This window comes from Molothrus aeneus, chromosome 2 (assembly GCF_037042795.1).
Source record: "Molothrus aeneus isolate 106 chromosome 2, BPBGC_Maene_1.0, whole genome shotgun sequence".
NCBI lineage: Eukaryota > Metazoa > Chordata > Aves > Passeriformes > Icteridae > Molothrus > Molothrus aeneus.
Window position 1 is genome coordinate 20,011,741 of NC_089647.1, and position 144,179 is coordinate 20,155,919.

At 40.6% G+C, this 144,179-nt stretch overlaps 3 protein-coding genes across 5 annotated transcripts; all 3 read left to right on the forward strand.

Moving 5' to 3' along the window:
- Positions 1-42,809: 42,809 nt before the first annotated feature.
- PHLDB2 (pleckstrin homology like domain family B member 2) lies at positions 42,810-97,000 on the forward strand. Its single transcript, XM_066572038.1, has 19 exons — positions 42,810-42,906; positions 46,192-47,540; positions 56,333-56,716; positions 58,985-59,128; positions 59,969-60,106; positions 68,084-68,212; positions 71,750-71,905; positions 72,667-72,777; positions 73,506-73,595; positions 76,755-76,898; positions 77,691-77,864; positions 78,513-78,653; positions 79,228-79,327; positions 86,507-86,714; positions 88,504-88,594; positions 89,008-89,154; positions 91,520-91,739; positions 94,281-94,366; positions 95,060-97,000. Exons 1-19 carry the CDS (start codon positions 42,858-42,860, stop codon positions 95,198-95,200), a joined length of 4,002 nt encoding a protein of 1,333 aa, XP_066428135.1. The 5' UTR covers positions 42,810-42,857; the 3' UTR covers positions 95,201-97,000.
- A 5,908-nt stretch (positions 97,001-102,908) lies between these two features.
- On the forward strand, positions 102,909-112,953 carry ABHD10 (abhydrolase domain containing 10, depalmitoylase). The gene is made up of 5 exons (XM_066572039.1): positions 102,909-103,015; positions 105,887-106,070; positions 106,892-107,003; positions 107,938-108,075; positions 109,120-112,953. The coding sequence occupies exons 1-5, from the start codon at positions 102,931-102,933 to the stop codon at positions 109,459-109,461; spliced, it is 861 nt and encodes a 286-aa protein (XP_066428136.1). The 5' UTR covers positions 102,909-102,930; the 3' UTR covers positions 109,462-112,953.
- A 6,871-nt stretch (positions 112,954-119,824) lies between these two features.
- TAGLN3 (transgelin 3) lies at positions 119,825-130,526 on the forward strand. 3 transcript variants are annotated; one of them, XM_066572042.1, is made up of 6 exons: positions 119,825-119,927; positions 120,085-120,200; positions 120,614-120,795; positions 121,651-121,825; positions 126,357-126,459; positions 129,971-130,526. In XM_066572042.1, the coding sequence occupies exons 3-6, from the start codon at positions 120,616-120,618 to the stop codon at positions 130,110-130,112; spliced, it is 600 nt and encodes a 199-aa protein (XP_066428139.1). In that variant the 5' UTR covers positions 119,825-119,927; positions 120,085-120,200; positions 120,614-120,615; the 3' UTR covers positions 130,113-130,526. The 3 variants fall into 3 exon arrangements, with proteins under 3 accessions (XP_066428139.1, XP_066428140.1, XP_066428137.1); XM_066572043.1 differs by lacking the exon at positions 119,825-119,927 and having other exon boundaries at positions 120,006-120,200; positions 120,569-120,795; XM_066572040.1 differs by lacking the exon at positions 119,825-119,927 and having other exon boundaries at positions 120,008-120,200.
- Positions 130,527-144,179: the final 13,653 nt, after the last annotated feature.

The window sequence follows — 144,179 nt, forward strand, 5'->3', positions numbered from 1 at the left end:
GGGAGGAACCCTTAACCTGTGGTGGAATAACTTTTTGGCCAGTGTTTGCTTCTGCCTTTCTTCAACCTCATGCTTCTAATTCCTGAACTCAGACTCTGCTCTGCCTGCTTGTTGACATAAACTATGCAGCCAGTCCTTTCAGGCAGGGACTGTGTTTACCTGCCTATTTATCTGGCATCAATGGGGCAGCAGTATTGATTGGCACTCCAAGCATAAACAATAACCATTGTCAGAGCACATTATTCAGAGCAGAGCAATCTGAAGTCATTTGGTTATGAAAAGCTCCCCAGAGCATTACTGCTTGCTGTGACCCAGAAATGTTGGCACAAAAATTGATTACATGGTAGGATTTATGTGGCAAACTTGTGGCTCTTCCTTGTGCAGACAGCACATGGTGTCATGGAGATGGCACCTATTGTGTGACATGTATGTGCAGCCTTCCTAAAGAGAACAAACTCCAGCCATGGGAAAGATAGCTGAAAGAGCCTTTTGTTTGGAAAGGGGATGATGAAAAGAAAGTCTTTGGAGTTTCCAAAGTGAGATGATATGAACAATAGTTGCTGGGAAGGGGGTGAGATATAGGGGCCAAAGATGCAGGGTATGAAGCCAAGTGACTCCCATTGGGCATGGTCTCTGAAGGAATGGCAGCTCTGTTGCTTGAGAGCTCATAATACAAAGCACTGAAGAATCCAGAGCTGTTAGAAATGGGCCCAAAGCCCTTTTCTTTTTCCATTTCTCTGCCCTCCTGCTTTCTACCTCTGATGAATGTTCCTGCCATATTCTGCTTGCTTTTTGGTTGGTGGGGAGAAACTGGGAAAAGTTAGTCCTATCACCTGCCCTATTTCAGAGGGCTTTGCTGCTGAAGGTACAACATGTCTGATTCAGGTTCTGGAAACTGCTTTTATATTCCCCACTAAAATTGTGGAAACTGCTAAAGTCCTCAGCTGGGTTTCTCAGAGCTGTAAAGGACAGTCACCTGGGCAGGGAGACTGGAGATGCACTACACAAAAAAAACCCCACCAAACCAAAAAAATCCCCCCAAAAACAAAACAAAACAAACAAACAAACAAAAAAACACCTTTATAAAGTTTTTATTTCTCTAAAATAGCTTTAAAATGCAAAATATGTGCCTTTTTGTGCCAACAAAAACCCTCCAAAATCAAAACACCGCAAAATGACTAAAGGTCTTTATGGATACTATGCTAAAATCTTAATCTGAAATTATAAATCTGCCCCAAGGACTGAATCCATCTGAAGATGATCAAAGCCATTCTTCCAGTGCTTTCTAACTAGCACAGCAAGGGAATTTCCTAGCAAGTCATTATTGGTATGTGAAAGTGCAATGTGTTGAATATCTAAAAGGTATGCTCAGATCAGAGCAAGGAAACTTGTCTTAATTTCTTCTTTGGACAAGTTTCAGAAACACAGAGACACAGAGCTAGAAAAGTAAAGCAGCAAGAAGATATGCATGTCCAGCATCTACATCTTCCTCCGGGGCAAATACCCAATTTTTGAATCTACAGCAAACAAACCACTTACAAAGCTATGAACATGTGTGATCGTTTCATATGCAGTGAGAAACAGTTTCCTCCCTAATCCATAGGATCATCATTTTAAACCATGAAGTGTGAAATGTGATTACCCTTGTCCAGGGTTTGAATTAGGGGGCTGCAAGGAAAGGCTCATTGCTCCGGATTGTATGAAGAAGGAGAGAACAGGCACAGAGACTGAGCTTCTACATGTCTTTGTGAGGCAGGGCAGAAAAATTTCTCTTCCTTGAGATTCAAGGATGGTGAAATAGATAACATTCCCTCAGCAGGTGTTTAATACAGATCTGCCTTGCAGATGCAATGCACTGATTTGGAGCCCTTTCCCCTACCCTATCCTAAAAGGTTTTCTAATAGAAAAGTTAGTGTGCTTTGCTGTTGATCTAACACTGGTACTTTTCACACTGAGAAATACTGAGAAATTCACTTTAGGGTTGCATAAGCTTTCTTTTGAATCTGTGCTGCCATTGGAGCTGTCAGCTCCGTAGAGAAATCCCACAAAAGTGTATGTAAATCTAGAATGTGTAAATGAGAACAGCTGAAAACCAGTGGTGTTTTTATTGAAACACCTAGTGTAATTTTTCTGTTGCTTCTTCACTTGCTTCACTCTTGTAGACTGAATTTCCATGTTTTTTTAACTAGTTATGGTAACCTTCTAGAATCAGAAGAATCACTGCCCTGCTCTGGAAGTAGCTGTGTGAAATGCTTTGGTGTTAAGCGTGGCTTCATCTTAGTGTACTGGCATCCCATGACTGCATTTAGAGGGACAAATCCCATCATAGCTCTTCGCTGTAATCACCTGCTTGCAAGTACTTGACTCTGCAGTTGCTTGAGCTGGGACACGTTATAATATTCATGAGATATTGATGGTATGTATCAAAGGAAAAGAATTCATTCTGCTTGCCAAGTCTGGAAACTAGACTGAAGGAAATCCACACAGTACAAAAATCTCAGCTTTATTTGGTGGGCTGCAAATACACGATTGGTTTATCTGAGAACAGAATTCTTCACCTGCCTATAAAATGCTACACAGCAAATACATTAGAACAGTAAAGTAGTCTTTATGCTTATTCTCTCTTAGAGGCTTTCTACTGGCCTTTGAAAACAAACCTATTTTCAACATTTCAGTATTCACTCCATGAAAGCTATTGTGTAGACTATTGGCAAGTTACCTACAAAGAAATTCCAGTCTGGTTGCCTGTTGCCTTTTCTGTCATATTATTGATGTATTAATATCTTTTCAAGCATAAGTCTGTGCACTGAGATTTTTTTGTTCATTCAAGGCATTTTTCCCCAGTCTGCTGTGTCCTTGAGGAAATTCTGGAAGGATGCTGGAGAGCTGTTGTCGTGATAGGTGAGTCTCACTGCTGAGCACAGGGATTGTCACTCATGAGATGGAACCTCAGACCTGTCTCCTTGACCCAGTTCCGTGACTTACCTGCTTAATAAGAAAAGATATTGGGAGAAACAGAGTGGCTTTAGGCTGGGAGCCAGGAAAGGTGGGAAGATCCCTGTGTTTGGCCTGCTGAGGATTTGGCTAGGGTTTTGGGATGTCTTTTAGTGAGCCTCCCTATTCAGCAACAAAAGTGTTTCCTTCATTCATTCCCTGTCCTAGGCTTGAACAGCCAGCATGTGGCCCAGGCTGTGGATCCCATGCTCATTAGAATATAAAAGGTCCATTGTTTATTGCAAAATAAGCAAGTACAGATGGGACTGTTATAGCTTGAGCTATGAAATCACATCTGACTCACTAAAGGTTACAAGTCCAATTCTCCTTTCATCTGTATCAAGTGCTGTTCTGCTATTGGTGCTAATACATACAAAAACAGGCATTAATACGGGAAAGTATTTAATGTGAGGTATTCATCTTATGTTGTTTCAGACTAGGTATTTCCACTGTGTCATCACTTGTATTTAACAGTTGTCAAAACAGTTGAATATGGCAGAGGGGTTATTTCTCATCAGCAGACTTTGCAGCCTGCCTGACTTCAGATAATAAATACCTTCATAGAATAAAATATTTTCCTATGGAGAAACCAGTTATTAATTTTTGCCTTCCTCAAAGTTTTAATAATAAGCTGCATACAGGAGATATCTGTGCTTTGGATAGGATAGAGATGAGAAGAAATATAGCAATTTATTTTTACATATTAGGCAATATGTCTGGATAATGGGGGATGTGATAGAATTAATTATGTAGAGCTGCAGTGACAGCTAAAAAATGGAGCATACAAATATGGATGTATCTTTTGACTATTGCTAGTTCTAGCCACCACAAATAATAGTGACTATAAAGCTGGCCCTGCTTGGTTTGTTCATTATTTCCAATTAGCTCTAATTTCTTCCAGATGTATGTGGCATTAGTTATTTTTGTATGGTGTGTATATATGGTTTGCTTAATTTTTTTTCAGATTATTTGCTATTTGTACTCTGGGCTTGGTTTAGTAATCCCAATTATGCTATTTCTGTTTCCTCACTACATGCCCAAAATGCACTGGCAGAAGAACATTAAAGAAAGAAAGGCACTTAGACATCCTAAAATTTATAATCTCATTAATATTGATCACTGTTTTAGGAGCCATGAACAGTTTTACAAATACTTGGTAATCCCCAAACATTTTCAAGCCTTTAATATTCTGGTCTGGTAAATGAACACAAATTAAGCTATGGGTTTCATTTCCTTTTAAAGCCATGCTTTATTTTAAGTTTTCTTTTCCCATGCTACTGTATTTGATGAAATTGCTGCTAGCCACAGGCGTTTGTGCTTGTCACAGGCTATCATTTTCCATAGGAAGCCAGGGGCCGTTGGGTTCCTGAGGCTGGAAACTCTATTGCTGCTTTGCTGTGCTTTGTTCCTGGGGTCTCTGCCATGGACATGGCCGCACCACCACTGCTGCCCTGGCTGCTTTTCTCTTTCTTTCTTGTGGCAGGAACTCAGCTGTATTGGGTTTGCATGGCAAGGGTTTAGTAGCAGGGGGGCTACATGTGTGGCTTCTCTGAGAAGCTGCCAGAAGCCTCCCCCATCTCTGATGGACTCAAAACCACATGCCCCCAGGATGGACCTGCCATGGATCAAGGCTGAGCCTGTTGATGCCTTGTGAAGGCTGACCTAGAACAGAGACTAGATGGAGCTAAAGAATAAAGTAGGTATTTATTAGGAGACCTTGGGCAACACAAGAGCCCAGCCAGGGCTACAGCCCAGGTGAACACAAAATGGTCACAAAATGGACAACTGGTCATGGGGTCTCACACTTTTATGAGTCCTGATCCATTAGCATATTGGAGCTAATTGTCCAATTACAGCTCCAGCCCATGAAGTCCCATCTTTCTTGTTTTTCTCACTTCAGTCTACTGTTGTTTATGCTCTTGGGCTTGAAATTTGGATCAGTTGTCCTTGGGTCCCCGGTTAGAGAAGGAATTGTTTTGTCTACTTACTCTGTGAAGAGAACTTACCTTCCCTTAATATGAAGCTCAGAACTACACACTAAAGCAGTACAGAATCTGAAAAATATAAAAGCTAAAACCTGAGGCATCACCATCAGTGGTAATAGTAATGACTCTGTTACAACATGTGTAAGAAAGGGAAAAAATTATTGTGGAGAAGCAAATTGCAGCCAGAGAAAAGCAGAGTGAGAACCTGTGAGAGAAACATCTCTGCAGACACAAAGTTCAGTGCAGAAGGAAGGGCAGGAGGTGCTCCAGGCACCAGAGCAGAGGTTTCCCTGCAGACCACAGTGAGGCAAGTTGTGCCCCTGCAGCCCATGAAGGTCCATGGTGGAGCAGATATTCCCCTGCAGCCCATAGAGCAGGCCATGCCAGAGTGGGTGGATGCCCAAAGCAGGCAAACCCTGTGGCAAGCCTGTACCTTTTGCGGTATTTTCTCTCTCCTGCCCAGCTGAGGAGGGGAGTGATAGAGCAGCTTTAATGGGCACCTGGTGTCCATGCAAGATTCAACCCACTACATCAACTTAGTTCAAGAAATAAACTTTTTGGCACTGGCAGTCACTCTTATGGTCCTTGTGCCAACTGGCTGGTGCACAAGGCACAGAAAGCTCCTGACCTGTGCCTCCAGGCAGCTCTCATGACTGGTATCAGCAAGTACCACCTTCCCACATAAATCCTTATCTCCTTCTGCCCTCCAGCATCTCCTAGTTGTTTGCTGATCTTCATTTAGATTGTTTGCACATCTTCATTTAGAAGTATGGTTCTTAAAATTAGTTTACACCATTATTGAAGCTGGTAACAGCAGCAGCTTTGGACTCTGTGCTTTGTGCAGGAACAGTAAGAGATGGTTGTTGGTTCAGCCAGAGCTTATGTAATATCTGACATGCAGCTTATATAGAAAACCCTAATGAATTCCATTGTTCATCTACAGCTGGATGTAGAAATGAGAAGATGTCATGGACCTACCTGGAGTCTCAGCTGTGAGCCTCTCATTTTTGGTACCAACTTCCATTTTCTGCTTTTCTTGAATCCATGAAAGAAAGTTAAGGAACAACTGACATATGTCTTGCACATCTCTTCACATGTGAGTAGTAGATCTAATGACTACCAAAGGAGACCTTGAGTGGAACAGGCAATAGAGAGGCACAGGCTCAACACTTTGTAAAGATGTTAACTGTCTAGCTCCTTGGGATGTTAGTTTTATTTGTATGGCTCCTAAATTTTAGGATTAATTATTTTAAATACAAACTAAGCAGGATACATAATTATGTAAGTCCCTTAGCATACTTTGGAAATAAAAATCATTTTGCTGCTAGATCCCATGAACTTCAAGAGGAAAATACAGCTTTATAATATTAGGCAATGAAATTAAATTTTACCCTATAAGAGACCTCTTTGGTTATTTCTACAACTTTGCATGATGTCTTAGAAATGTTTGATGTATGCAAACATAATAAACCTCCTGCAGTGTCTCAGCTGTAGGCAAATGGCTCCATCTCTGAATGGTCCATGCAAGTGGTTTTCTATACTTGAGGGTTAAATTGTATGATTAGGCAATTAATAGTAAAAACTTTGCTCTTCTCCAATGGAGTGCAGCAATACTCAGCTGAATGTGTTGCTCATTTGTTCCTTGTAGTTCATTTTTCCTTCTTAAACAGTCAGCACTGGTTGAGTAATCATTTTTTCATATGAGAAAAACAGCTCTGACTGCAGAGTCACCCCTTCCTGTAGTCCCTTAGTGAAAGCATCTTACATTCATTTCTCCTTTTGAGCCTACCTGTGGAGGAGATATCAATGCTAGATATTACAATTACCTCTTCTTGTTCAGAGAAGGCAATTAAGCATGTGATTCTTCATCTTGTAAAGTGATACTATGTCTAATAGGTCATTTTGCAAACAAATTCTGATGATCCATGGAGCACAGAGGTTCACGTGCTGCAGTCTCATGCTAATCCTGCTGCAGCCATCGGTGATATATAGGGCAAAGGGATATATGGGCAGTAGCAGTGTTTCCATAAGGGCATATGATGTTGCTGAGGAAGAAAATATTAGCACTGAAGAAAAAAGAAGTCTTCCTATCACTGAGTCACTGATATCCACATGCAAATAATTCACTGTCTCAGTCTTTCCAGTGTCATCACTTCTGATAATATGGGTGTGTCTGTAAGAAGCAGGAGAACTTGCCTAAACAGACTCAGCTTTTGGCAAGCCATTTCTTCTCCTTAGAAAGGATTATGTGTATTTGCTGACTTATTTGGCATAGATACTTGATTATTTTACCTTGTTAGATAGTATTTACATATGGTTTTTTGAGACTATTTGGCTTGTAAATTTAAACATTCCTTTCACCGGTGAAGGGAATAAATAATCTGGAGGAGAGTATTTAATCTGTCATCATTCTTCATTAATAGACCAAAATCTAAAGAAAAGAGTGAAGATGGACCTTAGTATGGCTGCATTTGTTCTAGTCCTGAGAGGTAGTGCCTGCTTAGGCTATCTAGCTTGGGTTTCTCTTGCAAGCAGAACCCCTGCCCAGTGCCTCCCAGCCTCTAGGGATTGCTGCTTCTGGTCAATTAAAAAATATATTTTAGTCATTATTAAAGAGTCAGTCAGATAACCAGTCTTTTCAATTTTCAACTGGAGATACACCTGCATAAAGCCTGCAGACAACTTAGGGTTTGAATCCTTAGGAACATTCCTTAGGCTATTTCTGTTGGTAGATGATTTTTGTGTAGGAACTTCTTAACTTGTACAAAATTCCAGTTTTTCAGTTGTTTTTTTTTCAGGTTTTCAGTTTTGAATATTTTTTTTTTGGCCAGCTTTAAACACTGACACCTCTAACACATTTATCTTCTTAATATGAGTCTTCTCACTCCACCTCCTTTTCTCTGCACCTCTAGAAGATATTCCAACAGGTCTGACTATATTATTTTGGACTCATTAATGATGTCTGTGAACATGGGCAGCTTTGGTACATGGGGGAAGTAGAAAGGGAGATGGTTGAACACCCCTTTCACAGTTTAGAGAGGGATGGCCAGAAGCTGGGAGAAGGCAGCACATGTATGTGCACACCCATTGCTTTTCCTGGGTTCTCTATAGTACCTCTGTCACTTTTAAGGACATGAGCATGCAAGAGTTGGATGTGAGGACAGAAAAGCAGAACAGACATGAGGGAGTGGTGGGAGAGGCTGAGGCACGTTGTAGCCCCCTGTGAACTTTGGATACTGTCAAGGTCAGTGACTACACTCCTGAAGGTGAATGTCAGCTGCCAAATAAGCCAGGGCTCAGGCTGGACATCTGCAGATGTTTTGTTTCTCCCCAGTAAGTGCCAAGGGCACCTGGTCCACTTAAATAGAGGGGCAAGGCTGAGAAAGCAGGCAGCTTGGAGCAGGAACATTGCCTTAGAGAAGCTCTTGGCCGTTCCTTACATCTGAGATGTCAGTGGCCATCAGTGGGTGCTGTACAGCACAGCAGGGCTTTGTTTGCCCATGGCAGCCCTGTGGGGCTCACACATAAGGCTCAGGCTGTTGCCATCCCAAGCAACCTGTGCCAGGAAGGATCTGCAGAAGCAATTATTTCATGTTGTCACTTCCCCCAGGCAATTAAAATCCCTTTGGACCAAAGTTACTCTATTATATGGGAGGGGTATCTGGCAGTTCACAAAGGAAAGAAAAAGGTATTCTCCTGACACAGGTCCTGCATACTGTATTGTCTCTTCCTCAAAGATGTATTAGTGTCACTGGTCCCTAATATATCCTGGATAGAAAGATCAAAGATGAAAGGGGGGTGCATGAGGAGAGTGGTCCTGTCATGTAACCTAGACAGTGAAATTATCCTATCCTTCCCTTGGCAATGAAAATAGCTGTTTACAATTTACTATGAGTATTGTGACTGAAAACTGCACATGGATTATGTGTAATCCACAATGAAATCACTACTGCAATGAAGTCATGGGCTAAAATTGCATGGCATAACTTTCTGAAGTGACAATTGGTGGTGCCTTCTTGAAATACACTGTAGGATCTGGGTTTTCAGAGGGAAAGTCTTCAATGCTGTCTGAAAAACAAAAACATCTGAGCAGTTCTGTGCATTGCATATGGCAAATCAGAGATCTAAACTCAGAGGTACTTTAGAAAATATGGACTAAAATATAAGAAAATTTATTCTTCATCATTTTATTTCCAGGGTTAATTCTCCTGAGATCACCACTGACATGGATGCTGTCAGTCTTTCAATTTCATTTCTGTTGCTGTGGGTACCTAAGCAATAGAAGTGTTGTAAGACTTCAAATTCTTGTAGTGCAAAGAAAATCTCCGCCTTTTTTAATAAGGTTTCTTTGTTCTGACTGAATGCAGAGAAAAATCGTTGTCTTTGGTTTAAAAGTTTGGTTACATGGTGTCATGGTTTGATGCTGGCGCAATGACAGTGCCCCCATGAAAATATATGCTCCCTGGTGTCTGCTGTGAGATGTGACCAGGAATAGAGCAAAGCAGGCTCCAGCTTAGGAATGAAGAAGAAAAACTTTATTAACATACAACTATATATAGAAAGAAACACACACGGAACTCAGAATGAAAACCTTCTAAAAACATTCCTCCTCTCCCCACCAAATTTCTAATACGTCTACCTCTCAGATCACCAACTCTCAGTCCATCACTACCCTTCAGATAATCAATTATCAATTCATCAAGGAGTGAGGAGTCCCTCTTGTGCCATAGGCTTCCCCTGGAAACACAGTTGAAACCTCTTGTGTTTCCATGTCACACGTGGCACCACCTGGAGATCATTTGCCATCGTGACATCTTCCTTCCATGCCCAGTGCCCTCACCAGTGTGCATGGACCAGAGCTGCTTCTAGGGTTCCCCTTTTAAGGATGCTTTGCCCACTTCCAAAAAAAGCACAGTCTCTCATTTTTGGGACACCTGTCCCCTCACAAATTCACCCCCTGGGGCTGAGGGGTCTCGAGAACAGAGATCTTCTTCCCTGAAGACAGAGGGCACCACCATCACCCTCCTCACCCACTGTCTCTGTTCACGCACTCCTTCACATCACATCACTGCACTCTCTCAGCTCCAAGCCATTGCCTCCCCCTAGATGCAGTCTATGTGTAACAGGAAAAATGTTTCTGTCCATGGCTATACAAGAAAAGTCCAGCCAAAGGCCACTCCATCACCTCTGCCCACCCAAGATTCTTTTCAACTTCTCTCATGGCCCATTTCCTCTTATCTCTATATCTCTTCTCATTCAACTCCAGGAGGATTAGCATTTGTAAGGTTTCCATCATCCAAGAAAAGGGTTAAAAATATCGGGCTCTGCCTGTCCAGAACTCCCACGGCTGCCCTGCCGGGCACCTTCTTGCTGCACCCCCCCACCCCTTCTCCTTCTCGGCCGGCTGTGCTATGAAATTTCAAGGTGGCACAAGAACAGGCACCAGCTCTCTCTCTGTCTCTCCTGCGGTGGGGGAGGGGGAGGTGGCTGCCCGATGCCTCTCAGTGCTCCTCCACCCCTCCCCTCCATCCTGCAGGGGCCTTCACCTCCCTTCTCTGTCCAAGGCCCCGGCCTACCTCACCCGGCCGCATGGCTGCCCCTGCCCCGCCCAGCCCGCAGCCGGGCAGGGGAGCTCTGAACCTTTCACTGACTGGAACCCAAGAGAGAGTTTTCCGGGGCGTTCTCTGCTTTTAACCCCCTGTGTTCTCAGAGGCGTATCCATGTCCTCAGTGGCCACACCAGGTGCCAATATTCAAATCTGAGCACCTATTGGTTTGACCACAGCATCCCAAAAAACTCACTTCCTTTTCAAAGCAGGACACATTGTGACTTTTGGCAGTCTTTTTCACAGAATCAGTTACAGAACCGTTTAGGTGGGAAAAGACCTCTGAGAAAGAGTCCAAGCTTTGGCTGAGCACCACCATATGAACTAGATCCTGGCACTAAATTTTTGTAGATTTTTCGTTTTTTTCCCAAATTTAGATTTTCTTGTATATCACAGATCAAAACCCAAGTGAAGTGTAGCAAGACTTCAAAAATATTAGTTTTTCCAGATGTGACATGTGAGCAAAAGACGTCCAAAGAAAAAGCCTTTGGCTTTCTACCAAAATGTCAATGATATTTAAGATGAATTGAAATAAATTTTGTTATTTGCCAAAAACTAAATAGGAAAAAGAAAGCATTTGCAGCTATAGAAAATTATTCTGACTCCTTTCCATTACACTGGATGACAAGGTCTAAATTCCCTACTCTGACTGATGCAGATCTATAATAATTCTTCCAAATGCAATGCATAGCCCAAATTTATGTATTTACAGGCCATTGAATGGAATATTGCCCAGGTAATTTCTGCAACTTTGATAAAGATTCCAGTTTTCTCAAATAAATCACCTCAGATTAAACTTTTAAAATGTTTGCATAGGTCTTAAAATGTATATTTATATTTTCATCACTTCAAACTGAAAGTACAGAGCATTCTGATTGTGGAAAATAAAGCCATGTTTTAATTGATACTGGTTACATCCTGTTAAAGTATTTTAGAAATGTAATAATAAGTGGAACTATGTACTTAAGGAAAAGCTGCTTATTTAGAGTTATATGGTTGTATAATATACTGTGAATTAAATTTTAAGTCTGGTTGCAGGAATGGAGAATTAGGACTCATAACCAACTACTAGGCAGACCTTAAAATGGCAATAGTGAAATTTCATTTTGCATCAGTCTCTGAAAGGACAACCTGCTAGTTAAAAACAGAATACTGGATGTCTGTCCCCTTAGAGTCCTTACAATGGTTCCTAGAAAACGTGAGTTATTTGCTTCAAATACCCATATTAATACTTCACCGAGCTTTGCAGGCCCAGCAAAGCTTGAGCTCACCTGCTGAGATAAAAGCTAACATTTGAAATTCCCCTAAACCTTGTCACTCAGCCAAACTGCAGGTCCTGTGCCCATGTCAGTGTTTCCCTGGGCCTTGGGGCCATCCTTCCTGGCAGAATCCCTGCTGGGTGCCTTGCCTTTTGGCACAGCTGCCTGGGTGCCACATGACAAAGTTACAAGGCTCTTGTCCAAATGGTTCCTGCTTAGAGATAACAAAAACCACAGAGGTTGGCTGCCAGAGATACTGATGGAGAACTCCATCCTTCTGAAATGCAACAGTAACAGGCTCTGAATGAGCTAGGCAGTAAAAACATCATTAATTTGTCTTCTAAAACATTTCAATGGTTTGATCTTTTTTTCCAACAGAATGCATTTGCTGTCCACCAAGAGGAGCACACAAAGCTAACTTGTTGGTCCTTGTACTCTTGTCTATTTGGCCTAAAATGGTTTAGCAAATTTGATCTGTATTTGTACATTTGGTTTGAGTAAATTTCTCACTTCTTTTCTTTAATACTTCTTCTCTTGCTAATACTGAATAATAAAATAATTTTATTTATGCATCAAATTTCATTAAACAGGAGTGTAGAGCATGCTCTTGGATTAAATTATTAAATATAATGTATAATATAAGTGACAAAACTAGCAGAGTGTATATATATATTTAAATATGGTATTTATTGTATACTAAACAAGAAAAGAACACTTCCGCCATTATTAATACAGAGAATAAAATCAGAAAGCAGAAGAAAAAAGGACATAAGGCTAGGTTTTTAAATATTAGTTTAAGTTAATGATTAAACACCCAAATATCTGTAAGATAGGTGGGAGAAGAAACCAAACGATGACAAATCAGTGGCTGATATAGTCTTAAGACTTAGAATCTGAGCCCCTGGCTCCCAAAACTCATTTTTGGAAGGAACGAGTTGGGCCCTTCAGTGAAGCTGTGCTGGTTTCACAGGGTCCTACTGGCATGCGGCTTTCTGGAAATGTTTCCTGCTTTGGTGCCATTTGGGTGTCTGTTACTCTTAATTGGGTTTACACACCACTTTGGTGTTTTGCAGAAATTTGAGAATAAAAAGCAAATACCTCATCTTTTGGTTTTTCTCCACTTGATTTTTTTAATAGAAACCAAAAGAGCCTGCTTTTCAGTTTTAACTATGGAAGAAACTGGACTTCTCTGAGGGACAAAACAGGATCCATGAGAAATGGCATGTTTTAGTATTTGTGTGTTTTACACTAGATGAAGATGACAGATATCACCTGTTTTCATTTAGAAACTTCTTTTAGTTAGAGCTGCCCTTCTTTCAGCATGGGCTTTGCCCTTATGCAGCAATTAACTGAGTAAAATTAATTAATTTAAAAGGTATTGTTTGTATTAAGGCCAGAGGACAGTTTTTCACCTGGATCTTCAAAGAGTCTTTGCTCTGAGCAATCGATCTCCTTCTTTATATTCAATCCAATGTCCATTCTATTTACCTCACTGTCTCATTCAAATACTGAAACACATAGTATTCTTGTTTACCTTGGGCTGTAATTTCTGTACCTCTGTGGGGTTTTTTCACCCCCACCCAGACAGGAAACAAAAGACAGGGTGTGCTTTTAAAAGCAGGAAAGTAGCTTTAAATATCCTGATGGAAGAGCTGTGAGGTTTATTTATTTATTTATTTATTAAAAGATATAATTTTCTTGAAGACTTTCCAAATTTGTGCCTTTGTGAAACGTTTATTTTAGAGTCCCTTTCTGAGTCTAGAAGTGAAGCTTCTTCTAACAACAATAAGCAGGACTTCCTTTTCTTGTTTCATCCCCCTACCTTCCTGGGGCCTTAAAAAAGGCATTTTTCCTGTAGAATAAATAACTTAACCAAAATAGATATATAAACCCACTGTAGAACTCAGTCTGTTTATAGCTGAAGGCCAACTGTTATTTTGCAGCTGGTCTCTGTAGTTTATGTTGAAGCATACAAAAAGTTGTCTTCTCTGAGATCTTTGTATTACATGTCAGTTCCTTTAAAATGAGAAATCAACCTTCCTCCTGACCTTTTTGAATACTAAATTCTACAATCAATAGGTACGTAGAGGCTCAATACTTTGTGAATACTTAAAAAGGTATTCACCATGTACACTTTCCTAACTGGAAGTTGCACCAGAGGCAGGAGCTGGTGTCAGGGCCGGATGCAGCTCTAGCAGCCATCAAGGTGATGAAGCAGAGGAAGGTGGCCAATGTGACTGTGTGCTAAAATAATAAGACAAAGAAAAAGCTCTACATAATTAACATCATTCTTGCTGTACTCAGATATGCTGCTTTGCTATTTTGCATTTTTAAGGTGGGGGAAGAGAGACAGAGACAAGAGTTACAAATTAATCTGTGCAGGACCTTTTGTGGGTGAATTCAGGACAGAGACCTTCATTTTGTAACAGACTGTAGTTTCTAAGCTGGAGGTCATGGTCACAAAAGGTTCATGATCCTGGAGGTGATGTTATGTGCCTAGAAGCATGAATAAGAAATGTATTTACAGAGCAAAAATTTTTGAAGCAGCCCTCTCTTTTTGCCAGCGCTGCTTTTAGGTTCCTGACCACAAGAAAGCAAAGAATGCAGACAACTGGAAAATTATGTTGCTGTTCCAGTTCAGGTGGTGTTGTCAGAATATACAAGACCTAACAAAATTACAGTAGTTTTACCCTTTAATTTGAACAGATTCAAGTTGAAGTTACTAGGAGATCTACATCATCACTTTGGTTCAACCCTGAGTCATGGGATTATTTCATTCTGCTACACTCATTTTTGATGAACCACTTTGCTCCCTTTTTTTGTTTTGTTTTGTGAGGGTGGGTTAAACAAATGCTAGTTCCTCAGTGAAATATTACTCTCCTGTTGGAACTTGAATGGGATATTACAGAGTGCAAGATCAGAAACCACCCTTCACACAATAGCTGTGCCAGAAATGGCTCACCAGGAAAGCAGATTGCCGAGGGGTGAGTAATGTGAATGAGAGGAGCGAGGGGGGGGGGGGGGGCTTTTCAAGGAGGACTTATATTTTGATGTTTCTTGTCTTGTGATAGTAATCTAATTTTTTTTTTTTCACTGAATCAAGTTGGACGTCACACATTTCTTTAATCCAAGTTGTTAAAATTCTCACCTCTTGCTCGAGCACGCTGTAATTTCTGCTTTTCATTAAGGTTATTTAACTATGTCATGCCATGGAAAAAGAGGTTATTCATATCACAGCTTTCCTGGTTGTGAGGAGCAGATGGGACCTCTAGCAGTATCTACCTGACTGCTAGAGCAAGCCCAGGACCAGACCATGACTCTGGATTTTTATAGGAACCCACATGTTCAGGTGCCTACAGGCCAAACAGGTAGAAGAGCAGAGTCACAGCACCCATCTCACCCCACTGTGGAGGAGGCTCAGGGCACTGTCAAAATGTGAGTCATCTGTGCAACTCCAGAGTGCAGCTGCTACAGCACCATGGGAAAGCAATAAACTGAAGCTTGAAAACTAGAGGAAGGGACAAACTCAGTGTAGAAAGAAACTGTAAGTTAGTTGAAGGGGTGCCAGGAGGATTTTAATAGAGATTTCTAAGATTTTCTTGTGACTTCTATCCTTTAATGAAGAGAAGCATTTTTCTCAGGATAGGGAACAAGATGCAGCTATGTGTATCGTCAATGTAGGCTTGACCACGGTTGCTAATGCAAATGGAGAATGGATTTTTTTTTCAAGGCACTATATTTCAAACAGAGTTTAGAGTATGAAGAAAAATACCATTCTTGCCCAGCGCTGATCTTGCCTTTGAATTTTACCTACATTTAAATGTATTTTGTTTGTCTCCTAGAAATCCAATTCTCCCCAAAGCAGACTATGTATTTATCAGACTGCACTACTCTTGGAAAAATCTGCTTACCTTTGTGCTTACATTCCCCTGCTTTTGCATTTGAGCTGAGCCCCTGACAACTGAAAATATTTAAAGAAGAAAAACTAAACCCTGATGAATGTGAAAGACATCTGCACAAAAACACAAGCCTTCTTTCTTCTGTCTCAATTCAAATACATTAAAAGGCTTGTATAGGCTATAAAAGTAAACATGGCTACTCATTCCCTCTATGCTGTTTTGCACCAGTTTTGAATGTCCTTGAAACTGTTTTGGTGTCCTTATTCTTTACCTAATAAAGATCCCTAAGTAAAATTTCTGTCTGTTTCTAAGCTCAGCAGCTACGTGGTCACATCTCTCTGTATCATTTTTTCTGTGAACTTTCCATTCCTTCTCCTTTACTTGGAATAAAATCAAGCATTCTGTTAATGGCCAGAAGCCTGCACTGGGAGGGCCATACCACAGCTCATCTGGGCCTGTGGATACAATAGGTGAAATGCTATCAGTCTTCTGTAAAGGTGATGACTATCTGTAAAGTCACTTTCCTATAAAAGAAACTTAGTTTAAGAGCAGGAAAAGCATTGGTCTCCTTCATGACTTCTGAAGATGTGTTTTTGCCCCATAAAGTCAACTGGCTGTAAGCTGTGGACCCAGCTTGTCTTCAAAGTGTGCCTGGCTCCTCATTCACAAGCTAAATGCTCTAGAGAGCTGCCAAACTGGGGAGATTATTATTTTGTCTCATTTTCTGGCAAGCTGGGACTGCGTGTACCACTTCATTTATATGCTAATTGAGACCAGGCCTCCAAATAGGCTCCATACAATATCTGTGTGACTTGGCTCTGCCTGTATGGCTATTCTGCCTTCAGCAGCCTCCGTGTGTGCTCTGATCTGGACAGGGTTTAATATGTCTTCATCAATGAAGTCCTGGGTCCTGACTCCGGCTTTTGGAGAGTGACAGCCTAACTTGAGGAGTCATTCACACTGAGGATTACCACGTCTCTGTGAAGGTGAGCTCATGCCACTTCTTGACTGGGACTCTACATTTTTCAGGTCCGAGGAGATGTTGATGTTTCTTAGGTCAACTGGTGTAATAAGAGGTTGCAGAGGGCACAGCTAATTATGGTGACAACGTGTTGACAAGCCAGCTAAGTTGAACAGCTGGTTTGTTTGTCTCCTCTTAAGGATTGCAAAAGCTCACTCTCTCCCAGACTGCCCATTGTCAAAGCATAGTAAGCATCCATGCTCTGTCAGCCATCCCTTGAGGAGCACAGTATTGTTATAGAAAGAGCAGATACAAATATGTGCATTCAAGGCTATTTTAAAAATATATACATTAAGGGTTCCATTTGACTGTTTGGATGTTATGAATTCCAAAAGTCAAGCATGGACTATTCAGTAAGTAGACATATGGCTTATGCTGAATATTATAGAATGAATATCACTGAGGGTCTCTCAACTTAGGTTGTGAAATGTACATACCTTTTCAGAGAGGAATATTAGTACTTCATGCTTTAAGGAAGAGATGTGGCACATACTTTGCCATTAAACCCGGAGATCAGGGATTCACTCTAAGTTCTGAAATTTCTATGTGATATAATTTCCACACTTTTTAAAACTTTCTTTTAGAAACATATTGAGGTGTGTTTTTAGAATCTCATTAAAAGAGAACTGAGTGCTTGAAAGTTAGAAAATTCCCAGCTATCAGTCACCTGTGTGATTCCTCTGTGGGTCTACTCTGCAGCACATGCCATTTTGGAGAACAGCAGAATGGGAATATGGAGTTGCAACATGTCTAACTTTTAAAAATGGAGGGCTTGGGCTGCATTTCCAAGTCCAAGTGTCCAAAATGGACATTTTCCTGGTCCAAGTGTCCAAAATGGGGCTACTAGCCATACCCTACTGGAGAGAGCAAACAACCCAGGAAAGGGGCTGTTGACAAGAACAAAAATGTGCCAAAAATTCCTGTGCTCTCTCATACTCACAACTTTGAAATGAGGGTTTATCTAAAATCAAGATTCATGGCCTGGCAGAGGCACTTGCATTATCACCTGGGGGATTTGCTGTTGTCTTCAGAGTTGTGCGCCCATCTCTCATCCAGTAAGCAGGAGAATCAGTTCAGCAGGAGCTTCCTCCCCTTCCTGAGGCAACTCAAACTTACACCCCCTGTGCAGTATAATTAGCTTGTCCAGTTAAATAATTGACACACAGAGGCTCTTCACCTCACCTGTAGATGTGAACTCATGATTTTGCCAGAAAAAGGAGACTCATCAAGCCACAGAGCAAAAAGCTAGAGGTAGCATGACTGCTCTGCCTAGTGATGAGGCAATTTCCTGGGATGGAGAAGTTATGGGATCGGGTACTTCCCAGAAGTATCTAAGTGTTTTTGCAATCTGCTTGTAATTCATCAGGTAAAACTTCCATGGGATTTCCAAAGCCTGCCCATGCATTCACTTTTCTTTGTTCCTATGAACAGCTTGTTCATAGCAGCATGTTGCCTCTAGGTTATGACCTGTTGGTTGACAAAAATAGGTGCCAGGTGAGGCTCCTGCCAGGGCATGACTGCCAGGCTGGAGAATTCCAAGGAGGTGGCTCATTTATTTCCATGACACTGGGCTGTTTTGTGTGATCCATGGAGCAGCTCCTGGCAAGCAGCATTGAAGCAAGTCTCTGTTTAAAGTGGAAAAGCTCCAAAGCTGATAAATTTCCTCTGTCAAATGGGTCAGAGAAAGGACATCACTGCTCTAGGCCAGGCTGGGGTCATTAGGTATACGAGGGTTGTTCCTTAGCCTTGGAAGTGGTCCAACATAGAGCTGAGCGTCTGGAAGCTATGCTAAAGGGGATGATCCTAAAGGGCAGGATCAGGGTGGAGTATCTGCAGCACTGCAGGGAAGAGAGCTTGCTGCTGCACTCAGAGCACCATCCTGGGCTTTGTGAAGCTCTGCAAGGGGCAGCAGTCTTTGTTCCATCAGGTGTTGGCTTTTGCCCAGGAAGCAAAGGCAGTAAAGAAACTTGGACAAGTTGGGAAGAGACAAAAGTTGGCACAATTTGGCTTCTAGGAGACTCGTATCTGAAGAATCATCGAAAAGTCTGAAACACCCTCTGAGCAGTGGAATTTTAAAGGTTTCTGCCCAAACCCCATTGCTACCAGTGCTGCAGTTCTATTACTGCTGGAGTACAATGCTTACTCCTCAGCAGTATTGGAAGTTTGGAATTTGTTTATTCAATGTTGGAGTGAAAAGAGAATGGTCTGAAATGTTCTTTTTTACACATATATATTTCTTGTTAGCTCAGTTGCATTAACGTTTGCTTTTGGATGCTAATGGGATGTTTTAATTCCTGAATATTTGTTTTGTGGTACCAGGCACTGACCTGATACAGAATCCCACTTAAAAGTTCTGCCCAAGTTGGACCAGAGGTTTTTACTCCAGACCCACTAAGATAAACAAAGCAAGAATTTGAATGTGGGTGTCCCAATGTCAAGAGCTTTCCAGAGAATGAAGCCAGCTTCTACTCATTGCCATAAAAGACAGTTTTGACTGAAAGGTAAAAATCTCTTTATTCTGGCTGTGCTGTATCTTACCACATTAAAGTTAGCTGACAATACAGGTTAATTTTGAAATGTGTAGAGTTGCGTTTCACAAAGTTATGAATTTACAGTTAAGACAAAATCCAGATCTTTCAGCAAAGAGAACAGCCTGTGGGCATACTTAACTGGAAAATAGATTTAGCTGGGGATAGGAAAATTATTTATAGAGCAAGAGGTAGAGTGGAACAGGCCATTTTTTCGTAGTACTCAGAGTCTAGTTTTGTCAAAAAAAAAGGGAGCCACTGCATTTAAATAAGAGGTTTCACTACTGTAGGAATGTAGAGGAAGATTGTCTGCAGCTCTAGAAGTTCCCTGAGAAGAGATCTGTGTATCTGAGCAAACTTGTAATCCGTGGTTAGTGTCCTGCTGAGTAGTTCTGAGGGACATAAACACAGTGGCTTGCCGGGGTACTAAAAATGCATATCTTGTGATGCTGGCATTTGCTGAGGGTAGTGGGTGTAACAACCACCATTCATTTGAATCAACTGCAGAGTGCAATTAGGCTTTAAGGAATAGATAGCTGAAACAATAGGAGCCACCAGCCCAAAAATAAGGGTATACACAAAGCTGTTTAAAAAATGTTATGTAGGTGGAGGGTTTGACAACAGGCTGAATTAACATGCAGGTGGCAGAATACTGTTCATGTGGAAGAGAAACCAGAAAGACAACAGGGCAGCATGCAGAGAAGGCATAAAGAAACTCACAGCCAAATAAATACTTTCTCTCTGACTGAATAAAAGCTGAGTTTTCAGAAGTCAGGCACCAGGAGCTTCAGGAAAGCAAGGTGTTATCTGCTCTGAAGTACTCACTGATATATGAGAACTTGTGTTTAATGAGTTGCTCCGAAATCAGGAGGCTTTGTATCAGAAAAATGCAGTGCCACATTCCAAGTCTTGTCCACCTGCAAGAGGTAAGTTATGCAAAAGTATTAGATGGCAATGCTCTGATAGATCTCCTCATTATTGCAGTGGCAAAGAAGCAGGTATCTCAGCTTTTAACTGTAGTTAAGCAAGTGAACCTTTTATTTAGAATGCAACTCCAGTGTGGAAAATATAAATGCAGATTTCAGTGTGGAAAATATAAATTAGCATCAATTAGAAGGAAAAGGCCAGGTCAGAACAAAACACAAACCAGACCCACCTAGCCTAAATCAATTCTACTGGAGCTTTCCACATAGCAATATTTACTTGTTACAGTGTTGAACTAGCAAAGTGAGAGCTGCACTTGGAGGTTTGCTTTTTTTCTTTACTGTACATACAGTCAGCATGATCACAGTTCAGTTTTACTCTTTGATTACTAGAGTGTCCAGCATGGTCTCTCCCTTCAATGAACTTTTCTTGGTTATTCACCTGCCTCATTGCCTAGAAGGTTTTTTGTGCAATGTTTGTTTTGTTGACTAGATTTAGCATGTGAATGGTTTGTCTGCTGTGACAGAAAGGTTGTCCCTTGGGTCTTTATTTGAAAAAACAAGGCTTTTGAGAAGTCTATTTATATGCCTGACCTCAAGTGATTTCTAACATTATGAGTTTTTGAGACAAATTTCAAGACTCTCTGAACTGTGCCTTTCACAGATAGTCCCTCTGGTTTGAAAGTGCCTGCAAGCTCTACGCAATTTCCCCTGCAACCCAGTCTGACTTTTATTAAAGCACTGTCTGCATTTGCCTTTCATTAGTCCCATGAATGATCATTAAATGTAGATTTAGATTCTTCTTATACTGACATTGAAGAAAATTAAAAGCAAATGGGTTCAAGGTAAGACTGAAGCAAGGTTGCACATGATCCTGCTGCATTCTTCTGAACTCCAGTTAGCTCTCTGGTGATGCACTGGCAGGAGTACTGGCTTTTTTGAGATTTCCAGAATGCATTACCCACAGTTCAACATCTAGACATTCTTTCATGTGCATTAAAGAAGTTTTTAGTCAATTTTCAAAGTGAGAATACAAAGGCAATTATTTATTTCTCTTAAAAGAGTGAGCAGTGTGAGGTATCATACACTGTACATGGAATAAGCCTCCATGGTCATCCAATCCAATGCCTCACAAGCACAGGCGTCAGACTCAGAAGGTCTACAAATCACCCATTCTGCATATTCTGCATACACCACAAGCACAAAACCCTCCCCAGTGCTCTGTAACAGCTTGAAGTTGTACAGCATAACCATTCAAAGACACAGATTGTTGTTTGCCACAGTTGCAATCACGGCAATCCAGCAGCTCTTATCACATACCACAAGAGGATAGCAAAGAAATCTAAGGCATTTTCAACATCCTAAGCACCAAACACCCTGAAGACCTCTAAATGAAAATGCACTAAGCAATATACCCCACTCCTTAGCCCTACTTCTGCACTCTGTTGGTATGACACATGCTCAGTATAGGACTTGTACCTTGCACTTGAGCATGCATGTACGTAAACATAATCCCCAGGGAGCTTCCAAAAACTACTTTTCTGTCTTCACAGCACGATTGTGGTACGTCTTCTTGGCTCTCCAGAGCCAGAGAAGAGAGGTGGCACCTCTCTTCCCAAGCACTTCCAAGGCCTGTCAGGAAGTCACCAAAGGCTCAACAGCCTCAGACACGATTCAGCCCAGAGGCTAAAGGCTTTTTGGTCTCTGTGATCACTGGAAAAAATGAAAAGCTCTGATCTGTCTTTGAGGGGAAGAAAGTTTTGAGTCTCAACCATCTGAGCAGACACATCTTCTGGGACTTCTGCTGCTCAAATGCAGAGCTTTCTTTCCTTCTCTTGTCCTGCTGGTGACTTTTATTTCCATGAATAATTAGGTGTGAATTGCCAGGAATATTTCTTCTCTTATGCAGAACCACCTTCTGCAATTTCAGGAACAGCTGTGTATGTTTAATATCACCATATCTGGATGCTTCTACTAGAGTCACTGTGCCCTGCTCTTTGTATATGTGTGGAAGAAATGCAGAGTACTCCCACTTGCTTTTCTCCCTCTCTCAGAGCAAAACATCAAATACAGTAACCAAAACATATGTGCTACACAGTACCCTACAGAAAGTATGTATGTACATATGTTTTCAAAATTATGTTTGGCTTGAATTTTGAGTTTAGGTCTTCACTTACCCAAAACAGTTGTATCCACCTTAATTTTAAAAATGGAAACAGCAACTCTGCTAGGGACCAGAAAATTGATTCTATAAAGCTAGTTCCAAATGAAATGGTTCAGAAAAATAAATAAATCTGAGAGCAGTACTCTTCTGGTAGCAGGTAGATGAGAGCTTTGCTTCACATGGAGGTTATGCTTGAACTATAGGCATCCAAACAGATCAGCAACATGACATTTGTTTCTCACAGGAAAATCCTTTCCCTAGGCTACAGACAGGAAATCCAAAATGAGAGGAGGTAAATACCAAAGGATCACTGAGGAAAGGGGAGGAGAAAGAACAAAAAGCACAGTGTTCACTTGTGTCCACTAAAGAAAGGCTCAGGAAAGAAAACTGCATGAGAAATAAGTGCTTATTTTGATATTAAATGAAGTGTTGTGATTGGAGGATGAACCACTTCCGTACTCCAAAGCTGCAGTTCCAATCAGTGCACAGCCCAGTGAAGTCTTTATTTACTGTGTTGTTTCCTCAAAAATCATTGAATTCCCTTGGGGGAAAAAATAAATCAAAATTCACCTTATTCAACTAAAGCATGAGATAGACTCTTAAGTTTGTTCACAGCATTTGTTTTTCTGAGTGCTGCCCACTGTGAACCAGCAATTTTTGTGAAGATTTTGACCCTTTTGTGTTAGAAATTCTGGTGCAAACTCAAGTGATCCAGTAGTGGGTGACGATTACAGCAGTACACATGTATGTAACTCGGGGACCTTTTGCTGACCCTACTGTGTCTAGGCTCACACAGCCTCTCAAGCTACTTCCCTCTGAGTACAGGGTGCTCTGTTTCAGATGCAATGAGGGCTGGGAGGCACAGAAGCTGGCCCACTGAGCCTTGCAGTCACTTCTTGAACCCAGTGACGGGAGCTTTGTTTTGCTGTCGCACCAGCCTCCCCCAGAGCTCAGCGCACAAACACCAAGCAGCCATCGGTGGGGAACTGAGAGCTCAGCGCTGAAACACAAGGAACAGAGCAAGGATAATTCACCTTGGAAGGAAGGGCAATGCAAGGCTCTTCTGTGTGGAGCTGCTGAGGTGCTCTGTGACAGGGATCCTGTGAAACGGGGGCTCTGAAAAGGACATCTTTCACACTGGAATTGCTGACTTGAGGTTTTTGTCAGCTGGATCTTTGGGCTTCTTGCCAGCCCAGAAAAAGCTAACAAAGGCCATTTCTGCTGTTGCATATGATCAGGGAAGAAGAAAAGAAGGAAGAAAATAAATGAGGGACTGTAGTACTTTTAAAAGAGAAACATTTTTTTCAAAGAAGTAAAAATAGAAAGTTAGGACAGTTTTGAAACTGAAGCTACAATCCTGCTGTGGTAAAAACTTAAAAAAGATTAAGACTCAGATGGAATTGTTTGAACTGGATTTGTTAATCAAAGGCAAATTTATTTTGAAGTGTTATTTTCACTTACTCAACATTTTTTCATTCATTCATTTTTTCACTGTTTCCTATGTTCTTTGGAGGGTTCATACTGTCTTAGTGTTTATCAGGATTGCATGTGCTTTCCAATAAAGAAATAGGATACTCATATATCCCTATTTTTCAAACTTCCATTTCAGTTTCTTAGCCACTGAAAAGCTGTCCAACTGAGATCAAGGCTGGTGAGCATATGGTTAAATATGCCATGACCAGGGGCTATGAGCACCATGAAATGGTGCTCGTAGCCCCTGGACATGGCATATTTAACAAAAGTTGAGCTCTCCAATAACCTTTCCCAAACAAATTCCAGTACAGCTACATTTTGACTTTCTCTTCCTGACGTTTGACCAGATACAAGTGGCACCATTTCACTGCCAAATCCTATCCAACTTCTACAAAAAAATTGAGAGGTGAAAACAGCATTTTTAATAGGGAGGTATAACTAACTGTTCCTGTCCTTTCTCTGTATAAACTATTATCAAGACTTTGAAGTTCTGCCAGCTTGTTTCCATTACAAGGAAAACCTGATATCAACTGGAATTTTTGGAGTACAGAGAGAGCAATGGCAATAGTCCTGTTGACTTAAAAACTATGCATAATGTCCTGGGGTTTAGGAACACAAAATTAAAAAAACTGGAAACAATTTTCTTTTTAGAGGTCTCTGCCTTTTCAACACCTCAAGCAGTTTCACCTGTTAAAACTTCTTTCTAATGTGATATCCACAGGAACTTTTCTCATTCTCTCGTTTTCCAGGCTTTCATTCCTCGTCTCTCCTGCCCATCAATACTTCAGACTATCAAATGTTCCAGCCCTGTGCTTATCTACCCCTTGAGAAGCCTCACTGCTCACATAGCAAAATTTCATAGTTTGGGTGTTAGCTTCTGGGATTTCTCAGGCATCACTTCTCCTGAGAGTCCTCCAGTTTGCCTAATGCAAGCCTGGGACTGATGAAAAGGGTGACTTTCAGCCTAACAGCAGGCTGCAGCTAGGGACATAAAAAACAGCTGCCATGTTCTGTTGATTACATGCATCAGCAGGCAGGTAAAGCTTTATAATCAATATGATCTGTGGTAAAGGTCCTTCCTTGTATACACACACAAGCTATAGCCCTGCTTCATCTGCAAAACAGTTTCAGCATGTGTACTGTATTAAGGTTTCTTTGCTTCATTGTAAAAAATCTTCTACAATATGTCGTGATTGGAGCCACATGGTGTGTAAGAAACAGGTGGAGCAACAATCATTGAAAGAAGAAAACAGCCATTATTTTAAATAGTCAAGATAAAGGATTACGTTTGTGGCCATCACTGTCCAAACAATTATTAACAGAATAGTCAAGCCTGAGAGATGTGCTGCTAACAGTTCTGTGCTGTATGTTGTCTACAGCCAGGACTGCTACAGGACAGTTTTCTCACTTATATTTTGAGTGTTCACAATCTACTGGTTTTGTGATGATTTTTTCATCTCCATCAAGAAGATTTATTTAAATGTCTCTATTGTGTGATTCTCAAATTCACTAATACCCTTTTCAAAGTGGTGGCTGGAGCACATGCCAAGTAAATATTTGTTGAAATGCTTATTAGCAAGACAATTTTCTTGGATATTTTCTCTTTCCATGAATATTCATATTAGAAATGTTAATAGAAATAAGAGACAATTTGCAAAATTTGTTGATATTACTAGAGTAGCAGAAAAGAATACTTTAATTGGGGCATTTACAAATGCAAGCCTCCTTTTCATTTTGCCTTTTGCTTGACATCTGGTTTGTTTTTTAACAAAAAAACCCCTATGCAGTTGTATGTTCCTATGGCAAGTAAAAGCCAAAGCAGTCATCCAGCTGTTAAAATTAGTGTTAGATCTGAATTTTCTATGGATTTCCCACTGCATGGCAGGAAATCAGCTTTCATTGCAGCTTCCCCTCCTCCTCATCCAGCCCCCTCTTAGATTAATACCAGAAGCATGAAGTAATGTTTAACAGAAAGTTGTCGCTTTTAGCTCTGGGAAAACTTGGCAGCCTCTCCAGAAATGAAGGGGGAGGGGGAACCTGAAGCCTCCGTTAACTAAAGAGGAGATTGGAGGCATAAATAAACATTTTTCTCCCATTAAAATTCTGAAGTTTAAAAAAATGCACTAATGACAAACTGTTTCTAAGTCTGATGAGGAACTGCTGTCATTCCTCCTCTCTCTTTATGTATTAATTGCCCAGCTCCTATGGGCTACTTTTGGGTCACCATTTCATATTGCTTAGTAATTTATGTCCTGTTGGCAAAGTGCATCACTGAAATAGTGCATTTCTCTTTTTGTTTAGGATGGGTTTCTAGTTTACAGGATGGTCTGAGGAGCTTGCAACCAAAAAGAAGGTTGTTGCTCACCAACACTGACATGCGTCCCCTTGAGTGCTTTATGGTTTCAGTAGTACAAAGAAGAAAAAAAAAGGAACATGTAAACAAGGCATTATGACAAAGAAGCCAGACTACCCCCAGCTTCCTATCTCAGATTTTACAGTGGTCTTTAAACTACAGTACAAAATTAGAATTTATTTAAACAATGTGCTAAATATTGTCGTATGTTAATTTCCTATGATACTGTGGGATCAGCAAGTATATTTTATTGTTTCCTGCGGGCCTAATCCTACATCAGTCAGTGGGAATTTCATGGGAAATGTGTGATGTCATGGCCACAGCAGTGCAACCCAGAGCAAAGAGCATATATGGGGCTCTGTGGAAAAGGGGTGCCCGAGCTCCAGGAGCAGCACGGCAGGATAGGGACAGGCATTCTGTGGGGACCAGTGTAGACAAGGACATGTGCATAAGACAGCAGACTTTTCATGGCTCAGCTCCTGTAAAACAGCATTTTCAAACTACTCATATTCCCAAAATATCTGTGTTTATTTGCTTTTCAGTTTACCTTGTACCATTAGCTGGTGTGCTGCCCTGTAAAGCTTTGGCTTCTGGTTAAAGAGCAGAGTTCCCACTGACCACCAGCTGGGCAGATGGAGAGATGCAGAGTTCTGAAACTGAAGTACCCAAGTGCTTTACTTTCTTTACACTAAGCTCAGGTACCAAAAGCTCTTCCAGCAGTTTGCAGCCTGCACAAAGAGCAAGGTGATCCAGAGCCCTCCCACAGTTTCATCCCCTGCCCAGCCTGCCAGAACCCGGTCCTGTTACTGGCCTGTGACAGACCCTGTGAGGCAGGTGGCACATCCAACAGCAGGCACAGGGAACAGTGTTACCTGTAGGATGGCTGGGCATGGTCCCCCACTATTCCCCAGGGTAACCCAAACTTGGGCTGACATAAGGAGGAAAGGGAAGAACAGAATACAGAATAATCTGGCACAGGGCATATATATCCTGGCTTCAGGAGCCAGGCTTTTACAGCACCCATCTGTTAAAAACCTGTGGGGAAGTGCTGGACCATCTTCCCCTTTCCCTTGCACATTCTGTTTGGAGATGAATGTATTGCATTCTGTGACATTCTCCACTATCCCAATATACTTTTAGGGTTGAAGGGGGTGCAAGTGCAGTGGGAAAGCCATGTGGTGGTGGGTTGTAGTTTGACTTCTATTTCGGTTTAGGTTGATTTTACCTTGGGTATTAGCGCATCTTCAGGATGTTTGTCTTTGGGTTTAGCATATTTTGTCTAAGCATTTAAGGCAAACTTACATAAGGGCTGTACAGGGAGAGAATTGTTATAATTTACATTTTTCAGATGCTTTTAATCCTGACTCTGCTAGGAGAAAAAAATCCAGAAATCTGAGGCTAAAATCTATCTCTGCATCTTTTTCTGCCTCTACCACTGTGAGAAAGTAGCAGCAATATTGTGTCATCCTTTGCGGTGCTAATGGGACATAATTCCACATTTGGGGGCCATCTGCTGAAAAGAAAACCTCTACAACCCTTCTGAATGCACATACAAAAACTTGTCAGCAAAAACAGCTTCATGAATAAGTTGTGAGAATATATTTTATCTAAACTTCATTAGACAAAGCTTTTTCCTTTACAAAAGCCCAAATGTCTCCAAACAGAATGAAAGAAGCTTTGGCAACCATCTTTCTTTTTGGTACAAACTCATTGTTTCACCTCTTTTGACTCCATATTAATTAATTTAATTTCACTTGAAGGGAAAGAATACTTTTTTGCAGGAGGAAGAAAACAAATGAGAATTTATTTCAGCACAAAGAGATCCATCTTTACACAGATTAACTGTGAAATTAAAGTAGTAACTTTGGTTCTTCTGTTCCATACCATGCCCCCACTGAGATTTCTTGTGTAACCTTGGGCAAATAGCTTAAATTGCTTTAGAGTTCATCTCATTTCCTACTAAAGGAAGTACTGTCTTACTGACACAACCCACAGTACTGTTATATATGCCTCCAGATTTGATAAACAGAGACCAAAGGAGAATAGAAAACTTCCCTGGCTTGGAATCAGAAGGAAATCATAAGGTACCAAACTTTGGTGCATGTAAGGACTTATGAATCAGCTTATTGCTTGCTGGGTAAAAGATAAGACTAGAAGGGGAATGAAGGCAACTATGGAATGAAGGTACCAATGTATCCAACCACTGAGTACAAAACTATTAGCTGTCCTAATCTGTGACTATAATTGTAAACCAGTGTAGCTACAGAATTTGCACCATGTCTTGTGCCAACTGCTTTCCTACTGCTTTGCCATCTATGAGGAGCACTGACCAAGGTTTTGCTAGTGCTTGTAGTTTTCAACGTGTTCTCTCACAGATCGTATATTCAAAATGTACTTGTGTACAGGAAAAAACACTTTACTAGCACTGCAGAAAGCTTAGCAGAGCTGGCTGATGAAGCCCTCAGCCACCCTCACTGACCAGTGCTCACAATGATTCTAGGAAAAGGAAGCAATTAATCAGCTGTGAAGACAGAGAACCATACACAAGCTAATAGGGGAGTGCTCTTGTGATTTGAAGCAATGTCCATACTGTGGTAGCAAAAATTCTTTTGATTGCTAAAATACCCTATTTAATGAAGAAATAGCATGCTCTTCTATTGCATTAAATGGTCAAGTTGCTTAATAAAAATAGTTACCTCTCGGACAAATCTTGTCTTGTCTATATCTTTAGGCCATTATGGATGCAACACTGCTGCTACTTAAATGAGTCATAATGAGTTGTGCAATTATAGAGAGATTTTTTTAAGGTAACTACTGATTATTTACAGAAAATTAACTGTCTAAATTAGTCTTCCTTTAATGGTAGTTCTGCAACAGAGTTATATGTGGGCTGGGCAGTCAGCATAAAGGAAGAGCAAACCTCCCAAATGTACTGTAAATCTAGACAAAAACTCACAGAAGTGCAACAAAACCCATGTACCAGACCTGTCTCTTAAGCTCTGAATTCAACTGCAAAAGCAGCCAGGGCCTGATGATTCAGAAAATGTAAAAAATATAATTGCTTTTTTTGCCTTGCAATTACAACCTAGTTAATTATGTACAACTGTGCAAAGGAAGAGTGTAAGGAAATTCCTTTCTTGAGACTTCCAGCAATTGACTTGTGCCCTGAAGCATGAGATTTGATTACTCATGTAACTTATTTTCCCCAGGGAGTTTCTTCTTGATAGCACTTGTGTGATAGTTCAAGAAAGTTCCAGGACAAGTCACAAGAACACTCCACTGGTTGAACCCCAACTTCTTTTACTACTAATATACATTTCCATTGAGTGCTAAATTAAGAGCTTTTTAGATTTTTAACTAGGATGACCAGTGTAAGTACAGAGTGTGATATTTTTTTTCACCAGAATGGTACTGATGAATGCAGTCATCCTCCACATTGCTTTTTGATTTTGCAGATTCCCAACGAGCCTTAAAAATCAAGATTCTTTCAAAACCTAGAATCCAGCCTGCTACACTGCCTCAAAATGTCTTTGAGGAAGTTACAGCAGAGGAATGACTGCTTACTTTGAAGTTTCACCCAAAGTTCTGCTTTTCAAGCTATAGACAGGTGGTTCAAAATGCTCTGGTTACATCCTAGAAAACGGAATCCTTATGACTTCAATTGTTGTAACAGGTTTGTTCAAAAAGTGTGCAACTTAATAATCCATTGGTGTGTTGGTGATGCTGGTTTAAGAAACAAAGGTTCAGTCTGAAGCACAACTGCTCAGATCTAGCTGTTTCTCTTCTCATCAATCACTCTAATACAAGTAATTTCTGGACTTTTTTCAGAAGACATAGAGGTGTTGGGAAGGAATAGCTTTCACCTGGATCATTTTCTTGATCTGGTTTTAATAAATAATTGCATCACCCCACCAAAGAATGTAACAAATCATAGACTATGAATCCAAATGAGTAGTTAAGGCACAAAATGGAAGACACAAGACCAGTTTTGCCACCAAAGAAAAGGCTGGGTGTAACAGCACCCAGTCATCAATCGGAAGCTTTATCTCAACCAGCTTTGTCTGACTGGGAATGGCCTCTCCTCCTGCAGGTAACAAAAGGCTGAACCAACTCCCAGCTGTGGGCTCTGGCTCATTTGACAAAAATACAGTCTTGTCCACACCTGATGTGGATAAAATCTGTGAAGGTAAGGGACCAGGTAATGCAGAGGTTGTGACTGCGGGTGCTTGCTCAGAGATTACTTCAGTTCTGAAGCAGCTGAAGTGATTTCACCTGTTTTACAGAAGCATGGCATTGAAGGATGGTAACAAAATGGCATTTTATTACCATTTGCAGTTCTCCTGATTAAAGCATGCTTTTTGTAAACATTTCCACATTCGATTTCTACTTATATGGATTACCATGGAAACCAAACTTTTATCGGGCATGCTTGCATACTGAAGGGTGGAGAATTTTAAAAGCATCTGTGATATGCAGTACCATTGATGTTGAAGTATAATTGCCATGAAAACTGTTAATGCTAGCTAGATGGACTGTAGAACCCATCTATGACTCGTAGCTCTCATGCAAGTTTCCATATACTTTTTCCTGACATTTTTAAAATTAGTAGCATTGCTTCTTTTGCTCCAACAAGAGTTTTCAGCTCTTTAGTCTATGGAGGTACTCTTGTTTCCTAATTTTTAAGTATTTTCTACTAATAAAATGTAAGATGGAGTTTTTGTTGTTGTTTTGTATTGCCAGACTCTTGCCTGTTAAACATTACAACTTACCAAGTTATTTCAGAACCTCAGCTATGGCTGGGTACTTATTATTATTTTGAGTACTTATTATTATTTTAGAAATAAGTCCTATTCTGTATTTGTATTTCTTTTGCTGAAAAGAAACAGATTTCACTGATTAAGACAAAGTTTTCACAGCATACAGGTAGCAGGGGAAACATATGTTCTGCCTTACCCAGCTTTGCTGCCTCCACACCTACTGGGTAGGAGCTAAGTGAAGGAATATTTCAGCTGACATATCACAAGTCCTTCAGAGCAATAGTTTGACCACAAGAGCAAAGTTGCAGCTTTCCATACTTCTAGGCTTCACGTTCCCTAGGGAGATTTTTGCAGACTATTACTTACACTTTTTCCCACTTAAAAGGAAAAGGAAGATCATGTGAGATGATGGGAAGGCTGGCTGCTTTTGGTTCTGGCTGTGGCAGGATTAAAAGCAATTTTCAGTTCTACCAACTGTGAGCATGCCTGTAACTCTGCATTTATTACACACATATGCCTTTGTTTTTTAAGTGCCTTGCTTGCTCAGTGAACAAAACAGAAGACCCAGGTTCAATGCTAGTGGAAAATGAAACACTGGGATGTTCATCACAGAAGAGACCATCTAGGTTCTCGCCTCTTAGCGTAATTAGTCTCAATGCTTGTCTTTTTATAGTAAACCAGAGTAGACACTAGGACAGTCAAGGGCATCTTTTTTAAAATATTCTCTAGTATTGTGGGTATCACTATATAGATTTCAGGTACTAATGAGTTATTACCAAGTTTATATTGTAGTAAAGTAATGGTTCTAGCCAAGTAAAGTATCCCCTGGAATACCTAAGGCAGGAAGCATATCACAGCAAACTCTGTTTGCTCGTGGTACACAGGAACAGGCAGCAGTCGCAGCAGTGACTTACCTGGCTGAGTGCTGGGCGAGCTTTGACCCATCCCGCACGACCCCTGCACATCAGGTTAAGTGCTGCTATTCCCGAATTCCCTCTTTGGGAAACAAATGGGGAAAGGTAAAGTGACGAGGCCACACAGCATGGAACAAGATCTCTGTGCAGGATACTCTGGCTCACTGCCCTGAGTCCTCCAGGCTGGCTCACATCTCTCACCGCCGGGGTTTCTTTACCAAGCCTGACACTGCACAGGCGCTCAGAAAGCAAAGGTTGGTTATACGCCCTGGGCTGCCAGCACCCAGTGATCCCGGGCGAGGGACGACCCCTCCCCGGAGGCTTTATCCCCTTTTCTTTCCCCCTTGTAACAGCTCCAAGCCCGCAGGATACTGCCTCTGTCATTGAGCAGCCTCCTGAGCCAGGACCCCTGAAGGTGGGCCCGGGCACCTCCAGCCGCTTGCCAAACACGGGACAGGCCAGACGTGCTGCTCTTGCAAACACTTTTTGCCGAGCTGGTGCTGGTTTGTAGGATTGCTCTGGTGTGAAAATCCCTCCAGCAAGGACCGGCCGGTCTCACCAGCCCTTTCCCTGCTTTGGAAACAGTAAAGAGCTGGTGGTGGCAGCTACATCCTTCAGTGATGCATGGGGACTGGTCGGGGGTCTTTTGGGACCCCGTGTGTGTATACACACGAGGGCGTCTATGTATTACACACATACTTTCATGGGTGTGTTTTTCTCGGGTAAGAGAAAATCTTCAATTTCAGGACCCCTCAGGCAGAGGCAACAGCAGGGTGTGACCCCGGGCTGAGTGAGTGGCAGGGTCGCCCCAGTCAGGGAACGGAGGCAACCCGGCTCCGCTCCGGGATCAGGAGAGCGGAGGGCAGCTCCCTCTGAAACATGGCTTTCCCGGGGATGAGAAGGAAGAAAATGAGGTGGAGGGCAGGCGCAGGTAAAGCACGCCCCAGGCACGGAAAATGGGGCCCGCGCCCTGCCAGCGCCGCCCTGTTTGCTCAGCTAATCTCGCGGGCAGGAAATTGCCAGCCGACTCATATTTATGGATCGTGAAGAGCTCCACGGTGGCCCCTCCGGGAACATCCCTGTGCCCGTTTCCCGTTCTCGTCCGTCCACCCCCTGCTCCGTCCCTTCCCCCGATCACGGCTGCCCTTTGCCCGCCCCGCTCCCGCGACCCTGGCCTGAGGGGAGCGAACCATTCAGCCCGCGGGGGTGCCCCGGTCCCGCCGGGGGGCGGGCGCTGCGGCAGGGGGCGGCTCCCGGGGGCGGCGGCGCTCCTGCAGCCGGGCGGGCGGCGGAGACCGGGATGCGTGGGGAGCGGCGGCGGGAGGCAGCGGTGAGTGCGGGGGAAACGCTGTCCCGCGGGGTGGGTGACGCCCTCTCAGGCCGCCAGGATGGAAAGAGGCGGCGGGGCCCCGCGGGGATAGGGAGAGGGTCCCTCTCGGATACGCAGAGCCTGGGCTGACGCCGGCTCAGCTGCTTGCAGCCGTCTCCGTTTTTTGGGCTACTTTTAAGGGAGTTTGTGCCACCATCATCCCCATCCACTCCCCCGCCTCCCGTCCCTTCGCACGTCTGACGGGTGAGGGCGGTGGAGTCCCCCCTTGCCGCCCGGCTCTGCAGGGACCCCGCAGCTGATAGAGACGGGGCTCCCTTCCTCCCTATCCCTTTCGTCGCCAGAGGCTTCTCCCTCTTTGTCCGGGTGTTTCCCCCGGTTCTGCCGCTTCACCGCTGGCGAACAAAGCCTCTGTTCCGGGAGCGCCGGGGACATCCGTCCGAGGTCCGAGGAAGCAAGGGAGGAACGGCGGGGCTTGGCTCTGCTTGGTTTGGCTTTCCATCGTAAATTATCTACCTGGTGGAGGGGAAGACGTGGGACAAGGCTCTTTGTCCGCGATCCTTTGTTCGGCTGGTGGCTTATAAAGGCTCCTGCGGCTGTGCGAGGGCTGCCGTGCCGGCGGGGATGGGTTCCCGTTCCCGGCGGGGATGGCTGAGCCGCCGATGGATGCCCTCTCGGCATCGCTGGAGTTTAGCGACAGGAACTCGGTGTTACGGCGGATCGGCTTGCGGACGGAAATCGGGGGTTTGGGCTCCATCTCCCCTGATAGATTCAGAGCTCCTAAGTTCCCCCTCGTGTAGCCCTGTCAGCAGCCGGGTGGGATTCGGGGGCGCCCGGAGCCCCGCGCTCGGTGGTGAGTTCAGCTTGGAGATCAGAGCTTTTCTTGGGAAGATATCTGCCCACGATCAGAGGGAGCAGAGGGCTGAAAACTACGGTTCCCTCTCCCTCTCCTGCCCCAAAGCTGCCTGAGGAATTTACCCATGTCCAGAACTGTAAATAGACTATCTGCGCTTACATAAAGACTCAAGAGATGGCTTTCTGTTCCTGCCACTGAGTGCTTTCTTGATCTCACACACCTGGCTTTTGTCACCAGTTCCTTTTTCCCCCAAATGCTTATCTTGTCAACCTGTCATCTTATCTCTGTGCCTTGACTCTTCACGTGCCCGAATCCTCTGTGTCTGCATCTTCAGGGCATCTGGGTGAACATGTTGCCAGTCAGAACATGGAGAATATTGCATTTTTGTGCCACACCTTCACTCTTTTTTGGAGGAAGAGGGACACCAGAGCAACCTTTTTTGCAGATTTTCATGTTTAGTGAACTTTCTAGTTTTTGCATTCTCCATATTCTTGTGGATAATGTCCTCAAAAATAAGTTATTAACATGGGAAAGGATCAGAGATGGAAGGAAGTAAGGCATGATAGAATGGAATTGCAAAGGGTGAGGATGGGCTTGCTTTCCCACAGCAGAAGGAAGCAGTGTAGTAAAGAAAGGAGATTAAGTGATGAGAAGATGGGAGAGCTCACTGAGATAAGTTAAAGGAAGAAGGAGGGTTAACTTATCTCAGTGAGCTACCTTTGCTGTCATGGGGAGGGTGAGTCTGAACTAAGCGGGTTACAGAAAAAGAGATACTTTTAGGGCTGTCAAGTAGTGACATCCTACCCTTCCTATATAGTTCATTTTACACAGTTCCTTTAACACACCAGTAATTTATTCTGCTTCCATTTTGACAAATGCTAAATCAACTCATTAGTGTGTCTCTTTTTACTGAGGAAATGGAAATCTTTGCCATCAGCCAGGGCAGGAAGAGTGGCCATTTTTTTTCCATATCAGTTACTGTCTATGCTTATCAGATACAATTATCAACCATATCCATGGAAGTAGTCAAAGGCATCATTTGACTATTGTTGAGAAGCAACAAAGCCCATCATGAAAAATTTAAAGTATTTTGGGTTTAGATAGGAAGTGGAGATTGGGTGAGGTAAAGGTAGCCGATCCATCTTGAGGCTGGAGTTGGATAAGAAGGACGGAAGATGTTTAAATGGGAAGATCTTTTTTGTCTTTTCCGCTTGAAGATCCAGAAAAAAGCTGAATTAATCAAAGTAGGTATGGGCAAGTGCTGGTGATTGTTAATGAAGAGATTAATGCTATGTTCACTGTGTATTATTTCTATTTTAATTTGTTAAAATGAATGGTTAAATCTGGTGTGTAATAACTGCCAGCAAGGCAAACAGTGTTTCCCACTGAATTAAACAAGCAGCTATAAAATTATGTTCTGGGTGTTTTGAGCAGGTGTTGTTCATTTAGGATTTGTTTTAGACTGGTGGAGCACATCCAAGATGCCACAGAAATCCAAGGGGATTTTTCCCCTGTAGAAAGAAGGTCCTCCAGAGACTACAGTGTAGAGTGAACTGTGTAAATATGACCAAGATTGAGGGGTTTTTTTCTTGCTTGGGTCTTGTGCAGGTGGAGTCAGTTTTTAAGTGAACCACTTCATTTAACTTCCTTTATTATATAGTAAATAGTGTAACTGCAGGTGTAGCACCTCTGTGCCTCACCTGAGGGAACACAGTTCTGGGACCTGCTGGTAAATGCTGCCCTGTGTTGGCACAGGCAGACCCATGGCTTGGGAGCACAGCAGCCACAGTGGGTGCCATTCAAGCTGTCACTGCCATGGTGGGGTTTGCCAAGCATGTGTGATGAGAAGCATTTAGTCTGGGGGCATGCTTGCTGCCCTGAGACTGCTGGGAAATGAAGAGGCATTAAAGAGCTAGAGGGGACATTTGGAAATATGGGGCAAACATCCCAGGAAGGAGACAAATTGAGGAGAAAAGGACAAGCAAAACAGGAGAGACAGAAGCTGTCAGAGTAAGTGGGCACTAGAGAGAACTGATTAACGGAAGGAAGTGACAGGCACAAAGTGGCAGTGAAAGAAATCAGCACAGAGGAAAGCAGATCACGGGCAAAGGTTGCCTGAGAGTGGGAAAATGCAATAGATGGGGAGAAAATGCAATAGATGGGAGAAAAATGGTAAGGACATGCAAGAAGAAAAAAGAATAAGAGTGGATGAAGCTGTTTTGATTAGTTCTTCTATCTGCTTAGATTTTCTGGGCCTTACCTACCTGTTCTCATTGTATTTGTCAGGGGTGCCCTAGGGGCAAGTTTGTCATGTCAAGTAGGGTGGGAACAGAGAAACTTCTCTTTAAGGTGTTTCTGCTCTTGTACAGACAGAAATTCTGCTCCTCCATGATATGAATTTGGATACATAATTGTTTTGCACTCAATACCCTTCCTGAAATTTTAGATGAAGAAAGTCTGTTTTATTGAGCTTCAGAAATGAGAAATATTGGTCTAGAGTATTTAAATGTATTTATTTGTACACCAGCTATGTTGTTTGGTTTGGGTTTTCTTAGTCTGCACAGTAAGCAGTCACAGCCCACCAGCAGAGCTTTCAATTTGCCATCTCTGTGTGAAACTTTAAAGTTTCAGTTTGCAAATCTTTTGAGCATACTCAACTTTTCAATAGCAAAGGAGTTAATGAAATAGCATCAGAATGATACCAGGGAGCTTGTCACTACTGTCATGAGATGATACAGTCATTGGGTCAGATAACTGACTCTGGAACTTAACTACCAGAAAGGTAGTACCAAAATAGAAAAGATGAGTATGGCTGGAGTTTGGCTTGTCCTCTGTCAACCCCGTCTTTCTGCACGATGAAAGGAGTTCAGTTTTAACAGAAATCTCTTCTAGTATGTTTCTACCTGTCTGGGCTTTTGTTCCAGCAGAAAAGGATTAACCCTCCTTCTTCCTTTAACTTATCTCAGTGAGCTACTCCAGATGAAATGGTGATTAGTGTGACTCTAAGGTAAGGAGGGGCAGTGATGTCTACTAAAGTAATGCTGTTTGAGTAGGTGGTCTAATATCTTGTCTTACCAAATGCACGGGAATTAGTTTAGATTCATTGCAATCTGTGCTTTGACAGTTTCAGGTAAGAGTAGCTATGTTATGGCACAAAAGTTAGAAAGCTTCAGCATTTTCCCCAGCATTTTTATTTGTGTCTCATATGTCAGTGGCTCTATCCTCAGTTTGTAGTCACCCAGCCATAATGTTTACATGGAAATGAATGTTTTCATTTTTGATGCATATTTAAAATTGTCAGCTGTCGTGACCTGATTAAAATGATTATGTCCATCTATTGGAAAGTGCAATTGATGGGCAATGCCTGCAACATAAATCTGTATCAAATAGGAGAGAATCATGTTATAACAATAAGACAGGGTAATTAAAAATGTCATATTTAAGTGCAATTTTTGAAGTAGTCATGTGGGTTGTTACAGTAAAATATATGTGCTTTATGAGTGGGATAATGTTACTCAGGGTGTTTTCTGTTGCACTATTTTATTTCTTCTTCTTCTCCAGTATCAACATGATAATTTCTCAGAGAAAGAGGTAAGCCATAAGAGCGACTTCCTCTGCCACTCCCTTTTCCACATCGGAAACCTGCAGGGTTGCAAGGGAGTGACTTAGTCAAATATGATTCACAGATATTTGATTTTTAATGTACTTAGTGTTGCTGAAGGTGCCAAGCTGTGAGTTTTAGGAACTAAAACAATCTGCCTGTAAGTAGGCCTTATGCTCACTTGCATGCAAAGACCTATGTGTTGCAGGATTTATATCTTGAAAAGACAGGGACTGAACAGATTTCAGGACTATGCTGGCAAGAAGTTAGGTGTATTATGTTGTGGGGTAGGAGGAGGAGGAAATGAAGAAGGATGTTTAGGGCAACCTTTAGATCACAGCCTTGCTGAGTTGTCCAGTTTTTGGCAGAGATGACTTTGCATGTCTCATAAAGATGTGTCCATTCATAGGTACAGAATCTCCACCAAATTATGCAGGTGCCTTTCTGTGAATATATTGTTTTAGTATGACAGTGGGCTTGGGGAAAGGTGGATTTCCACATAAGTGTTTCAGAGGTAAACAGTAGATTCCAGTGAGTTATACTTTGCCAATGAGCCTATCAAGACTTTTGTTTGTAAATAAGCAGAGTAAATCAGGAATAAAACCAAGTTTGATTTAATCAGGAGTAAGTACATTGTCCTCAGATTACACAGGGAAAAAGTAAATGAGCCTGGTGTTGGAACAGTCTGTTTATGCACGTAGGCGTGCTATACTGTGGGAAAATGAAATCTCCAGATGCTGAAGCCATCAGCACTCATTCACCAAATTTTGTTCAGAGTGTGAAAATTCAGAGGCTTTCTTGCTTCCAAAACAATGTGTCTTTTACTGGAATAGTTGAAACGGACCCTAATCATTTGAAGATCTTGTGGCAGACCAAATGAAACTCTAATGATGTGCAGGCGGTGCCAGTGATGGGCTTTTGTCCTCACCCTCCTTCAGTTGGGGTTTCATCTGTTTTCCAAGAGTGGCAATACACTGCTGTAGGAGTTTCTGAATAGAAATGTCAGAGATAGTAGAAGTGCCAAGAGCTGTAGAGAGACACTGTTAATGTTCAGTGAGAAACTGAAAATGAAAAAACAATGAAAAGCAAAAAAGCCTTAAAAGATAGATGGCCAAGTTTGAGAGTTTTCTTTAAAACTGTTTATTATCAGTCAGAGAAGGGCCTTGATGATGTCTGAGGCACTGCAACCCTCTTGATTGGTAACATAAGAGCAAAGTGGATGCCAGAGCCGACTCAGGACTCAGCTAAAGGGAGGTAGGTAGCCCAGGCAGAAGTAAAGAATAGGTGAGAAGCTTATGTGCTGGGAAAACTTTTCCCTAAATCTATGGATGAAATGCTGGGAAGTGCTGTGTACACAGGTAGTGTACTTGTGGCTTGGTTGAACTGCAGCTTTTGGCTCCTACAATAAAGTGTCCTCGTTTTGGCTGGGGTACAGTTCATTTCTTCCTGCTAGCTGCTACAACATTGTGTTTTGGATTTAGTATGAGAATAATGTTGATAACACACTGGTGTTTTCAGTTGTTGCTATGTAGTATTTCTTTTGAGTCAAGGACTGTTCACCTTCTTATGCCACACCAGTGAGGAGGCTGAGGGGGCATGGGAAGTTCAAAGGGGACATAGCTGGGACAGCTGGCCCAAGGGATATCCCACATCCTATTGCATCATAATCAGCATATAAAGCTGGGACAGGAAGGGTTTCCTAGGGGTTCAATTCCTTATTTTGCTTTGCTTTGTACATGACTTTTGCTTTATCTATCAAACTGTCATTATTTTAATACATGTTTTCACTCTTTTATGATTCTCTCCCCCATCCTGGGTGGGTATTAGCAAGCAGCTGCAGGGTCTGAGTTGCCAGTTGGGCTTAAACCACTGCACAAGGGAAAGGAGTTCTTACTGTAAAGCCATCCAGTGTTATAATATCTTAAAATTGGAATCCTTTGTTTGACTCTCTGCTTGAGTTGTGAATCATTGTTTCTTCTGGTTGTTAGTGAAACAAAACTTAATTTGGCCTGGGCACTGTAGAGATGAAACATGATTGGTAATGCTGTATACATTCACTTCAGATGACTTTATAAATCCCAGATGAAATAATTTTGCTTCATTCCAGACAAGGCAGAGTGTGGCATGTGCTCTGTAACAAGAGTCAGCCTTGCTGGACGCCCTGCATAACCTTATCTAAAAGAGTATGATTTCATGAGAGCAGATATACTGTGGATTTTGAGCTGTTTGTTACATTAGCTCATTAATTCACTCATTGTTTCTTGGTTTTGCTCACAGTGGAAAGTTTTTTAAAAAGTTCTTTTCCCCTTCAAATCCAATTATTATTAAGTGATGACTTCTCCAATCTTTCATCCTCTAGGAAAGGAGATGAAAAAATACAGGTGTTAGAATGGTAGGTGTTGCTGCCTAACTCTTGTCCCCAACAAACCTCTCCTGTCAAAAAGCAGGCTGAGTTAACATTCAGGCAATGCAGTCAAACCTCCACTCAACACTCACCACAACTGTCTCAGCAATAGAGGCAAGAAAGGCTCTTTTGCAAGGTTTTATTCCAGCAGAGTAATACAGTCGCTGAAGGGAAACCCGATGGGAAAGAGAGCGAACCACATGGAGCAGGCAACTTATCAAGGGGAAGGGGTGGGGGGGCAGAGGTAAGGGCTGGGCAGAGGGGACTGACTGGCCTCCAGGTGAAGTGGGATGGCCGCCAGGGATGCCAAGCCAGTCAGGGGACAGGGGAAGGAGTAACCAGAGGAAGTTGTGACACAAAAGGTCCATTTGGGAGCCTGTTTTTCCCCCGCAGGAGGACTAACTCTTAAGGTGAGTAATGCTACAATGTGTGATGAGTTCTCAAACATGAAATGAAACCATATAAATATTTAACCTTAAAAAAGGTTGTTAGAAAACCCAAGTATTCACCGCACTGAATAAAAGATTGAATTTTTAATTGCATAGAAACCCTTCCCTTTGAGATGTGCTCTCCTTAATCAGCATATAAAGCTGGGAGAGTTTGTCACATTGATTAAGTGGTAGCTGTCATCTCACAAGATAGGAAGGATGAGGTTTTTGGTGGTCTTTACCATAAATCACGGGACATAAATCAGAGACACGGGAAATGCAATGAATCTTCCTGGTTTTTTAACCAACCCTTTACTCTGTCTTCTAATTCCAAGTTTTCCCTGTTTTGTTTTTCTGTTCAATGATACGGTGACATCTTTGTTGCAGACATCTGTGAAATGTTGAGTGTCACTAGTTTTCTGTGTTAAGTTGAACATGGCCTGAAAAATTAAATTTTTGGTTCTTTTCTGGGGACCTCTGGGCACAAAGTGCAGTATTTTTGATAGAGATAACACAAGCAATATGCCAAGGTGTCAACATAGTGGCAGTATTAACTGGATTTGTGTCATGATCCTTCAGTGTTTGATCTGCAGACAAGTGGGAGAGCCACTGTCACCTCTTGCTGGGGTCAGCTGCCTGTGGCTGCAGCTGTGCTTGGGGTCCAGGGGCAGTCCCCAGCCCTGCTCCAGCAAAGCTGGGTGCCTGGGATGCTGTGCAGGCTTTGAGTTTGGAGGATCTGTGGCAAGCTGGAAGGAGCTAGCAAAGGGGTCTGTCAATGGATTGGAAGACAAATGAGGTAAAAATGATGGTAAATGTCTCATGTCAATAAAATAACCTTCTGAGGATGAAAATTGGGTTGTAAAGCTCTCTGCTGTCCAGGTTCTTCCCCATCAGCTGCTCTGCAGAATTTTAGTCCTGTTATGCTGGAAAGCCTTGACATCTGGGTGAGTCCCTTCAGGAGCTGCAGTGCTCTGGGGGGCTTCCTGTTCTCTGGTTCCTTGGACAGTAGTGCCATGTTTTGGGAACAGTGGATTATGTGATCTTAAAGGAACCTGCATCTTGCTGTGAGGGCAGAATATGCACAGTGGGGTTAAAACTTTCCTTAGGACTGAGAAATGACCTCTACAGAGAAAGAAAAAGCACTGCAAAGTGAGGCCAGCACAGGGGGATTCCTGGTGAACAGAGGGAAAGGTCTGGCCTCCCTTGGGAGAGCAGGTTGTGGGGAGCAGGAGAGGCAAAAACCAGAGGTCAGAGAGAAGGAGCCTCCCTCCGCAAGGATCAGCAGCCAGCTCCCTTCTCCCAGGCCTGTCCTCCCAAGGGAATAACATGAAAAAGCATGGCACAGAAAGTCTGTGCACCACAGACCTGCAACCTTGGGGCTGTGATGACTGCAGTTAATTAAATAGGTGGCTTGTCTCTAGACAGCCCAGACATCTGTCTCCATTCTTTACTTGTTTTTCTGACACGTTTCTATTTGCTTGTCCAGAGCTAAGCCCAGAGGACCTACAGATGGTCATCATTAATTTTGTCACTTGATGCAATTAAATTTTTTTTTCTCAACCTTTTAAAAACAGATGTGTATAAAAAATAAATAAATCTGTTAATAAAGCAACTCACTAGAGGTCTTCTATTTGGATTTAGATTTAATTTTAATTTTTAGTGGCTGGGATTCAATTTTGGCATTTCTTTTAAACCAAATCTCTCTTGTAGCCATATCAATTTTAAAATTTGATTTTAAATAAACTTTCAAGTTTCCCTTTGCATTCCTAGTCTGGCTTCTTTGGAAACTCAAAAATCATTGCATACCAACATATTTTCTTTGTTTTGGATCACATACCTGGTTTTGTATAGGTTTATTCATGATTGCAGGATGCTGGTGTTGTGTGGGCTGAACTTGGGCTATGGGCTTTCCAAATAAAGTCTTCAGCAGCAAAGTGAAACCTTGTTAGTGATTTCTTAAGGAAGCCACAGGATTACAGACAAAACTCAGGAGGGGTGACTAGTAACTGCCTGTTCAGAGTCAGGATCATAGATAATGGCCTGTTATGAAAAGTAATTATATATACTTTTAAAAGGATAAACTAGCTGCAGATAGGTTTTGGCACTTTTTTTTTTCACAGTCACCATATTAAATGTGGAGTGTCCTTTCTAAATATCTTTTAACATATTTCTCTTTGAGTTGCCTCTGGAAATTTTACCAGAAGAAAAGCTAATTGTGTTCTATATTATGCACTTGAAAAATGTTCCTAGGATACACTTCTTAACAGAATGCTGTTTTTTTTTTCCTTTTTTACTTTATTTGCAGGTCAAAATTTATCTGGTGCACTCAAATTAGTGTAATTTTAACCATCCAGTAGAAGAGAAATATGATGCCAAACAGAAGTAACCTCTACTCCTTCCAGAATGTTGGATCAGGTAATCAATTAAAATGAAGTTTATTTGTAATGCACTGAGATCTTTCAAAATTTCTAATTGACTTTGGTCCTTTAATTCTCTTGACACATGGATAAGATCAGTGCTCTGTTCTTATTCCATGTCTAACTCCATTTGCCAGGCAGAACTAGGCACAGCTGGATATGCTTCAGACAGCCAACCCTCCCCCATCACTTTAATGCCTGTCTGTAATAGATATCAGTGACGCCCAGCTAAACAACTTGGGAAAGGAAGAAAAGGAAAGAGAGAGGGAAAATAAAAATTAAAAAAAAAATAATAAAAAAAGGAAGAATTTCCTTCTGTAGCTCCAGGCAGCAAATACTTTGCTAAACAGAGGACCCTTGCGCTGAGCATGAAAACTGGGTCTGACCTGGAAGCTGGATGGGTTCAGGACACGTCAAAAGCTGAAGCTCCCATCCTCAGTCTCCATAGATGCATGCAAAGACAGCACCAGCCAGGGTGTGTAACACATCCTGGCATATTCATCAAGTTTCTACTCAAACATTACCCTAAAAATAAACAAAACAAACAAGATATGGTTGGTGGGAAGCAGCTATGTTTTACTTGAACGTGTGCTGTTGTCCAGTTGGGATTTAACTGTATGACTGCGGGCACTGTGGCACTGAAGCAGAAACACAGAAGAACTGGCATAAGGGATAGTAGAGAAAAGCTGAACTGAAGTGGCTACATGAAGGTATTGTGACCTTTTCTTACTGTACTTGCTTGGATTTCAAGTACAATGAGCCCTTCACTGCTTCACTGTGGTGAACAGGCATGAAAGTTTCCATGAGCTAACTTGTTTTTTGGCTAAAGCATTCAGTCTTTGAAGGATTAAATGTGTCCTACTGCTGTTGCAAGGGAGTAATGAACAATTATTAATGTCCTATTAATATGTCTGCCAAGCTATTTAGAGAGGAGCTAGTGAAATTTCTGCAAAAATATTTGAACTTAGCTGTGTTAGTTAAGGTTTGGACAGTAAAATTTTCATATGAAATTAGATTTCAGTTTTAAGAGAGATTTGGAAGAGGCGAGGAGAAAGAGAGACTGAGATGGAAATTAGGGTCTGTTCCACAATGAAAGGTTAAGGATAAAAGGCATATACATTGTGTTTTACGTCTGGGCTCTTAAATAAATTCTACATCTTTTTCCATAAAACACCACTAATATCATGAATACTTGATTTATCCAGATGATGTTTTCTTGTCCTATCAAGAGTTCTTTTGAATTTGGGTCACATTTATCCTTTTGTTCATTTGAAATTCATCATGGCTGTTATCAAAATTTATGAAAATAGCTAAAAAATGTCAAGTAAAATATCACAATATAAGAAATGGTAGTTTGCTCAAGGTGGTGATGGTGTGATGGAGAACTCTGTGAGCTCTCTGGTTCAAAGGCAGCCTAGATAGTTGTATCATCATAATGAGTGTGTTAAAATTATAAATATAATATAAATCCCATAATTACAGCCAGCATAAAAATATTAAATTCTGTGTAGTGGTAGACTTGAGGTTTAGTTTTGAAGGTGCAATTTAATGCTTTTAGCTGCTACCAGAGCTTGTAATTAACAATAGCTTAACCAGGTCCACTGTGGTCAAGAAGGTGTTGTATTTTACTTTGAGTTTTGTGTTCCCTAATGCTGGCTCCTTTTATCTTCTGCTTACTCTATTCCATTAGTAGTGATGGTTACCTTTGTTCTCAAACTTATGTCTTTTTTCCTTAATAACCGAGGAGAAGCTGTTGTTGCATGTCTGGTGGTGCAGGGGAAGCCTGGGTGGCAGAGCACTGCTGATGCCCTGGACAGTGGTGAATTCCAAAGCATTGTGCCTTGTCAGCAAGGAAGGTCCCAGAAACACCTGTGAGGAACGCATTGCCACCTTCCACAAGATCTGAACCTAGTGGTTCTCAATGAAACCAGGTCATATGAGCTCTGGTGGCGGACAGGAGTCCCAAATTCTGTCTCTTAGTTCATGTACTTGCCTGAAGCAGTACTTGGACTAAAGTACTGCCTCTGAGGATGTTAAGGGCACTTTACACATTAGATTTTCCCTCTGAGTGACAAGCTGAAATTCAGTTTCTCATGAGGAAGCTGAAGTCATAGCTGAAATGTGACTGAGCCAAGAGTAAATCCCAGATTTGACCCTTATTTTCAGAAACTCTTGCTGGCACTTCAGTAACTGACACTCAGGAGTGCTTTATGAGTTTCAGGTGTAGACTAGCACAAACCAGGAACTGCTGTAAATATTAATGATGTCATTTCTACATCAGCTGAGGTCTAAGTGCAAATCTCCTGGGGGTCCAGTTTAACTCCTGCAATAACTGGCACTGTCAGGAGCTGAATTCTTTGCTTTTGGCAAAGTGGAGCTCAGAACTGTATGCTAGAGCTTGATACATTGTTGAACAATAACATCCAGCAGAGCAAAGCCTTTTTTGGTCTGTGCTCTCTTCCTAGGTATAAATTAGATTTTTCCAAAATCATTAGGATCTGGAACCTTTCCCTCTGCAGTATTTTTAATAGTCATGTGGTTTTGTTGTTTTGAACGAAGTCATGCAACCTAGCATTCTGCTTCCTTAAGGTTATCTTTTAACCAAAGTGTTCTTTGCAGAGGTAGTTGCAGCCTTGTATTTTTAGAGCAATAAACTGAAACACCTTGAAAAATGTGACTTGGTTTTGTACTTTCGTATTAAGCTTTGCAGGACCATCCACTAAGCAAAAAGGTAACAAACTCCTACTGAGCTTTAAATTGAGCTTGCTAGTTTGTTGTGGTTCAGATGCTCTAGCTGCACAGATTAAAGGGAGAGGTGATCCACAGCAGTGTCTTATGTCTTTGGCCCTGGGAGACCTGAGTTGGGTTCTTTACTCTGCTGTCTGCGTTGTATATTCTCCCTGTGCCTCCATTCCTCAGCTGTAAAACATCGGGGCAATAATTCTTCCTTACTTCATGGATATCTCAAGAGGCTCAGGAATATAAAGGCTGAGCCACAGGCTCCTGCAAAGGATTGGACAGCAAAGAAAGAGTCTAGCCTCTCTCCAATTGTGTTGCTGATTTTGGTATGGTTTTGTGCCTCTACCCCTTCTTTTTCAGTCTCACATCTTTTGCAGAAACAGATGGGAAAATTGTGCATCTCCTCCTTTGCTTAGTGATCTGAGACACATTTACTACAAGCACAGTAATTACTGCAAAAAGTGTTCACATTATTTTGCAGGCGTGCACATGCAAGAGGCTATTTACTTGCTAATTTTTTTTTCTCGTTTGGTCTTCTTTACAGATTCCAGCAAGATTATGGCAGACTATAGCCACTCACAGAACCAGATGGAATTACAAAATGCTAGTTTGGGAAAGGGTTCTGTGGCAAATTCCGTTGAAAATAGTCTCCAAGATATTATGGAAAACCTCAACACAAAGAAATATTCATCAACTCTTAAATTTAAAACAAATGGGGACTATGCTGGCTCTTATTTAACCCTTTCACAACCTATGCCAATTAAACCTAATCCTTCCACCAGTGTTAAAAATATGCACTCTATTAACAAAATTCAAGGAGGCAAGCAGTTCCCCTGTGAAAGCCCATATCTTCCAGATAAAAGCATCTCTGCAAAGCATTTGAGTTCCATATCAGGCATGTCTCCATCCCTCAGCGGGTATAGTTCTGGAAGGACAGATTTTGACATTTATGCCAGCAGAGAAAATGAAAAATCCCTTGGACACATGGAAAAGTTTCACTACTCAAAGTACAGTCAGAGAAATAAATCTTATGACAACATCTACTTCCCAGGAATGCTGGAATCCAAGAAGATCTCAGGCTCTCTTCTGACTATGTGGAATGGAAGCTCGGGAAACGAGCTGACGCTTTCACCTTGTAGCAATTCTGGGGCAGCCAGCATGCCTTCCAGCCCAAAGCAAGGCAGGAGGATGAATGCTGAAAACAGTCTGGCCCTTCACATAAAACCAGTGAAGTACAAGGATGAGCTAATGGAAACTCTGGGTTCACGGCCAAGGAAATACTCTGGTGGATCTCTAAGTCATATGGGAATGTACAGTCGTTCCCTACCCAGACTTTATAAATCAACAGAAAACCAGCTGGTGCCATTAAGTTTGCCCCCCAAAAGCTCTCTGGGTAATAGTAAAAGGAAAAAACTTGGAGAAAAAGATCTACCTCAGAATGCTTTCGGTGCTGATAATTACCTGAATTTTTCTTCTTGCAGCTCAGGGGTTTCACCACATGTAAACTCTGTCTCCAGGAGTAATCCTTATGTCAATTCAACTCTCAGTGTTCCTGCAAGCCCTCGTATTGCTAAAAAAATGCTTTTAGCACCTTCTTCCCCATATCTCCCTGATGATTTTGACAGACTTGGACTCTCAGAAACAAGTCCCAGTAGTTCTTTCTCCCCAGTGGATTTTGACAGGTCATTCTCTGTCCGAAGAAACCTTTCCACCAGTTCCATGGAACTTGATGACCCAGATCTGGAAAGTTACAGACAGACACCAAATTCTCTGCAAACATCCATGCGAGAGCGGAAGAACAGCATTAGCTCAATTTCAGGAAGGGAAGACCTCATGGACTATCACAGGAGGCAGAGAGAAGAGCGACTTCGGGAGCAGGAAATGGAACGGCTGGTAATTTTTTTCTCTTCCTCTTAATTATCTGTGATATTTAGCATTTGCAAAACACCCATCCCAAGTCTAGCCATCAGGAAGGTACAGCAAAGAATAAGCTGCTCTGTTTTGAAATTCAAATGCAGCCTGCTCCAGATACCTTGTTTATTATCACAGTCCATGAAGCTGACACTTACAAAGCATGCTGCTTGGATAGACAGTACCATTCAGCTACCCTGGAAAGAATGCTGGAACCCATGTAAATTGTGTTCAGTTATCCTGCAGGCTGTGTTAAAATGTCTGTGTACATAAAACCCAAAAATTACATTGCAGGGATCCTGCAGGACTTTTTGTTTTACATGATGGCACTGTTTTGTGATAAGTGAGCAAAGAAGAAGAGATTCTGCTCAGCCTTGTGTGCTGCAGAGTCAGGTGTACATTGGTGTGGGCTAAACAGCCATCAGCAGTGTTTTTTCTGCTTAGTTTTCATTTTTTCTTTCTGAACATGTTCATTAAAATAGAGGCCTCCTTGCTTCTCCCCCTCCCAAGATGGAGAGTAGCAGAGGGGAGCAGTTTCTCTGTTTGTCTCAGTCAGTGTAAAGCAGTGCATACTGCCTCAGCTTGGGATTATCTAGATAGTAAAATGTAATTTATGTTTACTAAAATAAAAAGGTCTTCAGAACCTACAGAGGTGTTTGAAACAGTTTTGTATTGAAACTGTCTCTACAAGAACACATAACAGTTCCTCCAAAGTGTTTTCAAAGTGGCTTTGGGACTCTCTGACCCTATTAACATGTCTTCATATTTTATCATCCACATAGAAACAGAGGTCCTTAGATGGGCCAGTTGGTATTCCTGAGTCTTAAATTTGAGACACTAATTTTACATTTGTGTGCCTTAATTCACATCTTATGAATTTGAGCAAAATGGCAATAGGATTCTCTTGAACCTGTCTAGTTTGCATACAGACAGCAAGCCTGCAGGAAAAGTCACTTTCTGGGCAGGGTGGAGTGAAAAGCTATGGGGAAGATGGATGCAGGGGTAGTGGGAATCTGGGAGAAGGGGATGCCTGTCAATGACCACTAGCAATGACCTGGTGCCTATGCAGGGCCACAGTTCCCAACTTGAACCACACGAGTGAGCAGGTTTAGGCTAAAGAACTGTAACCCAGTGAGATGTCTCCCCTTTCCCCATCTCACCTATGTCCTTGATGCAAGCTGGTGAGGAGCCTGTTATGCAGATAGAAGTCTGCCTTTTCCTCCCCATTCCACTGATCACTGTAGTTTATAAGATAACCACTGTTGTTTGCAAGATGTGAAAATGTCTTTGCCTGCTCAAAGGCTGTAGTGTTGAGGCTCAGGTGTGAGAGGCAGGCAGGCACTGCCCCCTCCCCACTCCATGAGTGTCAGGGCAAGTGCACCCCATCTCTGCTTTGCTCCCCAAAACCTCTGCTGGCTCCCCTTGAAGCTGCAGCTTCTCAGGAGCAGGGACTGGGCTCCCCAAGGCGAGAAGGACTGGCTGTGAGTGAAATGGCTGGGTGGCTTAGGACAAAGGTTTTGGGAAACATGTTTCTCCCTCTTCTTGCTGCCTTTGTGCTGCCATTCCTCTGCTCCTTTCAGTAATCTTCTCCCATCCTGGTGTGTTGTGTGTGCAGTGGTGATTGCTTCTTTGCTTCTTATCAGAAGGTTTTTCAGGCAGTCATGCTGTAAAACCTGAGTTAATCAGTCATAAAAGCAACATATTTGTATTTCAAAGAGAACAGCCCTTTTTTTGGTTTTAATTATTATTTGCATTGAGGGATGAAAGATACTGGGTTGTTTCAGTATTCAGTGATGCTGATAATCATTCTGGTTTTATATTTGGATGAAGTGGCTACATTCCCACCCCTCAGTATTTCCTCTTGCTCACCAAGACTTCCTTCAAGTCCCAATTCTTCAAAAAGAGAATTTGCTTACTATTTTTCCAAAGCTTTTGAAAACAAGATGATGTTTTGTGTGTTGCATATTTGAACATGAATGATTTTCCTCCTGCTTGAGGTCATCTTATACTCAAGATCCCATATCTGCTCCATTCTCCATTTATTAGAGCTATCTGATAGATGAGTGAAATATCAGGACAGTGCCTCCTTCCACTGGTTTGAGACTCTGAAAAATGCCATAAGCAGATTTGTAGATCTCTGAGAAGCAGAAAGATATATATTAAAAAATCCACACATCAGTTCTTTGTATATTAGAGTCTGTCCTGTTCTGGTGTTATTTTACTTCGTCCTTCTGTATGGATCCCTGTCCAAGGATAGTCAAGGATCTGTCCAAGCAGGGTCTTGATATATCTAGCCAGAGCTTCCAAAGAACAATTTTGTTTGCCGTTGTATCCTGACATGGGCAAAGGATCCATGTCTGCTCAGGTCTCTCTTTTTCTATGGGGTTGGGGAAGGTATGAATAAAAAACCCCAACTAAACAAGTACTCATGGATATCAAAACTCTGTGCTCTGAGCTTTCAGTACTGTATAAAAGCCCAGGCTGAGTAGCTGGTAGATAAATGGCAGGGGAAATGTAGTCTCTCTGTGCACAAGTGTTAGGATTTTCCCTACTGGGTTTTTGAAGCACAGTAGGGAGAACAATAGTGTAGGAATACTCAAATAAGTCCATCAGAAAAAATAACACCCTTTTTTAGAGGACTAGACTGCCCTGTGGCCCAGATAAGAAGTGGAGAGTGTCTTTCTTTGCAACAGCACTGCCCCTGTAGCTATTCTGCTGGCACAGAGTGGCTTGAAAGTGTTCTAATTGATAGCTGATATTCACTTCTGGATTTTTTTTGGTAGTAAAATCCCTGCACTCGTTGCAATTTGACCTAGTATCTGCCCTTGAACTCTTCTGTTTACTTTCACTTGTTTAATGTTTCTTTGTGTTTAGTTTGCTTTTAAATGTCAGAGGCTCTTCTGGTAGTTTGCATTTAGAGCTGCTGCTGCAGCCTGCATATGAAAACAAATTATCTGCCATCATTACCCAAATAAATAACCAGAGATTAAAAAAAAAAGAAAAAGTACAAATAGTAAAAATATGCAGGTTGGGTTTTTCTTTAATTGTTTAAAAGTCCAAGTTTTAATTTGTTTCTGTGCACCAAATACAAAAGACACATAAGTAGTTGTGTAGGATTTGGTGTTTTTCCATATCTGATTCTTTAGATCTGCTGTCTGTGGCTGGATTCACATAAATTAGCTGAAGACTGGTGCCTCTTCTGCTTTGCCAGCCTGTTCCTTTGTGGCTTGAAGAGCAGGGGGAGCTGGCATTCTGAGTCCTGCCATCCCCCTGGTGCTGGTGCTGGGGGACTGATGGGCTGTGGGAGCAGGTGGGGCAGCCACAGCTGCTCCTGGCACAGGCAGCGGGGTCACAACCTGCTTCTGCTTCCTCTCCAGCCCAGCTGACCGGACATTGCATCCCACTATGGGATGTTTATGACGAGCTGTACCCAAGTAGAAGTTGGAGTAGCTATTGATGACACTAGCCCAGGAGCCTTATAAACAAGGGAGAAAGTTACTGCTGTGATCTAATAATGTTCCATGTGATTCAGTTAGCGTTGTTGTTGTTGTTGTTATTATTATTATTATTATTATTATTATTATTATTATTATTATTATTATTATTATTATTATTATTAATCTCACTCTTTTTTTTCCCCTGAGATGAAAGCCCAGTTGTAGCTCATGGAACTAAAAGGGGCTCTTTTTCTTCAGCTGAGAGGGGGGTTGGGAGTGGAACTGCACAGGCAACATAGTTTAGTAGATATTAAGGGTCATCTGTTTTCTTTAATAGCTACTTGTTTAAATAGCACTAAACTTTTCAGTACTGCTTTTTAGGCAGTACAATGTATTTCCTCTAGGTGGTGGTAGTTACCTAAAAATTAGATGTGCAGTAGGTTCATGTTGCCTTCCATTGCCCAGCTGTCTGTAGGGATCTGTGAACATACATAAACATTGTTAATGAAGTTTTAGTAGACCCAGGATTTGTACTGGGAGAGGTTTGAAGTTATCAGTGCTTGAATGAGCAGTAATAAAATTCAAGAGGCTTATTCCATAGTCCACTTCGTCACAGTCAGAAGAGCACTGAATTTCATTAGTGTATTCAGAAGTAGGGAATAATAGAGAATATCACTATGCCTGGTTTGCATTGATGCCTTGCAATTTAGTAAGATGTGCTTATGCAAAGGAAAATGAAATGAAACTATTTTGGGGTTTTTAAGATGGTACTGCTTTGAAATCATGGTTAATGGAGCTTATGTAAATCTTCATATGGTTTGTGGAAAACCTCATATACATGTTTTATAAATCTGTATTTGCACTATGTCTTTCTACAGATCCTTTAAGCATAAAGTACTCAAGCTGTATGTAAAACTGTAAGTGATTAGCTCTTAAAGAAGCCCGAGCCAAGTAGACAAAGGGTAGCTTCAAGGTAATTTTTCCCACCACTAGTATTTGACAGTCTCTATAGTTTTACAGAACAACTAAATATAATTTAGTTTTGTAATTGAATAAGTGCTGTATAATAGGATAAAACCCCCTGCAGAATATAACTAATGTTGATGACTCCATAACTTTCCAGGAACATTCAGTTTCAATTGTGTTGGAAAACATTTCTGTGGGGTCTTTAATAAGCCAAAATCTGGATTACATATGCTTAATTTTTGCAGCTATATCTATTATGTAAATTAACACTCAGGTCCAGGAAGAAATCAATTACAGGAGACCTGTTCTCATTTACAGAACGTAAGTACTGCTCTATAACTCTGGTCTTCAGGCTCCTGCCCTCAGTGTGGTTTGAAAAGGAGCATCTGCATAGGTACTATAGTGACAAAAGGGATGAACAGTGCTGTTATTTTGGCAGCCAGTGGCATTCCCTCAGGAGCAGAACACATGCCTTGGGTACAAGAGCTAATTCTTGGAAAGTCATCTGCTCAGCTCTTCCCTGCAGGCTGTCTCTGCTCTGTGCCACTGCTCTCTCCTGCTTTTACCAGTCTGTTTCTCCTGTGCCTGATCTGGGAAGGAAAGGAGGCACACCTGCTCCTGTGCTGTGACCTGGGCCTCTCCATACTGCTTCTCTGTGCAGGTGTCTCTGCTGTCACAGCTGCCTCTGAGAGTGGGACATGAAATACAGGTGCTGCTTCTGAAAGCTGTGCTATTGCTGGTAACTTTGGAACTGAAGCACTAGCTATAGGAAAACAAGGACTGGCAATGAGAAAACAAACTAGTCTGGAGTAAGAAAATGGTGCAAACTGGAGGGAAGGGAAAGAACACTTGCAAATTGTTGTCTGTCCCAGTTCAAGTTTATAATTGAAATAAGCTCCTCAGAAATGTAGCACAGAAAGAGAAAGCTTTCTCCAGCCTCTCCTTCATGCGGTAGTGAATTTACATGTGAGAAAGAAAGTGTGGGGGTTTTCTGCACCTGTCTTCTCCAGTCTTTCTGCCTCTCTCCCCACCATCCGTTTTTACTAGCTGCTGTTCCCAGCTTTTGCTGAGAAAGTGATGGTTTGTCTGAGCAACCGTAGGAACATTTTTCTTTGGCAGCTGAAAAGTGCAACAGCTTCTTCAGGCAAAGGGAACCTGGCTCCATGGACTAGCCATACTTCATGTTAGTCTTTGTCACAAGGGATAGACTGCATATGTATTTTTAATGAAATTTCAGGTTATCTAGTTCCTAGTGGCACTTGCCTGAAAAGCTTCCTCTTTACCACAGCTGATTAACTGAGGCTTGCCTTGATATCCAGATATCAAGTACTTCTACACATTTGTAAAATTCATAAATTGTGATATGTAGCAGATGAACAAATCTAGGAATCACCACATGGTTGCTGTTAAAAAAGTGGGATATTTATCTCTGCTATTTTGGAATTTTTTTTACAGGCTACCAGGGATGTCTCTTAATGTCATTGATAATCAACAGCAGAAGAAGGTTATTAGCGCCTTATCCCACCCTTGTCCTTCAGCACTTAAATTTGCAGCCAACCATAGGTGATATGTACCTTTCTCAAAGCCAGGAATAGTGAAGCTGCTCAGGCAGAAACTGCGCAAGACTTGTTACCCCTTTTTGTAGTGGGCAAGAGAATTACACGGAAATGTTTAAATGTTAAAAGAAAATAAACAGAGATGTTTAAATCAGTTAGAAAAGACATTTTATAGGGAAACACACTGACCAGCTTACAAGGCTTGATTCAACATTCCCCCCTCCCACCAGAGCCAATTTTAAATCCATTTCCTGCTCTTGACGTACCTGTTTTTTTCCCTCTGCTGTGTTCAGTGTCACAAATAACTTGTGTGGTATCTCTTGCAAAATTATTGACTGGATTTTCCATGTCCTACTCATTCGGTGTTCTTCATTGCAAGGGTGCTTTCCTAGTTTGCTTCTTCACTGAGAAATTAATTCTGGAAACAGTTACATGCAGGTGTGCTGGAACTGGAACGAGCTGGCTGAGATGAAATTATGAGAATAGGGTGTATTAAATAACCACAGAGCTTCCTGTCCATAAGCCTCTCAGCACATGTCAAAATAGAAGTGAGAAATATCAGTATTTCTGTAATGCGTCTGAAAGCTCATCAGGAATTTTTTGAAGACTGGTTTTCCTGCAATTTTTAAGCTTCTTCTGAGCAACTGAGACTTGGGGGGGGGGGGGGGGGGGGGAGGTGGGGCGCGGGGGGAAGAATCCCTGTTTTCCTGACGACTGGCAAATGGCTGGTTTGCTGCCAGAACCCTTCACCTGAGCACTTAGGCTGGAATGAGCAGTGGCCTGCTTTGAAATTTGCTGTTTCCTATTATTGCCCAAGGGATGGAAGCTTGGCGTGGGGTAACCCGATACAGCCTGTTTTTGCCGGAGGGGTGGGACTTCCCTCATATCCTAATGTCCATGTTTCCCATCTATAATCATTACGACAGGCCCAATGCCGTCACAAAGGGGAGAGCTGCATAATTACTGACTGTCCCAGCCAGCACTTGCACAGGGCTTTAGGAATTGGGTTGCCTGGCCAAACTCTTAGTAAGAGGGAGGATAGTGGTGTTGGAAGGATAAGGGAAGAGGCTTACAGTGTCTGGCAGTAGTTGCCTGGTAGGAAGAAGGCTTTGGAGAGTTGTAATTATGTCGACCATTTGGGGTTGAAGGATGTCTGAGAATCTGCTATTCATGGAATAGCAGAGGACCTATTTAATGGAAAACAGTTTTCAGTTGCTGCCCTGCACTCCGTTATTTCAGCGGCTTATCTTGATACAGGAGGATTGTGAGGAAAGCTGCAGTGGGAATCTGGGAATAAGCCTCCCAAAGGCAAAAGTGCTCTCTTGTTTGGGTAGTGCTTGGAAAGGGGTGGGTTCAGACAGGTTCTCCAGCTCAGAGGTCTGAACTGCAGGTGATGTGCATGTGTGGTGCATACAGCCAGGTAATCTCTCAGTAGCGCTATAAAACTCGAGGTGCGTGTAACCAGTGTTGCATTTTCATACAACGCAGTGGCTTGCTGCAGGGAAAGCTGAGGCAGTGCATTGCCTGCCCTGTTTTGCTTGATCCTTGTTATCACTTGCTGTTAGGCATAGAAAGTGTTTCGGCTGGCAGAAGTAGCTGCTGTATAAATTCTCCTTGCAAATGTAGTGCCAGGTAGAGCTGGGAAATCAAGTCTGTCTGTGGTGGTTCCTGGGGAGGGAGGCTAACTACGTTGGTTTTTTGGCTTTCTTTTTAAATACTACTGTAGAAGGATTTCTTAGAAATCAGAAATTAGATCATTAGTGCAGATACTAATGCCAAGCATGGAACTCTCACAGTGGTCTTTTTTCCAGCAAAATTTTCAATAGACTTATGGTAAGCAATTTTTCTTTTCTTTTTTTCTTTAACAAAAGTAACATGAAATTACATAAATGTTTTATCTCTTAAAAATGAAAAGGTATAAAAAAATCCATCTGAAATAGAAGTTACCAGAAGCTATGCATACAGTAAGATAAAACAAATATAACTTGCTAACAGTTGATAAAAGGTGTCATAAAGATCTAGAAATCCTTCAGAAATTAAATGTTTATCAAAACCTGAAGCATATCTAGTCAAAATGGCACAGCTACTCTGAATCTCAAGTTTGAGATGTTGGTATGAATCCATAGTGAATTTGAGTATACTGGTAAATAAAGATTTCATCCACTTCTGTTCATTTGACAGATGCTGTATTTTAGATATGATGCCTCTTTTTTCTGTTAATGCTCCTAAAACTGTGTTTTTCAAAATGTGGACTAATTCTCTCAAAAGGAGGAATCACAGTTAACAAAATGGAAAATCTAAATAAGTCAGGAATGCGTGAGTTCATGGAAAATCTGTGCAATATTTTGCAGTTTGGTAGGAATATAGCATATGTGTGAAATGGAACAATTAGTGATTTACGTAGTGAGATCACTGGACGTGTGTACATATGGGGTGTAGACACAGACACCTCAATAAAAAATTTAAAAGCACATTTCACAGAAATTAATGGCTAGTTAAATAAGATGTCCTGACATTAATTTATCTTTCCAATGTAGAAAGTTTTAATATTCTTAAAATCTTCTTTCACATTAATTTTGATTCTTCATCTTGCACTGTAATTTATTTATTACAGTTTATTATCTAGAAGTGGTAGATGGACTTTAATCCTTCATTCTAAAACAAAAACAAACAAACAAAAAAAAAAAGACTCAAAGCAACAAACAAACAAAACCCTAACCCAAACAAAACAAAAAATACAGGCAAACGATTTTTGACTTCATCTTTACTTTAGCTCACAAGTGACAATCAGTGCTATTATCTTTTTCTGAACCAGGAACGACAGCGACTCGAGACCATCCGCAATCTGTGTGCAGAATATTCCAAATCTGACAGTGATCCTGCTGCAGCCACTACAGTTGCTGATGTTCAGAAAATTAACAAAGAACTCGAAAAACTTCAACTCTCTGATGAGGATTCCGTGTTTGAAGACTCACAGATGAATCTGGAAATGAGGTTCAGAAGCCACTTGAAATCATCTGCAAGTGACTCTGATTTCTCGGAGCTGAGCAGCCACAGCCGTGGCACTGCTGCTTACCTGCCCTTGCGGGGGCTGAGGGCTGAGGAGCACTTCAGTGAGAGGACCAAGCCTCCACCTTTCGCTGCTCACAGCTTCCTGAAGGATGCCACTGAGTCATCCTACCTAAGCATCACACCAAAGGTAATGCTCTGTAGGAGGAAACAGTGTAATCCAGACTTGAAATCCTCCTCTAGGAGTTATGTGTCCTGGCATGGGCCACAATTAGGCTGGCTTAGGTATGGGAATTAATCTCAGAACTCATACAGCTTTATAAGCCATCAAATATAGAAGATATAGCCAGCAAAATGTAGCAGCCAGCAAATTATTATTCCATATCCTGTGGAAGCTAATGGTACTGGAAGTTGGTTTGTTTTTATAGTGGGATGTACTGTTCAGGAAGAGTTTTAAGACCTTCCAAGGGAGAAAGATTTGCTTGAACAATTATAGCTACTTAAATAAATGTTTCCAGAACCCTGCTTATCATCCTGCTGAGATGAAGGAGGGAAGAGACACTCTGCTGGTTTTTCCCAACCTGAGGCTCTTGTAAGAGGAGTATGTTTTCTCACACTCACATGGGAGATGAAGAGGAGTTGCCTGAGCCAAATTTACTTCCTGTCTCTTTCCTGGGGTTGGACCTGAGCCTCTTGCCAGATCAGCTGTTGTCTCTTGGGAATGATGCAGTGGCAGCAAGCCTTCTGCCCCTCCAACCCAACTGCTGCCTTTAATAAGCTGCACCTCCTTTCCTGTGTGCTTCTCACTGCTGTTTCATTACCAAAAGGAAGTTGTCCTTTAATAAAGGAGCTAACAGCATTCCTAACTATTTCCGTGCTAGTGCAGCAGCAGCCTCCTCCCGGCTGTGCCAGAGCAGCAGTGTAGCAAATCCCAGTGGCAGGCAGTGTGTTAAATAACTGGACTGAAGAGCTGGAGTCAGGAGTGAAATGAGACCAAGCAAAGCCATAAAAGCAGGTTTCTGTTTAACAAGTTCACACCTTCAAAATACTTTGTCTCTTCTATTTACTGTTATTTACACACTGTATGATCTTAAGCATGGTTATATGCGTCAGGTGAATTGTATTTAACCCCTGCTACACTCACAGCTTGAGAGTCAGTAGTGTGTGTGTAGAAGATGAGAGAGGTGTGACAGTAACACATTTTCATTTCCAAAGGGTGATCTCTGTGGAAATCTGTCTGCCAAATCTTCTGGTGTGAAATTGTGTTGAACAGGAACATGCTATTATGGCTTGACTTGCTCTTTCCACATTGAAAAGATGGTAACACATTTCACTTACAAGTTGTTGTGGTCTTTTATTTCTTTCCCGTTTGTTGCTTTCTTCATGCAAGTCAGAGATCCTATTTAAAATCCTTTTTAGGAAGTTGAAATCAAAGATGTTATGTCAGCATTATCCAAACAGGAGACAGGACAAAAAGAGGCTTTGCTGCTAGGACTACTATTGCTAAATCAAGGAATAGTGTTCATTCATTCATTGTAAAGGGAGTTCTGTTAAGCCCTGAGAAAAGCACCAGCAAGCAACTGCATTAATGAAGTGCAGCTTGTCTTTAAATACTGAGTTCAGATTTGTTCAGGATAAAATGCCTACTCTCACAGTAGCCATTCATTAGCTGAACTGAGCCTCTCTTGAGCAAGACTGTGTGGCCCAGAGGTGACTGCGAAGGCCTACAGGCAGCCCAACTCTAATCCTGGTTGGGTATAATGAACAAACAGCCTTCACAGAGAAAGTGGATTGCAAGCCCCTGGGGTCAGGTGAACATGAAGAATGCATTTCAAACTCAGTACTGTTTGATCTAGTATTGGATGGTGTAAGATTCCATGTATTTTCTTCCTAAATCTTGTTTAATTCTTGACACAGGCATCTAGTAAGGAAATATCAATGAAAAGTGGAGCATTAAGGGTGCTACTTCCTTAGTGCTACCTGGGGAGATAGGACCAACTTTTGTCCTTATTTTACAGAAGCCACCCATCTTCATGGCTGGTTACAAAAATGTCCTATCCTACCTCCTGGCCTGTATTAAATGAACAGCTGAAATGTACCTAAAAAGTGTCTTCATCTGTCTGTGTTATTTTTATAAGGAAAAAATTGGGGTTTCACAACCTAAATAGCACAGCATGTAAGGGATTCTCAAAGGTTAAGTTTTAGTAATTCCTTTAGAATGAATAGTATTTACTGCTAAGTGTAGTATTTACTTCCAATGCCTGGAAGTAAAGTATCATGTTTGTTTCTGTTGTACGCCTCCTAAATATAGAAATAGCAATATAGTAGATAGGAAATATGTAATGGGTTCAAAACCAACAGTGCCATACTTGTCTAAAGTGAAAACTATATGGAAGGGGGCAGAAAAGGCAGCATTTGCCTCTTTTTCTAATGAACCTCTTGTGATGTGCAACTGCAGATATCAGAATGCACCAGTGAAGACCAGAGAAGGCAGGAGCTTGGTCAGCTGGAGGAGGAACGCATAGTAATACTGAATAACTTGGAAGAACTTGAGCAGAAGATCAAAGATTTAAATGACCAGATGGATGAATCCTCAAGAGAGGTATGAAAATATGGTTTTGGTTTTCAATGTCTTGGCTGTTACATGTGCTTCCATAGCAGAAGTCTGATGGGTTCAGCAAGTACAACATGAGGGAACTCGTGGATGTGTGTAGTCTTCATATTCTGTGCTTTTTCACCAGAATCACAAACTTGCCAATCTCCTGCTATAAAGGGTATTTTTTCTCTAGCTGGGGGATGCTTATAATGCTTGGATTAGCTTTTCTCAGCTGTAACCATTACACTGTGAAGTGGAATTGGAACAATCTCACTTGTTTAATGGCCACTCAGTTAATCCAAATACCTTGGGTCACTTGGGAGTTTTATGGTGGTATCTCCTGTGACTGTTTAAAGAAAAAGGAAGTGAGACAACTTCCTTTCAATCTTCCTTGGCTTTACAGTGGCAAGGGTAGGTTGGCACCTTGTTGAGTTCTGGAATCTCACAGTTGCAAACTAAGCTGGCCAGGCATTTGGGTTCTGCCTGGGAAAGAAACAGCTGTTCCAGAAGGGTTTCCTACGGAGCCTCGGCACAGAGACAGCATCATAACAGGAGATAGCACAGAGAAGAGTTAGAAAACAAAAAATTTTGGAAAAAAGAATCTTCAAGCTAAAGTTGGTTTGGACTTTATTTTGCACTATTTTATGTGCAATTTTACTTTTTCTCAAATTTGTGACCTCTTTTTAACTTTCGTGGCAGAAAATCTTGTGGGGTTTTTTTTATCCTCTCCTTTTTAAAAAATATTTCTCTCTTGTGAACCAACTCATTCCCCTCCCCCTAAAAATAATGTGTATTGAGATTTCTTCTGAATCTGGACTGCTTCTGAAAGATGTTTTGTGTTCCTAGTTGGATATGGAATGTGCCCTTTTGGATGGGGAACAGAAATCTGAAACAACAGAGCTGCTGAAAGAAAAGGAAATATTGGATCATCTAAACAGGAAAATAGCTGAACTGGAGAGAAATGTTATTGGTGAAAAGACAAAGGTAATTCAGTTATTGTAGCCTGCTGTGTTCTCTGTTACCCTTGATTTTCAAAATATTTTTATATGGTTAATATTAATGGAGCTTATTTGATGAAATACTGCCTGTAAGTAAATTTGCTTCATAAATAAGGAAGAAAAAATTATTTTTTCACTGTCATTTCCCTTTCACAGTATTGTTTTCCAAGGTATGATTGACAACCAAAAGATAGTAAGCCAAAATAGAAAGACCTGACCTACTGTGAAGATACTTTTATTAATAAAAACACCCCATATAGGGCTTGTACTTGGGCTACCTGTTGTTTAAAAGTACAGTATTAATTGAACTGTTCCTTCCTTTATATAATTTGGAGGGAAAAAAAAAGAAATTATTTTCTCAGCAAAGGAGCAAAATGAAAAAGGGTGCAGTTTTTATCTAATATCATATAGAATACATAGTATAAGACATCCATCAAGTATGTAATTTTAAAGTCATTATATTGTTTTTTTTGCTGACTGACAATTTAAGTACTGAAGACTATTCCCTCTGTAATTAAGTCTCAGAAATTAATTAGTTTTGATATACAGTCACATACTTAATTGTTCTCAGCTACACAAGAAACAGATAGGCACATATTTGCAAAATAAGATAGCAGTATAAGATTTTAAGTGCAGAAATGGAAAGGGCCTGCAAGATGAAATTGCATCACTCAAGGCAGGAAGTGCTGGTTCCCTCCAACAGGCTTTTTGCTGGCCTCTTCAAGCATGCAATTCCCTTCTCCACAGGGGATCTGCCACGGCCAATAATACCTCAAGGTCAGGAAGTTTTTCCAGGGATTTCAGCCAGCATTGTTTCCTTTTAAAATTTTATCCTCTACCTCATAATTTAGACCTGTCACTTGTGGAATTGCTCTAGCTAGTCTCTCTTCTTTTCTTAAGCTTTCCAGAAATATCTGTAAGTCTTCTGCATTTTTTGCTTAGAAAAACTGCATGTTTTTAGCATGTCCACAGTTCCCATTCAATTCACATTTTACAGCTTGCATTGTTTTATTCTGAACTTTCTATCCTCAATTTCTGCCTGCCGTGTGAGGAACCTGGCTGCTGTTTTTTGGCTCTGCTTATCAAGCTTGTGTCTGAAAAGGAGAATGGTGCTCCCACGTCTCCACTCTGTGGGGACACAGTGCACATCCAGTTTGAGTTTGAACCTCCCTGAACTTCCTTGTCTGCACTTTTCTTTGTGCTTGTGTACCCCTCACTGATCCTTCAGCTTTCAGTGTTGCCTGTGGTCACATTTTAAGTTGCCTATGGGACATGTTTTATACTTGATTTTAGCAGAAAGATGAGTTCAGACAGGGTGTGCAACCAGCAGACAGGGTGTGCAACCAGATGCCCTTCAAAAGAATGCAGCTGGAAGTTTTGGTTGGTAAGCAGTAATAAATAACACGTTCAGAAATTCAAGAGATCTTTTGTATTGGCTTTCCAGTAGCCTGAAAGTTCAGTTAAACTAATGGAAGTTATTGTAAAATCTGGACGAAATTTAAATTTCCTTGCAGCCATCTGTTAGTGTGTAGGTAGCAAAAGACAGGTCTAGTTTAAATTTTCAGGTGAAATGAAACACAGAAAGCAGCCTATAAAAAGCACTTTTTGTTTAAAAGGCAAGTTCACTCAAAACATTTTTTTCTCTATGAGGCATGGCACTATTCAGATCAGCTACAAAATTATAGTTGTGTTTTCTTTTGTGTTCCTCTTTGTTTTAAACAAACAAAGAAACCCAGTTGTGAGTGTGTGCTGTAAATGTCGAGCCATGGCTCAGTTAATACTGAAATTATCTTTGCAGGAATACATTCACAGCGGTTTGGTTTTTTTTTTTTTGTTTCTGGGAATATGTCTGAAAGCATTGCATAAAAGTGAAAGTTGAAAATACAAATGGGAGATGGGCTTCTACAAAGGGAGTAAAGTATAAAGTGACAGCTGAAGTGTTCTGGGGAAAGTAGTGTCAGCCAGCAAAACAGATGGCACTGATCCTGTCAACAAATAAAAGTTCTGGCTGGCTTGAAACAGTAGCATTTTTTAAAGCTTGATTATTGTATCTATGTTGAAGTTCAAGCAATGCAGATCTGCTGCAAGATAGTCAACATCTTGACTCTGTAGTAATACAGAATCAGCCCCCACCCACAGAAAGGGAGCTCAGGTGGAGGCGATAGGTTGTCCCTTTTGCTGAAATAATTTGATACTTAGGACAGAATTAAGGCTTGGGTTTTGACCAGGAGTTTCCACTCTGCTGATGGTACTTTTTGTGTTATGTCTTGCTAAAACAAGTGTCCCAGCGTCCACTGGTTTGTCACAGTTTCTATTAGTTGCCTTAATGTTTCACCCCTACTGATAGCTGGGGTCTTGGTTTTTGGTGGGGCTTCAAAGCAAGAAGCTGTTGGGGTCCCATATCTTGAACAGTGGTTACATTTCTGCCAGGGTAAGGGAGTGATATGTGAATACACCACATGGTGTTCGTTATCTGGAGGTGAGAGGGAGAGTTCATTTGATGGCGGGGGCATTAGTGCTGTATATGATGTCATTTGTCTCTGGAGCAGCTTGAGCATCTCATGGAATTTGCCACTGATCTTGACACCTGTTTGACAGGAAACTCCTGCCTTCTTGAGTCTTATCCTTACCCGTACACCTGTTTGGAAAACGTGTGAAATTCTTAAAAAGAGAGATAATAAACTACAATCTAATTTTTTGGCCATGTTATGTACTTGAAATGAACTGTTTGTAGAAGCTCTTGTACTACCTTCTACCTAACTATTCAGGATTTTTTTTAAATGCCCTGTGCATGTTTCATTTAGGTGATGACACAAAGTTTTGCCAACTTCTTCCGAGTATTAAAGCCATAATTTTTAGTCCTTGCAAGGCAAAAGAATTGACTGGAAAACATACTGGAAGTCAGAAGGCAGGAGTGAGTTCAGGATTGGGCTGTCAGTGTGCTCTTTGCTGTGGTGCAATATCTCTGTGTCCCAGCCCCTTGCTTGTAAACCAGGGATGTATTTTGTGAGTGGGTTTGTACATTATGCGTTAAGTTGCATGCTGGTCTCATCCGAGTCCCATGCTCAACCCTCTGAGATCACGAGGCAGGACTAATGGGGGAAGAGGACAAATGAACGAGTGGGGAAGATGATGTAGTGCTCACCCTCAGGGTAGTTGAAAGCTTTTCCCTTGCCTTTGTGATTCTGTCACCACACACATTGGAAGGAGTGAAGCACCTTGTATTGGTTTTCTGGGTTTTGAAAATCAGAGCTATGGGTGATTGCCGTTTCAAAAAGATGACAGAACCTTTCAGCACCCCTGCTGGACTTGGGATAGTTCTCATGTGGTACCTGGCCTGTCTACGACCTACCAGTGCTGTCAGGACTCAGTTGTCCTGGCTGGAGTAGCTACTTCCAGAGCTGTTTCACATGGCCTGTGCTTTCAGCTATGCTGGAAACCATGCTAGCATGTGGAGAAAAGTCCAACTTTGCCTCCTTATCTGGTCTTCTTGAGAACAGCTTCCTTTCTTCTTCCTTTCTTCTCTACAGAAAAAGGTGATGACCTACATATGTGAATATCAGCTGTTAAGCTATTAATCACAAGTTCCATTTATGCAGAGAAAGCCCTGATAAGTCCTTACTAACACAATTTGACAGATCCAGCTTGAAGCTCTCTGGGAAAGAGCTTAGTTATGGCTCTTGACAAAATTACTTTGAGCAGAGCTTGCTAAAGAGGGAGCTGAGCTGGGCAGTATGTAATAAGTTAGTTACCATTCATACAGAAAAAAGAAAAAAGAACTATTATGAACCACCTTCTTCTGTCTTATCAACCTGCTTCTTATGCTCCTTTTCTTATGCCTGGCATACCTGTTATTTTCTTCTCTTAATAGCTTTTGCCATGAAACTGACTGGAATTTAGTGACAAAGAATAGAATTGTGGCAAGTTTCATGCATCTGTCCTTAAAGAGATAGAGGAATGCAAGAAAGAGTAGTCAGAAAATACAGAAAAGGAGCATGTACAGTTTGCACAGGAGACACTGTTTTATTTCAGTGGGGTTTTCTGGTCAGTTATATGTAATTGCATTTCTCAGAAACCTCTGAGACTTGTGAGACTAGCTGATTCCATACTGAGAGGGACTGAATGTGCATGTCTGAAGTCTAGTGCGGTTTATGAGAGGTTGCTACCTTAAAACCTGATGATTTATAGGTGAGTTGGACTGAGGAAGATCCTGGAGTATTTCAGACTAGACCATGGAAAGTATTAGAAGTGAATCATTCCGCTTGTTGGGATTTTTCTTTCATTTGCCTTGTAGGCTTCTTTACAATTTCTCTCTGAAATTAACACATACCTTGGGGTTTGGAGGGGGATTTTTTGTTTGTTTGTTTGGGGGGGGTCTTGGGGGTTTTTTGTGTTATTTTGGAGGACAGGGAGATTTGGAACATTGGTAAGCAAGCCCAAATCACCTAGCCATACAATGCATATCACAGTGAGCTGATAAAATCATAGGTTTCTTACTTTTTTAGGGAGGTTTTGCCCAGTTTTTAACTAGATTTTCAAGAAGTTTTCTCTATTTCGTCCAATTTACTTTAATTTCTTCAGAGTTTCCATGAGTTTATGCAGAAAGATTGGTTCACAGGGAATATGGACATGGAGCCACATGTTGGTCTACAATTTTAGCCAGCCAGCCTGCATGCAATAGCAGACTGGGTTGGAAGACAAATTGAAAAGCAGCAGCTCTCTGCAGAAAGGGTGTGGAAAACCACTAAGGCTTAAAGTAGCAGCATTGATCAGGTATAGGGCATTGTCAACCACTGGAGACAGCACTGGAGCAATTTTGTTTCTCCTTCTTCCTGTTCCCATTCCTGTAGGGGCTATGATTGCCTTTAATACCATCCTTTTCTCTCCCCTCTGTCAGGATCATCTATGAGATGTGTTGTGTATATATAGTTTGGGGTTTTTTTGCTCTTTCTTTGCTCTTAAATCAATTTTACCAGATCTAAAGATTGGTTTCCTTTTCTGACCTGTGTTGATAACTTATGGTTGGTTTTCATACTGGGTATCCTCTGCTGACATCCCATCGCTGCCTTTGGGGACAGTGTCACACGTCAATTCTTTTTACTGCTATCCTCCACAATTCCCTGAAGTCCTCCGAAACTGATCCAAGCATTGCCCAAAGCATGATCAAACCCCAAGTCAGTCCTGCTTTGTATTTTGGCTGACCCCACATTTGTTCATAATGTTCATGTAGAGGCAGACCATAGGCCAAGTTGGGCAGTAGGCTAAGACCGGATGTTGCACTTGTTTTCTCCGGAAACAGGATGTTAAGAATTCAGCCAGACTACAGCTGATGTGCCTCTGGCATTCACACTGGGGCTTTCTGCAGAGAGGTATTATCCCAGCTCCTGCCGTTAAATGAGCATGAGTAGCAGGAGCATGGGTTCTGTTCTCAGCTGTGCTGCCAGTTGCTCTGGAGCAAACAGATGTGGAGTCAGCCACAGACCTGCCTCAGCTGCATCTTACACTTGGCTTGCAAGGTCACAAATCTTTCCCCTTCTAGAAGAACTTGTCTTGATTCACTTATAGAAAACACTGCATGAAAAATTTCTCATTCACTTCTCTCTTCTCATTCTCATTTAAATGTTTTTTGTAAATCAAATGGACTTCACCAGTGCACAGCCTGAGACATCAGCGAACTTAACTCCACAGCTGCAAAACATGTAATGCCTCTCATTGCTGAAAGTGATATTTCCTGTTAAGACTGCACATTTTGAAGGGAGCCAGTTTGGTGGAATCTTAGCACTTCCTATGCTATAAATAGACCAGATGAGTATTGTTTTCAATCTCAAAGGAATACATTTCTAATTTCTTGAGGCATGTAACAGTATCTCTGGCAGGATTCTCAGGGAGTTTTATCCTTGATGATGTCTCCTCACACTTGAGGTTTGACTTGCTTGTTGATAAATGAGTAGGCTTATAGCAGTGCATAGACATTTAGAGAGCTATTTATAGCTTCAGAGGCACTGCAGCTAAGGTCAGAGAAGTCCTTGCTGCTTTGGATGGCTAGGTGGGCAGAAAAGGCAAGTGTGAAACAAGGTGGAAGACTGTGGGCTGAATGTTAAATGGACAACCGAGTTTGTGAGGAGGGGAACTACCAGTTTATTCATGGCTTTCCTTCTGTATTGGAAGTAAGGATGATTCAGCAAACGGGGCTTCTTGGGAACAGCAGTCTGGAGGTGACATCACAGGAGTTGCATTCTTCTCCCTCATTGTGCAGCTCCCTTGTACTACATCCTCTGTGTTTCTGATGCCTGCTGCTGCTGTTGTAAGACAGAGGCTACTACAGGAAGTTCAGGTCATAAAATATGCTGGCTCAGTTGCTATTTTCACAAGCTTAATAAAATGTACTTGTGTTCAGCATAATGTTCATCTGATTGTATGAACTGAGAAGCTGCATATGTAAATGAACAAAATGGAGCTGGGACTCTGGTTGATATTGGACTTGTATAAAGATTCTTCCTGTTGTTTTTATATACTGGGAGAACTGAATCCCAGCTCCTGGTCCCACTTAGAGATAAAACCATAAAGAAAGCAGGCAGCTAATAAATGTTTATTACTATACCTCTGCCATGCATAAGGGTTTGAGAAACATGTCAGGCATAGCAAAGAGGAAGTTTTCCCACAGTTTGAAATGGCAAGTGCTGTATACTGAAAGACATTCCTTCTCTATGGCAAAGGGTGATGCAATGTCCAATCATACAGTATCTGCTGTACCACACATTTGATTTCAAAATTAAATAATAATTGGGACTGGAAAGAGTGGAAATGAGTATATGCTATGACAGAACTCAACTGTTCTTGGAGTAATCAGAATACTACTAATTTTTGAGTATTAAGGAGAGCTAGAGACCATCTGGAAGGAGATGCATTACCACAGAACAAGAAGTAGGAAAAGAGAGCTCTACAGGTGCAATGCTAGAAGATAGCGGAGAGCCTGGCTTCAGGAACTTACTTGATTATTTTTGCCTGGCATATCAGGCATAAATTGTTTTTTTCCAGTTATTAATTGCTGAATTTGAGAAAATGCATCTGCCATGTCAGCCAGTGAAAGACATTGAAAAAATGCTCTGTGCTCTGATTTATTGGTTCCCAAACTTTGGTCCATAGATTAATAACAGTCTACAGCCAAGCTTTAAGTGATGTGCAGCCAGTCTTTGGAGCAGTGTTGCACAGTAATTCATGTAGTATTTGATTACAAAGATTAAAAGGCCAAAGGCTTTGGAGGGTGAGAAGCAGTGTTCTGGGTACTGCTGCTTGAGTGGAACAAAAGGAAAGTTGAACTAGTTGAAGGAGACCAGGAAAGCTGTCCCCTGTGATCCCCATGGACAGGTTGCAGTTCCTATATCCTGAAGCAAATTTGCTGGATCACTTGATGTTTCTGCTGCAACAGGATTTCCTGGCCAAGAGTTATTTCTTTATAATGCTCTGTCTCATTCTGGCTTTTCACTGTTTGCTAAATGTATTTATCTGTACAGAGCCACACAGGCATGAAATTGTTTCTCCTAGGAAGCTCCATTTCTCTCTCACTACCAAACTACAGTCATTTTCCATCTACTTTGCTTTCTAAAAGCTACTCTTTCTCAGCTTCATCAGTTACCTCACTGACATGGCTACAGTTCTCTTATTTTTATTTTTTTTCTTACATTAGGTGAGACAAGTGTTTGGGCGAGGGGGCCTTAACAGCATCATCCAGGCACAGGTCCAAAGCACAGTGATGAGGGAGAGAAATAATCACCCCCACTAAAATGATGAATGTTTTGCTTTGATTCTTTTGCATCCCACCACTGCATTTCAACTAACAAGGTTTCTGTCTCTGACCTGCGTGGTTCAAATGTTTAGTAAGGTTTTGCCACACGCTGTCATAATCACTAACAACTGCTTGGGTTTGAAGGTAATTGTCTTTATTTTCTGGTTCATGCTTCAGGAAAAATTAAAACTTGATGCTGAGAGGGAAAAACTAGAGAGGCTTCAGGAGCTTTACTCCGAGCAGAAGACGCAGCTTGATAATTGCCCTGAGTCCATGAGGGAACAGTTACAGCAGCAGCTGAAGAGGGTCAGTAGCAAGTTTCAAGATTGCACTAATTTTTTTATTTTGTTGATTTTTAATTTTTTTTTTTTTTTTTTTTTTTTTTGTAGCTAAGTGTAACATTTTCTCTTTCAAGGATCCAGTGTCTGAACATATTTGCAACTTAGAATTGTAACAGTCATGAGGGTTATGGCTTGCGGATTTTTTTGTGGAATGCTTGTAATAGATTATGTGTGTGATTGCAAACAAGTAACATGCAAATGTGTGGATTAGAAATCATTTGGTGTTGAATGTTTCTAAAGCTTTGCATCACTTGCCTGTAATTAGCCCTTTAGGCCTGTTTGGTGATGTGGAAACTGTTGTGATGTTTAGATGGATGGTGGAACATCATTCTTTATCTGTGTGAGCAAAGACAGGAATTGGCCAGTAAATTACCATCTCAGTGAAGCTATGGATAACTTTTTTTTTTTCAATATATAACTTAGCTGTTAGCCTTAGTTGTAGTTTGAAAAATTAATTTTGAAGATTTTACCACTTGCTCAAATAGCTTTATTTTGTTCTATATTTTCAACAGCATCACATTGGTATAAATAAACTTTTCACAAAGTCTAATTGCAACTTGATTTTAGTTTGTATTATTTGTAAGCAAAAAAATAGAATATTGGCAGTGAAAGCTTCCTTAGTTTCTGTGAAAAAGTCTTAATATTCATTAGCCTTAAGTAGTTTATACATCACATATAGTTAGCTTTAGTATGTGGGGAAAATAATTTTAGAAGCATCAGTATGGGACGCTCAAGAGGCCATCTAAAAGTTAAATCTTTTTTTCTGTCTTGAGTATTTGTATTAGGAATAAAGGCTGTAATAGCAATAATGAAAAAAGGGCTTTTTCTGCTTTATAGGAAATACTCTTTAGATGTTGTTTTATTTGCAGAATTCTATTTTGTTTTTTCGAAGAGCAAAAAACAAGCCCAGCTCTGGAAAAAACAATGTTAAATTCTCAGTTGCTACAGAAAGTTTGGTTGTTTTGAGACAATTAAAACTTTTGTGTGTTATCTTAAAAAAAACGGAAGAGTATTATGTAATGTCTCATACATATTAAAAGGAGAGGAATCTTTTCCTCTGCAGTCACATGCTTGAATGTATTAATTAATGAGATGCTGCAGTCTTGTTGCTGTCGGATGGTAGTAAATCTCTTTTCACTGCTGACCACCAAGATGTTTCTAGAAATCTGTTTAGTTAATTTTTTTAATTATTTTTTAATGATTTTTGTTCCTTGCAAGTTGTCTTAATAATGATTTTGGATTTGAAAGTGGGACAAAACTTGAAATGTGGGGGTATGGTTGTGTCCAGTTAGTTCTATTGCATATTGTTCCAGGCCAGTTGTAATGGGAGTTTGCTGTGGCTGCTGTAGTCAATACAGTAAAAGTTATCAGTGAATTAGTGCCCAGTAGCTCTCAAACTGATCCCAAAATGTGAGAGCAGTCATGAAATGATTGTAAGTATTTTACCAAAAACAGAGAAAATATCTTCCTGAAAAATAACTGGGGCTCCCAACAAAAGAAGGACATGGACCTTTGTGAGTTCAGAGGAGGCCACAAAGATGACCAGAGGGCTGGAGCATTGCTCTTGAGAGGAATGGCTGAGAGAGCTGCATTCAGCCTGGAAAAGGAAGGCTCCAGGGAGTCCTTACAGCTCCTTCCAGTACCTAGAGGAGTCTTCTACAAAATTGGAGAGGCACCTTTCAAAAGAGCTGGTAGTGATAACCCAATCACATTAAACTGTAAGAGGGGAGGCTCATATAAGATGTTAGGCAGAAATTTTTTACTTGGAGCTTGGTAAGGCTCTGGAACAGGTGGCCCAGAAAACTTGTAGGCTCCTCATCCATGAAAATGTTAAAAGTTAGGGACTTTGGATGGGACTTTGAGCAACTTGGTCTAATGTAAAGTTCCCTGCCCGTGGCAGGGGTTTGGAATGAAGTGATCTTTAAGGTCCCTTCCAACCCAAACCATCGTGTGAAATACCTTAGTCTGCAACATGTTCTGTTGTGCTACTTTACTGACAACAAAGAAGGCACAAAGGAGACAAATTCCCTGAGGGTTCTCTGGGACTTCAGTAATTTTTGCCCAGGGGAGTGGGCAGCCAATTTCACTGTAGCAGTTGGCTGCAGGGTGGGGCTGGAGTTTGGGTTGGGGTGGGCAGATGACGAATTCTTGCTTCCTTGTACCTGAAACACATATATACTCTCCCTGTTGGGCAGGAAGTGTATTTTAAAGGCCCCCAGTTGGCTTTTTCATCATCAGTTCCTTCTCTGAAGTCTGTTCTATTGCCTCAGTAGCAATTACTGTTGTGTACAATAGGCTAAATTTACTGGCTCTCATGGCCCAGGCAAAGCCTTTTGGTATTTTTGGGGATGCTGAAGATGTCTGGCTAGTTCTGTATTGTAGGTAACTGCTTTCCTGTAAATTTTACCCAACACCTTTGCTTTTGATCTCTTCACTATCTCCTACAAGTGAAGAGCACATCTGTGGAGAGTAAGGGGAGGATATTTGTATTCCATGTATGAACTTGGATTCTTCAGTTTCTGCATCCTGTGTCTTTCTCTGGTACACTAGAATCTGCTTTTGAATTCCTTTTATAGAGACCTGTCTTAGTAGTAGCTTATCTTGGCCACTAACCTTTGCCTTAGGTTGAAATAAGCAAAGGAACAAGTTTGCATTGTTCCCGGATGTAGGTTTTCTTGTGTAGCAAGTCATGTGTCTGTTTTAGAGAGCCTTTCCATTTACTAATGCTGCAATTATTGAATGCACCCTTTTCTTCAGCACTCTGAAACTTGTAAGCAGGAATTCATATTATGAATGCACAGATGTTGCAGGAGGGAAGATTAGCATTAATTTCTTGTGCTGAAAAGCACCATGGTTTTATCTCATATCCTAAGCGGAAAGCAGGTGTGTTCTTATTTCTTGGTTCATTTCTGCAGCATTTGACTTCTTCTTTTTCTGACAACACATGGTATCAGTTCAGGGGAATGCGTAAAAAGTGGGCTGATACATTTTCTGAAGTATACTGTCTGTACCTATTGGCTAGGGTGGATGACTAGAGTCCCTAATTGCACAGAGAGCAATTTTCAGCAGTTAATTCCATGTGCAGTTCTCTAGTTTGGTTGGAAAGCAGCTGTCCTCTGAGTTTGGTATGTGACAACCTCACCAGGTGGGTTCAGGCTTTGGTGGTGTCCCAGCCAGGCTACAGCAGAGCCCAACCAGCTCGGGAGGCTGCACTTGCTCTGAGTGCTGCAAAACAGCTCCCTCACAGTTCAGATGCTTCTTAGCAAGAGGCACAGTAGGAGTGATGGAGAAAGCAACATCAAAACAATAATTAGCCCTGTTTACTCTCTTATTATGCAAGAAGGTCATTAAAAGTATTGAGATCCTGGTGAGACATGTTGTAGGAAATATATAAATATAATTTTAGGTTGATGTTTGTGTTTGTTTGTAAGTACCTCTACTGTGGTGTCAGCAAAAGCATTATTATGTTTTTTTATATTACCTTTTTCTTTTTTTCCTTAAGGATGCTGATATTCTGGACATAGAAAGCAAACACTTTGAAGATTTAGAATTTCAGCAGCTTGAACATGAAAGCAGGTTAGATGAAGAGAAGGAAAATCTGACACAACAGCTCCTGCATGAAGTAGCTGAATATCAGCGCAGCATTGTCAGTAGAAAGGTAACAGCACCAACACTCAATTAATTTGTTCTTTGTTGTTGAGCATAAGGGCAAGGAAATGGATCTACAACCTGCCTATCTGCAAGAAATAATGCAAAACATTCCACTTTGAAAGGGTTTTTGAAGCAGAGAATGCCCCAGTAACATCCTACACAGATCAAATAATGCACTTATACAAGAAGAAAGAAATTAATAACATTTCATGCCCTGTTTGCATATTTCATATGAAAATCAAACCCCTTAATTTGCTCAAAAAAAGTACCAAAGTTTTGGTTTTTTCTTTTTTTTTCCCTTTAAGAAAGGAGACTTGTACTCTCTGCACAAAACTGCAGTTATTTTAGGCTTGTTAATGATTTTGCTGTTAAATGGTTTTGTTAAAATAATAGTAGAACACCAAATTAAGAAAATACAGTCATTTTAAAAATTAGTTTGAAAGGTGCTATCTCAATCAATTAATACCGCTTTTTTCAGAAATCACAGGTTGGATCTCTAAACCAGTTCTGTTCAGTATATGGATGCTTGTCACTATATTATCAAAGAATACATGCAATTATTCTTTTCTCTCTTGAATAAGTTTTCTCTTTACTGTCTAATTCTTATTTAATTATCTCCTTCAGAGCAGTGAGCTGTCTTGTACAAACTTATTTTCCTGCTGCTTAGCCATGCATATGAATAAGTGAACTTTCATGAGTAGGATCTTTGCTGCAGGTTGTCTTGAGATTTGAAAATAAATAATGTAAATTGTGATTTTCTTATATTAGGAAAAGGTTTCTGCTCTCAAAAAACAAGCCAATCATATTGTCCAACAAGCACAAAGAGAGCAAGATCATTTTGTAAAAGAGAAAAACAACTTAATAATGATGCTGCAAAGGGTAAGTATTTTTTGTCTTTCAAACATTTTTGGCAATAAAAGAGCATTTCATAGAATAAAAGAATGTAGAGCAGAAGAAGAACATCAGTTGTGCAGAAGATAGCAAGATGGTAATAATGTGACAGACATTTACCTTTGAAAAAAAAAGGAAATCTTTTGCAGTCAGTCAGCAGGTATTCTTAAGAGAAACACTACTCGCATTTGATAATCAAGAGTGTTTTAGAGGTGCCCTCTTTCCCAAGGACTCAAGCAGAGGCACCCGCCCACAAGCTGGAAGCCTCTGTTCCCTTTGTGGCTAGTGGGACTCTGCACGGACTGCTCAGATTTTTGGCTTTAATAGCCCCTGTGAGGCCATGAGATGAGTTACTTCTCATCAGCTAACATCTGGTTAATAAGAAGCTGTCATGAACCCTTCATGTCCATTTTATGTTTTGCTTTTAATCCTGAGAGAAACCATGTTTAGCTCACTAAGCAGAATCATCGTTTTCAAAATGCTGAAGGAGCACTTACCTGGTTTGGCTGTGGTTGTTAAATAAAGCATTTTATTTGTTTTTTGTTCTGTACCTCCAATTTTGTTCAGTGCTGTTCTAAAAGGACAAAGCTGAAGCTCTGCTATGTAGTTTCAGTCTTGTATCCCAGTGTGTTTCTTCAGATAGTAAAGGAAATGGCTAACATTTATTTTCACAACTTGGCTGTTGTTATTTAATATAAAATGTCTGGTTTTAACAGGAAAAAGAAAATCTCTGTAATCTGGAAAAGAAATATTCCACACTTTCTGGAGAAAAAGGATTTCCTGTCAGTCCCAATAGTCTGAAAGAGGTAAAGAGCTTCTCTGCTTTTGATGTTACCATAACTAACTTTTAATAATGCCTCATACAAAAGCACTTCAGTATGTAGTATTGAGTGAAGTCCTAGTCATCAAATCTTTGCAAAGTAATTTCACACCATTTTTTAAACTTATTCATAGAAGGCTAGATTCACTAGTGAGCAAAAATAGCTTCTCTTGACATTCTTCCAAATGTAACTGGTATCGTTTTAATCTCTTGCTGTGGATAAATTATTGGTTTTATGTGTGTGGAATGTGTGTGTATGTCTAATTTTCTCAAAATAGACAATTAAACCTCTTGAAGTGAAGAAGAATTAGATCTGGGAATAACTGTTCAATTACAAATACAATTTGGTCTTATTTTTGCACTGTAGATTTTATTATTGCCTCCCCTCCCTCATTCTAAGACCCTTTACTAAAGCATGACAAATGTTTATTTTGTTCTTTTTAAAAAGCATTGATTTGAAGACTTCAAGCTATTGTGATTCTAAGATATGTATTGAGCTATTTATTTCACTTTTTTTGAACAGTTAGAGGAAGCAGAAAATTTAGCATTTAAAATACACTGACAGGCATATATGGCTGCTTCATTAACTTCTTCTTAAGAGTTCTGACTGAACTTGCTGGATCTGCTTGTCTTGAAGCCCTGGCCAAGGTCTGCCACATATAATGATGTAGGTGCCACTCTGGGAAGTTGGGCTTTCGAAGTCTAAAGCAACCACAACCTTTCAGCACCTGGGAACTGGGGTCTTGCTTATATGATCTCCAAGTTCCCAGTGTGCAGTTTCACTTGTCAGTGGGATTGAGCACCCTTCCTTTCTTGCTTAGACTTTCAGCGTCCTAGGTTGTGTTCTGACCTGGACATCTGTCCTCCCACCAGAACATCTGGCAAGTCTAAGTTTCATTTGTTTCCTTTTGAGATGGATCTGCCCATTCTCTCACTAGAGAGTGGGTGCTGTCTGGTTGGTTTTTCTCACACACACTTCATGGCTTGTTTACTCACATACTTCAAACTGCAACTATACTAAGTGAGGCTACACTCTTTTTAAAAAGAAAAGGATTATTTAATGGTGTCAGTCTGATCACCGCAGTGAAGTCAATCAGGACTTGCTCCAAGGCAAATACGAGAAGGAACAGCAAGGGTTATCTGTTTCATCCTCAGTGTTTCCATAGGCTCTGTCCTACAAAAAAACACCTTTGCCAGATGTCATGTTTGTCTTGGTCCAGTTTAATTCTTCTCTGACTGTCCTGGCACTTTTGAAAATCAGGCACCAAAGACAGGCTTACAGAGACTGCTGGAACAGCAGTTCATTTCACCATAGGGTTGCTATTCATCACTTGAGTCTGTGGTCCAATGTTTGCCAGCCCTCTTCACCAAAGCACATGCTTGTAACCTTCTGCCATCCGTTGTGAGTTCGCTCACAGCCTGTACAGCAAGAGTAACACTGCCTCAGGTACTTTACTGGATGCTTATCCCGCTACTTAAATAAGCAAGGAAAATCAATGCTGTTTAAAAGTTCAGCATTGAAAAAATTACTTGGATGACTAATCTGACTTGAAACCATTTATTTAATTAAATGTAACAGGGGTCTGAGCTAGTGCAAAGCACAGTCATTTTTTCCTTACTTAGTTTTTTATTCCCCTTCTAAATCCTCACTGGCATTGTGAGTCAGAACTGAATATTCTTCATATAAAGGTGAAAGTGTTTATATCTTTATTGTTAACACAATATTGCATTGCAGAAGCACTGAGTTTTGGTTACTGATAAACTGCCACTACAAGATAGTTAAGCAAGTTTTATGTTAATTCATTCTGGATTCTATTTTACTGTACTGTAGTCATATGCTTTGAGAGATAAACTTTAGTATCTTAGCCAGTTTCCTCAATTAATGGCTCATCAAATAATATGAGAGTTAAGATTTGCCTCCTATTTGTAGAGTGCTTTGTTCACTCTATGATACATAATTTTACAGGATTGTCTTCTATGATTGAACTAACTGATATCATACATTGAAAATTGTGCTAATATATAGTAATCTTGATATTTGTTTTCAAGTTGTCTTCTACGATCATTGGTAAATTTAGGCATTTCTAAAAAGAAGTAGTATAGCAGTCTGTGCCTTCTCTTACAGAATTGCTGAGGTATATGTTGGTGCAGTAATAGAAACACAGCCCTTGCCAGACACTGTCAGTGTGAAAGCAGGTTTACATCTTGATTTAAAAATAATCATATATCTAGCTCTTCTTTATGGCATTGCTTCAACAGTGATTTACTCTTACTTTTGCATAGCCTTGTTTTCTATGGATTAGAAATTAGGACATTTTACTTTTTACAACCTGGTATCCTATGCACAATGGATTAGAATCCATATTTTACTTTTTAAAAAACATTTGTGCAGTTAACACCAAAATACATGCAATAACCACATTTTGGCCTCAAATCTTAAATCTGCTTGCATAAATCTCAGCAGGCAGCAGCACACTGATGGTTCCTGCCATGCCTCAGCCCATCACTTTCTGTATGACTGCTTAATTAAAAAAAAATAAATAAAAGCAAATCGTAATGGCTGCAGGCTAACACTAACAGCATCTTACCCAGTTCTTCTGGTAACAAATAAAAGTTAGAAGTGTCTTCCAGGCAATGCAAATGGAAGATGTGTTAGTGTAATTTCTGAGAACAGCTTGTCCTTATAGAAGTTCTTCTCAGTTCTGTTAGTCATTTGATTTACTCAAATTAGCCTAATATTTAGGCAAGAAACAAATCAGGTTATTTAATCAGAAACAAAAAAAATTAAGATCTCAGAATAAGATTTATTCTTCCATTTCACCCAGTCTGCTTTCCTGAGAAAGAGCTATATAATTTCTAAAGGGTATTTGCCTTTTAGTAAAATCTTTTGGACACTTAATGTTCATTTGCATTTTGATTACACAAATGTTTCTGGAATTAAATTAAGAACAATTTTCAGAATTCAAGTATTTAACCTTCAAAAATCTTGATGCTAATTTTATTTTATTTATGATTAAGTATTTCAATGATAACAAATATTTGGCTGAATCACTCTAAACTAACTTTCATTTTACTGGATACATTAATACTCTTGCATGTCTTTTTTGGCTTTTGCTCCTTTTAACTTCTGAATTCCTCCTTTTAGGGCTATATCAGTGTAAGTGAAATTAGTGAGCTGTATGGCAATTCCACGAATATATCCCCTTCCACTCAGACCCCCTCAGATGTTGAAGCAGTTGCCACTGAGCCTTCCACGGCTGTGCTGACGAGCCAGCCACAAAATAAAGAGGTTTGTTTGAGAGACTTTTCCCTTTGTTTGCATTGTTCTTTCATGGCTGCCTTTTTTATTTTCTTTATTTTTTATTTTTTGGTACTTCAACATGTAACAAACTGACCCTAAAGCAAACTTCCTCTGCCAGTTACCAAGTTAGATAACAGGTTAATAGTAAAGCTGAAGGACTGCTCCAGCTTTAAAGTGTCTTTGATGAGGTAGATGGGACCCTGAAGGCCAAAAATCGTGAACTCTTATGACCCAAGCAGCACTAAGCAACAAACTTTGCCTGCCCAAAACTACAATGTAATGCACCTTTGGGAAACCATCTGTGGACAAGCTTATGACAACTTGATTAGTGGTGTTCAGGTGTTCATTTTGTTTTGTAGCTTCTTTTTCTTTTCCCCCTGTAAGGTGGTAGAATAATATCTTGAATAGTTGTGGGAGATTAATAGCTTCTATCCATCTTAGCTATTCCATGGAGTCTGTCCAGTCTGTTTTCTAGCTTACTTTCTCTTCCTCATTCTTTGTGAAATTTTGAATAAATCCGCTTTTAAAGGAATGGAATAACCTTATAATTGTAAATTCACATACTTTTGCATTGCAATAAGTCAGAAACTGATTTAGAATTTGGCATTTGTTTGTTGCTTCTGGTAGCTCAGTATGCCTTGACAGTTGCAATAGAGTACACCTCCTTCCTGCTAAACACTCCAACAAACACAGTGCTAAAACTGCAGCTTTTATGTGCCGTATCTTTTGAGAAATTCCAAAAAGAAAACTCTGTGTGTAATTTCTCTTTTTTCTATAAAGCTAAGATCACCTCTCTGTTCTGGATTTGTGTTTCCTCACTCTCTTTCTCCTCGCTCTATTGCTCAACTTCCATCAGTCCATTGGCCTGAGGTCATGGCTACTCATGTAGATCCTATTCCTTTATCTGATACACCTCCACCTCTGCCAGCTAAGAAACACTGCAGGCAACAACAGGTAACAGATTCAAAGCTGATAAATTGGGATTGTTTTGTTTTGTTTGCTTTTGATATGATGGCCATAAAGTTGATTTATACATGAGGACTTTAGTGTGATACTGTAAGTGGATTGTGCTTGTAGAGTGTTGCACTTAAACGCACTGCTCATTTAAAAATTAACATGATGTATTATAGAATGTTTCTGAAAAAAAATTCACCTTATAATGCAGAGGCAAATATTAATATTCAGGACTCATTGTAACTTTCAGAGGACTTGCAGCAATAATGTATGTGTGAAATCCTAAATTAATTTTTCATATACATTTGAACAATGCCTTTCAAAAGTTGTATTGGTTTTAAGCCACCAATTCATTAGAATAACTTCTAAGAAAAAGTTTTCCTTTATAATTGAGTTCCACTTGTACACTAGACTTGAATATTTAACACAAAAGAAAAGGTACAGGGACATGTACATACAATGTGTACATGAATTTAATGCATTTTTAAAATCAGTATGATTTTAATGTGATGGAAAGCACTGTGAAGTAGGAGATGCTCTGTATGTTAGATTTGTTTTTTTCCAGACTATCAGTATTTTCCATATAGAATATAACTGAACAAGTGCATCAATTCATTTTATCAAAACTGTAACAAATTCCCCATGAAGCATTTCAGAAGCCTGGAGGAGCGCAAGAAGCAGCACAGGGAGGGCACGTACCTGAGCGATACTCTGCCCCGCAAGAAAACAACCCCATCCATGTCTCCCCACTTCAACAGTGCCACGCTGGGACGCAACATTGCAAACAAAGTACGTGCCTGCTGCTATTTACAGCCTTCCAGCCTCTGCAGGAAATCCTGCATTGGGTTACAGGGAAGGCTGGGTAGCACCCTAAGCATTATGTAACCCCCCAAATTCACACATGAAGCTGACTATGAAATGACTTGAGGGTTATTAGCAAATGGGAATGTATGTGAAACCATCTGTACTTTCAGCCATTCTTCTGACCTCTGGAAATACTGTGCTGTAGAACATTAATCATAAATACACAATTTCTGTATCAAGGATTATATTTTTCTACTGGTTTAAATTGATTCTAGAGACACAACTTGTTGTTTTCTTTCCTACTGAAAGCCTCTAAATGGTAAAGATAAAGTTATATATAAAGGGGAAATACTCTTTATTTTTGATGGTCAACCAGCAAACAGCAGGAGGGTGGAGGTACTGCTTTGAAAATATTTTGGCCTAATAGACACTGTACACAGCTGGCTGATTGATATGACATGACACTAATATCCATGAAAAAGCACATTATTTTACCATTGCTGATAAAAAAAAATCTTGAAATACAATTTTAAGCACATATTTACAAAATTTCCTGCAGGGACATTTACCATTAGTACAGAGTAACAGCTGTGGCAGCGTACTTCCTCACTGCCTGGCAACCATGACCAAAGAGTCGGAGTCAAGAAGGATGCATAAAGGTAAGACCTTTTAATTGTTGCATTTAAAATTAGTGTTCTGTTTTTCAAAAATAAGCCTGAAACTAGTGTTGCTATGATCAACAGGCCTGCAAAATAAAAGTTTACTTCTTGGTGACAAAAACAAGCTCTAAATGTAACTCATTTTTTTTATATTGGCATAATAAGAAGTTAATATTATTATGTAGGTACATGTGTAGTTTTTAACTACATGGTCACAAATATAATCCCATAAACAAGAAAACTATATTGAAAATACACATTATGTTAACTAGGTAATTTCTGCAAGTGATTTTGAAGCACTATATTACATGTTCTTTCTTATTCTTCCCTTTTTTTAATGTTGGGATCTTAAAAATTGTTTTTCACAGGCACATGTTTTTGTCTGGATAAATTCCCCAGAGAGAGATAACTTTGAGGAGCTGTGACTGTGATATTATAAGTAATCTTAAATATTTGGGCTACAAAACAGAAAGGGAGAGAGCTGTTCTGTTGTTGTTAGATGGCTGGGTTTGTTAATAGGGACACAGCAATTCTGGATCCAAAAAAAACTACAGCTCTGAAACATGATCTTGTAGGCTATGGGATTCTGTGTCTGCTGTGTGTTGACTTGAGTTGATACATATATTTTTTGGCTTTAGTGAGACATATAATTCAAAAGTATCCCATCTTCAAAAAGAGGGACTCCTCAGTGCCATCTGTCAGTTTATTTTCTTTCCAGCATCTGCATCACCATTATCAATACCAGTGCAAGAGGTCCTTGTGTAGAACTGCACTAATTGAGCCTGAGCTGAGCTAGATCCATCTCATTGTTACAGGACTTGTCAGAGCTTGCAGCTGTTAAAGGTTGCAGTGACTGAGGTCAGTCATATGCACAAAGATGACTCAACACAGGGATGGAACAACCAAGCTGGAAAAGGATCATGACGTGCTCCTTTCCAGAGCTGATCCTGTTGTGATTTGTTGGTATTGAGCTTTAGCTATGTGGCAGGCCTTACAGGTTGTGGCTAACTTATCTTTACATATTTCAGGTGCAATAAAAAAGGAGCTTCATGCTCAGCTTGGAAAGTGTCTTCGATGTAATGTGTGTGCAAAGGTGGAATAGCTGGCAATTATGTTCGAAGTCATCATTGTGATGTTATTTCAGTCTGAAAATCAAGAGGGATGTTTTGGCTAAACTCTAACAAGAGATCAAGTATTTAAAATTGGAAATACTTCTGTAAAATCGTTGCAAAGAGTGTTAGTGTGTGCCCTGAAGCACAATTTTAAAGTGTTATCAAACCTAACACAGGCAAGGGTTTTAAAAATAAATCACTTCTAATGTTTAATTTTTTGTCACTGTGCAATTAAGACAACCTAAGAGGAGGGTCAGATTTCTTGTTTTAAGAGTGGGAAAGAGAGAAACCTCACAAATCAAAATGAAATTATGGCCTGAGAAAAAAAAAAAGAAGCAGGGGAGAAGGAGAGAGATGTATTCATTGGGGCAGGTGGCATAGCACTTTTCATATGCTGTTGAGGAATCAGGTGCTATAATGCTTGTCATACAAGTTGGCTGTTAATTTTTTGAAAGATCCAGCAGTTTGAATGGAAATAGAAAATTATGAAGAGAGGCTTAAGGGATTAATTTGTACTGGGAAAGAGAACAATTCTAGATGTCATTTTCTGAAACATCAGCTTTGCCAAAGGGGAACAGTGCTGCTGACAGGTGCTTTATTTGAACTGTCACAGGATTTTCAAAGCATTGTTAAGAGGAAGGATATAGGAACACAAGGATCATTTGTGGCCTCTCTTAGTAGTTACTAAAGTGTTCATTCCCTTTTTGTTCAACCTCAAGCTCCTTGAATTTATTGCTATTGGAGGAACTTGAAGAGTGTAGCTGCTTTTGCATTGCAGTGCCACATTTCTAGGTTGGGGAAAGCTCCTTTGTCTAGTTAACACACCACAAAAGCGTTTGCAGGGCTCTTTCCACACTGCAGTGCAGAACTCAGCAAGGACAGGAATATCCAAGTCAGGTGGATGGGGTAAGATCCCAGAGTATTTCAATCCAGCTATACAGAAGGGCTAGAGAAACAATCTTTAAGCACCTTTCATTCAGCCTTACAGGTCCTTAATAGAAGTTTCTTTGTTGTTTGAGCAGGGAAGGGACTGGGTTTGTCTTGGTGGGATTTCTGGTTTCCCCTCACACTTCACACCCATACTTAGCACATGGAAGGAAAACAAACTTTCTTCAAAGTCAAAGGTAAAGAAAGTCCATTTCTGTGGAACAATGAGATTTGGGTAATGTTCTGAACCTGTTGTATACTGCTTCAACACACCACACAGGACTACTGAAATGGAATATCATTATCCATTAAAACTATGAAATCTTACTTGTCTTCCACTAAAGTCAACAGGACTAGAGTCTGAGTAACTACAATTAACTTCATCGGGCATCTTTAAATACATCTTTGAAAACCAAGTCAGATGCTATGTCAGTGGTCCTGTAGATCAGGTAGATCAGGTAGATCAGGTTTGCCTTTTCAGGATAAGTGAATACTTTTCAGAAGATTTACTGACAAATCAGTGGGACTTTGTAAATGTATAGAGACTGATTATAGTGATAAATATGAGCTCTCTAATCTTCCTGCTCCAAAAGTTAGTTGGTCACCTAAAAAAGGTGATGAATAGATAAAAAGTGTTCTCTACCTGTCATGTGTAGTGAGTCAGCACTTGCTTTCCTTGCATTTCTTTCCCCACTTGACAGGTTTTTCACTTCGTCAGTTTTCCAAAGTGATCTATTGCAAATGACATGTGTCTTGGCTTCCTGATACCTTGGGCATAGAGCTGCACCCAGTGCACTGGAACTGGGTTCAGTGGGGAGACAGGGTCTCACATGATAAATGCCACTTTATCCACTCAGTCTGGAGCCCTGGCTATCAAGCAGTGACCCACACACTGCTATCCAAAGAGGATGATGTGCTCCAGATGTGGTGTTAGTACCTTCCTGTGCTCCTTAGAGCTCAACAGCATTGAGCAAATTTCTAGACCAGATGTTCTGGTGTGTGCATGTAGATCTGAAAACAAGTATATTCAAGGCTGGCTGGAGGCAGTAGCAGCTCAGCTGGTTTAAAGATATTATCTGAGTGTTATCACTAACTAGTCATGGTCCAAAGTGAGTTTTCTCCAATATGCTTTCTCTGTTTTTTCTTATTTCAGTCCAAGAAGATAACTGTAAAAGTCTGAGCTGAAAAAAAAGGAAAGTTAAAAGTGAAATCAGGAAATTAAGAACAGCCTCTTGGGTTTTAACATGGAGTTCATTCTCATTTTCTTTATGCAGGAACAAGCAATATCTATGAATAAATTTTAGGCTGGATGCAGTAATAAATATTTTCATGGATTTTAAAGTAATAAACAGTCCTTATTCTAGGATTTTCAAACCATGTTCAGTCATTGGAATTCAAGAATTGTTACTGAAAGAAACAGTCACAGTCAGTAATCATAGCCTGAGTTAAGGGCAACTTAAATGTTTTAGAGGATACATATTTGTTGTAAATTATTAGTGGAAAAGGTATTTCTTAGCAGTCATTCATGAGGTATTTTTGACAGACTGTATTTATAAACTGACCTTCTGTGGACATGTCTTTGTAACCAAACCATATGCAAAAACAGAGTGAAGAAGCTGCTGTTTGGTACAATCTCGAGACCTCACCCTGAACAGGTGGATGCCTGGAGCTCCCAGGGAGTGCTGGGTGCCAGAAGCTTGCACAAGGAGGGAGGGTTAGCCAATGCAGTCCCCCTGACTGTAGGATGGACTCCAGAAGGAAAGAAGGAATGATTAGCTGGGAGTTAAAGTGTAAGACCAGACACAGTGCTGGGAACAAAGCTTTTGGGACAGACAACTTATGTACCAATAAGATGATTATTTGTGTCCTTTGTAAGCTCTGTATTAAAAAAACAATATACTGCAAGCAAGGGATATTTGTACAAACAATCTAGAAACTTTTCAAAGGAGTCAGCCTTTTTTGTTTGTTTTTCAGTCTTTTTCTTGTCAAACTCAGGAAAAAACAGAAAAGGTATGAAAATATCCCCTTCCCTGGCTGTATTCCTCATGTGATATTTTTGCAAAAGTACCAGTTGCATCAGCACTGTCAAGCAGTTCCTAGACTCTTGAAAAACTTTTAAATAATTGTTAAATAATGACAGCATTTCAAAAATTCTTTTTTCCTGCTGTCAAATAACCTGTCACAACAAAACTTCTGACTCAGGCTAATATCTGCTGAGCTATGGCTTTGCACAGGCCTGATTTTTTGCTTCTTTGCTCATAGCCACACAAGTGGAGCAGAAAATTCAAAAATCTTTGCAGCTCTGTGAGCGACAATGACAATGTAGACAGACTTGGGCTTCCTACTTTGGCATGTTTCTACACAACAAATGTATCTTGACATGTTAATGTCAGTCTTTACAAATGGGGAGGAAAAAAAAGAGAAAGAAGAAAGAATATGAATAAAAGAAGAATAAAATAAAAATGTAATGGGATCATTTTCATAAAATACTAGTGGGTTTTTTACATACTTGACAGTGCAACTTTTAATAACAGCTTTCACCTTTAGTTCTACCCTCACTATAATTTTGTGGTGGTATACCTGGATTTTGTGATTCTGCAGTAACTCCTGTGGAGTATTTTTCTTTGATGACATGGCTTTATGGGTTTTTGCAATATTTTTCTCAATGGTATGGCTGTTAACATTGTTAAGGTTAATACTGTTTACAGGTTTGCTGCAGAGCAGTGGAACTCTGTAGTAAAACCAATGCAACAACAAATATTTTAGCTCTTGTATCAGGTTAGACTTTACCGATAAAATCTTGGCTTGTGGAAAATTTTAGTTAAGTACTGGATCTTACAAGGAGTCTAATATTTTTAAGTGCATGTTGTGTGAATAGGCACCTGAGCAGCTAAAAATTCCTTTAACAACAGATTCTACCTGCCTAGTATGTGCATGTGGCTGTAATGGAGGTAGGTCAGTTGTGAAGCTGTGTTGGTACGCAGTTGATCCTCAGCTTTGAGCTTCATGCTGCTTACAGCATGAAGATAAAAGGCAAACACTGAATTATGCTTTGTTTCTATGAATGCATCTCATTTTGCAACCTAAGAAATGTTGATTTCTTCCACTGTTTAGTTATATTTGCATGATTGCATAAATTTGACTAATAAATGTTTTCTTCAAAAATGAGTTCTTTATCTTAAGAGGTAGAGTGTTTGTAGCTCTGCTATGCTGCTTTATGTCTTTTAGATGGGTTTATTTTGCAGAGAAATATAAAATATGGAATTAAAATTTCTGAGTAGGCAAGGATTTGTAGAGGGCTCAACAGAAAAACACGCATGTGAATTAAGTTTTTTCAGTAATTTATTTTTTTCTCTCTTTCGCTAATGAATCATTGATAACCATTTCACAGGAGCAATTAGTCATTCCAAAGGTTCATGTATGAAAGATAATTGCTTATCTGCAATAACGGAAGCATTTGTCAAAATAAGGGGGAAAAAGCAAACCACAGGTGTGAATCAGGAACACCTGTGTTGTGTGATGTTATTATTTATGACTGCTGAGGTGTATTTGTGTCCCTTTTGTCTCTTTTACTAATCAATGCAATTGAATTTTTGATTGAAATTCAGCGTTTATTTAAATGGCAAGTGAGTCTTATTAGTTCCTTAGAAACCAGCTTTAACTATCTCCAAGAAAGCTTTGTATGATACAGACGGAAGTGAGGAGAAAACTACCTTGGAAATGCTTGTAGGGCACAGTTTCTTCAATGAAATGCTTTAATTATTCAGCTGAAGACACACTTTTCAGATAACTGCAGTTGTTGGCTCTCTGAACTGGGACTCTCCCAGCTCTGGCTTAGCAAAAAATACCAGAGAGTAACTTGGTATGCAGAGATAGGGAATGAGAATGAGAATGAGGCAGAAGAACACTGCACTTTAAGCATGCTTTCATGATTTCATGCATCAGTGTCTTAATGGTGTCTAGTAAAAATTTGTATCTGGACCTTGCTGTATTTGTACATTTGTCTGCATTTTTCCCATGTCTGTTTATCTTAAATATGTGGAATGTCAGTGGCTGCCTTCCTGTAAGAATGTGAGCTTTTTGTGTAGTCTGTCAATCCTTCCTAATCTCCAGCTCTGCCAGCAGCTCAGAATTTGGGTCAGAAATGTGCAGAGAATATTACAAACCTAACAATCAGAACTATTAGAAAGTCTCACTTCTTGCATTCATTGAAGGAAAAGATGAGCAGTGCAATTGCATTTGTAATCAATAGATGAAACAACCTTAAAGGGCACTGTAAAATACTCCAGCAGTTAAAATGACAACTCTTCCTCATCAGGCAAGCTCAACAACCTCTCTCAAAGTCTGCATTACTTTAAAGAGCAACGGAGGCATGAGATAAAAATAATTGTGAAGAGACATTTTTAAAGGACACATTGCCAAACAAAGTTCCCTGTGTTCAAGGAGGATGACTTTTCAGAAAAAAATGTTTTTGTGGAAAAATAACAAAAGAACCTTTGCATGAACCTTATTTTTCTTCAGAATCATTGAGCTATAAGGATCTGCTTCAATTCCATAGGATGAACTGCAATTTCAAAATTCCAGTAAAGTACCTCTATACTAGTAACTATGATTCTATAAGAAGCAGCCTGTATTATTTCAGCTGAACTAAAAGTCCAATTGCAGTTACCAGAAAGCAAAGTTTCCCCCCCCAAAAAAAATTAATATTAATAAAGTCAACCAGACAAGTACTTAAGAATATTGAATATCAGGACTTTTTTCTTTTTTTTCTAATTTAGTCAGTGTCATTTCTTCTAAATTCCTGGATTTAACTACATTACTTTCCAGATTAGGCCTAATTGTTATTTTAAAATGTAAATATCATTTTTTCAAATTAGAGTTTCATAATACCTATAGAAGAACATATATTGAAAAGTCACTTGTACTAATGTGCATATATTTGAATCCATCATAGATAAAACAGGTATTTAAAGCTTTTACTTCAGTGTGATTAACTTGTAAAATTAACTGTAATCTTGTAGTACCTTAGTCACAGTGCAGTTAATTCTGAGGTGATGTTAAAAATGCTTGTGCTGCTAACAAGTTATGCTTCTGTGACATAATTTTTGTGAGAAATCAGTGTTTCCTCTGTACTTTATAGGGTATAACCATCAGCACATCTGTGAAAACCAAAGGCAGAAGTCTCCGGAATTTTACAGCAGAACAGCATCAGAATCCAATGTGTATTTGAACAGTTTCCATTACCCAGATCGTAGTTACAAGGACCACACCTTTGACACGTTAAGTTTAGACAGCTCTGACAGTATGGAGACAAGCATATCAGCATGCTCACCAGATAACATTTCCAGGTAAATCTTCTTTCCTCCTGATCCTGCAATTGTCATAGGGTCATATGAAAAAAGAGAGTTTGTACATGTACACTGTGATAGTGTGAATGCTGCTGATTGGTTGAGAAAATGTAAGATCATTAGACAGGCATCATATTTGTCTAGCTCCTCATAATCGGGTTTAACTACATCTCACCTGTTTATTGAAAGATGAAAATAAAACTATGCAAAACTTTAGTGATAATGCTGAAGTTTACTGAAGAGCAATCAGTGCTTCCTCACCTGATCACTGCAGGGAAGGAATTTCCTCTGATAAGAAACTCTTCAGGGACATGTTCCATTGATGACATACACTGTTCCACAAGTCTAGCATGTTAACCAACTAGGTGCTTAAGCTGAAACACTCAGGCTTCTTCCAAAAGTCTTATTGCCCTTTCCTCTCTCTTTTCTGGGTCAGTAAAAATGAAGAGATGACACTGAAAGGCTTGCTTTACTCATCTTCAGAGGCTGTCAGCTCAGACACCATTTCTCAGATTAAAGGAATTTCCATGATCTGTGTTAAAAATCCAGATGAGTCTCAAAATTGTGTGCAAACATTCTCTCCTGACAGTCCATTTTTTATATCTGACATTGGTAGTGCTTTCATTCCTGCTCGCAGTCCAGCCCCAGCAGTTTCACAAGCATAACTAGAGGCTGATGATCAAGTACAGCTTTGTCACAGCACTATGAATACCTTGTGAACACAAGGACAGCTTTTTTGGCTAGCATGTAGTGTTTTACTTAGCATCTGTTTGCTGTGGCAGGGAAGCCCCTGATTTCCCCTTTAATGTCATAATAACTGCAGTGTTAAGAGTTTTAGAAAATACCACTGGCAGTCATTCTGCTGGCTGGTTTGCTTGGGCTTTTTTGCATTGGTTGATGTTGGTTTTGGTTTTCTTAAAGTAAAAACATTAGGACTTGGGTTTTGAGGATTTCTGTTTTAAATGGATAATCAACAAGTCTCTGATACCTGGAGACAGGCTGGGAACTAAATCTGTGCATTGAGCTAATGTGCCAGTGATATGAAACCTTTCTCTCTGACTTCCTGCTCTGACCATTTGGAAGGAGGATGGTGTGTGTCTGATCTTACTATCCTGTAAGTCCAGTCTCCAACCCAGGACTGGGAAACCCCCAACAGCTGTTGAATTTCACTGGTACTGCTTGCTCTTCTGCTCCCCTCTGACTCTTGCAGGCAATGCCAGAAGGAAAACAAAAGAAAGCAACACAATGAAAAAACTAGCCCAAATCAATACAAAAACCATAAAAGGATCGTTTACAACAGATCTTTCTGTTTCTCACAAGGCAAACTTTGGTGAAAGAAGAAAAGAGTGTGAGCTGATTTTGTTGATAGATTCTGGAAGATAGCCAGTTAATTTTCCTTGACAAAATTTCCCTTAAGTAAAATTAATTCATACTGTTTTAGATGGTGTTTGAGCATATTTTCAAGCCTTATCAGACTTTAAAGGAAAACAATTTATGATGCTTTGTTCTGACCAATTTAAAATGTATAAGTTATATTTTACCATGTTTAAGGCAGGAGAAGCTTTTTTGTAGAAATGCATAAAATTTGTGGGTGCTCAAAGTACAGAAGAAACAGAACTGCTGTAGTCACTTATCAACTCACCAAAGATACCTCTTTTTTTGTTAGTGGCTACTGCACTGAATTGGATCTGAACACTGTGAACTCCATTCTTAAATTATGGTGGACTGCAAAATATTTCTTTAAATACCACCTATTATTTTAAATAAGAAATAATGGGGTCTTTTGCAGTGCTAGCACTTCAAATGTTGCAAGAATAGAGGAGATGGAGAGACTTCTCAAACAAGCACATGCTGAAAAGACTCGGCTGCTTGAGACCAGGGTAAGTGTAATTTTGAGTGACTAAGAGGAGGCATGTAAGTTTGGATAATATTCTCCTAATGCAACATAGAAACCCACCCAGCTTATACCTAATAAATACTTAAAAAACACCTCTCCCTCCATGGCTTCACCTCACACTACAGCCTTGAGCCCATATGCAATATCTCAAAGGACAAGCTGATGGCAAAATCCCCAGAAACTTGTTCAGCATTGGTTTGACACCTGCTGGGGGACTTACTTAAGAAGAACCTTAATTTCTATTTGCAATTCTTACTCCAAATTTCATTCCAGTGTGCTGGATATATATTTCTGCCTAGTTAAGGGACAAAAAGGTATTTAGCCCTAGCTTAGAAATGACATTGCCCACTATAGTTTTGCATATAATTGAAGTTCTCTGTGTGCTGTGGTATTTAGGAACGGGAGATGGAAGCTAAGAAACGAGCTCTGGAAGAAGAAAAACGCCGCAGGGAGCAACTGGAGAAAAGATTGGAGGAAGAAACGAGCCAGAGGCAAAAATTAATTGAAAAAGAAGTCAAAATACGAGAGAAACAAAGAGCACAGGTCAGATATGGGGATGTGAAATGGTTTTGAAGTGCAAGACTTCCCCTTCATATACAGAAAAGGACGTAGTGTATTTCTGCCAATGGTAAACAGAACTGCTTTCAGCTGAACAGATAGATTTAGTATTTCTGAGGTGCAATTGTTTTGCTAAAAGTATGTTTGGGCTCTTGGAGCCAAGTATTCATTTAAAGTTAGATAACAGCATAGGCATCTATTTAGCATTTTATATAAAAAGTATGAATATTAATCCTATAAAGTTTGTTACTGAATATAGGCAGAGCAGAATTTTTTGGCCAGAATAACAGAAATTTGTGAATGTGTTAATTTTATAAACCATTGGTGTGGAGTTGGGGGGGGGGGTTGTTTTGCTCTGCTTTTTCTTTTAATACATAAAATGCCTTGAAATGTGAATTATTACTTCCAAACATTTGACAGAAAAGACAAATAAGGAAGTTTTTTTCAGCTCCACATCTACAGTACAGAGTAAATATTTTTTCTGAAGTTAATGGCACTGTACAACATGAGAAACATTGCTTAATTTAAAAATTGTTACCTCCAACATACTTTTGCTTCTTCTTTGTGCTTAGAGGTACTTTGAGTTTTCTTTAGGCTTAGTGTCTTACCTATTTGTTTATTCCTCCAAAACTAATAATATCTATGAGGTACAGCAAATGACTAGGCAGTCATTGCTTGTATACCAGAGCAAGACAATGTCTCCACCTTAATAGACGTCTAATAGATGTCTCCATCTTAATAGATATTTGAGTGCAGAAGATTCCATATCATATTGGAATATCTTTCTGGTTTTATCTGTGCTGCCTTTGCTGATATTTCACCAGCTGTTTCTAGTTAAATATATTCATTCATTTATTTTCATATAAAATGTAATCAGGAATGCTAAATTTTACTTGCTTCCCTCCTTTTTTTCTAAGAAATTTGTTGACAACTCACATATGGCATAAACAACAATGCAATGCTGATATCTTTATCCCAAACTAGAGCATGCATGTGTTGTAATAGAATGTCCCGTCAGTTACTGCTAATTGGCAGACAGAAGAAGACTGAATTGGCAGGAAGGCAAAAACTTATCTGTCAAAAATGACGGACTTTTTTTCTTTCTTTTGTACAGTGAGACCAATTTTTTCCCCAGCACCTTCTGGCACTTAGAAATGTAAACGAAAGGAAGGAACTCTATCTTTGCACTTGCCAGAGCCGGTGCCAGCTCGTATCATACAGAACTGCATAATTTTAGAAGGGTGCTAAGAGTTCTTGTGAGGAACACAGCTCCTGTTGCACCAAGAGGCTCTTAAGAATGCAATGAGGGAAAGTCCCTTTGATTTGAGTCTCACAGTGGGATTTAACAGGCTAACTTGAGGAATGGAGCAGGGGCAGATTAGTTTCTTCAGGTCACTGATTTCTCTGGAGTCCAGGGGGAGAGAGAGAGAGGGAGATGGTCCTTTCACAGATCCTTGAAAGCATCTAAAATTAGCTTCTGTTCCAAAGTAGCCTCTGCCTCAGCTGCAGTTGGAGGCTCCTCTGGGAGACCTGTCTTCTGTGTTTAAAATGACGGGGTGGTGATTATGCATAGACCCTCCAGGCACAGAAAACTGGAATCTTCCCTCAGTTGGCAGAGGTTCTAAATCATTATCTCCTCCTGTTTGTTCTCCCAGCTGACACTATCCAGGCTTGGTGCAGGGTCTTGAACTGCAATCAAGAAGGAGGCACTGTCTTCTGCATTGCTTTGCTGTCTTTTGCAGAGGAATGTGAACTAGTTATCACAGTTAATTTGTGCAGCAGAAAATAATTCTGTTTTGTTCATCGCAATATCTGTGAAACTAACTGGCAATTACAGTTCATTCCTATTATTAATGTTTCTTGCAATAGCATGTTCTTATTATTTATATATTATACGCTGCATAAAAATGCCTGTAGCAGTAACTTAAAATTAAAGAGTGACATCTGTGCAGTGAGTACTTAGAGAAATAAAGAGTTTGCTTAACATCCTACATATGAAGTTCTTGGACTTCATCTAAGGCAGCAACACACCCTTACATTTAATTAATGTCTTAATTCTATGACAGTTTTTCTGTGCTTTGGCCTCTGTTTTACCGGCTTATCAGCTGTTGATTTCAAGAAACTTCTATACTATATCTGGCTTTTACAAAGTTGTCCAACACTGTAAAGTTAGAAGTTTAAAGGATTTTTCTTTTCAAGAAAATTAGAGCTGCAGTAAAAGCTCTTTATTTTTCTTACATTTATTCTTAAACTTTAATAAGCAGTTTTCAGTTATGTCTTCCCAGCAGAAAGAGTAGGAGATGATAAGGCTTCTCTTAAAAATAATATGATTTTCTTTTCTTTCCTATAGGCCCGTCCCTTGACTCGCTATTTGCCCATTAGAAAGGAAGACTTCGACCTACGAAGTCACATTGAAACAGCTGGGCACAACATAGAGACCTGTTACCACATTTCTCTCACTGAGAAAACCTGCCGAGGCTTTCTGATTAAAATGGGAGGGAAAATTAAAACATGGAAAAAACGGTGGTTTGTTTTTGACAGAAACAAGAGAACTTTTACTTATTATGCAGGTAAGTTGCAGGATTGCTACTCAGGTACATCTGTTCTTCTATTTTTTTATCAAACTCAGCTGAGTTATGAACACATAGTGAATCCAGATACAACTTCGATTTCCATTTCATCCATTCCTTAGAGGTCATGTGAACCCTTCCCTATAGCATTCAATCCTCATGCCAGGTAAGGCAGAATTGAGCATAGAAAACAAAATAAAGGAGGAGATGCAGATGGGCAAGAGAAAAAATGGAAGATGGTCAGGTTACAAGTACACAGAATAATGGTTCCACATATTTTATTTTTAAATATTATATACTTCCCTCAATGACTGAATGATTTCTTGTACCCTTCATACGAATATAATTTATACTTAGTGTGAAAATTGAAGTGAATGTTTCCACAGTCCTGTGCTTAATGTGAAGAAAAGGTTTTCAGGAAATTAAACATACAAGGTAGACTTTTTGAGTTTGCCTTATTTTGAAAGTGTAAGGAATTTCAGATTAAGAATGCGCAATAGTCCAAAAGTCTTTCTGTTCATGAAGTTGTGTAACACAATATCTCAAGCCATTATAAGCATTACATTACTTTGTTATCTTAGGGTAAATCCAGAAATGGGGAATTTAAGAACATACTTATTTCTCCAAATGCTGTGCAAATATACACAGTGGTTTGACTTTGAAGTTTCAGCTCTGAGGAAGACACAAAAATAACATTGTGCTCTGAATATTTATTGTTCAGAGATGCCAGAAATAGGCATATGCAATACGGCTATTGCTAAGATGCAGAAGAAAACACCGAGTACAAAAACCACCCAAACAGTTTCATTTACTTTATTGACATAACTCCTTTCCAGCAACTTCTAAGGAACATAAAATTGAATTCATTACATTCATTCATTACATACCCACTGAATATTTCTTACTAGTTTGCAGTAATACAGTGAGGAATGTGACAAACATTCTTTATTTTGTTCTAAACATCTGGTTTATTGGTTAGGAAGGCTTGTAACACACAGTAGTGTTACTATTTGGTACTGATAATTTTTTGTCTTTTTTTAGTAGTTATGTTAACATTTAATGGTTTCTCATTTGAGGTCATTATAGTTGCCATAATGTAATCTCAATTATCAAAGAAAACTTTTGCTAATGTCTCAAGGACTCCAGCCAACAAGCATAGTTTTATGAGGAGTCTCAGCTGCACTAAAATGCTGCTGCTTGTATGAGTGAGGATCGTTTAAATCTTTAGATCTTTAAATACATAGTAGATTTCCAAAATAAATATTGGTGCTGCAAATTCAGAGTAATTGAACTCTGAGTGAATGTCCTGAGATAATGCTTTAGTTCTGCCAATGCACTGAACCAAGAACTTAGCCTGAAGTCTGACAGCTTAGTGTGGTGACTGAAGCATCTGCACTTTCTGAACTGAAGCATTCAGGGAACTCTACCAAGACACTTTCAATGGGAGCTTGTGGGTACCTGAAATAGTCTAGTAACCAAGGCCCCAGGTGGGGCTTGAAAAGAGAGTGGATCCCCTGCTTACTAGTAGTGCACAGACAGCAAACTTTGTATAGTGCTGTGTTTATCTCAGTATAATGTGTGCTGTGATCTCATAATCCTGTATCTCAATGCTTCAGCACTGCTTCTCTGTGGGCTGGCAGGAAGATTCCCAGAGCTGCATCATTTGCTCTCTGGGATTTTATTTTGCCATCCTATGAAACTTTAAGAATTGCTACACATAGGATGTTAGCTGAGTTCCCCAAGTGTTTGAATGACAGCAGAATCCCTCATGGGACTGATAAAGATGTTCTGCATGACTGTTCAGTGTTGAGATGATACTATGACTTGGGGGCAGAAAACATTATATTCCCCTAATACAAAAGTGCTGGGAGTGAAAGGAAGTTTGCCTTTCAGTGTCCACATGCAATTGGGATGCTTCTTAACTATTTCTCTCTCCACTGCAGGAAGATGGAGTGAAAATGGCAGGAAGATGCTGCCCTGCCCTGCTCCTTTTCCTTGTGAAAAATTTTAGTGGTGACTCTTAAGTTCACATGTGAAGAAGCATTTTTTTAAAGTACATGCACAAACTATGTTCTAATATAAAGATTTTGCTGTCAGATTGTATTGAAATTCGATTATCGTTGCAGTTTTCTCTTCAAGGCAAACTGGAGGTCGTAGCCTGTGAACTGTGTGAACTCTGGCTGGTTTTCATGGAATTGGAAGAGTGGATATATCTGAGAGATATCTGTCCTTCTGTGGGCTAATACCCTCCATAACATTTAGCCAACTCAGTGAAGGGAGTGACTTGCAAATAGATGAGGAAATTACAAAAGCTTTTATCCTTGGAAACTAGGTGAAGAAGAAGACATATTAAAGTCAAAAATGCATCTCTCAATAAAACCAACAAACTAGTAAGAAAATTTGAAGGTATCTATGGGATTTCAGAAGTAGAACTGTTAAGTCAGTTACTTATCAGCTGAATACATATGGAAATGCAAATTAAGCTTTTGCTTCTTAGTGGTCATTTCAGTTCTGAGGTAATTTCTCTCTTTTCTGTTTTAGACAAACACGAAACTAAATTAAAAGGTGTAATATATTTTCAAGCTATTGAAGAAGTCTATTATGATCATCTAAAGAATGCATATAAGGTAAACTTTGTTATTGCTGTTTTAACCATGTATCACACAGAGTACCCAAAGTATGTAGCAGCTGTAAAATTAAAGGGAGAACTAACAATATTGGAGGGGGAAAAAACCCGAACAAATACTTAAAAAGAAACCCTGGAGTGGAGGAAAAGGAAGAGGAAGCTAATCAGTGATTAGCACTGTTTTGGTGGCTTTTTTATACTGATGGAAGCAGAGATAAGTGTCTACCTGCAAAGTAGTTTTGCTGCAAGGAGTTCCTTAGTCCAGTGGCAAGACCACCGAAATCAGTGGCTTGGACAAGTCAAGGGCTGGCTGCATGCCTCAATCCCAGGGAGGGAGTTAACTGTGCCAGCAGTTCATGGCACACCCTGCCTCTCATTTGTAATTTAAATGAGCTGTGAACAATTTGTGGAAGCCACTGGACAGAGTGGGGGAGTTACTAATTTGGGCATGAAACAACAGCTTGAAGCCCTGTAGTACTGTGTAATAGTCTACTGGAAAAATGCTGTAAAAGGTGTTTATGATGGCTACAAACACTTTAAATGCATCTCTGCTGCCATATAAGATGCAGTGGTACAGCACTTTATCTTTCTTCTTAACCCTATTCATAAATATCCCTGTAAGCAAATCCACTTCTGATACCAATAAATGGCTTTGATTTCACTCTTCTGATATCTTCTTTGCATTTTATTCGAGAGTCCCAACCCGCTGCTGACCTTCAGTGTTAAGACCCATGACCGCATCTACTACATGGTTGCTCCTTCTCCAGAAGCCATGAGGATATGGATGGATGTCATTGTTACAGGCGCAGAAGGCTACACCCACTTCATGTTATAATAAAAGAGAGCAATAGGGCATTCTGCAATAACATAACTAATGAAGTTAGCCATAGCAAGTGACAGCTGAAAAGCCAGTGAATACCCTGAAATGTCCTCCTTATGATGTGCACCCAAAAACCTCAGATTGAGAGGGGGTTACAAATGCATGGAAAAGGGGGGGGTTGTGACCTGTTGTAGTTGATCTTTATAGGAATGAACGAGCTAAAGCTATTGAGAGAATCATAGTGCTCCAAAATGGATAATCAGGCAATTTTAATTACAGCATCTTAGTTGAATGATAAGTTTCTACAAACTCTCTTATACAGAGAATGTCTTCATAAATTTATACGGAACAGTTTACAAGTGTGTGTGTTCTCACTGGTATGCAAAAATTCTAGTAGTGAAACAAAAAGGTGTAATAAGCATATATTTTAATATGCAACATTTGACATTTATAGATGATTAGGTGACTTTTTAAAACCTTTAGTCAAGTATTTTATAGAAATACAAACAAAAAAGAAGCCCTAAGGTACACACAGTTCTTGCCTTAGTAGTTAAATGTTACAACAGAGCCAAAGAGTTCCATGATTCCCTTACATTTTCATATTGTTACTTGTACCTAACTTTCTGTGAAGGGATAGTGCCAAAACTCTTAATAACTTTTAATGTAATTAAATTATTATATTCTTTGTGTTCAAACACTTTGTGGCAACAACTCTATGTTTAAAGTTCGCATCTATGGAGCTCAACAAGAGAAAAACAAAAAATTCCGAGAAGGATAGCTTTATAAAGATGCATTTTTTTCCACAAGGATGAGAAATGGAAACACATGTATTAACTTCCTCATAAAGAAGGATTTTTTAAATCCTCCCTGTTGAACAGAATAAGCTGATTCTGGACTCTACAGCACTTTTATATATAAGGTCCCAGTATCGTTCTAATGTTACTCTGTGCCAAGTGAATGCTCTATTGAAATCTCTCAAATATTGCCTGCCTTGAAGCCAGCACCAAAATCTCTACCTGTCTGAATTCTTTGGAGCCAAGCTTTCAGTCCCAGAGAATTGTTTTGTTGTTTAATGTACATCTGCACAGAATAATGCTGTCAAATAGAATAAAAGGGGAGAGGTGAGTTCCAAGAGTTTACACTAAACAGTGTATGAATAAGAAACTCTGAAAGTTTGAAGTAGTAGGGATGGAGATTCCTAAAACAGCAAAAATACTGAGGGGGCAGCAGTCTCCCATTTTAAAATCACCTCTAAGTCCTTTAGTAATATTGCAAAAAGATAAAGTATTTAATTGAAATTAACTTCAAGAAAGTGTCATATTATGACTTTAAAGAGGTTCTCTTTGATTATAATTGAAACTTACACACTCTGTGGTTTGTGTACTAGAAGAAAGCACATTCACCTTTTTTTCTTTGATGAAAAAGTTAATGGCTTTTAATTGAATAAATAAACTGAAACCACAATAGAAATATGCTGGCAGAATATTTTTGTTATACTTTTTAAACCCTGTAGCTGTAATGAACAGGTTTGTGGTATGTACAGGTGATGTGGTTGTTCTAGCATGACAAACATCAGTTTCTACTTGAATCATAGAAGAGACTGTTGTTGCAAGATAATTGTTATCATCTGTGCAGATCACAGCTTGTAATCTATAATTTAAAACACTATCAAATAAATTGCTTTTGTTTATACAGTAATTTTTTCCTCATTTTTTTTGATTTTATTCCCAAGTATAGTTATAAAGGTTTTCTAATACTGATTTTTGTATCCTGCATGATGCAATGAAGGCATTTCAATAAACATTTTTAAAAATATACTTGTTTCAAAGATTTTCTTGCTGCATTATCCTGAGACATTTATGCTTGTCTTTTAAATAGTTGTATACAGTCATGCAAACACTGTATTTCTCAGTAACACTTAATTGGACTATTCCATGTATTTTCCATAAAAGAGCTATGGAAAATAATCTTTCGGAGGTCAGTGAAATTAGGAGTGTAGTCTGTTTTCTGCATGTACATAATATCACACAGAATCACACACAGAAATTCTAGGTTGGAAGAGACCTTTAAGATCATCGAGTCCAACCCATGTTCTAATACCTCAACTAGATCATGGCACCAAGTGCCACATCCAGTCTTTTTTTAAACTCTTCGAGGGATGGTGACTCCACGACCTCCCTGGGTAGATGATTCCAGTATTTGACTACTCTTTCTGTAAAATACTTCCTCCTTATTTCTAGCTTGCATCTCCCTTGGCGCAGCTTGAGACTGTGTCCTCTTGTTCTGTCGGTTGTTGCCCGGAGAAAGAGACCGACCCCCAGCTCACCACAGCTACCCTTCAGGAAGTTGAAGAGGGTGATAAGGTCACCCCTGAGTCTCCTTTTCTCCAGGCTAAACAACCCCAGCTCCCTCAGTCGCTCTTCATATGGCTTGTGTTCCAAGCCCCTCACCAGCCTCATTGCTCTCCTTTGGACACGCTCAAGCATCTCAACGTCCCTCCTAAAGTGAGGGGCCCAGAATTGGACGCAATACTCAAGGTGTGGCCTCACCAGTGCTGAGTACAGGGGAAGAATGACCTCCCTGCTCCTGCTGGCCACACCGTTCATGACACTGGCCAGGATGCCATTGGCCTTCTTGGCCACCTGGGCACACTGCTGGCTCATGTTCAGCCGACTGTCAACCAGCACCCCCAGGTCCCTTTCCTCCTGAGCACTGTCCAGCCACGCTGTCCCCAGCTTATATCGTTGCAGGGGGTTATTGTGGCCAAAGTGCAGGACTCGGCACTTGGACTTATTGAACTTCATCCCATTGGATTCTGCCCATCCCTCCAACCGTTCCAAGTCCCTCTGCAAAGCCCTCCGTCCCTCTAACAGATCCACACACGCTCCCAGCTTAGTGTCATCTGCAAATTTGCTAATAAAGGACTCTAAACCCTCATCCATGTCATGAATAAAAACATTAAACAGAACTGGCCCCAGCACAGAACCCTGAGGAACACCACTGGTGACTGGCTGCCAGCTGGATGCAGCACCATTCACCAACACTCTCTGGGCCCGGCCATGCAGCCAGTTCCTGACCCAGCACAGAGCGCTCCTGTCCAAGCCACGGGCTGCCAGCTTGTCTAGGAGTATGCTGTGGGAGACAGTGTCAAAGGCCTTGCTGAAATCCAAGTAAACAACATCTACAGCCTTACCTGCATCGACTAGGCGGGTTACCAGGTCATAAAAGGTGACCAGGTTGGTCAAACATGACCTACCCCTCCTAAACCCATGCTGGCTGGGTCTGATACCCTGGCCATCCTGTAAATTTTGCGTGATGGCGCTTAATATAAACTGTTCCATTATTTTACCAGGTACTGAGGTCAGACTGACTGGTCTATAATTACCAGGATCTTCCTTTGCACCCTTTTTGTGAATGGGTATCACATTGGCCAGCTTCCAGTCATCCGGAACCTCGCCAGTGAGCCAGGACTGATGGTAAATGATGGAGAGTGGCTTTGCAAGCTCATTTGCCAGCTCTCTCATCACCCTGGGGTGGATTCCGTCTGGTCCCATAGATTTATGAGTATCCAAGCATTTCAGTAGTTCTATGACTGCCCCCTCTTGGATAAAGGGGGGACCATTCTGCTCCCTGTCACCATCAACCAGCCCAGGTGGGCAGGTGTCTTGAGGGCAAGTCATCTTCCCACTAAAAACTGAGGCAAAATAGGCATTAAGCACTTCTGCCTTTTCCTCATCTTCAGATACTAAGTTCCCTCCTTTGTCCAATAAAGAACAAGGGCTGGTCATACCTTTCCTTCTACCATTAATGTATTTGTAAAAACATTTTTTATTATCCTTTACAGAAGTTGCCATTCTAAGTTCAAACTGAGCTTTGGCCTTCCTAATTTTTTTTCTGCATGCTCTAGCAGCCTTCTTGAATACTTCCTTAGAGACCTGTCCCTTCTTCCAATGCTGATACATCCTCTTTTTATTCCTAAGTTCCTCCAAAACCTCCTTGCCCAACCAGGCTGGACGTTTACCCCGTTGGCTGATCTTTCGGCACACAGGGATGGTCTGTTCCTGTGCCCTCAAGATCTCTGTTTTGAGGTATGCCCACCCTTCCTGAACTCCTTTGTTTTTTAGGACTGCTTCCCAAGGGACGCTCTGAATAAGTCTCCTAAACAGGCCAAAGTCTGCCCTCCGGAAGTCCAATGCAAGAGTTTTACTGGTACTCTTCCTGATTTCACCAAATATTGAGAACTCTATCATTTCGTGATCACTTTGTCCCAAGTGACCTCCAACCACCACATCTCCCACCAGCCCATCTCTATTTGCAAATAGCAGATCTAACATAGTCCCTCCCCTGGTGGGTTCACCCACCAGCTGTGACAAAAAGTTGTCCTCCATACATTCTAAGAATTTCCTGGACTGCCTCTTTACTGCTGTATTAAGTTCCCAGCAGATGTCTGGCAGGTTGAAGTCACCCACAAGAACAAGGGCTGATGATCTTGAAACATTACCTAGCTGCTTATAGAATAAGTCATCTACCTCTTCTTCCTGGTCGGGTGGACGATAACAGACTCCCAGTATGGTGTCAGCCTTGTTGGCCTTCCCTTTTATTCTTACCCATAGACGTTCAACTCCATCTTCCTTAGTTTCAATTTCGGTGGCATCAAAAGTCTGCTTAATATAAAGGGCCACCCCTCCACCTCTTCTTCCTTTCCTGTCTCTCCTGAAGAGCTTGTATCCATCCAGTGCAGTACTCCAGTTATGTGAGTCATCCCACCATGTTTCTGTGATGGCAACTGCATCATAGCTCTGCAGTTGCACCACGGCCTCCAGCTCTTCTTGTTTGTTGCCCAAGCTGCGTGCATTGGTATACATGCACCTCATCTGGGCTACTGACTTCTCCCCTAACTTAGCCTTGTAATTCTTGGGCCTGTTTCCAGATAGCTCAGCTGGTTCCCCTTCCCCCTTCAAACCTAGTTTAAAGCTCTCTCAATGAGGTCTGCCAGTTCATATCCTAAAACCCTTTTGCCCTTAACAGAGAGGTATACCCCATCTGGTTCCAGCAGAGAAGATGCTGTAAAAGTTTCCCCATGATCAAAGAATCCAAAATTTTGCTGATGACACCAACCCTTGAGCCACTTGTTGATGATGCGTATTCTTCTGTTTCTTTCATCATTTTCCTCTGCCACCAAAGGGACTGAGCAGAACACTACCTGAGCTCCTGCCCTATCAACTACCTGACCCAGTACCCTGAAGTCCTTTCTAATTGCCTTGACACTCCTTTTCTCAATCTCATCACTGCCAGTCTGGAGTATCAGCAGTGGGTAATAATCAGAGGGCTGAATCAGCCCAGGAAGTCTCTCAGTGATATTTTGTACCCGGGCCCCAGGGAGGCAACAGACTTCCCTGTGGGATGGGTCTGGTCGACATATGGGACCCTCAGTTCCCTTCAGGAGGGAATCACCTACTACGATTACCCTTCTTTTCTTCTTGATGCTAGAGGTAGTGATCTGTCTTACAGATGAATCATAACTGGGGGGTTCACTGGTCAGACAATTTTCTCCTAAATCATCTGGTTGGGTCTCTCTATCCAGGGTCTCATACCTATTCTGAAGTGGCACTTGGCTGGATGATGGGGAGGGGGAGGACTTTTTGTTATTACCTCCCTGAATGGGGACCTGTTTCCACTCCTCTTCATCTACCAGGTGCTCTTCTGTTGCCCGAGGGTGGGAGGCATATAAGTCCTCAGTCTCTTGGTCAGAGGCCTCCCTTAAAGATGGAAGGGCTGAGCTCCACCAGTCTATTTCCCTTTCACTTTCCCTGATACTCCTTAACCTTTCAACTTCCTCCCTAAGCTCAGCCACCAGTGAAAGGAGGTCATTCACTTGTTCACACCGCAGGCAGGTCTCCTCCACAACACTCCCTGAAGCCACCGATAAGCTCAAACATTCTGGGCATGGATGGGTCTGTACAGACACATCCTTTTTGGAGGGCCCGACTTGGTCACTTGTACCAGCCACAGCTTTTGACCTTGTAGAGACCATCACTGACAAACACCTCAAACACAACCGGGCAGAAGAAAGACCTCAAACAATACAAAGGACTCCTTACTAGCGAGACAACTGGCAACCCTGCCTGCTTGCCCTGCCTGCGTGAACTGCCGCGCAAACTGCCTCGTATATTTCCCAGAGACTCACAACACCCCTGTTTGCCCGCTCCTGTTATATTTCCCAGAGACTCACAACACCCCTGTTTGCCCGCTCCTGTTATATTTCCCAGAGACTCACAACACCCCTGTTTGCCCGCTCCTGTTCGCCGCGCTCCGGGTCGCCGCGCTCCCCAGACACCTCTTATAATCAGCCACTCAGCAGCAACTCAGGAAGCTCCACCCTCAGCTCCTCTCTGACTCACAATGCCTCACAATATAATACCTTTTTCATTTTTTTATGAACCTGTTTGAAAAATTTATTACCAGCTTTGGATATTGACAATTTTTTTTGTTCAACTGCAAACCAGAAACTGCTTGAGTTTAAGGATTTCAGTTTTTCCAATATTTTACTTAGACATGACCTGAATGGGAGTATTAACTCTCGTCACGTGGTAACGAAAAGAAGTGTGGTTTTATGATTGACTTGTTTTCACTAAGTTTGCCATCATCATCATGATGTGGGGTGGGTTCTGTAGGGGTGTATATCAAGACAACGTAAGTAGAGCATGGTGGTAGGCACCTGCTTTATGTTCAGTCCGCACTGATCATAAAAGCCCTTCAAGCTTATCCGCCTGGGAGTCAAATACCTGTTTATCCTGAAGGTTCTTGGGCAATTGCAAACCATGGAGTCTGAGTCTTAAAAACTTCCTCAGCTGTGTCCCATGACCTACAGGTGCTGGCCTGGTGCTTGAATGAGAAAACACCCTTCCCTTGGCAGGCAATGGCCTTTCCTAGCATTAATTTTCATGTTCCAGGGGAGGTTGGACATCAGGAGGGGTTGTCAAGAATTGGAATGGGCTACCCAGGGAGGTGGTGGAAGGACATCCCTGGAGGCATTCAAGAAATGACTGGGTGTGACCACAGGTGATGCTGTGGTCTAGTTGATGTGGTGGTATTTGTCAAAGGTTGGACTCAATGATATTTGAGATCGTTTCCAATCTAAATAAATGATTTGGAGATTCTATGATTATTTTCTTTGTGGCTGCCATGGCCTGTATATGAAAGATGTATATGCATAAAGATGTCGTTTTGGATCCTGTGCTCATATATCTAAGGCTGAGAGAAGACGAGGAGGTGGGAACCCGTTAATGAGGTCCCTTCTCAGCCATCTCTTCTCGAGGCTGAACAGGCCCAAGCCATTCCCTTGGCCTCTCCTCCTAAGAGAGGTGCTTCAATCGCCCTCACAGCCTGCCACCCAACCTGCTCCAGGATCTCCGTTTCCCTCCTGTACTAAGGAGCCAAGACCTGGACACAGGACTGCAGAGCTGCCTCACCCGGGCTGAGCACAGGGACTGGATCACCTCCCTCGACCTGCTGGCAGTGCTCTTCCCAATGCACACCTTTGGCGTTCTTGGCTACAAGGCACAGCTAGCTCGGGGGAAACATGCACGCTGTGAAATGCACGATCAAGGTTTTGGCTCTTTTTATTGATAAAACTTTGCAGTTTCCCAGGGAGGTTCGACCCTGACCGCAGACCAGGTCCCGCCCCGCCCCTGCCGTCCCTTCACTCCCGCGGGAGGCGGGCGGCGCGTGCGCGGGCGGCGGCCATGGCGGGAGTGCTGGTGTGCGCGGGCCGTGCCTCGGCCCTGCGGGGATCGCTGTCACCGCTGAGGGCGGCCCGGCGATTCCTGGGTAAGGGAATGGCCGCGGGGAGCTCGGAGCAGAAGGGCTGCCAGTCGGAGGGGAGAGGATGTGTGTCGGTGCCGACTGTGACGGCCACCGTGCGGCTCTTGGGCAGCTGCGGGTGGCACCCTTTCCTCCCCTTCAGGGCCGTCGCCATCGGAAAGGCCGGGGCGCGGCTCTTTGGTGGGAATGAGCATCTTAAACTCGATCCCCTTCGCACGGGGTTCCTGACAGGCTTCTCTCCGCCTGGCTCGCGGGGGAGCTTGGTGACTGTGCACAGGGCAGGGCAGCTGCTTTCCTACGTGTGTTTGGATGGCTCTGAGCTCTTGCCCCGGTGGGTTTTGAGGAGCTGGGAATCGTGCGCCAGCGCTTGATCGGTTGTGAAACGTGCCTGCCTGTAAAGCTCCGTCAGGCACCTGAAAAGCTTTGCTGGCGTCCACTTCTGAGTGAGCTCGGCCTCTGCCGAAACACGCAGTGTCCCTTCTTGATGTGTCCTTGTCTGAGCTGTTGAATTTATTAATTATCTTTAATTGGACAGCTGAATCTCATCTAAGGTTGCTCAATGAGTAAAACTTTATTGCTACTACGGGTGCACATTTTGTAGCTGCATAAAAGCTTGAATACAGTGGGATTTTGTTTCTGTGTTCTTCTCCCTTTCTGTGTCTTTATAACAGTAATATTTTCAGAGTATCTGTTTATTTGAGTGTGTCTTTAGGTCCTCTGGGACCAGGCCAAGCAGCAGTTCCTGCTGCAGTGTGGATGGTTGCATGAAATCGAGTGTGGACGGAGTTGAGTCCATTTACCTGTCTCAGCAGCATTAATCTGCTGCTGCTGGGAGTGGGGAGATCTTTGTGCAGGAATATTTTCAGAGTTCAGGGAACTTCTTTGGCTTTAATGTGTAGTGTAACACTGGTCTCAGTCACAGTTTCTGATGTTCATAAAAGTTCACAGTGACTCCAATATTAAGAGAATTCCATAGATAGCATCAGGCAAGGGTCTTGTGGTCTTCCTACAGCTATCACCTTCTGTCTGTAACTTGCTTTTTTAAACACTAATACCTGTCTTGCACCCTTCAGAAATGCTTCCCTGCTCTTAATAAGGTCTTTCCTAAAATGAGGAGGAGAAATTACTGGGTAGTTGCTGATGGTTTTGTTTGTCTGAAGAGAAATCTGAGAGGGTGATGGCATTGAGCTTTGCTTTTGGGTTGGCTGTGGTGGTTGCTTTAGGGGTTTGTATTTATTCAGGTTGGAATTGCTGCTGGTGCTTCCATTAACTTGTTAAATAGAAGAATAGTTTGTGAATAGCTTAGACAGTGTTTGTGTCTTGCAGCTGCAGTTGGAACCCTGCCCAATGTCAAAGTAATTTGAGGACAACTCCAGGGTGCTGCAGCATGGAAGACAAGTGGCTTCGGAGATGGCTATCAGGACTTAAGGGGGAGAAAAATATTCCCAGTTATTTCTCTATTAAATTTAGCACTTCTTGGTTCATCTCTTATTGGCACTTGCACTCTACTGGCCCTGAAGAAGTGACTGGCTCAGTGACAGACACACACAAATCAAAAGCCACAGTGTGGACGCATCTGAATACCTTTACTGTGGAAGTCATTCACCTTTATAAAGAAATCATGCCTCAGTAGGATAAAGAACTACCTCATTGTTTGAGGAGCAATTTAATGGTTTTAATCTATAGTTCAAATGATGCCATTTCTGTTGGACTGTTCTGAATGCTAGCTGCACCCTGTATCTGTTATGTATCCACACTTACTCATGCACATCCAAGTTTAACAACAAGCTAACCCCCCAAAACCCCTTGAATGTAATCTCTCTGATAGTGATAGAACTCAAGGCTGCAAGACAGTTAAGTGGTGCAATACTGTCAGGGCTTGGGTTTTGTACTATTCATCCACCCTGACACTTCATTTTGGGTTGCATCGTTTCTGTGCCCTCCTGTTGAAGAGCCCGTGAGGCTCTATCTAAGAGTTAAGAATGTCAAATCTAAGAATTAAGAATGTCAAAGTCTTAGAATACTTGACCAAGTTTTCAGTTTAACAAATTACCTTGCTGTGTTGGATAATAGAGTGGAGTAAGTCTCCTTAATAGCTCTCTAGGAATTACTTGTCCTCACCTGCAGTAGAGGTACAATTGACTGCTAAAGTTAGATAAAATCCTGTAGCAGCTGTTGAGATTCAGCAGAATTATTAATTAGTTAGCATTTCCTCTGTTAATTTCCTTGTTTGATGTTATTTATTTCATTTGGTTTAAACAATGCTAATGTTGGTTTATGCTCGTCATGATGAAAAAGTTAGGCACAAGATTCTTTCCCAGTTCTTGATTATGAACTTGTCCCTATACCCCATATATTGTGTGGATCCAGGGCTTTGATAAAGGTGAAATTTTATCCTTCAGTTCTAATTCTAATGAAAAATTTGTCACCTCCTGTACTTGTAAACTTCCATTGCACAGAGTACACTAGTCTCAAAATTATGCTTTTTGAAAATAAAAGTTTAAACTAAGCAGATATTAAATGGGAAGATTTTTTTGTGAAACGAGTAAATGTGTTCAAGATGAAACATGAGGACTGATGAAGTCAAGGAAGCCTGAGAGTTTGTTTTCAGTCAACCACTTTGCTAATTGCTGAGTGAACTCTCTACGTGGTTGGCATTTAATGATTTGAGAATGAATCACAATAAACTTTGTCTTTCAGGTTCATCAATACTTGTCAGTCATTAAAGAACGTAGGAGATGCTTTTTTCATCTCTCTTGAGCCAAAATACCTTATTTTCACATAATGTGTCCATATTTGCCAAACCCTGGGTTTATAAAAACTTGTGTTTCTGCCAAGGTTATCATGATGATTGTACTAAATAGTTCCTCTTACTAGTTTGCAGGCTGAAGTCATCAGTCAGCTTTCTCACTCGACCGGATCGACCAAATATTGCTTATCAGAAACTAAAAGGAAGAAATCCAGGGGTTATTTTCCTTCCAGGCTTCAATTCAAATATGAATGGTCAGAAAGCAACTGCCCTTGAAGATTTCTGCAAATCGTTAGGTCATGCCTTCATCAGGTACATAGAGGAGTATTGTTCTTGAGAAAATTAAACTAGTCTCATGAGTTGTGGGAAGGCTTTTAACATAAATACATAAACTTTGGCATTTGGATTGGGATGCTCCCTGTGTTAAGGGAGTTCATATACAAGACAAGAATTCTTTCCTCTATTTCTAAATGTAGGATTTTGTCAGTAGAGAGACTGAGGTAAATCAGGAGAATGTATTCTGAAAGTAACTCAGAAAATTCTCTAATTTTCTGTAGTATAACCAGTGCTACCTGTTACAATCAGGCTGTAGGCCTAAAAATTTAAAATTAAGGACCTGGAATTCTGTTTTTTTAAGTTACCAGTATAAGCACTGTCCTTTTGTGCCAAGTCCGATGAAGTTACCCTGTGTCTTCTGTGGATTTAGAAGAACATGCCCCTGCTTGATGACGCTGTCCTTTGATAGATGAGGTTGAATGCTGTCTGTCTGAATGTGTCATAAGTCTTCGTGTTTGAGTTCAGTGTTTGAAAGAGTTTGTACATTTTAAAAGTACCTTTAAAATTCAAGTGTCTGAGGGGTTTTTTTTTGTCTGTAAGGGAATTTTTTTTGCCTATTGTAAATTATGACTTTCTATCAAATGATAGAGAATGCTGCATTGCATAACTTAGTTGTCTTTGTTGTATTTAAACTGGCTTTGTGTGATTTCTGGTCCTAGTGATAAACAGGACCAAGTAAGAAAATACTCACTGTGGTATCTTGTTCCCTGCTGATTTGATTATGCAGTAGTATTTATTTAGTGTCTGTGTTGCTGTAGACAGTACTATGACTTCCCTGTTGATGGTTATTTTTTCAGATTTGACTATACAGGATGTGGAAGTTCAGATGGTAAATTTGAAGAGTGTACAATTGGGAAGTGGAGAAAAGATGTTCTGTCTATACTGGATGAACTTACAGATGGACCACAGGTTATATTTTATTTTTAAATATAGAATGCTGTTTTTCCCTCAGGGTAGAACCTTCATCAAAAATATGCCATAATAGCTCTGGTCAGCAGTAGCTTTTGCTGAACAGCTGACACCTGCTCACTTCCAAGCTGAATCATTTGAGTGGTCACATTCATAGGGGCTCTTTTGAAGGCAGGTAGGTCACAAAATCATGGAAGCATGCATTGGCAGGACCTCCTGGAGGCTGTTTATTAGAATCTCCTGCTCAAAATGGGTCTGTTGTCCCAGAGAGTCTGAGAAAGCCTCATGGTGGGGGTGCCACCTGACAGGGGACAAGGAATTGTTTCTGTGCAGTGCGGCCCTGTTAATGAAAAAGTGTGTCACTGTCCCATGCTGATGCATTAATTAAAGGATTTGCAAGAAGATTACAAGATACTCCATATGATCAAATAGCTTTAAAAAACAGGCAGGAGAAGCAGCATTTGATTTCTTCAGTTACTTTAGAAATTGCTGTGAGAAACTTGGAATCTCCTACAACCTAGAAATACCTAATATTGTGTTTAAAACAATTTCGTATTATGAATTGCTTTTGTTTACTTCTTTCACTGCACTGAGTCTTTACCATGTGCATTTATCTTGAGAAGGAAACATAAAAGTATGCATATGATACTGAATTGTTTCAACTCTCATTTTGTTTACAGTGTTTCAGTCTCAGACAGCAATAACCAGCCATGCCAAACAGAATAATAAATACCAGATCTTGTGGTGCTTACTCAGGCAAAATTTCCATTGGAGGTGACAGCAGTTCTGCCTGGGTAAGGACAGCAGGATTATGCCCAAGGTTTATATAGTTAAACCAAGTGAAAATGGATATTTTGTGCAAGAAGAAAAAATCTATTAGCCATTTCCTGTAAAACACTGTATTTTCTTCTCTTTTTGTACTTTTGTTTTCCAGATTCTGGTGGGCTCCAGCATGGGTGGATGGCTGATGCTTCATGCTGCAATAGCACGTCCAGATAAAGTAGCTGCTCTGGTTGGAGTTGCTGTAGCAGCAGATCACGTGGTAACAACTTTTAAGAGGCTTCCTATTGAGGTAAATGTTGATGGTTGACTTTTGTGCAGTCTAAAAATCTTACCCAGAATTTAAGAAATGATGTTATTTAAACTGTACTTTTCCTGCAAATTTTAGGGTAAGTTTTCTGTGTTTGATTAATGTAAGCTTACAGTATGAGACTAGCGTGAGCACTAGCCAGAGTGTACTTATATTACTGTGGTTTAGAGGATGTGAAGTCAGATCCCTACTGTTTGCAGTTCATTAGATTTCAGTTTTGAATATCTTATATTTGCACTGGAATTGGATCCTTGTGCTTGGAAGGATGGAGAAGTAGCCACTAAAGTAGTTGAGGTTTCACTGGATAAGATGAACAGATAAGATAAGACTGGATAAGATGACACAGATTGTGTGCATAGAAAGGAAATTCTTCAGATTAATGTGTTTGTAAAGACTAAGATTTAGGTAGTGGGAACTGCCCTTTTGAGATGGTAATAATATCTGGTCTTCAGGAAAGTAAATGAGGTGTTACATGGCAATAAATAATGTGTGCCTTAGAATAATGAAAATATTTTCCCAATTTATTTGGGTTTTTTCTAAGGTACTTTGTAGTGTCAGTATTACTATTTAGGATTCAGAATCTGAAAATACTTAAGAATGTGGAAATGTAGTATTTAGAGACACCTACTATGGCAAAGACTGAAAAGACTGATCACTGGACAATGTCTTTTTCCTAGGATTTCCCCTTGTTTGAGGATCAGTGAACTGATTGAAGCCAAAGAGATTTACTGTTCATGGTGGCTATACATATTTTTCTTTTCTGATAGAGTCTGGCTAAGAAACTTAATTTCATTGTTGAATTTTAACTAGATTAATTTGCAGGAGAGGAGATTTTGTGACATGGTAGAGGATTTGTCCTCTCAGATGCTGTGAGGAGAACAGGAATACACCCATGATAATAAAAATCAACAAGGTGAAATTTTATGCTTGGGGGAGTCTTACTGCTTTTAGAACAGAAATAAGATGAGGTACTCTTAAGTACTCCTAACATATGTTTTGTCCATTCTTTGCTCTCTTTTTATATAGGCACAAAAAGAAATAGAAGAAAAGGGTGAATGGAAGTATCAAACAAAGCAAAATGAAGAAGGCTATTACTCCTTGACCTATGACTTTATCAGAGAAGCAGAAAATCACTGCGTGCTGAATAGTCCTATTCCTGTGACATGTCCCATACGCCTTATTCATGGCATGAAGGATGGGGATGTCCCTTGGGAGATCTCTATGCAAGTTGCTGACCGTGTTTTGAGCAAGGACGTGGATGTTATCCTCCGCAAAATCGGCCAGCATCGGATGAGTGACAAGGAGGATACAAAGCTCCTTGTGAATACTGTTGATGATCTAATTGACAAGCTGTCAACAGTAGCATAAGCTGAAGAGTAGCATTAGTGCATGAACTCTACACCTGATTCTTTTCCTTGAGTAACAGAAGCCTTGTTCTTAACCAGATGGTGGCAAGCTTGTGACTGTCACAGTAGGAACTGAGCTTTATCTGCTGTTTCCTTACCTCTGTTTCGTAAATACAGGAATTGTATTATTGCTGCATTTGCACACAGTCCAAAGTGTGAAGGAGTGCTGCTATTGTGTTCAGAACCTCTCCTTCACCATTTTACCAATTTTTTTTCACAAATTTCCTACAATTTTGTACTGACATGTTGATTACTTTTTGTTGCTATTCGCCTGTACAGTAAAACTTTATTTTCACATCTTTGACACCTGTTACTGTCCTTCCGCTGTAACATCATTGTATCTTATGTCTAAACAATCTGTGCAAGGCAAACTACAACTTCAGTGTTTACTGAAGTTAGTTATTAGAATAGTTAGTACCGTGAAACACAATAAACAGATTTCAGATAAATGGTTATTTTGTTCTGAAATGCTGTTAAAAAGTGGAAAGCACACCCTGATGGTGTGCTTGTGGTACTGCATAGGGAATAATTTGACTTAGAAGAAAGGCTTAAGAGCTCTTTATCTGTGCTTATCAGGAGGGTGTCTGTGATCTTCTCCAGGCTGCCATTTGTCGTTCATTTGTGGGCCTACTGTTAAGGAAACAATAAATAATCTTAGTGTAAACTGAAACTGGATCAATAAGATGACTTTAATAGTAACTTCTTCAAAGTACGGAGTACAGTGCCACAGAGAACCGTTGCCTCTTTCCCACGACTTGAGAGCTGTGGATTGCTGGGCACAGTGTCTTCTTTAGCTGCATGAGTCCAACCCTGAGAAGCTGTAAATGGAACTTGATAGTTGAATAAGTCTTAAAATGTAAATCCATGGAATTTATTAGGAAATTGATTTAATTGCAAATATGACTGTTACCTGGGTTTTGTACAGAAATACAGTACCATTCGTACACTTGAGAGAGAGGCTGGAAATAGTTCAGGCTGGCCTTAATGTGTAATATCAGTCAAAAGCATATAATTATTTCTGGGTTTATTATTTGAAGTAGTAAATGGCATCACTATTGTTACCTTAAAAGACTAGAGCTGCTGGGGGTAAGGTATTTCTAGAGAGTTTGTCATTTTCAGTTTTAGCTATGTCAGTAGAAGTGTGCTGAGCAGGGCTTTGCTGAGGCAATGGGTTTTAATTAAAAAAAACCACCACAAACAAATAATTGAAGTTTAAAAAAAAAACCACAGCAATAACAAAACCAAAATTTTGGATTAGTTCCTGTGAACTACAGTTCTATTTAGGCTTGCAAAAACAAGCTGTGATGTAAAAAAATCTGAATTTGATATAAAAGTAAAAAAAGATGGCTCTTGTTTAGATGCAAATTTTCTACTTCAAGTGTACCAATTCCCTAACTTAGTGAATGCTTTGGGTTGGAAGGAACCTTAAAGATCATCTGGTTCCAACCACCATCCCATGGGCAGGGATATATTCCACTAGACCAGGTTGCTCAGAGCCCCATCCAGCCTGGCCTTGAACACTTCCAGAGATAGGGCATCCACAACTCCTACGGCCAACTTGTTCCAGTGCCTCAGTAAAGAATTTTTCCCTAATTATCTGATCTAAACCTAGTCTCTAAGTTTGAACCCATTCTTCCCCTTGTTCTGTCACAACATGCTCTTATAAATAGTCTATCCAGCTCAGGATGATCTAGATTGGGATAATTGCTTGAGGAAATTAGAACATTTAATGAAATCTTGTTCCCTAATATTTCTGGCATAGACTTCTTCTGTTTGTATCACTATGCAATTCACTTTAGCTTTAAAACCTCTGAAATATGTTTCTAACTTTTGAGAAACTTAATGCAAATGGCATTCCTGGAGTTGGAGCTGTGTTCATGTTTATATACTGTTAAGTAGTTGTCATCTTTGTATGTGTTTGTATGACTTGCATCTGATAATACCTAAAAAACAAATTTCGTGGGTTTTAAAGATGCAGTCAAATCAAAATTATTTTAAAACTTTGTGCCCTAAGCCATGATATGTTTTTAAATCCAGTTTTGTCACGTCTTAGATTAGTTTGGCTCGTAATAGAAGAAGAGGCTGAAACAAGTGGACTGCAATAATTCCAAAGTAATTAATTAATGCCAAGAGTTACCAGTAGTAGTAGATATGCTTTTTCTTCACATATATTAAAGTTACTTCAATGACTGAAAAGTTTTGTGCTTTTTTTTTTAATAGGGAGTTATACCTGTAAATACTCAATTTAATACTTCAGACAAGGTAAAGGCTTTGTGTGCCTGCACAAACTGTAGCTGCGTATTTGTCTTGAAAGAGTTGCATTGTATTCATGCTTCATGTTAGCCTTTATTATATAATTGATATTTTACAGGTAAAGTGTCTGTTGCAATGCCTTAGAGCAAGATAGGTGAAAGCAAATGTGAAGTGGAGCAGTTGTATAGAGAGTTTTCAGGAGGGCTTTTTTCCTTGTTTGCTGTTGGTGTTTTGTGTTGTTGCCCCCTCCATTATTCTCCTGTAATAACATGAGGTGGGAGAATTCAGTGTAACAGGGTTGTCATAATTGGTTGCTGAAACCACAGCATTACTGAAAAGTCCTGTTTTCCTTCTCTGCTGGCTAAATGGAGATCATTGGTAGCATTTACAGTACAGGTACACCCGAAGTTTGTTACATGTAGTCTAAATGCAAAGGCAGAGATGGTACTGTCTTCATAAAGACAATATTCCAGGTAATGTTTTGAAATTCAGGGAATGCTAGTGTGCTTCTCTCTGTGCTCACTTTTTGTTTTTGTAAATCAGGTTTGCTTAAATATGAAGAGGTAGACCTTATGCAGACAGACCTTTTTCTCTGACTTTGGTGTAGTAATTCCATTGATATTTATCTTTGCAAACGTAAGCATTTTCCCTGTGTTCATGCTGGGAATTACCATAATTTTGAGTGTTGGTAACTTTGCGCGTTCAGGTACCTGAAAGAAAGGATAGTGATAACTAGGGAGATTTACATCCTACCTCTGAGCAGCTGTTCACCTCCCAGGAAGTTTTGACAATCTCAAATAAGGTGGCATTCACATATTACTATGTCATTCCAGATTGGTAGTGTTTTGTCTTCTGCGTTAATGCCTGAGGCATGGCTTTTTTCTTTGTCAGTAGTGCCTACATAGTAATTATTTTCAGTATTAATCATGCTTAAAAACTAGTATTTCATTCCTCTGTAGAGATACGGTATTAAAATAGGATATTACACACTTGGAAAGCTCTGCATGATGCAGATTTTTAAAATAATTTTAAATTAATTATGTTCTGTTTTGGGATTTTTTTAACAGACTGCTGATTTGTTGACAAATGCAAAGCATTTTGTGAACATATAATGTACAATAAGCTTGATTCGCATGAAATATTCCGTTTCTAAAGCTAACTCAACTTGTTTCCTAATAAACAAGTGCTCTTATTTTGCTTATATTGAGCTGTACTTCCACGGTTTTAGATACATGTATTTTTATCTTGTTAAATATTCTACTTGTTTTGTCTCTCCTCTTGTTTGGCTTTGTATTACACACCATCTGATTTGAGTTTTTTGGTTTTGGGGGGTTTTTTAACTTAATTGGTGTTAAGTGTTTCATGTAGTTTCAGTTTAGCTGAGCTGTTTTCTCTTGCATCAGCACTAAGTGTAAAAAAGGCAGTGTTCACAACAAAAGCCTGGCTGGATAGGCCTTAGAAGAACCACCTCCTGCTGTTTTATTTTTATGTTAATTTTGGTTATGTGCTCTCTTGGACATGCTGTTACTCAATGGGGCTAAAAGATTTATGGTACCATACTTTTCATACCAAATTAAAATGTGCTTAGAGAGGAACATTCAACTGGTGATTTGTCTGCAGCTGCTCAACTATCTTCAGTGTTCCAGTCATGATGCAATACAGAGTTGTAATATTTTCTGAACTGGTGCTGTGGTCAGAGTTTCTACATTAGGTTTGGCTTGTAATTTTTTTCTCCTCTGGCAGGAAAAAAACCCAAACAAGTGGGAGGGAAAATTGTGTCCTGGGGAATGAGATTTGAACTTGTTTCTAAGCTACTCAGTTGAGCTGTTACAAAGAGACCTACCTTACCCTTTCACATTTTTTTGGTTTTCTTAAATGCTGAAAAGTTACATTATACTAAAGGCTTCTGGGAAAATAGAAGAAGGCTCTGTGTTTGACCTGTCTTTGAGATGAGCAACCTCTCTGCTTTGTGTTGATGACCAAATTCATGAAGATGTGTATGAATGTAAAATTTCACCAATGCTTGGTGGAAATCCATCAGCTGTGTGAGGAATGCAGACAGAAATACCAAATATCACTGTGCACTCTCACCCTTCTAAGTTTGTTCTCAAGCCCAGCAGGAACAAGAAAGGCAGAGGGAACTCAGCCATTACATTAAATAGCAGCCAGCTTGCTGAGCATGAGGTTTTAATGCCCCTGTTAATGGCACTTTGCTTCTGGCAGGTATTTTCTAAGGGAAGATTTTACTGTTGGGAAAGAGAGACAGAAATTAAGAGATTTCAGAAATGCACTTCTCATAGATTTACTGCATGTTGGTCAGTTTTTATAGCTCACATTTGCTTTGTGACCTCATCTCTCTTCAGTATATATTTGCCTAGAACAGAAAAACGTTACAGCCTTGGTCATGTAATACATTAATCTAAACTTTTTTACTGGACTTACTGCAGTCTGGTTGTAGGCTTAACCTTGTATTTCTCTTTCAAGTCCTGCATATGTATGTTATGTGGTCCAGTGCTTCTTTTCCATTAAAGAGAAATGGGCATCCTCCTTATGATGCAGTAATTGCAGCTCACAGGTAGACACATTTTCAACCTGCTACAATCTCTTGATTTATGTCTGGCAAGGAGCTTCAACTAGCTCTGCATTTATATTTGGAAGGAAAAGCAAATGACAATTCCTAAAACTTCCAGTCATTTGGTTCTGAAATTAAAATACATATTTGAAATCTTTCTAGGCTAGCACATGAAAGGTTGTGTTCTTTTTGGGCCTTCTGATCTGCACCATGCTGTCTACTTGCCTCCCACTTGGCAACATGAGAAGGTCACTGCTGCCTGCTGGGATGGAAGCAGGTGCTCATGTCAGTGGCAAAGATCTGCTGAACAGTAGCATACTTAGAGGTTGGAGTGATGCAAGTGGGCTGACCAGACTGTAGCCTGGGAAAAGCATTCCCCGAAGCCTTCCTAGGATCAGATCTCAACTGTACAAGAATCTTTGGGTTTGGGGCTTAATTGGTTATGGCTTGCTAGCAGAAAGTGTGCCAGAATGTGCTAGTCCTTGGGACAGTATCTCTTGAAAAAGTTCCTTAGAGCAAAGCTAAATCCTTAACCATAAGAAGCAGCATTTATGTAGTTAGAGGATTTGATCTTTTAGGGGGTTTTTGTTTGTAAATTCTGCTGTCTGTTTCGACCTGTATTTCAGTGAAGTAAAGATACTACTTCCTTTCTGTTCTACTGTGAATGTACATTGCAATGTATAATTTTCAAACCAAAGTAGTTCTCATGAGGTACTGTTTTAGTTGGGGAGAGATAAGCAATTGATATGAAACCTGGTTTTCTTTCAGAGGAGAGTCCACCACAAAACTTAAGAGGTCCTGAGAATTCAAATGCACAATTTACCTCCAAGGTCATCTTGAGTACTGGGAATGCTAACAATTATAGCCACAGGAATTGGTTTCCAGTGCTAAGTGGTAACCAATTTTCTGCTAAGTGGTAACCAATGTTTCTCCTGGTGAGCTGCTTGGAAGGTGGTCAGTCATAGCCACAGCTCTCTTCATAGAGAGCAGACGGCATGATTTTCCCAGGCATTTTCCTGAGGAAGGCTCTGAGAAGATCAGAGAAAAGAATGAGAAACGGTTCTTACGTCCACTTGCTGCGCCTGTTGTTGTACATATGTGGAATGTGTTATGGAGATGTGTTTACCAAAGGGTGATTTCTTAACTGGATGCTGGTGATGGTGTTTGTATTGATTGACCAATTGGATCAGTCTGTATCAGACTGTCTGTAAGGGTGACAAGGTTCTTAATAAATAGTATAATATAGTAGAATAAAGCGATTGATCAGCATCTGGGGGCCTGCAACAACAATCAGTGACTTAAAAATTCCAGAAACACTTCTGTTCATGGCAGCCTTAGGAACTGCCTTGTTCTGCAAGCTGGAGTATTGGTGCATTCTCTTTTGTCACACAAATAGGAATGTTCTTCTTTACTGAATTACTTTTCTTTTAAACCCAAATTTGAGGTATTCCAAGTATGCTCTTGCTTGGGGCGTAACATCTTCAGAGCTGGCAAAGAAACCTTTTTGTGGGTGGAAGGGAAGATATTTGCTTAAGTTAGCATGTTTTGTCTTCAAGGACATGTAGACTGTAGATTTCAAAGTAAGGAGGAAGTTAGAATTTCTAAAATTAATGTTGTCCCCTGGTTCTGATAACTCTGCCACCTGTTTTTGCACAGTTAAAAGGAGGGCAATATTCCAATATTACCTTTAATCCCCTAGTCTGACTAGTTCTTTTGTGTAGAACATCTACAGCTATCTTATGACAAAGCAAGGCCATGCATAAAACCAAGGCTCTGCAGAGCACTTTCCTGCCTTGAAGCTCCCAGAAAAAGGCCCTGTACTTGAACTGAGCTTGTACTGGACCTGAGCATCGCCTCCACAACTCTAGAAAACCTGACATCACACATGGACATTCATGCAGGAGGGTCTTTGAGAGCTCTTTGGAGGTTTCCTTTTGAAGGGAGGTTTGGAAAAGTTTAAAGTTTTGGAAAACTCCCTCTTTTTGTTTTGGTTGTTTTTATTTTTTTTAAACTTAATAGTGAGAGGTCCATTATTGTACAGTGGCATACCAGGGAAATGGAGCCTGGGCTTCACAGTTATTCTTATTGCTGAACAGCTTTATGTGATGGGAATTCAACCCACCATACTTTGTAAGATTGTGCTTGGGGTAGCTGAAATACCAGGCTCTTTCTAAGGAATGAATTGCCAAACAGTGAATCTGACAAGGTTAATGATTGCTCTGTGGTAGGAGAGGTTTTACATTTTCTTATGTATTCTAGTTGGAACACATTGAAAGCTATTGAGTTACCCTGGATCTACATGTGAGTAGTGAGCTAGTTAATGTCAGTTGTTGGTTTTGGCAGTATTTATTTATAGGCATACAAAGATTTTTTTTCAATTTATAGCATAATATTGTGATTATCTGGGAGCATAAGGGGGGAGTCATGGTGCTTACAGGCATGAAATGCTTCTTCAATTATTCAAGCTTCAGCCCTAGTTTTTAGTCATAAATTCTAGCGTTGTGTTGCCAAGAAAAATAAGAGGACAAAATCCATTAGAAGCAGTAGGTGAAGTGTTCTAATGGTACTACCTTCATGTTGTAAACCTGCCTCTTTTTTCCACATCACATTTCTAACCATCAGGCTTTAATCTGCCTGTGTCTGACATAAGGAACTTGAGCTTCTTCAGTTGTTCTTTAACTTGTAGGCACATGTGCTTGCCATTTCTTAACTTCTGGTTTTGGTGAGATAAACTAATTTTCAGTCCTCCAGTCACTGGAATCACTATTTAAATTTACTTTACTCTTCCACTCCTTTTTATGAGGAGTAATTGTCAGAACTTGATATGATATTCCCATTGCTGTTGGTGCACCTCCCATGTTTTATTCAGCCTAGCCCTTCAATCATAGTGTCTTACCCAACATCTTCATCATCCTCTGCATTTTTTTTACATCTATTTTGTCATAGGACAGAGTGCTGCATTCTTAAAAGTACTTCTTCAATGATGGCTGGACTTTGGCTGCAATAAGACACTTTTTGTCTGCTTTCACCTGCACTGCTTTCAAAGAAGTTTATCTTTTTTGCTTACTCACATGAGCTGGGATCTTCTTAGGAGCCCGGGGCTGGGGGGAGGGGGAGGTTATTGACTTCTAATAACATTAACTAATTCAGGCCTAGGAACATATTCTTGTACAAACTGAATAAAATATACACCATCATTAATGATTTTTCAGTTACAGTCATATTACATGATCTACTCGTTAGCTAGCTTTAATCTCTCTAATGTGTCATGTTGCTTCAGATTTGGTTTAGTTCCCTAATCAACATGTCATGGAGTAGCCAACTCTAATATATTACAGAGCATCTAGTAAATTGCATCAACATTATCACTTAAAAAAAAAAATTCTATTGTTTTCCCCAGGATTGATGGCACAGAAAGCAGGCTTATGATTTGTTTAAGTGGTACTTTGGAAAATACTGGTGGAGAGCTGGCATTTTTCCAATCCTCTGCAGTTTCTGAGTTTTTCAAAGGCTTATTAAAAATTGATATTGATGGGCAAGCTTTTCAAGCTTTCCCAGTGTGGAATGGTCCCTCGAGAACAGATTGCACAGCCAACATCTGTCGCAGACATCTTTTGTGAAAATCCTTTTCTTAGGATTTTTCCTGCTGAGAAGCTGAGAAGCTACAGCAACAAAATGTAAACAATGGTTATCTGCTGCTTTGGAATGCATCAGGTGTGTCTGTGATTGGCCCATCTTGAATGTTTACAATTAATGGCCAACCACAGACCAGATAGCTTGGACTCTCTGAGCCACAGACCTTTGTTATCATTCCATCTATTCTTAGCTAGCCTTCTGAGAGGAACCTTTTCCTTCTATTTCTTTTTAGTTAGTTATAATGTAATATATATATATATATCATAAAATAATAAATCAAGCCTTCTGAACATGGATTCAACATTTTCATCTCTTCCCTCATCCAAGAACCCCTGTGACCACTGTCACAAACATCTGTGAAGGGTGAGACCTCTGCTCTGTAGCTTCAGAGAGTTGAATTACTCATCCCTGCCCCGAAGTTAGGAAACAGAGGCTGATGCAAAAGTAGGTGACTTTCACGAAATCTTGTTGCCAAGGAGCACTGAGCCCCCTGATGTGACCAGATGACCAGAAACTGCCAGGCACCCTAGGTAGCTCCCTTCTAAACAGAAGAACACAAAAAGATCTTAAAGTGCAAAATAAATCTTATTGGTTGTGCCACTGGCCAAAGGGTGTGAAGCCCAGCCCTTAACAGTAGCTTGAAAGGAAGGGATGTCAAGTTCATATACTACCTCTTCCTGTTACAGCTACAGCCTGTTCCTTCTCTGATCTCCAGGCTGGGCTTGCAGCCTTGGTTCCTGCACATCCACTCTGCCTTCAGCCCCATGCTCACTGAGACAGAAAGTGCTCAAGCGGTGGCCCTGTCACGTAGCATGCTCTGAGTTATGTAATCAAGTGCTTCATAGGGGTTTAGAACTACCAGTGCAGAGAAGAGAAAGCACTAAATTAAATGCCTGTGGAGGACAACAATGAATTAATTAGGTCATCTATTAAATTTTTCATCTTCTGAGTCTGTTCAAGCCCAGCAGCATCAGAAGCAGTATAAGTCTGAGAATTCAGAATCTTAAAATGAGAAAGTAATGGATGAAGAGCCCATTATGAAACAGATATACATGGAGCTGTATTGCTTTTCTCCCTTTTTTTCCTTTCTGAATACAGCAGCAGGACTTTTGTTCTCCAAACGATTATGTGTCCATCTTGAGTTTATCAACTTCCTTGCATATCAAGCTGAACATTAATCATTTGCTAAAAGGAAACTATTTCCTACTAAGGTGGATAATGCAGCATGAATGAAAGATATTTGACAGTCTTGCAGAGCTCGGAAAGATGCAAAGTGATTTTATTTTATATAGGATTAAATCAGACCACAAGAAAAGTCTCATCTTAACTCTTCTCTCCCCTTCTACATTGTGTGAGTGATATAATCAAAATTTAAATGACTGTACATGGGCATAGCTGCCTTTCTATCACTGGAGGTTAGCTGACTCATAGCAGCAGAAAGTAAAATCCTTGTGCTTTATAGTAGGTTTGCCACTTTTCAGTGATTTCCCCTTGGTTTCAGTGGTTTGAGTTGTTTTTCAGGACACCATTCCACTATTTGATAGCCTAATACATAGTGATGAGAGAGCAATAATAATATTCTACTACCTGCCTTCTCTTCCTTCACTTTTCATCCTATTGTCCCCTTGTTCAAACTTTTTATCAGCATTTTAACCGGGAAGAGGAAAAATTATTTGTCACACTCTCAGCCTGTTATTGAGGTGCAGAACAGGGAGAAAAAAGTTTGTTTCTGGCTTATGACTAAAAATAAACTAGATGTGTGGTGATTTCTGTCACATGCATTTAACAGAGTGCCTCTATTTGTGTTTCTGCCTGTTACTGGGATGCTTGATGCAATTTGGGTTGATGCAGACTAGGTGGAGTAAATCTGAGCCAGTGGGGTGAGCAGTGCAAGGCTGAGGAAAGATGCATGAAAACAGACCACAGATGGGCGAGATAAACAGGGTCCGTGGGCTCTGACTGAGGAGGCAGGTCTCTTTAATGGCTCTTAGCAACGCCCCTGCTCTGACCCTCCCTATATGTGAGGAAAATCAAATCAATATACTGTTCTTCAAATCACAATGCTGCAGCAGCAGCAGGGCATTGTGGCAGCCTTCATCTCTTAAATTCATCTTCGCTTTTCAGTGTGCTGATCTCTGGATATCCATCCTTGCATCTCTGCTGAGGAAGACTCTGACTGCGTCTTTAATCGGATTGTTTGAGCTCCCATGCACAACCTTCTTCTTATTAGCAAGTATTAGGTAGGCAATTTTAAAATGCTTTTGGATTTGCAGGCAGCTGTAATGTTGATCTGACAACCCTATTGCATTCTCTATAAACATAGTAGAAGCTTCTCTTTAAAACCTACTGTGTTTTAAATCTTGCTTTTTCTGTTTTTGTGGTTGGGTAGGGGGGACTGCTGTTTTCTCCTTCCTTTTAAAAAAGATGTAGCTAATTTGTGCTTTTGAAAAAGGACATTCCCTCGTTGATCCCTCCCCTGTTCTGTGGAGCTATAACTCGGTGCATATACAGTTACTTGCAGTGCTGATGAACATCTGTTCAACTGTCTAATATTTAGGGCAGGCTGCTCACTCTTTTATCCTTTAATTTTCCTGTGCATACTTCAAAGGTGTGGACTGGGACTCTGCCCACTGAATAAGTTCTCTGTTTCCAGAGATGGCTAACAGAGGACCAAGCTATGGCTTAAGCCGAGAAGTTCAGGAAAAGATTGAACAGAAATACGACGCGGAATTAGAGTCTAGACTGGTGAACTGGATTATTGTACAGTGTGGAGAACAGATAGAGCACCCTCCTCCTGGAAGGCAACATTTTCAGACCTGGTTGATGGATGGAACAGTGAGTGTTTTGCCCAATTTCCCACTTTAATATTTTTATCTGCACAGTGCTCCTGTGTTCTGTCTTCATTTAGATAAATTGATCAGAGCTCATGGTCAGTGCAGAAATATACATCTTAGAATCTGATTTATTTCCTTTTGACCAAGAGTCTTAATCTCAGAATATAAATTATCCTACTAGTACACTGAGATCAGTACAATATTCATGATTCTTATGAGTCATGCATGTTTTATATATAAGTATGACTCATTCCTTCAGCTTTTTCTCTCATGCAGTTAAATGAGATCTTTTTTTTAAACAATATGTATACTTTTATCTTAAAGAAATAATTAGTGTTGACAAGGAAAGGCAAAGAGATATAGCAAATTTGAAGGACAGAATTGTGTCATAACTGTCTTCTTGGGAATAATTCTGTAGCTAAAACACTGTATTCCATTGGTTTATTGAACAACAGGCAGATGCTGCTGTTTGCAGCAGCTGTAAGACTATGCTAATCATTGAATCTCTGCCAAAGTGACTTTAACAACATTTCAATTGATATTGCTTATTTTTTGGCTTGGGCATTAGACTTCTTCTCTGTCAGTTGTTATATAACCTCTACCAGTGATTGCTTTGTTGTTTCTAGCAGATTAGGATTTATATGGTTATGCTTTTGCCTCAGTTAATGAAAGCTTTAATGCTTTTCTAATATAGTTTGATTATTATCAATTCACTTTTTTGTTTTTAACTGAAGAAATTATGTCCCTAACCGAAACTGGCCAGGTCAAAAGCATTTTGCAACATCATTTCATGAGCACAAATTGCCTTCTAGTTTGGTGCCTGCTTTCTAATTTTGTTTCTGTCTTTATCTCTCAGCTGTTATGCAAGTTAATAAACAGTTTGCATCCAAAGGGAAATGAGCCTATTGCAAAGATCTCTGAATCAAAAATGGCTTTCAAGCAGATGGAACAAATATCTCAGTTCTTAAAAGCTGCTGAAATCTATGGAGTAAGAACAACAGATATTTTCCAGACAGTGGATTTATGGGAAGGTAAAAATAATAAGCTGAAAATCAGTTTACAGTCTTCATTTTACTTTGCTTTGATGTGCATTTTGTCTTGGCATATTCTCTAATGAAATTATCTTTTGTTTCTGTTTGCCTTACCTCATTACCATGTTCTTCCAGTGCTGCATTATTTCCTCTGAGGGATTTATATTGCCCTGAGGGCATAACAGAACCCTTCCAAGATCACGTGTGTTATCCAAAACCCCATCATTCTGATAGAAATTCACAGGCCTAATAAAACAACTGTTCTCTCTGCTAATTATTTTAAAGTAAATAGCTCCTAATAAGAACATCAAAAACCCTGATTTTCTGATGACAGAATTTTATTGCAGTCTTCAAATTATAAGCAAAGCTTAAATTGGAGCTAAGAAAAGGATTCCCAGGAGCATATGTGCCTCTGTGAAGCTTATGAGGGTTCATTTATGACTCGTGAGAAACAAAACTCACTGCTTAATGCCATGTTAGCTGACCTTCTCTCTCTAAGGAGACTTTTAGGAGAGGTCAGTATGGCAAGAGCAAAAAAACTCAGGGTGCTTCTGTGGTTTTACAGTAAGGCAGGTGAAGTCTCCCTCCCAGGCTCGAAATGGAAACTTCTTGTTCTAGTTGTTGAAGAGCTGAGTCATTTGTGCATTCATGGGGCTGGTTTTGCTCACTTCTATGGTGGTACATCCCATCCTGGTGCTCAAACCAAACACACTGTATATCCTGCATCTCCCTGGACAAGGTGATGCAATGCTTTGGCTAAGTGCTCAGAGCAAAGACAGCTGCAGAGCAGTGAAAGGCACATATGAAAGGGTCAAAAATCTTCCATGAGAATCAAACAGTGGAAAGAGGAAAACAATCCACTGAGAAAGCTGGCCAGCATAGTTTGTGTAGGAGTACACATCAAGAGAAATAAGTGGGGTGTGTTTTCACAGGCAGTTGGAATACATGTGGAAGAGATCATTCCTCTGAAGGACAGCTGGAGAAATGAAAGACTAGGGAGCTCTTCATGAATGGGTTAGAGGGACAGGACTTACTGACAGATGGTGTTACTGGGATCTGTAAATGTCTCAGAGTGACAGATTTGCTTGACAAATCCGTACCCTTGGCACAAGGGCAGGATTGTTTCTTCCAATTTAGTCTTTAGTGTTTTATGCAATCTATCTTTACATGTCTTAAATGAAGGGATTTTCACTTCCCTGAAGTAGCACCTTCCCACCCCTCAGCCTAGCAGACTGCTGAGAGAGAAGCTCCATCTAACTTGTAAGGGATGATAATTGCTCATTTCAGATGTTGTTCTTTACAGTCTTTTGCAACTCATAATGGCTTCCCACTATGCATATGAAAATATGGTACATTGATCCTTATGAGGAAAAGCACTTGCTTTGAAGACATAATGCTCTTACTGCTAGTGGCTGTCTCCTAGTTTCCTTTCACTCATCACCTTTTCTCAACAGACATAAGGTGAAAAGATAGTAACTTCTAGAGGACAGGAAGTCAAAACAGAACTTGCAACCTAGGAGGAAGACATACAAGGTTTTTCTTCACTGTTATTTTAAGACTTCCCAAACCTAATCTGTAACTCCTCACTTTCCCACTCCCTTTTCATCCTTCCTGCTGCTCATTTCAGTGCTGGGATGAGATAGTATGTCTGTCCAGTAGGAAAGCTCTTTGTGTCTCACTGTAACTCTGACCTCTGGCATCTGTGCTGCTTTAGGGCTGAATTGTCTGGACAGGGATGCCTTAGCTGGGCAGAAAGAACAATCTCTATTTCACTGTTTCATAATTGCAGCGCTCCTACACTTCACACCATAATCCCTTTAGAAAGAGAAATGTCAATGTATGTTTATAGGGAAAGAAAAGTGTGTGACTGAGAAACAGCCTTCCCCTGGCACTAATTGTTTTCCATGAGCTTTTGTTTTGAAATTCTTAGCAATGATTAATGAAAATATTTTAGGATATGATCTGCTGTTGGCTGTTTCAAACTCACTCAGTCCATCTGTTGCACTTTTCTTCATCTCTTTGGCTTCTTGATCCAGGGGAAGTATCACCTCTTTTTTGGCCCCTTCTTGCATAAATGTACTGTGCTGAACAACTTTCCCTGATCCACACCCAAGACATGTTCGCTGCCTTTTACAGATCCCTCCTTGATATACTTCCAGGCAGGCAAGAGGCAGGTGAATCACTGGGTATTTTTTCAACATTTACAAAAAAAGCATTTTAGGAGTACTCTGCAGAGTGGTTCTCCATCTTTGTTTGAACTTTCTCCTTTCTGGACCTGGAGAGGAGGTCCTTCCACATAGGTTTCGCCTAAAGAGAAAGGCTTGGAACAAGAAGTGAGCAGAGACCCCTTCCTCCTCGTTTTAAAAACAGTGCCAAATTCCTCTACAACGCTGTGCTATTCAAAGCACACTGCAGAGGACACTGAGATGCAGGAGTGTCATCAGTGTGGGCCCCTGAAGAGAGGCTGAAGCTGTGGGCTAGGTGGGCGGCCCACATGGCTGTCAATAAACAAGTACTGGAGCTGAGGGAAGGCACTGACTACAATTTGCTGCAATACCAGAGTGGAACCTGGCTTCAGGGAAGGTGTATGATCCCTTCTGTCAGGTAACTGCACTGAAAAATTAAAATTTTTCCCTGCTTTTTTTTTTTATGCTGACCATCAAGCCCTTTGTATCCTTTGCTGGAGGAGGGCAAGTAACACAAGACCACTTGGACTCAGGTCTTCCCTCACCCACAGCACTCCTCTTATGTAGCAAGGAGTCTCTGAAGAGCAGAGCTGTGGCTTTGTTTTGTCACATGTCATTCAGCTCCCATTTACCCAGTTTTCCCCCTGCAGCATCTCCCACTTGTCAAATGTGACAAATAAAGCAGAGCTGAGCACAGACCGTGGGGGGGCTGCCAGATGGCTCTGCAAGGCTGATCATCATATTTCACTGCCTGTCTTTTGTTCCTTTTGCTTTTTTCCTTTGCTTGCCATCATCATTCAGCTGATTCACTTTTAAATCCTTCTCCACATCTCTTTTCATCCGAGGCAGTCACTGCTCTCCTGCTATACAGGAGGCATCCCAAGGACATTGTATGTGGCATCTGTTACAGCATATGGTATATCTGTTGCTGTGGGAGCTCTCAGGGTTCCTGCCTCATGCTCCTCTGGGTGCGCCTGCAGATGTGCGTGTGGGGAATGTCGGCTCTGTGGCTGCCCTCCCCTGCAAGGACCCTTCTGATGCAGTTTGCCTTAAATACAGTAAAATAAATAAGTTCTGGAGGGCTGACAACTTATTTTCTGAACAAATGGCCCCCTACAGATAGGATTTTTATAAACTTTAGTAGTCTGTATCACAGCCACAGTTGGAAGCTGATAGATGTTTTCAGCTTTAGTGTGCTGTCCTCACTTCAGCCACTGTGTTACAGAGCCCTGGACTGCATCTGCCTGTAATCAGGGTGATGCACTACAGAAACACAGAGTGTGCACTGCTCCCTTCCCTCTACACTCCAACTCATCTACAGTAATGCCCATTAATATTGGTCCACTGGAGGTATTTCTGAATTCTGTTATCATCGTGTCTCTGGTGTCTCTGTTTTTCTGAATTGCTTGTTTTCACATGTGAAGAGCCAGAATCAGATCTGTTAACTAGATACATTACTTTAGGAAAGAGGAAGAACTGGAATGAAAGAAGCAAGGGGAGTAAAAGAAATGCTTATGGAAGAATTTCAGAAGGGAGAGGCAAAAGGCAGATTTCCAATAACTTACTACCTCACACAAATTGGAAATACCTGCTGCAACATATTTTCACTAGAAAGTATTCCAAAAGGTAGCATGTCTGGATTGGGTAATGAGTTATGTAACTTTTATTTGGCTAAAGCTGAGACTTTAGCCCTGACTTTCTGAACTGAGAAATGAAGTAAGATAGCATAGGGAGAACATGGAAAAATAGTGGGCCAAATGGGAGCAATTAAAGGTATGAAACTGAATAGCATCATAGTAAGCAGGAAGGTTTAGGAAGGTGCTTTGATGGTTAATTTGGAAAGGACTGATAGAATTTATCTGCACAGGATCTCCCAGAACTGCTGTGAGCTTTGTTAGCACAGGGATTAAATGGACTCTGAATAAACTGAGACACACCACACACTATGTAACACACTATTCTCCTTCAGCCACATTTTACTGACTATATTACCATTATTTGCATACCAGAATAATCTCTCCTTAGGAGAAAATTTTGTCAAAGTGATTCTATAGACTTAAAATGGTATGGAGGAAGGTATTAAAATAATCAAAGGCTTGGAAATCTAGAAATGCCTGAAAAAGTAAGTTTGGCTTTAACTCCATCCCTTTGTTGACCTTAATAAGCTCTTGCATGTCAGTACTTTCATTTCAGCAATGGTAAAATAGCATTTATAATTCTTATAATGCACATCTTCAGGGATCTGGGAGAGTTAGTTAATACATCAGATAAAACTGGTTTTCAATGTGCCAAGCTATTTGTTGAGCAAAGATTTCCTGCATTAATTTCACTGTCTGGCTTTCTAGGGAAGGACATGGCAGCAGTGCAAAGAACCTTAATGGCTTTGGGCAGTTTGGCGGTCACCAAGGATGATGGCTGCTACAAAGGAGATCCGTCCTGGTTCCACAGGTAAAGTCCAGAGCTCAGCTGCCCAGAGCTGTCTTCCCTGGGAAGCTGGTAATATCATCTGCCTTTAGGCTTTAAGGAAATTTATTCAGAAAGGAAGGGAAGAATATTTCCCAAGTTTCCTTGTAATAGTGAGGTTTTTCTCTCTGGAGGCTAGAGACGGGAAGCAGGAAAAGTGTGCATTTGTCATCAGGTTTGCTCTCTCACATCAGATAGCAGACCGAAGGACTAAGGAAGACAAGGCTGTTGAGGATGTCTGTGAACCCTCAAGTAGCAACCCCTTCACTTAGCAAAGAGAAGGCATGAAGTCTCTTTACTTTTTTCATCAAGACAAAAATTATTTAATTTCCTAGGCTTCTTTATTCTTGGGGAGCACTGCTTATCTGTGAAGAAGTCTCTGTCTTGGCAAAGCTGTTTATTTGTTCTGAAGTTCCATTTATTTTGGATAGGGAGGCTGTAAAGCAGGGACAGGAAGAAAAGGAAATCCTCCCACAGTTACTCTCCTGCCCCACAGGCATATTATTGACATAAGTTTCTGCCATCCAAGAGTATCTCTTACACAGAAATGTCAAAGGCAGGTTAGCAAAAAGAGTTCTGACTGCTTGTCTTTTCTTTGCTTGAATTTTCTGATGTCTAGGTGAGGCTCAGCAAAAATAAAGCAAACTTCACTTTGTCTTAAACACTGAGCTGGTTAAACTCTGTTTAAATCTGAGATTTGAATTTCAGGTGAATAAATGCAAACTCCTACACATTGTTTTTATGAAATCAGGTTACATTAACTTAATACACTGCACAAATAGATTTATATTTATGGAATATAATTAGGTTTAAAATTTATTTCAAATCCAGTTACATTCTTTAATATAAACCAGACATGAAATCACTATGACCCAGACAGGCTTATTTGTTTTATGTAACTAAAACAAAGTCCCACATCGAAAAAATAATTTTCATCTGGACTCTTAATTGTGGGTGGGAACAGCTTTTTTTGGCATGGATGAAGATGTGATCACCTCCCTTCTCTTCTAGCTGTCTGTCCAACCCATACTACTTGGATAGCCAACCCATATCCATTGCAGTCCCTGTGAAGTACCATGTTACAGTTGCTGCCTTAAGGAAAATCAGTGTTACGGCATGTTGCCAGTCAGGAGCTGTTTCCTGAGTAGCTTCCCTATCCCTTCAGGCAGACCAAACCCTCTCACTGCCACCCAGTGTTACTCATAATTCAGGGCTTTCAGGATGATTCTTAATCGCCTTAAGTTGAATTGAGAGACCAGTATCAAACAGAGTAAGAATATCCATGCAGGGATCTACAGTGATCAGGATAATGCCGCACTTGAGGTAAGCCATTTAACTTTCTATTGCCAGTGTCTCACATTCCCAATGCCATCAGACTAATGTCCCCGTCCTTGCATAGCAAGATTCACGGATCCATAGCTGTTATTCTGTGCTTGGCAAACACAAGCACTAGTGTAAAGTTGGCACAAAAATTTGACAGATCTGGTGGGCTCAGTTTTAGGTAAGAGTGATGGCAGACAGGCCAAACAGAACTTAACATAGTGTGAGACGTGGCAGGTGAGTAGATTTGCCTTCGTCTCTTTTCTTAGTCTCAGTTAGGGCCATTTCCACTCATCTAAAAACAAATCTCATACATGTTATCTGTAAGACCATCATATACTAAATGTGGGGCTTGTGATGGTAAAAATAACACTATATGATCCAAGCCATATATGAAATCAACTTTTATTAGCCTAGCCAGGCTATCCTTTAGTCTCTTCTTTTATTTCTTCTTTGCAGTTCTCATTTTTTTCTCTGTTTAATTACTTTTTGACTTTCTGTGAAGTATTCATCAACATAGCAAAAAATTCTAGGAGGAAGGAGAAAGGAACAGTAGAATACTTTCCTGTTCTTTTAATTAAAATAGAGGCAGACACAGTGAACCTGAGATTCAATTAGGTAATAGGAGTTGTTCTAAAAACATCCTCTCATGAAGATCCTGGCAGTAGTTTGCTGCCTGTGTAAGTATTCTGGAAAAAAAAATTAAGCAGCAGTGAGAGGGGCCTGCTTTCTGAGACACTGCAGTTCTGTGTGCCTCCCTCAAAACAGTGAGTTTTCTGGTAAGAGCTGTGGGATCTGAGAGCCTGTGGTGGGCCTCTATAAGCCCTCTTATTAGTCTATACTTCACCACTTGAGGACTCATTCTGGAAAATGACTGGTCAGCCCTGGTGTCCTGTGTGTCTTTCTCCCCCTTCCATTTTGCTGGGCTTTCACGTGGATGTGAGTTCGTCTCCTGCAATTTCCTGAACACCCTGAGCCTAACAGAGGGTTTAAGTGCTTTTTCAGACTTGAGCCAGGGTTGTCAGCACAGTGCAGGATCTCACCCTCATAGAGAGAATCATGTTGATGATTTTCAATCATAGCAGGTACCTAACCTAGTATTCTCATCTAGTGGAGGGGTGGGAAAGAAAAGGGGAACTATAACTTGATGTCATACTGCTGCGTAACCTAAACAGGACAGACACAGCAGGGAAATAGATTCGACCCACATGGGAGTAAGTCTGGTAGTCCCTCAGTCTGGGACTCTGCCGATTCATATGGCTCATTTGATAACAACAGGCTGGTCCTTCTCCATCCTAAATTGCTTGTTTTCCTCACCTAGTAGAAATGAAAGATGAATCCAAGACGAACATTTTCTTGTGAGGCAGCAGAGTGCAAACTTTTCTCCTTCTGCTTAGCTGCCACTTTGGCCTTCAGTGCTATTTTCAGGGAGAAAATGGCTTCTTTTATGCTCCAACAAAGGTTCATTGATCCAAAGGGCTTTTGAGACCAGGGACACTGAACAAAGTGGTCAGTATGTTTTGGCAGAAGATAAAGAACTGTCATACAGTTAAGACACAGGTGCAGGGGGCAAAGCCTATTGCTTAGGAGGTGAGAGATCTGGAAACAGCAACAAGGCAAACATTCTGTCCTGCCGACAACCAATGTCCCCTCTGCAAAAATGATTAAGTCCCTTCTCTGACCCACTGCTGTTCTGGGTACACTCAGCTTTTATTTAGTCCACTGAATTAAATTACACCAGTTTTTACTGTTGCTCTAGATGGGTATCAACTTGTAGTACAGCACAGGTAAGTGTCTTATGGATCAGATCCCATGGACTACAGCTGTTAAGAGCTATAGTGCTCAACATAAATTAACCCTATTTTGTATTTTATATACAACATGGTATAAATAGTTTACCTGTCACAGCTTCTGGGGAAGTGCCTTGGGGTTCTACAATAAAAGGGACAGTAAATTCTAAAGTATTGTAGATTTGAGTAGAGCATTAATTCTGCAGGAAAGCAATTAGCCCAGCCAGTACTGTCCAGCACATGGGATGGGGCAAATGACTTAATGCATTACAAGGGATACGAGCCAATTCCAGATTGATTTTCATGATCACAATCTCTGTGTGATTTCATGATCCTACACAGAATGATATGTACGTATGTTGCTTTTTTTGTGTGTATCTGGACAGGAAAGCACAGCAGAATCGACGAGGATTTTCAGAAGAGCAGCTTCGGCAGGGACAGAATGTAATAGGCCTTCAGATGGGGAGCAACAAAGGAGCATCACAGTCGGGTATGACAGGCTATGGGATGCCAAGGCAGATTATCTAAAAGCATCTCTCTCTGCAGAGAAAACACTCTTTCTGCAGCATGGTCTGTTAAGGAAAAAAAAAAAAAGAAAAAGAAAAAAAATGCTTATTAGTTCCTTTTCTGCCTGGTTTGTAAAAGTTAGTGCTTTCTAAGGTTTGGGGTATTTTTGGTTTGTTTTGTTTTCTTTGCAGCTGCAAGAGCTCACCTAGGAACTTGGGGTTTTGTGGTGGTGTGTGTCAGTTCACAGCACGTTTGCACTGCTGCCTCCTACTTTTCACTTCTGAACTATGCAAAGACAGTTATTCTGTATTAATTTATTTGCAAACTGTTATCGTCCATATTTGTCTCACACTGCACTTGTATTTCAACCAATAACCTCATTCTTCAATTAGTGATGATATTGTTTGACTGAAGAATAAAGACAAAATAAAGATACCTCAAAGACTCATTATTTAAAGGAGGTAAAAGTTGAAACCAACAACCACATGGTACAGTGCAGATGAGTTAAATATTTTCAATGGTCAATCTCTCTTATCTCTAACCCAGAGTGCTCTCTGAGTGACTCCCTGCTATAGTGTTTACAGTCTGTGTTACATGTTCAATTTAGTGTTTGTCTAAAGGCACACCCAGAGAATTTTCCTGAAAAGAAGATTTATTATCCACTGAGTCTGATTCATGTAGTCCCAGCCAATTTAGTTCAGATTTTTCTTGACCTAGTATGCTGGATCATCTACAGCCCATAAACTTCTAGAGCAAGCTAAAATCAGTTTTATAGGGAAAGCAAAAGCCATGTGTGAAAACAAAGCAAAGCAAGGATTAATTCACTATTTCCCATTGGCAGGTAGACATCTATCCGCTTCCTGGAAAGCATGGCCTCAGCTTTGATGCATGATGGTTACTTGTCACCACAGTTATTCTCTTCTTCCTCTTCCCTGAGCTTTTGCTGCTGACCATGACACAATACGTATGGGATATCCTTTGGGCAGGTGCGGTCAGCTGTTCCAGCTGTGCATCTCCCAGCTTCTTGCCCACTCACAGTTGTGGGGACAGAATGAGAAAGAGAAAAGACCTTGGCACTGTGCAGGCAGTTTAGCAGTAGCCACTACTGGTGAGTTATCAACTTATTTAGTCCCCAGTCCAAAGCACAGCACCCAGCCAAACTCGGTACACCCACCAGCAGGTGAGTCTGCAGACTCAGGGAATTCTCCACTGTGAATGAACAGTCTGTCAGACAGAGGTGAGAACAGGCTTCATCTTGTGATAGTTGCTACTATACCAAGCAAAGCACAAAACAAATTGTGTTTTAAATGCAAAGCAAGAAATAGAACAAAACTACCAGAATACTTCTGACCTGAAAAACACCCACAGTTCAAATTCAAATAATCTGTTATGCTCAATGAAGGACTGTAAATGTGGCTAGTGCTTCATTTGGAGACAGTTTGCTGCAGTGTCAATAGAAGAAGTGGCTGACACAGTCACCTGGCCACCAAAGGCTACCAGAGCATTCTCTGAGTACTTGCCAGTCAGTACAACTGCCTTGGGGCTGTGCCCCACACAAACTTGAGGGGTGCACACTATTTTCTATGCAGGTTTCCTTGATATTGACTGTCTCTTGGCTTTCACCCACAAAGCCCATTCACCTCTTCCCCACAAGCAAGAGGGAAGAGAAACATGATAATTGAACCCTGTGGGTTCTTTGGTTTTTTTCTTTTTAATTCATGAAAGTCTTCCAAGAAGGCCTGAAAACCTAATATGTAGGCAGGTAACAAATGAAGATTAATCTGTCCTTACAGCTCTCTAAGTGCCTACATATGTAGATGGGGTGATTTCTGTCTGGCTTTGAACCCAGTGGCATGCACTAACAGCATGTTTACTAAGTAGCCCTAGGGCCAGCCACACACAGGTTCATGTGGCTTCAAAAATTTCTACCGCCGCATAAACTGAAAAGATGGTTCCTTCAGCCCATGGGAAGCTCTATCTTCCCTGTCAGGAGAAGAGAATAACATCTCCCTGCTTCAGCCAAGCATTGCATAGAAAGTGATATGAAGGTCATGCTATATTGTTGGGGCTGAGTGGATCTGCAGTAGCTGCCACTGAAAAGGTCCTGTCCCCACTTGTACCTCCTCTTACAGCTGCCAGGGCATCTTGGCTCCACCACTGTGCCACTGTCACACTGGTTTGTGTTTACTACCTGTTCAGGGCTATTCTTCTGTTACTTAGGGGAATTAGCTCAGCAGAGGAGCAGATGACAGCTCCAAAGGGTGCATCTCAGACAGAAGAGCTCACATTTCAGCCGTGGTAGGGCAGTAGTTCAGTGCAAAGTATAGTACATAACTTCCCCCTAGATATGACATTGGTTGTAGCATGAAGAGTCCAGCAGGTTTTCTTACTAAAAGCAAATAAGCTGATTTAAGAAATCTGGGCTGATGGCAAGACAAATGCCTGCCACCAGAAATTTCACCTTGGCGAATGTGAACAGCAGCCACCATCCTCTAATAGAAACTACAAAGTCATAGCCACAGTGGGTGAAATGGCTGCATGGGAGGAGCTGGAAGAACTGCCTTCAGACAGGTAAGAGGTCTGAGAGGTCCTAACCTGATCCTCTGCCCCACACCACCCTCACAGGGGACATAGTCTGCAGGATCAATCCCAAACTTGGTGACCTTGGCCTCCTCTCTCTGGATGCAGAATTTTCATTCCATTTTCCATTCATATGTCCTCTCTGAAAACACCATTTTTAAGAGCTACATGACAATTAAATTCCCAGGATATATTGCTTTCTCTATTTCTGATGCTAACAGCCTCATTAAAGTTATAGGAAACATTGTGTGCTTGCATATTAAAAAAAAAAAAAAGTAACCAACTTTATTAGGGAAAAACAGCTAAGTGCTCCAGGAAAGAAAATCTATTCCATATAGCTCCAGACACAGGACCTGGTTGGTGTGGGAACAATGGCCAAAAATACTGATTCCCCAGAATCTTATTTTTTGAAACCAGTCCCCAAGGTCGTAACGTAATGTAACGTAAACATAATGTAAATGTAATGTAAACGTAACATATTCTTTCATTACCTTAATCCATCAAACTAATCTAGCTGTTAGTACCTGGCAGTCAATGCTGCAAAGTATACTTTATTCTGGGATTTAGCTTTATCCTTTTATATTTCCATAAGGCAGATATAGAAATAATAATGTTACTGTTAATTAAATGCTAATATACTCTGGCCTACTAATGTTCTTCTATTAAAATATCCTTACTACTAACTTTACAAGCATCCTAATCTAAGAAGTAAATTAATACAGTTAAAACCATGTTAGTTGCCACCAAGTTAACAGAAAACATCATCACTTCTCTTATATTAGCAATAAGCCATTGTAAATTTGGTTCTACTGCATCAAAAGCACCTATGCAGGTCTTCCAGAAGGATAATTAATTTATGTGACAACCTTGTGTATTGTTACTAGGTTAAAAGCCTTGATATACATTAGAATAAAGACATACAGGAGCTTTGAACAGTGAGGGGCAGAGTGTATGTTTGGGAGAAGGGGTTTATGTGTTTCCTCTCCTAGCTCTCCAATGCTTAGGGGGAGTTTCCCCTAAGCAGATGATGAACAGCATCTCACTGAAGACTTTGGACTCAGTTTAACAGCAAGGACGAACTAAAACAAAATTCCCCACACACTGCCTATAATGCTGTTTGAAGCCTGGTTGTAACTTGATGAGCTATCCCAGGAATAGAATAGAATAGAATAGAATAGAATAGAATAGAATAGAATAGAATAGAATAGAATATTTTTGTGATTAAAAATAAAAAACATTGTAATATCATGCCCTTCAATGGCTAGAGAAAGCCCATCAGAGCAGGCTGGACCAGAAACACCTTAAATATTGTCATCCTTGAGCTCAGTTTGCCATACTTCTAGACAAGTAAATGACATTTATCTGTCTTTATAAAGGTTTTGAGACCATGACCTCATTATGCACAATTCCTAAATAACTTCTTTTTAACATTAAGTTGGCATCTAATGGCCCTCTGAAAGGATGGTCAACAGCTTTGTTGGGGAGGAAGAACTGCATATATGAGTATGGGATCCAAGTTTATCTCCATATATAAGAAGAGCAGAAAGAAAATACAGTGAACAGAAAGTCAGTATTAAGTTCAGCCAGTTTAATTAAGCTGGAGTTTGAGGGCTGTCAGGCTAGCATAACAAGATCTGTTTAAAATAAAAACTAATGAGGGTGAACATCATGAAGAAACTTTGCTCTCCAGTAAATCAGCCCACAGCATCACTTTCTAAGATGCCTGTGCTAAACAGCATCTCCCACACTCAGCAGGGATGAGAGTAGAAGGAAGGTGCTCCTTGCAGCAATAGGCAGCAGCAGCCCTGTCCCTTTCACGTGGGAGCTGTCTGTGTGTGCTGTTCACAGGCCACAATGCATTCAGACTAAGCTTTCCTGTTTTACTGACTTCTTAGGTCCAAACAGAGCCCCCGAGGAGCAAGGATAAGAATTCAGGACATAAAAGTTTCATTTCTATGTCTGTAATTGATTGCATTTGGCTCTGGTCTCATTGTTGGGATTGGCTACCTCCATTCCTCTAATGGGAAATACTAACACCAGCGGTGGTCTGAACAGCTCAGATATTAATAGCATCCCTGTTATGGTAATGTCTCCTAACTAGAAATAAGCTTTAAATATGTTGAGAAGAGAAGTGAGCACTTTTAGAGGAAAGAAATTCAGTCATTTACTCTAAGCCTGCGATTCTATGATTGCCACAGTAGGTGCTGGGCAATAGAGCAAGGAGTTACCAAGGCTGCAGATAGGCCTGTGTACACAGACCTTCTTACAGCTATTTTGTCTTCTCTAAACTTTAAGAGAAACATAAAAGCTGATCGTTTTAATGCATGCTACCAAAGGAAACAATATGCAACACCATAAATTTAAGGCTGTCACCAAACAGAGTAACAGACAATTTTGTCAACATGAGTTTTGTGCACAGTATACTCATGACAGGAAACAAACTATTTTCCTTTTCTATGGGGCTTGCCATCTTGCAAAAAGGGCAGGCAAGAACACAGCACAAGCCACTAGCAGGAAAACATTCAGAAGTAGCCACTACTCCACACTCTAAAAAATCAATGTATCTATTTTAACTTTGCTGAGGTTGCTCTGCTCACACGAATCTACAAAATAAAACCACCACAGTTCTACAACTAAGGCTGAGCAGTACAAAACAATGAGATAAAATGGCAGAGGGGGACAAAAAAAAATATTAACTGTTACCACAGAGGTAGAATCATTGCCTTGGATTGAAGGAAATTCTTCTGCTTTCACCTGCATTGTTTGCACTACCACACAGTGTCTGTTGCTGTGACATTCAAGTGACGTTATAATGCCATTCCTCAGATGTAGAAATAGATTTGTCTGTGATACTATTGGGTTTATAGGGGATATTAGAAAGGTGACCTTTCTCACTAATGAAATTTCTGTTAAAGGACTCACTTAGGTCGAAATGTTACTCTGTAATTGGGCAGCAGTAAATCTTATGCTCCAGTGAGCCAGTGCTCTGCAGACCATGTGGCAGCTTCAATATTTATGTGTAGGTTCAGAAGAGGTGATGTCCAGAAACTCAGGAGAGCATTCTACTTTCCTGAGATCTGCAGGGCCCAGCTTCCTGGTGAGGGCACAGGCAGTGCTAGAGGGAGGGAGCAGGCAGCCTCAGGCTTTTGGGGGCTGGCAGCAGCCCATGTCTGAGACGGGCTGGTGACTGCTGTTGCCTAAAATCAAAGACAAAAATTTCCAAATAATATTGAGTGCTTATATTAAAATCAGATATTTAATGAAAGCTTTCAGATGCACAAATACAGCTCTGCACACAAGCACAATTGATTTACTACAAATTTTATAAGGTTAATTAATTAGTATATCTAGCAGATACATCCAATAAGAGACCAATTGCCCCAGTAACCCACCCTTGGGGTCTGCACCTTGGAGTTGTTCCAGCGACGTCTTTGCCCTTTGTCTTGTTACGTCTTCTAAGTTCTAATGCAAAACAATGTCCTTGTTAGAATTCCTCTTATTGAAAATAAGACTAAACAGAATTTTAGGAATGAGTTAGATAGGGTTAGCTTATTTTTCTAAAATATGAGAGAAAGGGCAGGAAAAGTACTAGAAGCTGTATAACAATGTATTAACAGTCTACAAAACTACAAGTATGTGAAAAATATATGAAAAGCAAAAATCTTCAGGCATCACTGCTGGGTACTTTCAAACTGAATTTTAAGAAAGGGCATGCATTGTTATCCTGTCAGCAAAGATGTGAGGTGAATGAAAGCTTTTTTGTTTGCACAAGAATCAACTAAATCCTCTGTTTCTCTAATTTCTTGTCAAGACACAGAAAGGCCAGCAAAAATGAACAGGGTTTGTTTCTAGGAGCAGGTTTTGCATTAGTGTCATTATGAGTCAACACTTCATTCTAAGTGTCTTTGTATTACCTCCCACACATAATGTAAATGTAAGGGTAACTCTGCTGCTTCCAGTTCTTTCCAGCACTCAGCCCAAGCACTATTTTACCAGATTCTCAAATGTGCTGGCAGAGTGCTTGCACCCATGGGTATGCCCCAGCACTCCCAGGGCTGCTGAGCACTGGACGTGATTTTGGTGGTGTCATTCTTGGTTAAAGGGGGCAAATCCCCTTCCTCATCTTCAGGAAAAGTCACATAAATTCAGGTCTGGCAATATTAGTTTTCCAGGAGGCTAGCAAAGCCTTTTGATTCAAGGAGAGAAAATCAGTAATTCAGGTTTGGAAGGTGCAAGTGGGAGACCAAGGGACTCTGTACACGTGCCAGGAATGTTCACCATCTCCTGGCATTCTTAAAAAGACCTTTTCCCCACATCTGCCATGACAGCTCTGACAGTGGTGTTAAATCAAAGCAGTATTTCTTAAATTGTCCTACCTCGGTAGTGTATTTTGGAACATGGATAATGGTCAGACTCCATTAAAATTTCAATATTAGGGTATTTTCCAACCTAAATGATTGTATGATTCTGTGAAGATGAGCTACAGCTGGGTCCTCACACAAATAGTAGCTGAAGAAGGTTCTGCTACTGCAAAGCAAGAGCTTGAGCTGTAGCCAGGTGAATTTGGTAGCTGGAGTGCATGAAAGACCTGCAGTGGAAGGTTCAGCCCTTCCTGAGTAGAGAGAAGGTGAAGTAAACAACACCGAGCCTCGTGTGTGTAAGCTGGAGTGAACTTTGTGGGGGATTTTGCTCTAGGGAACTCTAGAAGGGCTCAGCAGGGGCAGGGCTGCTGGGACTGTAGAAAGCAGCTGCTAATCCTCCCTGGCTGTTTGTTACCAAGTGTGGTTTGTTGCCGGATGACGATGGGGCTGTTGTTAAGCAGGGCAGTAGCACAGCTGAAGGTGAGCCCTGCAGGTAGCTGTGCCAGGGGTCAGTCCTGAGGGCCGAGCTGGCTCCCTTGCACCAGGCCAGCCTGCTCACAGTGCTGGCCTGTCACCGTGAAGGTCAGTGCAGTGAGTTTTAGGGAACAGACCTGCAGTTTCTGAGAACTGGGAATTTTTTTTTCTTGAGGCTCCTATGCATTCAGTTTCATTCTCTACCTTTTTTTTCTTGGAGATCTTCTCTTTAGGGCTTCTTACTGCAATTAAAAAGCATTTCTGCTGGGGTCCCAAAAATCCACTGAAATCGTACTGTGTTTTGTAAGAAATTTACTTGGTTCTTGAGGTCTTGCTTAAAAGCATAATTCTTTTCGTGTTGTGACATGTTTAATTATGTAAATCCTTCCCCCGGAAGCATTGCCATAATGGGAGTGGATAATGAGGTGCCAAATACAATGGCTAGAACAGAGAGATTTTGTTTGTTTGGGTTTTTTTTGTGTTGGTGGTGGTGGTGGGAAGGGTTATGCATTAATGTCATGCTTTTCCATAGCCTTTCAAGAAAGAATATGAAGAGAAGCATTATGTGAAAGTGATTGGTGTGGTATGTTTCTGTGTTTTCTGGATGTGAGACATCTGTAGCCCATTGAATCAAAGTAGAAAAAAGAGAGTGATGTTTTTACATCACTATTGTGATGTGGCAATTTTTTATTACCTCTGTCTTTTTCACTTTCTTTATACTTGGTGTAGGATGAGAATCAAAAACAAAATTACTGTTTACACCCTCTGCATTCTGTAAAATGAATCCATGAATGATTAAACAGTTTTTGTGCTGCTTGCTTTTTAACTGGGAGTTGTGAAATAAAGCAAGTCATAGTACTGCCATGTCACTGAAGCAGGCTTCATGAGTGTACCTCACTCTGACAGAGTATGTTCTCTATTTAAAATGCCTGTCTCTGAGTAATATGATGACTCCCCTAAGAACTACCTTCTGCAGTTGCTCTGTGAATTGCACTCCTACTGGAGTCAAGTACATCCAGGCAAATTGGATTATTAGCTGGAGATAAAGGGGCCCAGGGAGCACTTAACTGCAGGAGCAGTGATGCTCTTGCCTTCAGCTCAGTGTAAATGCTGGCTCTTACAAAAGCAGGAGGGATAAAGGAAGGAGGTTTTAGTTCTGAACATTGTCTTCTTTGTTTAAGAGGCTCTGTACTAGCTATAATGGGATGAATCATAAACCTTAATCTACATCTAGAATGAATCTTTAGTTTTAAACACAATGAATTTCAGAAACTGTTTCATTCTTTATAGTGATTTTGAAATGAAAGGGGCATTTTAGCTTTGTGTTTGAGAGAACAACTGTAAAATGATAGTTAGTTTAATTGTACTGTAGGTATAACACATGTGATCAAGGCCAGCAGAGAACAGTTAGCATGCTTTAAACTTCAAAACCTTTCAGTGATATTTTTAGAGTATGAGAAGATGCAGAATGGAAACAACTGGATTTATTTGTTTGCTTGCTGTGTCATGGTGGTGAGATGTGAGTCCTTACAGAGTGCTGTGTGGTCAGCAAAGCTTGCAGGGAACTGAAGTGCAGTGGTCATGGCTGGCCTAGCTGGGGCTGAGGAATATAACACCTTCTAATGGGCAGAGCAAACAAGAGAGGGGGTTTTGTTGCTGTTGGTTTTCTTCCTACTTCTGGGTACCTTGCTTAACTCTGAAAAGGGAGTAGATGCAGTCTGATAGCAAATAAACCTACCTGCTGCTAACTTGCCCGTTTTGTATATGTGGTAGGTCTTTAGGGAAAAAAAATGCAAATTAGAAAGAAAAAATTGGAAGAATAAATGGGTTTAAAGCTGTCTTTCCTGTGAGCAGACTTGAAATAACCAATAAAATACAGAAAAATATAACCAACAAAGCCCAGGAAAATATAGACAGAATAAAATTTTTGGGAACAAAAGACTACAGTGGAGGGTAACCAGCTATTCCTTTAGAAAAAGGAGTATCTCCCTCATTTGGGAGAAGACGGAGATGAATGACCTCTACAGATGGAAACATAAATCACTCATATTTAATGTCATCAATACCACCTCTTCTGTCATCAAAGGTCACCTCGAATTTTAGTTGTTCCTTTGGTCAATGTTTGTATAGGCTCAGTTAATACTTCTAATTTAAATCTATATATAGCAAGTAAAGGTGCAAGTCCTGTTACCTTGGCTAGGAACGAGGGAAGGCAGATCTTTATTCACATTAGTGGGAAGTTGTTCATAGCGGACACTGGTAATGTCCATTGCTTAAAGAGAACTGGCATTTGCTTGTTTACTTGGCTGTCTTAAAATAAGACTGAATGCACAGCAAAATGCACATGCTGTCTCCAGATCCTCTCCTCTGTGCAGGCAGAGCTGCTGCGCTGGGAAAAACTGTTCCTGTGTCCAGCAGGAGCTACCCAAAGAACAAAGAAATAAAAGACAGTGTTCTGACTAAAGTGTTTTTATTCCAATATAGATGAGTGTCTATCCATCAAAAGGCAACCAGGACCTCAAAAAGAACATTTTATTTAAAGTTTGATTTTTAAGAACACTGTTTTACTCCTTGGAGTAACTCCAAAAATAATTCTGTAAAGAATATCACTTATGAGCTGGGTGCTTCTAAGTACACTTTGTCCTTTGGGATCAAGGATGTGGCTATTGCCATGTGCTCAGTGTTTTACAGAATGAATCATATTTCCTCCCTTAGGATTCATTACAAATGCAAAGCACTTCTTAGTGCTTCTCTTATTATTGTGTCTGGGAGTTCTTTATAATCATCATGAGGTGGGCTGCACTGAAAATGCAGGGTATTATGAAGACCCATTGAAAAATACAATATCTATAACTAATTTGAAATCATGTACATACAGTTATATGTCATGTCCTCACCTCCACGCATCCACCCCCAAAGAGAAATTGGAGTTAAATATATTCTTTAAACTATTATGAGAAAGAAATTTGAGAAATTATGAGGCTGAGGCAAGCTCCAAGATTTGATGTCTTGAACAGGATCCCAACCATGTGATGGGTTCAGTGTGTAATGAATACTCTGGAGGAGAAATATTGACAGCCCTGCATGTCACTTGCAAAACTAAGAGCGGAGACAACATGAGTGTGCACAAAATTCTGAGCTGTGTGAGGAGGGGTCCAGGCTGTCCTTCTAGAAGTGTAGGTGGTTTTTGTCTTGTTTATATTGTTTTGTGGCCCTGGCAGTAAAAAGGTGGCTCTGCCAGCATCTCAGATGATCCTAAGTTAGGTCTCTGCTGCTTTTGACTCATCAAAACACCATAAGGAATCTATCTGGCCTGTTAAAATAAATCCACTACAAGTCTGGACAGGCAAAAGCTAGGTAGGTAGCCAACATGGAAGTGAATCTAGGGAGCTCCCTGTGTCTGAAGGTCAAGAGATACAGACATTCGGCACTACTGTGTTACGTGCAGGAAGTGCAGTCTGTGCAGGTTCTGACATTACTGTACACAAAGGATTTACTGTACACAAAGTGTGGAGATCTTATCCCATGCTTTCCAGATGACAAAGGCTACTGAAATTTTGCTGCAGTAGGCTGGTGCGGCTTATGTGACCAGCTGCGCTTACTAGTGACTGTGTTTGTATATGTGTGATCAGCTTGTGTGTTGTGATATCCACCTGAGCCTTAAACAAATCTCAGGTGGCTTGCCTGATTTGGCAAAGTGCTGATAAGACTGATTTTCCCCAATGATCTTGATTAGCTTTATTTTACCTTTCACAAGGTGATTGGCTCTAACATTGGGAGAGTTGAAGCTTCTTGAAAGAATATGGGATAGGACCTGCCAATGGGATAATACAGTATTTAAATCCCAGGTAAAGCTTTTGTCCAAAAAAGCTGGCTCAGGTGGGGTTACTGTGAGATTTTGACTGATGGAGCTGGATAACATGATGTTGCTGAAGAAAGGCTCACAAGCTCTTTGTGTTGAGGTTGTATGGAGACCCAGCAGCTGGAAATGGTATTTCTCTCTGCTGACCTTCAGACACAAAACATAAAAACAAAACCAAATCCCTTCAGCTCCAGTTCAAACTACACTAAGATTTTAAATTTTTTAAAAGTGATTATACTGTAAAAGAAGCAGACAGGGCTGTAGCTCCCTCCTGTTTATAGTTCCTTAGTTCTTACAATTTCTTCACAGGGCAGTGAATGTGTAAGGACATTGCCATATGCAGAACATGCCCACATCCAACCCTTGAAGTCCTGCTTCTCTAACCAACATACCAACAGCAATCCCTGTAATGCAGAACCTAGAAGCAGGCAAGGGGGAAAAAGCAGCTTGTGTAGATGACAGTAACAAGTTTTATATTTAGACTTTCATTTGTTTCCATCAGTCCAAATCCTCTTAACTTCTGTCTTTTATTTCCTGACACTCAGCCCAAGGGCACAAGCAGGTATTCAGCTGATGATCAACCTCTAATGAAGATTATAATCCCTGCAGTTTAGATAAAGAAATTGCCTGCTAGTACCCAAAGATGTCAAGGTCAGAGAAGTGGTCAGTGACCTAGGTAGAACAGCAAGAGCATTTCTGGAAAAAAATAATAAAATTTCAACAGGGCAGTTTGGTCAATTGGACCCAGTGCAAATCTTGGTCAATTATATTCATGGTTAACAGCCCTCATGAGCTGTTCATCTTGACAGGCTTGTCCGTGCTTCCATGTGGTTTTTATTCTGAAAACCAGATTTTTCTTGTAAGTTATCTGGGAATAGCAGAACTATGTTATTCAAATACTAAGAATACTTTTGTGTAAACTTTTCTTTGTCAAATTATGTGGATTAACTTCCTGGTGCCCCTCCCTGTCAAGTAGGTTTTTTAGTTCTTGAATTAATCTCTTTAATCTCAGGGCTTCTGCATACTTTGCTAATCAAAATCTTTAGTGGGTGAGGGATGACAACAGCAGTGTCAGTCACTTCTAGGGATGAAATGTTGAGCTGCGCCATAACTCCTGAACAAAGAAACTGAAACCCCAAACTCACCAGACTCAGTGAAATAGTTTGTTTAATAGTTGAAAGTGCAAATGATCTAATTGTTTATTAGTAGATTAGTTTGAGTCACTTGCTTTGAAAAGAAAGAAAAAATCTGAATTGCTCCTTAACAGTTTGAAGTTGTATATGCTTGCCATATTCTCCCTGCCTGGATCATAACATTGAAGGACTGATAGAGTAGAAATAAAAGTATCACAGGTGGCATCCGTGCCCTCCTGAAGTCTTTTAGGTAAAAGTAATAAAGCAGAAAAAGCTCTAGGGATTGGGTTTTGGTTGGATTTGTTGGGATTTTTCCCCCAGGCTTTTTTGGTCTATCCTCCTACTTAGAAAGTGCTCAGAGTAATAGAAATAATCAAAACGTGAAAGGAAATGGCATGGGTAGGTTTTTGAAAGAAAGAGGAGGGAAGACAAGGAGTTAAACTTCCAGTGCTGGTCTTCTATCAGGGTATCCCAGATCTTCTCTGCCTAATTGCAAGGAAAATGCAATGGTGGAAAGGCAGAACAAGCAGATTATATTAGCACTTTGTAGGGGCATTTTTTTGTGGCAAACACTAAGACTAGGCTGGCATGGGGCTTTGGGTTTCCTGGGGAGATAAGCATGAGTAAGATGTTTGTGGTTTGCTTGCACTAAACATTAGACTCACATCAGCTGGCATCTGTTGTGTCAACAGATATGACTGCTAAGGAAGTGAGAGAAGGGATGTCTTCCTCTTTCCTTTCCATGTGGCACACAGGGTTTGGTGATAGAGAACAGGGTATCCATTAACCATAAAAATTTCTGGAGGTCTTAGCCTCATGGACCAGTGCTTTTGTACAGCACTGCCTACAAGCTGAAGCCATGACCTTATAAATCTTATCTCTGTTCACTTTTAACCAATTAAGGGCCAGGTCACCAACTTCTGGGACAGGCACAGAAACTTTCACCAGTAAAAGTGCTTTGACTTGGCTTGTCAGACTCTGCTCAGGCCTGACCTATCCAAGCACACATCACTGAGCATTATGAAAGCTGGGAGTTTGCACATCAAGAAATCACCTGAAAAGCTACAAATGTGGCTTTTGCTTGACTGAAGAGCTTCCCTAACATGGCCTCTGTAGAGGCTGTTACCATTGGTTTCAGTGCTTCTTCAGCTGGGTCAACCTCATTTATTGCAGAAACTTTATTTTTTATAGTATTTATTTTATTTGAAACACAGCAGGTTTCATACCACTGTGATTGTCCTAATAAGTCACATTTAATCCAGCAGTATTACTCCATGTATGCTGTGTCAGTATTGCTTGACTTGTTACTTGCCCTGCTACACATAACAATTTCACATAAGCAAGACAGAAATGGAGAGTAAAATTACCTAGTGGCACCAATGAGCATTGAATAGTGCAAGACCATTAACTGATGAAATAGCAGGGCTTGCTGTCCTTAAAATGGCACAGACTGATGAATGGACGTTGTGTCCAAAAGATGTGCTCACTTAGCCTCTTAAATTTAATTTAAATTGATGTGATGCAAATTACTAAGCTATTCTCAGTCCTTTGTTGAGATGAAATAGCTCTATTAGCACTGCTATGCAAGATGGTCAGCTGCTTCATTTCAGGTGATGTGCTCTGCCAATGGCAGTTATGTATGTATGTATGTATTGTTTCAGGATCCTTGAAGGCAGCT

What these genes read in the sequence shown, in the direction of transcription:
- PHLDB2 (XM_066572038.1), top strand. Translation starts at nt 42,858, where the DNA reads ATGATGCCAAACAGAAGTAACCTCTACTCCTTCCAGAATGTTGGATCA. An exon ending in TCACCAGATAACATTTCCAG is followed by an intron (nt 86,715 to 88,503) that starts GTAAATCTTCTT and finishes GGTCTTTTGCAG; the next exon opens with TGCTAGCACTTCAAATGTTG. An exon ending in GAGAGAAACAAAGAGCACAG is followed by an intron (nt 89,155 to 91,519) that starts GTCAGATATGGG and finishes TCTTTCCTATAG; the next exon opens with GCCCGTCCCTTGACTCGCTA.
- TAGLN3 (XM_066572042.1), top strand. Translation starts at nt 120,616, where the DNA reads ATGGCTAACAGAGGACCAAGCTATGGCTTAAGCCGAGAAGTTCAGGAA. An exon ending in CCTGGTTGATGGATGGAACA is followed by an intron (nt 120,796 to 121,650) that starts GTGAGTGTTTTG and finishes TTTATCTCTCAG; the next exon opens with CTGTTATGCAAGTTAATAAA. An exon ending in GATCCGTCCTGGTTCCACAG is followed by an intron (nt 126,460 to 129,970) that starts GTAAAGTCCAGA and finishes GTATCTGGACAG; the next exon opens with GAAAGCACAGCAGAATCGAC.
- ABHD10 (XM_066572039.1), top strand. Translation starts at nt 102,931, where the DNA reads ATGGCGGGAGTGCTGGTGTGCGCGGGCCGTGCCTCGGCCCTGCGGGGA. An exon ending in TTAGGTCATGCCTTCATCAG is followed by an intron (nt 106,071 to 106,891) that starts GTACATAGAGGA and finishes TTATTTTTTCAG; the next exon opens with ATTTGACTATACAGGATGTG. An exon ending in AACTTACAGATGGACCACAG is followed by an intron (nt 107,004 to 107,937) that starts GTTATATTTTAT and finishes TTTGTTTTCCAG; the next exon opens with ATTCTGGTGGGCTCCAGCAT.